Here is a 144,179-nt window from a genome sequence, read left to right on the forward strand (position 1 = left end):
AAACCGGGGTCTAACAGAAAAAACATCGTCACTAATGTACTATCCTTTTAAAGAAAGACAATACTCTCTCCTCCCGTCCTTTTCTCTCGTGGAAAACCTGCCTATTTTAAAATGTGAGTGCCGAGTGTTCCTGAGGAGCGCATCCGGGCAGCTGCTGCGTCTCCGCTGCTGCTCCCGCGGTGGTTCGCAGCCTCCGTCGGGGCCGGGGCCGCGGAGGGCGCGGAGCGGGGGCAGGGGCGCGATCCCGCAGCGGCGCCTCGGCAGATCGCAGGCGAGCAGCCTGCTCGGGCGTGCGTCAGCAGGGCTGGAAATACAAACTAGGAAATCAGGTTAAGCCTCTTCACGGTTGTCGTTCCCCTGCGCATACCCTTCTTTCCTGCTCACTGGAGTGCGCTACGTGGGAAGCTTTTGCTGACTGTGGAGTCCACCTCACGATTTTTTTCACTTATTAAAGTTGCAGACTCAGAATGAGTTAAAATTGCCTGTCCTTACCCCTGTTCAAAAACCTGGAAGATATAAGAACATACTGTGCACGTGTGTCACCTGCACTAAACACCCTTTGAAAACATAGCCCCGGGCTTTGATCTACAGGCTTGTATTATTTTTCCCATGTTTTAAATCATTCACAAGTGGTTTTCAGGCTGACCTAGAGGTCTTTTATGCAGAAAATTCTACAGACTGCCTGAATTGAATCTGTAGTGCAGAAGTTTATTTAACTCTCTAGCTTTACATGTAAGAATTTCATATGTGAAAGGGTTATTTGTGCATGAATGAGCTTCCACTTCAAACTTAAACTGTTTATGTAAATAGGCAAATCCTACTGTACATCCTCAGTGCAGAAGTCTCCTTTTTGAATTAACAACTCCTCCCCTCCAAAAAAAACCCTCCCCCCAAACCTAAAACCAACAAACCAGAATGAGAAGTGATTATGATAGAATTACAGTTTTCAACGTGTATTATTATATGTGCCTACATTTAGATTCCCAAAGGGACCAATTTACTAATATTAAGTATTCTTGCAATAAATGGGATGTGGTAAAGAGAGCTGCATATATACATATATATATATATATATTTTTTTTTTTTTTTTAAACTTAAGAGTTGAATTTCAAATGAATAATAGTAGCACTGGAGTTCCAAATGAGTGGGACTTTTCCCTAAACCTCTTATGAATTAGGAATTATCATAAGGCAAAATATCTGCATTAATTTTCCAAAGGGAGAATAAAGATTGGTGTATTGCAGTATTCACAAACTTGTTCTGGTGGTGCTGCAATGCACAAAACTTCTAATAAATTGGGGGAAATGATGAATTTGACAACAGGCAATTAATGCTAATCTTTCCCTTTGCAGGGGTACATTTTATGCTGGTGTTGTAAGAGCAGAATTATTAGCTCTTCTACTTTGCTTTCAGCCATACTGCATACAGCATTCTGCAGTATGTTGTAGTAATCTATAAAATGCCTCCTCAATATATAATGGTTGTAGCACACAAACACAAAGTAGATGGATTTGGGGATGATCCCTTAGATAGCAGACCGAGTAAGACTGCTTGCTTACTTCTACTGTCCCTTTTGTAAACTCCTTGTCTTCAGCAATGAGAAGATGCTTTCAGATAGGTTGCATTGTATTCTTGAGCAGCTCATTGTTGTGAGTCTGAAATTTGGATGGATGTGATTCATTTTCTGAGGAAAATAGCTAAACACTTACTGAAGCAAACGGCAGCTTTTTATAAAGCTAATTATTCAAATTTTACTTCATATATAATTTAAATCATGTTAAACTATTGCAAAAAAAAAAAAAGCCCTATAATTTCTTGTGCTTATAATGGTGTCTGGTTAGTAAAATCTTGTTCTTCTGAATTCTATGCATGAAATAGAGCATGGGACACATTCAGAGTTATTTGTGAAATTATCTCAATGCAGAGATGACACATATCAAAAAAATAAATAGCTTAATGTGTTTGTGTGCATTGTGAGTGTGGATTTAATTTTTTTAAGTCCCTATTGTTCCTATTTTTAATTTCTGAGCTGATTCATATTGGAATAGACCCAGGCACAATGGGAAACTACAACAGTATTTAGGCATTGAATATTTGCATCTTTGGTTGGATTTCTGTTGCTGTTTTAGTTGGTAGGAGAAAAAATACGCACACATATATATCAGATCCCTTCCCTTCCCTTCCCTTCCCTTCCCTTCCCTTCCCTTCCCTTCCCTTCCCTTCCCTTCCCTTCCCTTCCCTTCCCTTCCCTTCCCTTCCCTTCCCTTCCCTTCCTTTCCCTTCCCTTCCTTCCTTCCTTCCCTTCCCTTCCTTCCTTCCTCCTCTCTATTACCCTCTCCATTAACAATTTCCCCCCCCAGTACAAAATATTTAGTAAACAAATTCTGTTCTTTTCTTTGTGTGTATGTAAATACAAGGTGTAAAGATACAACACTCCGTGTGAGTTATACATCAGTGCATACTGGCAAATCCTGGTGCTTCCTGACCTGAGCTATGGGATTACCAGAAGACAATAGCCACATTGTTTGGAGCAGAGGTTAAGGAGCTGGTTTAGCCTTACTGTCATTCTCTATATTGAAATTAATTTCAAAACTAATTATAGTGCTTGCTTCTACTGTTCCTTTTCTTACTTGTGAATCTAGCTGCATCTCGTGTATTTTTAAGTATATATGCATTTATATATGCATTTTTTCTTCTCCTGTCTCATCAAACACCTCCACCAAAAGCCATGTCCTGCTTCATTAACTAGAAGTGTCAATATGCCAAAGGCCTATATTTGTGTATTACTTTAACCTGTGGTTTCAGTAGCAAAAACAGTAGCCATCTACATTTGTTTGTTTACTTTTATAGGCCACTGTAAAGCAATTGCTTTTGTTGTCCTGTATGTCTGACATGAAGTAATTCAAGTGTTGCATTGCTTCCAGCGCCCAGTGGTCACTGGACCATCCAGTGGGCACAGCAAATCATGCTCCTGGTCTAACTCAAATACCTGAGCTGAACCCAGGGGATCTTGGCATGAACAGTGGGAAGAGGAAATTGCCTGTATCAGGCTGGAGAGAAGGAAAAAAAGTCTGGATGAGATTTCAGATTATGTTGCTTGGTTTCTGGAGTGCTTGCAGGTTTATTGTACATATAAGAAAATATAGAAGTTCTCATGTGCCTCACGGTGTGTGTAGATAATTTCTTCTGTGTTCAAGACACCGCGATATATCAACCATTATTCTGTTGGATTCTGATGTACCAAGTCCACTGGCAAGCTCCATATAGCACCATGCCAGATTCTGCTGGAGCAGTGGGGAAGTGGACCTTCTGTAAGCCCAAGTAGTCCCTTAGACCAAAAGCCTCTCGGAGGAATATTGTAGACATGAGCTTTTCATTGAGGGAATAGGAGGGTTATAAAGGTGTAAGAGGCAGACACAGTCCATTAGGTCTCCCTAGATGAGTAGCTCTCCTCACAGTACACTGAAGTGGCTGAGGGAGGAGAGCGGAGATTTCTGTAGCAAATCAGAGAGTTTCTCTGCCAGCAGCTAAATCCCATATGGGAGCATCAGCTGCACTTCCAGACAGGAGTGGAGTCCTGTGGCTGTTGGAGAGATAGTGTTAGTTCCAGCCTTAAGATTGCTGCAACTCCCCACAGGGCTTTCCAACCAAGAATAAATCTGTTATTCTCTGACACAAACTGCTGAAGCTGGGTCTTCCCCATCTGCACAGTGCCCCTTTTTCCCCTGAACACAAATAAGGCGTCTCTTGCCTTCCAGAGCTCCTGTGGTTCAAGCAGGAACTGGTATTTTCCACTGGGTTAGGTTCTGTGAGCCTTGCATATTCTTTTTTACTGTATTTTGCTCTGCAGACCCGCTCAGGAGATGGGGGACATTCTTACCACCTGAACATTGCATACATATGGAAAGGCCCAGGACTGCTTGTTGAGTTCTCACCTGCAATGTTACTTCACATTTGTTAGCAGGCTATTTGTGCTGCATCTTAAAAGTCACTGCAGTGCTCGCTGTGAAGGTGCCCCATAGACGTTGATACTGCAATTTTTAAGGAGCAAAGATCATTACATTTTAAAATCTTCATTTAGGATTCTGATTTAAAGCCAGGAGAAAAACCTAAAAGAATCTAAGTTAAAGCAGGAATAGTTCCATGCTAGAATAGCTGCAAATAGTAAATTATACACTTAGTTACATTTGATTGAGAGAGTTTATTGCTCATGTGAGCAAAATGTCTAGCCCCAGGCACTGTGCAGGTAGTTACTGCGCAAGCATACCACCTGCAGTCATGCCAGAATACCCAAACCCCCTGATACCACAGTGTTTGCTGTCCTGAATAGGAATTGGAGGTCATGCCAGATTGCATTGCAGTGCAGTGAAGTGGACTAGAAAGAGGCCACCCACCTCATTTGCACTTGTGCCTTACAGTAATAGGTGCTTGAATGTCAGTGGGTGGTGATAAAAGGTTAATTTACTCACCCCCGGTGCTGGGCGCACCCCTTTTCTGCACGTGCAGTGGAGATCATAAAGTCTGAGAGATTGCCCACTGTACTGAGGTCTCTACATTATTTTTATATCTCCTTTTTTAATTATTATTTAATCTTGTATGCTCCAGTTGAGCTACATTAATGGATTAGAATACAGCGTGATCTTAGGAGAATTCTATTACAATAGATAGATAGTTGGATGGACGGACAGACAGATGCAAGTTTAAAGCACAAGAGGATTTGCATATTTAGTTCTGCTTTACAGCCTCCTTTAGAGAGTGGGATTAATGATCTGCTAAATTATCACAGTTGAGAGTCTTCAGCATTAGTGTGAATGCATATCCTGCTACAGCTAGTTTTACAACTTTTCTAGAGACATTTACAAATCTTACTGGGGGCAAGGGAGGGAGGGGAGCGGGGGATATCTGGTTGTTGACAAAGCAGCTGGTGACTCAAGGAGAAAAGAGAAAAATCAGAAAACCATCCTTTTTCTGGCATGTCTAAGAGCCTTTCCATCACCCACTGCATGCATTTAGAGTGAGAGTAGGAAGAGTGTTCTCCAAGGACTGTTTGCTTTTTGAGTACTCGAGATGCTATGTTAAGCACTCAACTGCAAGTTGGCTTACAGAAATGTCTTCCAAAAACATTTATTTGAAAAGGGAAAAATAAGCTCATAAAGGCAAGTGAACTTAGAATGTCTAGCACACCTTTTGGTCCCTGATTTTAAAGATTTTAAAACATGTGGTTGAGTAAGGTGTTCCATAGAGGACTAGAGGCAAATGCAACTACTGTCTTAGACAGCACCAGCCTCATAAAGTTCCTTTTGATCTAGCCATTAAAAGAAAGAACATTACTTGGCACATTTCTTGGTTACACATATTGCATTCTTTGGTCCCATTAAATAATAATGAATAATAAATGGCATCGTTTGGAACAAAATTCTGCTCAGCTCAGTAAGAGAAGTGGGCTAACATACCTTCCTCCTTTCATGGAAGGAGATGTGAGTGCATCCTAGCACCCTGCTTAGGGTTAGAGGTCTTAAAAAAAGCAGGGAGCTGTTTCCAGCCATTTCACTGTTGTGTAACAGTGGTTTTGACCTGCATTAGCAGAAGAGAAAACACACACGGGTTTCAGTTAGGTAGGAAAAAACGAGTGCTGTCTTCTGAGATGACACCAGCAAGACTCCCCACAGTATCTAGACTGTATCCTAGAGGTGATTGTTAACAAAAACAATGCAGGAACTGAGGCCACATAATCTTAGGAAACAAATTTATGGCCCTAGATTTGTTCAACTTAATTTAAGGACTTAAGAGCACCATTGGTTTTGGTTCCCTGTGCAGTGAAGAGAACGAGACAGATACATCCATAAAGTGATTCAAGTTTCAACTGAGCCAAGAGGTGCCTGTTTATGTCCACTGACTGTACGCAACCCAGCCTCTCTATGTAAGTCTTAATGTGAGTGCCCCTTTTCCTTAACTCTGTACCCAGGGGAGCAGGTATTTACGTAATACTCAAGAGATCTGCAAGTGCCAGGGAAGGAATGTCTTTCTGTTATGCAGTTTTCCTCTCTTTGCTGAAGGTGTCTTGCTGAATGAGTGAGAGACTGATCATCATTCTTGGCAAGCCAGGGCCTAATCCAGCCACCCCTTGTCTTCAGGACAAGGTCTGTGTGAGCAGCCTCTGCAGCTGGCCTGAGCTGACTGTTGGCAGATGGGTAAAAACACTCGCCTTTTTCTTCCCTCTGTTTGGAATGCCCTAGCTTCACCAAGCTTGTTTGACGCCATCTTTTTTGGCTTAGAGGGGTCTCACATGGGAGAGTGTTAGGTGCCCATTGGAAGTTTAATGTTACAGAGATGAACACTTGCTGGACACTTAGCAGTAAGATTCAAAATCCAGAGCTCTTCCTCAGGGGGCAAAACTTGCTGGTTTAGGACATATGGATGGAGTGTGTTGCAATTTATAAGGGAAGAGATAACTCAGGAAAATAAAGCAAAATACATTTTGGCACTGTTTTTCTGTTTTCTTTTAACCTCTCTGTAATGCTATGCTTCCCTATCTTTTTTCTTTCCCTTTTTTTTTTCTCATGTATTTTACTTCTTTTCCCTTGAATTCCCTTCCTTCACACAGCAGTTCCTTACTACATTTCCTTTTCCTCCCCTTGCCCTTTCCCCACGCTGATCCTCTGCACTAGCCTGCTCAGCTCTTCTCATTTTTTGGTGGTGCAGCTGTCCCCCTCACCTTCTCCAGAGATCTGCTCCATGTCGTGTGGCCAGGCTGGCAGCTGCTGGAGCGTTGCTGTGTTACTGAGATGCACCCTAGTAGAGCCTGAGTAGAGTCATAGGACATGAGCAGTCTTGTGCCACTGGAGCTCTGTCAGGATAACATGATACTTGTCAAGAAAGATGTCTTCACATCTCTTGTAACTCTGCAATGGATGTCCCTTCATCTCTTCTATAAACAGGGTACTTGTACCATTTCCTTGGTTTGCTCAGCACCAGTTTATAGCCTGCTGTGGGATTGGGCTTGCTGTTATTAATTATTTGTAGTTATTTAGCCTCCTGGAATACCAAGGCATGATTGTGCAGGAAACTTTACACTCACAAACAAAAAAGGCAGCTCTCTTGCCTAAAAAAGAAAACAGCTATTTGGGGAGATCACACTAACTCCCCCTGGGCTGATGTGGCAGCTAAGTGATGAGTAGGAGCTGGTTCACAAGGTACAGAGGAAGTTGTTCCCTGTCTCTGGGGCTGGCCATGGGCATCTTGGAGTGCTGGAGCTCTTGCATTTTCTTTTTTTTTTTTTTTTGGCATCTTTCAAGGCATACAACAACCAGCTCTGTCCATGGTTTTTTAAGCTCAATTTCTCACATCGATTTCTCTGCTTCTAGTATTTCCTTTCCCTCTTCTGACTGCTGCAATTTGCCCACTTTTGCCCTCCGTGCTGCAGATCCTCACAGCCTTGCTGCTTTTCCTTGTGGCACCTGCACCCCTGCACTTGCCTCCTTCCTGTTCCCCAGCTAGGGTCCCTCCTGCTGCTCTGCCTCTCTGCTCCTCTGCTTGGCTGCCTGCAACAAAGGAGGCAGGGAAGAGGCAGGAAGTACCGCTAAAAAAAGGAAAAGTCACCCTGCATGCCCCGTGCCAGAAGTACTTCTCTTACCTTAAAGCCAGCTTAGAAAACATGAAGGGGGATGTCCAGAGGGTGTCCCAGCAGGAGAACAACCCCTCTGCAGAGGATGGCTGTGGGGTGCTTGGGGGGGGGCAGGTGGCTTCCCACCACCCGTGCAAGGAAGGGTCTCTGACGCCAGCGCACCTTGTGCTGGTGTAAAACTATCTAAGCCAAAGTTCAGGTGAAGGGCAGCCATGTAGCCAGAAAGTCATGTGGCTCTCATGTTGGTTAGTATGTCACTTTGAACAGCTCTTATCTGATATTATTATGACTAACCCAGTGCTGACAGCATGGAACAGATTACAGGAGCCATGTGATGATTATTTAAGGCATCGCTGAGTATAACATGCGGCTAATATTAACCCCTTCTTTCCAGAGCAGCTCTTCACCCTGGGAGCGACGCCTGCAGCAGGCACCTGCCCTGCCCTGCCCTGCCTTGCCCTGGGAGCGCTCCCTCGCCACGCTTACCTTGGGTGCTCTATTTCAGACAATGCTATTTTTGAATTATTTCTCTGTTTCAATGTGGCCTTACAGTTCAGAGCAGTTCTCTATGGTTGCTCTTTTTTTATTATTACTCTTTTTTTTTTTTAATTTTGTTTGGTTTTTTCTCCTTTTTTTTTGTCCCAGAATATGAAGGATCAGTTATGACAGGCACCCACATTTCGTATTTCCTGTGGCAGCACGTGCCAGTAAAATTCAGAAGCCTTTTTTTGTTTTGTTATGGTTGATCTTTAAAGTTATTGAGAACGATGCTGAAGTCATAGCTGGCAAAATAGACCTCACTGTTCTACATAAATGTCAGCAGCGCCAAGGCAATGCATTCCAAGAGGTAACAATTCGTGCATTCACAGGGAAGGCGAGGTGTGCACATGTACTGTACCCTTTAAACAGGCTGACACCTGCACCAGACATTTCAAAAACAATGCAAAAAATGCTGCATTATATAAAGCATAGCAGTGGCCCTGACTGCTCAACCACTTTGACAGATGTGTTAAAAGCTGTGTTGTGAGGATCCTGGACGAAAAAGCTTGGGCTCCTGATGGGGACTGGGGCCATGGTATCTCTCCCTCATGAGGTAACATCAAAGGTGCGAAGAATTTAAATTGCACACCAGGAAATTCTGGTCATGTGAGTGGCATGACTTATGTGGTAACACAGAGGGTGATATTACACCAGCAGCCTCTGGAGCCAAGAGGGAAATGCTGGTAGGATGGCACGCTCATCTCCCCATGTGGGCCCATGTGCTGCTGGGCAGAAGGCAATCCCCATGGGAGGCTGTCTCCCTTTGAGGGCTGCCTGCAGCCACCCTGTGCCCCTGCCATCATCACGAGCAGGGAGCAGGGTGGAATAAATTTTAGGTATTGCGATCAGCTTTCTTTTGCACAAAGGGAAGATGTGGGATTATGAAATCAGTGTTTGCAGCATTGTGAAAGCCTTTCCTGGGGCTGTGAAGCCAGAGGAGGTTTGGCTGCTGGTTTGGTTGGGAGCCAGGAGGAAGGCCAACAGAAAAGTATTGTGTGAAGGAGAAATTGTGCTGCTCCCTTGGCCCTCTGTGTGGAACCACGTTTCTCTTCCTCTCATGTCTGCAAAGCCTCGGCCTTGGGGAAAAAAAAAAGAGCGAGAAAGGTGGAGAAAGTCTGGAGCAGGAACACCAAGTAGCAACCCTTCCCTCCATTTTAAACTTGGGGCCAAACCCAAGTGCGATCACAAGCACTAAAAAACATAGTTGAGACTAATTACAAGTGAGACTCAAAAGGCCCATAAGCTTTTGGAAAGGGGTTAAAAAATCCCTTAGATGGGGCCCTGAGCACACTTTGTTTAAATTAAAAACAAAAAAAAAAGAAAGAAGAAAAAGAGGCAAACAAAAGAGAAACAAAAATCCCCTTGGCTCTACCGACACCACATGCACAAGTGAGTATGTTGGCAGAGAACATCCATGTGGGATTTGTATTGCTTGAGAGGCAGAGAGAATGACACACTGTGAAAGTGCAGGAATGCCCTTGCTGGTGAGGGGCTTTGTTCCCTCTTCCAGCAAAGCTGCAAAAGACAGAGCCACCGGAGTAGGAAACAAGAGAAAAGTGGTTGAACTGTGTAACGGTAATAATCATAGTAGCAGTGACAGTACTGATTCCCTGTGAGCCCTGGTTGGTGCCTGAGCCCATCTCTCAACACACTCAGGCCTGCTTGTCACTTCACCCTGCCTATCGTGTGTAGGAGTTGCTTCTTCTGTAAAACATGATTGATAAATTGCTAATGTGCAGATTTGTGATGAGCTCAGATCATTAATAGTTTGCATTGCTTGTAGATCCTCTATTAGAAAGTGCACGCAAGGCTAAATCATTACTTGTTTCTTTTCTTGAGCTGAATTACTCACTTTCGGAAAAAAAACCTATTTTCTGCAGATGCTGTATGAAATGTTTGTCCTAATGCTCATTTATCGTGAGTGGCACTGATGGAACGGGTGCTGATATGAAGCAGATGTATCTGTGTAATAGTTTACTTTGATGGCTCCTTTAAGAGGCTTCATAATCTTTATATTTTACCACTGCATTTGGAATTTTATGCTCCTTTAACAGGTGTATTACCTTGATCAGATGTTTTCATTTTAAACTATTGACTTATGAGCACATGGCCTGCAGGGATTGATGTGCAGCAAATTGATTCCTTTTAAAAGATTTATTCTTATATTCTCTTTTTATTTAGTGTAGGAGTTCACTAGAAAACATACAGTATTGATAATGACAGTTCATGAGTAAAAGTGAAAGTGTCCTGCAATTAAAATCTTTGTTTCCCTTAGTTTAAAAGTAGAAAGAAATCAGTAGGGATGGGAATACACACAGAAAGATCCAATCTAAAATCAGACAGGGTTTTGTTTTCTGGGTTAACATTTAACAAACCCAGCTTTTAAAATGTTTCTTCTCCACTCACAGCCACTATTGTTTTTGTGCACTTTTATCATTCAAAGAGTTCAGGCTATTTGAAAAGGATGTGTACAAAGATTACCTTAAAATGACTCATTGTAAAAGCTCCCTACCTGATGAATTTGTCCTATCAGAACGAACATCTATTTTAATAGAATCCACTAAAAAAGCTCAATCTGTTCAGCCTGTGAGATGGAATGCAGTAGCAGAGTCCTGCCATGAAAATAGCTTGTGTAATCAGTGGAATATAAATGGCAACAGCATCTTGTACTCCCTTTTATGATGGTGGAAAGAGCAGGAATTCAGTGGGCAGCCATATGACCAGGTCCTGCATGACTGAGGAGCTCACAATTTTGCATTGCACTGTAGCACAGTATCTCGTGTGTCCAAGAGGAGGTAAATTGTTCCCATGCTTTGTGACCAGAATCTCTGTCTGGAGGAAGAAGCAGAATAAAGGACCATTATTTTAGGAGAGGCATTAGAAATCTGTGTAACTGCTGGAAGCATTGATTAACAAAATATTTTGTCATAATGGCTAGTACCCTTCTGAAAGTAAGAGTGGGGAAGCTGCTTGAAATAAAAAACTGCATATATGTCTGGGCATCTTACAGTTTTAAAGCACTGTCTATGCTGACAGAAGAGGCACGGATATGACAATTACTGAAGGCTTAGTACAAGGATAAATTTAAAGCAGCTTTATTCTAGAGTGAGCCTTCTGCATGAATGCATGACTTGTTTTGGTGCCAGTGTGGGTGGCATTTGTTAGATCCTGGAGTCCAGTCTGTGTTGCTGCATGAAATGAGTGTGATGGGGTCAGGTCAGTCCTTGCTGAATGATAATCCACATCATAAAGCTACTGTAAATGATTCAGCATGGTTTAGTATTATTTTCAGCCAGTGCCCAGGAGAGGCCAGGACTGAGCTAGCATTAAGAATGAATTGTCCATGCTTCCTACTCTTATATAACTGAGGGTTCAGGTCACAGAAAAGTACGTCAGGAAAATGAGCACAGCCTCTTTTCACAATGTAGATTACTTGTCTTCCTTAAACAAAGGTTGTGAACCTGGGGGGAGGTTTGGTTTTCAGAAAGCATCTCAGAACTTCCTAGAGAAATTGAGTTATGATTCTGCAAGTTGACAGAACTTCTAGGACAGATGCTGAATACCCTTTACTTTCACAGTGACCAGAGAAATTTGCCCCATTTTTGCAAGGAGTTCACATGTTGAGGTTGCAGCTTTGAATTTCTGAGTGGATATAATGTGGTAGCTTAAAGCCAAGAATTCAGTTGCAGACAGGTTATTACTGCAATTGGTGACTATTGTGATTTTTTTCTTTGATCTCTTACTAAGGCACCTTTGCAACATTAATTTGATTAAATTGTTGTTTGAGGTCATACCAAATTGCCATGTCCTTTTGTTGTTGCCCAGAAAAGGTTCTGAATAAGTTACTCATGTAGATACTTAGGTAGTTTTTTTAAGTGTTTGTAGAAGGCTACAGACAGGAGGGCTTGGATACAGGACTTCAGAAAAGGACAGACCAAAAAGAAAGAAAGAAAGAAAATTTGCAAAAATCAAAACCCATAATTCCTAATTGTCTAAATTAATTTTTAGCAACTACTGTTAGGCTGGACTGATGGCTGTGTGATTGCTCTGCTTCGTTCTGTAAAAAACGGTAATACTGTAGAGTTTCTTATGTACCAGGAAAAAAAATAAAGCAAAGCTCTGTGTGCTTCAGACTTGGCTAGTGAGTCCAGCCAAGAACAGATGGAAACTCTGCCAAACACTTTTTCATTGAAGAGTTTTCTTGGAGCTTTAAGAGGGGAAGATCAGAGCTTTGCAGACAAAATTGCTGATTCCTGCTCAGGGTGCTACTCTCTTTCCTGCATTTAGGGCCGTCTTGCAAATATGGGGTAGACATCTGGCAAACCTAGGCTGGGTTCAGTGTTTGTGGCTACTCATGCATGAGGACCATTTGACTTGGGACTGAAATAAGCAATATCTGCTGGGTTTTGTACATGCATTTTTAAGAGTTTTGAAACCTTGATGTTTGCTTTGCTGCAAGACCTTTTCAGCCTGTCCCTGCGCAGTAGAAGGTCCTGTGTGGAAGCCTCAGTGTTGTTCATGTTACCATCTCATGATGGAGCTTACTCTATCAGCTATAATGCTGTACTAGTGCAGGCCCCACACTTGAGCTCTTCTTGACCTATAGAAAGGTCAGTATCTTTTTTTCACCCTAGTTTTTCTGCAGTTATATTCTCCTTGCGAGTACAGATGTGCTCCTTTACTTGCAGACTTTCTTGTCCTTTAGGATTGTACAATTATTTCAGAGGGGACTGTGTCCTAAAAGACTGGAAAAAAGTGTTTTTTTCTGGTTTGGGTCTTTTTTCATTCTTTCTTATAAAGAAATGCCATGAAAAAGCCATGAAGATGGAGTTCATTATGTTAATCCCATCTCTAAAAGCGCTGCTGTGCTGTGGGCCTTTGTTGTCAATAAAATGTCAAGCAATGGCATGTACAGCATGTTGTGCAGACTTCGAAATGCCGCAGCTGTAGGACTGCACTATGCTTTCTACACAAGAGCTGAGAAATTTGGGAGGGATTAATATCGGGTGCCCAAAGTGTTAATACTGAAAACCAAAAGAAAAAAAGCAAACCTTACAAAAAGTTTTCTTCACTGTATTTGTAAAAATGGGTTGTCATTCTTCATAGCTTGAAAGACATCTGTTTATCCCTAGTTTATACAGGAAAGCTGGTGTAGTAGTTTGCCTTCTCACAGGGGCAATATCCTTTCGAGCGTTCATGCCAGTGTAGAGCATAGTGGTGCTATAATATAGTTATAGCCAGTAATTTGTCATGCTTGTGATAATATGGGAGGCAGGTGAAATACCAGAAAGCAAATAGCCTATTTTAATTCCCAGAAAAGAGACTTTTCTTCAGCACTGACCCATTTTATGAAATTGTGGCTTTTGTGTTGTAAAGGACCTGATGCTTTTTTGGTACAAATGTGACCAGTTTGCAGGTCTCCACTCCTGTTGTGGGAATGCCTGGCTGTGGGAAGGTGAGCAAAATACATTAATAATATGATCCTCACCAGCAGAAACCAACAAGGAAAAAAATACATTCCTGGAGAAATACTTTGTAGGTGTGGTACAGAGACTAAAGGACAGCACCATTTTTCATTCTCTCAAGCACTGAAACAGCAAAATTTGCCAGTCTGGTCATGGGGTAAAGAGAGCAAAGACTGTGAGCAGATAAACTCCTGCTCTAATTCTGAAATAAGTATCACACCTTGTTTCTCAGACATAGTATTCTGACATTTTTCATATTTTTTTGAGGAGTATCACCATATCTTCACACATCAGTGGTGTGTTTTAATACCAAGTCTGTGTTACAGATCAGTTACTACTGATTTTCAAGAAAAATTAAATACATTAGAATGAAGACTGGCCATACTGTGCTAGTAAAACTTTTGAGACCAGTGACTTAGTTTAGGATATAAGAGAGATGAGGGTTGTCATGTGGAAGTAAGAGGGATGAGACATGATGGTTGTAATCTCAGGTCATGTAGGAAGTTCTAAGCTAATACCTGACCATAGCATTTTCATCTCCATGCTGCTTTCACACTGATTTCAGTGACCGGATGGCAGAAGGAAGAGACACATTACTGTTATTATTTGATACATGTGAGCTCCTGTGGCCTTCCCACTGTATTTGCCTGGATTGAGCTTTGCCATCTGCACAGCGGGCCAGGCACTCTGCTGTGCGACTCCATCCACCTCTCTGTGGAGCACTTTGTTAGGTTTCATATAATTACAATTGATGTCTTTCAAAAAATATTGCATGTTATGTTTTATGTTCCTTTTTGACACCCGTGATAGGGTTTCTTTCCGCAAATCACCATGTTCAAAATGTGGAAAGATTGCAGCTGTAAAATTAATTTCATTTGTATTTATCCAGGTGCGGGTATTAGAGTCAACCGGAATCTGGCATCATAAATCCTCTTCCAGGAAAAAAAAGAAAAAGTCAGTATCTGCATCCAGGTTTCTCTTGTCTTCCAGGCTCCTTTTTATTGTTTCACTCAACATGCTGGTGCTGCCAGGTTCCTTACAGCTGTTCTCATTTTGTCTGTTGCTGTCTTGTTTGCTGATTCAGTAACTGCAATAGTCTTCCCTCCATCCTTTCCTCCTTCCCTCCATTCTTCCCTTTCTTTCCTACTTCCTTTTTCTCCTTCTCCAGTATGGGGGTAAACAACTTGAAAAGCACTTTCATCAGCACAAAGAAAGGTTGCTCTTGCAACAAGTTCTGCATCCAGGAATACTGTGACAAACTGTTTGATCAAACATTTTTTTCAGTGTGGAGGCACATCTTCTTACGTGCAGTATCAGCAGAGATGCTGTCTTTATGTATGGTTTGGGGGTGTTACAGGTAGCTCTGAAAAAACCTGCACTTACGGGAAAGTAATTTTCTACTTGAAGGAAGATTGGGATTTAGCACAGGGAGCCAGAGCTGTTGTCAGGCTTTTGTAGGTGGTGTGGTCTGTTGGGCTAAGTTAGGCAGCAGCACAGGACTTTCTAAGAGTAGGTATGAGGATGAAGAGGTGCTACTTTTGCACAGAGCCCTTGTGACTCAACTGACATTTCTACTTGGAAGAATTCCCTTTTTAACAGTGAGAAATATTTTAGTTTGTCTGCTTGGCCCTCTGTGATATGTTCCTACCTCACACTAATGCCAGTCGTATCAGATCGTTCTAATTATAAATGTGACAACTCTGAGAATTTGGATTGTAAAATCCTGGGGGGTTTATGGGATATTTTCTAACTCCAAACCAGAAAAAGTTACTAGTAGACTTAACCAGGTTAGAAGGTGGTGTTTTAGCCACAGCAGTACCTAGTCCACACCTGGATTTGAGCCAGGGAGTACATCTGCTACATATCTTAGAGAGAGAAACGAAAGTATCCTATGCTGTGAGATTGATATCAGCAGGGTCCCCTGTTTCCAACCATGCTCATTTGCTCTAAGTCATGAAATTAATTAATGGAGAAATTTTCTTGTAAAATAGAGCAGCAGTTCTGATTTACATGACTTCTGTGCATTTGCAAGTATTTTTTTCCCCCTATGGCTAGAGTTGTATTAACAGGTTTTGTTCCCATAAACGAACTAACACGCATGTATTAGGCAGAGATCTCAGGGAATCCAGTCTCTGCAACAACTTTGGCATTTCTTCCTGTTTATTTGTACCAATGAAGATGCCCCCCTGCTCTGTGCCATCCCCCCCCCCCCCCAGCTTAGCTACTAAGCAACCTCTTCAGTGGCTGCAGTGAATCAGCACTTCTGGCAGGCTCGTAGCTCCTGTGCTCTGCCTCCAAGCGTGACTCCAGTGCGGCACACAGACCCCTCTCAGTCTGCTTCCCTGCCGAAGGAGCAGGGCTCGGCCCTTAAGGCACAAGCTTTCCTGCAGTTTTACAAAACAGATAGTAGATCACAACATTGTGCTGGGTTTTATTTTCCCTTTTTTTCCTGATGGAGATCCAAGGGATATTTGCAGCCCCATTTAAAGCACTGTGTGGGCATTCAGATAGTTATTAGTAAGTGTAATAAATATACTAAGAAATAAAAGAAAATTAAGCTAGATACATTGCAGTTGGAAAAGATGAACCTTATAAGATTGACAGATGTTTGAAAATTTTGAGAAACTCTGAAATAACTGCAGAAAAGAAACAAAAATCCAATAAACACGAGAGTGCTCTCTCCTCTCCCAGTGTATTTGCAAATCCTTTTTCAGGTCATGTTACCTAAAATAAAAAGGAAGAAAAGGGAGTTCCATTTATTTCATTACAAGGCTGATTTTCAAACTCAGAAAGCTCTCTCACTTCAAAGAAAACCCCACAGAAGATACTGAGGTTCTCTCTGAGCCTTTGGTAATGCTCCCCAAATTGTTCATATCTTCTTCAGTCTGGCAATACAGAGAAAGAGGGTGTTTGTAGACCCACTGCTTTGAATGAATAACACTTGAAACCACAGCTAATCTCACGGAACAAGTTGATGAATAAGGTGTTGAATTAAGGACTCAGAGCATGACCCATGGGAAAGGATAAATCCTGCTTCACTGGAGTTTGTGGTAAGGCTGCTATTGATGGGGTTGCAGAAGGGCAGGATCAGGCTCTCTGTTTTGCTTTGAATGTGTTTTTCTTAAATGGTAAGGGAAATGAAAATAATTTGCTTCCAAAAATTGTTTCCTCATAACCAGTACAATAGCAGTATGCAGCAGGACTCGGAGGTCCTGAGCTGTATTTCTGGTGTTTTATTGTTGAATAGTTTTTTTTTCTCCTTACATTCAAATCTGAACTGAAATGTTGGCTGAAATCCTTCATGTGTGTTTTCATGTGTGGTTCCATAGGCATTGTTTTCCTTGATTTCCATTGACATAAATAGTTAAATAACTGAGGAAACTGGAACTATCTAGTATTACTCCTCTTCATCAGATAATTGTCGCTTTGCAGGCCTAATATGCAATATGTTGATTAGTGCTTTTGTTATATTAAGGAGTTTATTTTTACTGTACATCAAATTTACTATAGATTAGGCTCCTGTATGCAATTCATTAGATATCTTGGAGGTGGTTTTCAAAGTGATGTCAACCTTGCCTCTGCTTGAGAGCTGAGTCCTTCAGAAAATCACAATACAATCTATGCATGCAGTGCCTGTCATTCTGGGTGAGACACTGAGACACTAGGGACTTCCAGGGTTCAAAAAGAGCTCCTGGTATTGGCTCTGGAGTGCCAGCACTCCCAGCGTGGTCTTGAAAAGACTCCCCTACTTCTGTAGGTGGTGCAGAGAGAGTGCCCCACAGCATAGGTCTGCTGGAGTGCTGCACATCTCAGATGGCATTGCTGTGTGTCCATGTGAGACAGTGTGTGCTGAAATGTGCTTGCCTCAGCTGTACCGTGAGTTGTATGAAAGAATGCATGCAGGTGTTGGCACATAGAGTCATGTGTGAATATAAATGGAGCCTGTATTTTCAAAAGTGGTCCATTGTGTTGGGGATTAAAGAGAAACTTGATCATCCAGTTATTGCCGGCAACTGCATACCCTGTGAACACACCATGTATTCCACATCTAGTGGCATGGGTGTGTATTTTAAGGTTATGGTTGTGGAGAGGATTATCTTTTTTTAGGTTTGCTTCATTAAGCCAATTAGAAATGTTCAAGACTAGGAGGTGTTTTTCCAGGTCTTATGACCCCTTTAGTTAAACAATGGAGCGAGAAGTGAAGCAAGCAAGCAAGCAGACTACAGAATAAGCTGTGTAAATAAAATACAGTAACTAGCTTTTGGTCAGGTAGCATCTTGCTGAGCAGTCTGATTATTGACTACCCAGCCAGTTCTGCTGATATGACCAACATAAATTCATCTTTGCTGCTTTTTTTACTGATGCTAATGCCAAAAAACCAGAGGAGCTCTAGGAAAGGAGAACTGGATTCAATTCTGGTTCATGAATCACATATTGAATTGTCAGGAAAGGAACAAATTCTGCCCCAATTGCCACTATAACTATGATAGGTTGTACTTGTGTGCCTCAGGGCAGAATATGGTCTGAAATGAAATAGATGAGGTCAAAATCTGTTTTCATTGATCAAAGAGAAGGCAGTGAAGCTGTAGAGGCAAATGTGACAGCAAAATATTGTCAGCAAGGCCATTCCTCTTGCCAGTGATGCATCATGGCAAAAAGAAGGCTGTTTGATTTTCAGCCTCCATGATGTCTTGGTTGGAGTGATAAAAAAAATAATCATTCTGTAAGCAAGTAAATTGAACAGAAAGTAAGACACAGTCATTGAGTTGCAAAGATGCCATTTATATAAAGTCTTTCTGCGTGGAAAAAGAAAGGGCCATTCTGTTTTTGTTGTGGAAAGTATTAATTTTTATTTTCTTTTTACTTATATTTTTAAGATCTTGCAAAAGGGAGACAAGGAATGTGGTTTCAGGAATAATCTTCTTTTATTCCATCAGATATATTCTGCAGCCCATTCCATAAAGATGACAATAATAAAAAAAGCAAGGGACACAATATAAGAAACAACTTTCTTTCTGTTAGGGCGGATGGCTTTATAGAATAGATACTGAAGCAGAAAAGAACTGAAAGTGGTTTCTGAGAAGTGTTGACCTCCTTTCGTGCCACTTACTGTGAATTAAAGCTGTGAGTGAGAACTAGTTTGGGCATGTGGTACAGCACTTACAGCAATTGCTGCCAAGGAACAAGATTTGTGTTTCTAAGGAAATGCAACAAAAGAAAATGGTTTAAGAGGCAGTGGCTGTCACTGTGTTAAAAAAAAAAAAAAAAAAAAAAGTATCTATTTATGTACAGATAGGAAAGAAAGGCCGAATTGGGTTATTCTATATGCAGGTTAGCATATGTGTGAACTCCTGTAATGTGAGATTCAAAATCAAACTACTGTGCATTGTGCAGGGTTTAGCATATCTCACACTGTTAGAGTTTACAAAGTTGAGCTAGCTAAAAGCAGTTGTGACCTGCTCTGTGCCTGTGATTGACTGTTGTTTGTCATTCTTACAGGCGTTATTAGTAACAGTGATCTGTTATAGGGAAGGGATACATTTAGAGCAAGGAAACTGGGTTTTTGTGGCTTTTTGGAGCTCCTTTCTTACAAAACCAAAAGGCAAATAACTTCAGCACTTCTAAACCAAGGCTGCCAAACAGTATCACTTACCACTACCTTTAAGGTTATAAATATCTTAGGACATGACATCCACTCACTGATTTGTAGCAAAGATGTTATGAGAATTGTTCATACACTGAAGTTTCATTAAGGGTTGAAAACTATCAAAACACCAAGGAAAAAATATTGCTGTATTTACACAGTGTCTTAACTCCTTTTTTTCACCCCTCTAGGGCTGGAAAGGGAACCACCTGTCTCCTTTGCTGATGTCAGACTGCTGCCTGGAGACATGGTGCTATTGGAAAGCACACGATACTGTACATATTTACACCAAGCTTGTATCTGATTGAGATTGTGCTATGAGACCTGTGAGTTCACAAGTTTCTTCATCATAGTCTCATGCATTAAACATGTATTTGAACTCTGGCTTGAAAACCGTGTGATCTTATGATAGACGTATTTATGTAATAGTTAAATGAATGATCATGCGCTCTCTGGCTCCTTTTCCATGCAAATGCAGAGGAAATTGAATATTACAATATTTCAGTGAGATGTCCTCAATAACAAATTACTGTTTAAAATAACCAATATTTGTATGTATATCAATTGCCTAGCAGTTATTTTTGTCTGCTATTTGCATGATATGGAAAAGAGTTTTTCTAGCAAACGTTTTAAGCTACTTGGTGCTGCTTTCCTTTTGGAATGATCACAAGGGTGCACATTTAGGGATGTATTTTCCATCTGTTTTTTTGAAGCTGGCAAAGCACATAATTTGGAATAGAAAAGAAGTCTGAAAGTACCCATATTTGAACTGGTATGTGTTTGAGCCATTCTAGGAATTCTTACTCTGTAGCAGTTGGTAAAATTGAAGGACTGTATTGTACCCTTGGATGCAGTATGCAGGCAGGGCTCAGGGCCAGTGGGAGCCCTATGGGAGTACCCAGGGGCGCACCAGGGCCCTCCTGAGGGTTTTGCTGCTCAGTTACCGAGGCAAAAACCTGAAATGATCAGGGGGAGCTCTGTGAACTCCAGCTGTTTGATGCAGTCTTGTGGTGTGGAGTTTTGTTCTAGGTGGGTGCTTTTGCAAAGGCTGGGCTTGAGCTTCTCTTCATACAGCTTTGAGTGATGTGCCTGATGGAGAAGACCCACTGAGTCTTCTGTGTCCTGCGGTGATGGGCATGGGGCTGCCCATGCAACCTGTTCGTGGGCTTGCTCAAACACCCTGTGGCTTTTGCCAGCAGATGGGGTCTTTTAAAATACAAGTTTTGCTGCAGGTCTGTGACCCACATACAGGTTGAGGCCTGAGCTTCCGTGCAGAGCAGTACTGGCATGATGGTGATTCTTTTCAGAGTGGGGATCTTCACCTGGTGAGCCACAGATCACCTACACTCCCTCTGCTTTTCCATAAGTATTGCCTTAGCTCTTCATATCAGCTCACCCTTTTGATGGGACTCCTTGTTGTATGTGGTGAATAAGTTGGCCCTGTTGCTCTGTCAGTGGTTGGATCAAGCTGGGATTGAGTGCAGTAATTTCTCTTAGTTGAGCATTTTGAAAGCACCAAAATACTTGGGGACAGCAGTGCTCCTGGAAATCCATGGGACTGGGGACAGCTAGGTAAAAAGAGCTCCAGGAAATGTGAACTGTTGCTGCAAAACCTAACTATGGGAAGTAGAGCAGATTTGGGGATAGTAGTGTGCCTGAGGTATCAGATTTCCCAAATTAAGTTCTGACAAAAGAACTGGAGTTCTTTTTGCTGAGGTCTAGAGTAGATGTAGTCAACATCACAGGTGTTGAGCTGCTTATGTCTCCTGAGCAGTTCAGGTACAATTCCCGGGATGTGGAGATGGTTTTTCACTATCAGCTGGATGGGCTTTTTTGCCTGAAGGCTGTTCCAGCAGAAAAACTCGTATCAGTGGGTGTTGCTGAAGACAATACTTCTGGATCACTGTGGGAACTAGTTCATTGCTAGCGTCCACCAAACTCATAGTGGTACAGGGGGAGATGTCAGTATCTCATCTTTCAAGGTCTCCTTACTCTTGTTATTTTTTTTATAATTTCTGATTTATTTAGTGTAGCTCTTCACTCTATGTTACGGATTTTTTTTTTAAATGGAGATTGAAGGGTAAGGGAAAACTGGCCTTCCCTATCCTACAGACAGAGAAGTTACAGCTAGAAATGAATTCTTGGGTCCTCTGTTTCATCCTCATGTGCTAGCTATTTGTATACTAAACAGAGTGTTCTAATGTATGATTGATATTAATTAGGTTTCTGCAAAGTACTGCACACCTCAACTTGAACTGAACCAGAAATAAATATATTGCCATATATTAACATTTTATTAGTTGAGAAGAAGAATAGGATGAAGACACCAATGTGAAATCCAAAGTATGAGCTTCAGATTGAATTAATGCCAGTAGTGCCTTGAGATTAATTTGGTTACTATGGGTACAGAATAAGAAACAGTATACCATAATGTAACTATGTTTACTGATTCATTTCTGGCATTAAAAACTAAAACCACATTATACATGCAACAACAGCCTTTTCTTACTTGGACAAAGGTGGGTACATTTTAGTAATTACAGTGAATGTTGCCCTCTGAAAAGTGCCAGTACTCCAGCAAAGAAGAGTGTTGTTCTTGTAGAGGATCTGCCCCATCGCAAGCAGCAGAACTGCAATACACCAAAAGAGACACAAAGAAAATACTACCAACCCAGGAAGCTGCCAGTCTTCTACAGCTTCTCATTAAATATCTCTTGTAACATGATAACATCTGTTTCATGTACCATTCAACTGGCCAAATGTGAGTTTTCTATCCTTGCGCCACTTCCTAGCTCATCAGTATGTAGGAGAAGGAACAAGTTTTGCATCTTAAGATGTTGAAAGCTGAGTGATAATAAAATAATGCAATAGAAATACCATATATTCAGAAAGCAATTATTTTAAGGAGTTTCAGTTTTGACATGGCTAGATTAAGTATGAAGCTTTTTGTTTTTATACTTACTGTCAAGAATGTTGTTAAATACTGATACCACCTCCTAAGAGAACAACTTTTAAATACCAAAATGAAAAGGATAAGCATTAAATATTTTGGTAGATATATTGTGCCATAATGTATACTGTCTTGTTCTTAATACAAGGCACAGTAGGGCTTAATTAAAAAGTGATTGTACGATCTATCACAAACCTGCATTAGGGATATGGATGCCAAGAAAATTAAGTTGAATAGGTGGTGATAATGAAATCGATATTTTATTGAATAGCTTTTATTCCTATGCCTTTGTTTGCTATCCTTGCCTTCCTGTCAGTAGGTAAGACATTTACCATCCAAAATTCTTTGAAGGAATTCATTTAGTCTGATGCTGCTTTGTTTCATTATTTTATCAGTGTAAGTTATTTTATTCATTTTTTGACAGAGTAAAATGCCTTGACAAACTTCTGACTCCGTCAGAGCAGAGCATGACAGTAAACAAAGAAAAGCAAGTCCTTACAAGCTCGTTCCTGTTAGGAGTAGCTAGCTAACAACTGGTACAAGGGTGATTTTCTATTTCGTGTAAGCAAAATTCACAGTCACTCAAAGCCTCCAGGGCAGCCCCACAAACCTGATTTTACTACAGATTTTTCCTGTTCCAGCTCCTGGTGTGGCTTTAGGACCTGCTAAGTAGAGTGTTTAGCATTAGAGAACAGTGAAATATAGCATAATACCAAGTGAAGAATATATACAATAAAAGTAAGTATTTGTACAGCCTGGGCCAAAATCTCCCTTGTTATAACTTCATCAACTTAAATGCTATTGATTTTTCAGGTACCACTGACCTGAAATTGCCAGGATTGTGCTTGGGATGAATTTGACCTATACCGTTAAGGCCAAGCAGAATCACAGTTTTGAAAGTGTAATGCAAAGAAATAGTTACCGCGTATTCTTCTGTCTTGTAATTCTACACCCGTCACTCAGTTCAGTGCACTGTTGCAAAGTCTCTTCTTAAGATGGCAAGAACTGTGTCTGCAAGCACTGTAGAAAACAATAAAAGAGCTTATTGTTCCCCTTCATATTTTTAAGAGTGGTGTGCTGCAAACCAGACAGCCTGTGCTTTCTGAACAGAGCTGCTGGGGCAGCCAGCTCAGCTTTGTTTTCACATCCCCACTTACTAAGTTCAATGTTGCCGGTGTCCTTTAAGTGGCAAAAAATCAAATAGCCAAAAGGAAAGACTCGTTTTCATGATCCTTCTGCTTGCGTGTCTCAAAAGGACACATATCACATAGTGCAGTGTACTGCACATTGCAACTTGCAGCTTGTCTCGTGCCTGGGTGCAGTAGGCAACATGGGATAATGTGCTAGAGGAGAAGACAGGCACAGCACAAGGCTCTTGAAAGCCATGAAAGGCACTGAAAGCTTGTGTTCGTGGTATGCAGCAGTATAGATATTTGAAAGGTTAGATTCTGTCTATTTTTAGATAGCCTTCACACTGGAACTGATCTAAAAATGAAGGGGACATAAAAATTGCACGTGTCTCTCCTGATTTATCAGAGATTTTTTGACAAAATGCATTAAAAAAGATTGTCCTCTGAATCAGAGATACTTTTTTCTGAAGTATAGCTGTGCTTCTTATTTAGAAGAGGAGTCTTTATGTTCTTAATTAAAATGCCGGTGCTGTCCATTTCACTCCAAGATCAGCATTTTCAGATTTTAGCGAAGTTAAAGAAATATGACTTTCCTACTTATTGTTTGGGAAGATTTATTCACTTGTGTAAATGAATTTTAAAAAATTGGCAAGGCCTTTTATCTCATATAAAATAAATCTGAAGATAAATGATCTTTTCCACTAACATCACCTATCATTAAAGTGGCTAAATGAAAATCAAAATGTGTTGCTATTTAGTGCCTGCTCGCCTTTTTACGGGAGATGAAATTGAGCATGTTTACTGGGCAGGAATTGTCAGCGATGCTTCGATTTATTACATTGTCCAGGATATAAATTAACAATCACCATGTGTTTTCCCCCAGTCTCCCTGGAAGATGGTAGCCCTACCTCCCCATAGTGTACATCTCCAGCATGCTATGAATGCTCCTACCCTTCCTTAAAGAAAACCTGCAAACAATGTAAAATTGTGTTGCATTGAACTGAAGTGCAAATATTTTTCCATGTCTTTGTAAACAGGAGTGCATGTGAGAATGAAACAACTGGAGGTCTACCTCCAGAAAACCCCCGGGGATGCGTCACACTCATTTCTCCAGTCTATGCAATCTCAGTTTAATAAATTGGTAATAATATTATGATGAAGTGCTCTTTGGGGTTGGTTTGCTGTTTTTTCAGAGGGTTTTTTTTTTACACAGCAACTTGCAGCACAAATTAAAATAATCTTCCATTCCAACAGTTTCCTGGTTTTACTTGGTTCTTTGTTTCTCAGAGAGGAAGGGGGAGCCTGCAATGGGCAAAAGGGAAAGGTGCACTCTGGTGAAGTCTCTGTTTCAGTGTGAATCCTACACAGTCCTTTCAATGCTTTTGGTTAACTGCATTGCCCTGACTTGCACTTCCACGTGTGGAGTTCAAAAGAGCAGAAACAACAAATAGTGTTTAATTGAACCAGATTGCTGAGGAATTTTACTGTGGTAGAGATCCATTAGGGACAAACATAGAAGTAGCAATCTTACCTTATTTGTTGATAGACAGGAAGTAATGAAAGTACAGTCATAGCTCTTTTGGGGAGGAAGCGTGAATCTTCCTGGTACCCACTTACAAAATAATAAATAATCAGTGTCCCAGGGCAAAGGATGTTCAGCAAATACTAAATTTCTTGGGAACAAAGATATCTAAAATGGTGATAGCTGATGCAGTCTCAGTGCTATATCCCTGTTGCATTCACAGGGGAAAGCTGGGGAAGCCTGAATGGTATGAAAACTTTAAAAAAAAAAAAAAAAAAAAGGTGGAAATGTGTGGAGGAGTTTCTGCTTTGAGCTGCCTTGGTCCCACCTTCTGTGATAAGGTCTGATTCAAAACCTGCCTAAATCCATTTAAAGATTTCCATTCCCTTCCGAAGGATTTAGAGCAGTCACCCCTTCCAGCTACTTTAACCCCCTCTTCTACTTTAGTGCATTTTCTCATACAGGTATTGAGGCAAGTGATTTGGACAGAATAAAATAAAATAAAATGAAAATAAAATAGTAACTCACCCAAACCTTTCTGTGGCTAGTTCTCCCATTCCATCTCTGCACTAGCTTGTTTGGCCCTGAGTCAGAGGTGAAAGTACTGACAAATTTTTTGTCAAAAGCATTGCTGGAGGAAGGTCAGCCTCTGAAGGTTTACAGCTGCACTTTGTATAGCTAATAAGCCCTGGGCTAAATGCTTATCTTCCTTTATTTCAGTTATCTGAATTGGGGATGGAGGGAGGATGACATCTCTTGCCATTTGTGCAACTTTTTTAGATTAATATTGCAGCTCCAAGAAAAATGAATAATTGGACTTTTGAGCAGGGAGTGGAACCACAAAACCCATAGGGATTCCTCTAGCACTAGTCACTAGTTTGCATATTGCAAGTTAACTGCAATTCATGAAGGGTTTTGCCTAAAAATAACTCCAGGGCTCAATTTTGGCTGGCAGGAACTACTAGTTAAGAGGTCAGGCAAAGCTGATCCTTCAGAAGCCTTGTCTGCATGACACTGTTGGCTGTTGTGATGAGGTGATCCCATCTCGTCTTGTCCTTGGCTGACTCAGGAAAACAGGGTGTAGGGGCTGTGAGGAGCTGGGGAAGGGGACCTTTGCTGCAGTCTGGGAGCTTCAGAGGCCAAGCAGTGAGTGCTGGCTGCTGCACGAGTGGAGCTATGTTGCCCACTGACAGGAGTTTCTGCAAAAGCTTGCACTCTTCCACAGACAGACATAACTCTATAAAGCATAATTTGATCCATAAGTGAATTTTTAAAAAACCCCAAACACTAGGTCTTTTGTGTGATATCTTCATTTTATTTTGTTTGCCTAAAATTGTTGCAGAGCAAATCTGTGGCCTGTTACTAAAACCCCATCAGATTACTACAGTCCAGAATTATGTCCGCATTATACTTCATTTTAATATGAAAAATGCCAAGAGCTAGGCCCAAGAAAAAAGGCTGACTCAGTTCCACTGAGCTCTGTCTGAAGAAAGTCGTATTTGAAGATGAGAGATGTGTTGGTAAGGCTGTCTGTCATCTCTAGTTTATTAAAAAGAATTGCTAGGAGGCACTAAAACTGTCCACTGCCTTTCCCTCTGTTCCTTCACTCAAAGGTGCTTCATTCACATCGACTTTACCATAGCGGTTTTGTGTAAAACAAGATTTGATTTTAGAGTATTTAAAGGTTACTGTTCTCTCCAGTGCTGTGCTGCAGCCTTCTGTGCGCTCCACTGCAGTCACCTTACCAGCCATTTTAGAGAGGAGATACCCTGTGTTATGGAAATAATAGATTTTTTTCTTCCACCAGCTACTGCGAGCCTCCGCGTGGATCTGGTGGTGTGCTCTCCTGCACTGCTGTGGCAGCCTGGGCATCACAGCTCCCCTTCAGGCTGGGAGGCCCTGGCTGGGTCACTAAATGGCCAGATGGCAAAGCAAACTCCAAATGCAATGTGGCAGCTGGGTGGCCACCTCAGTGAAGGCTGGTAGCTTTGAAGGCTGGTAGTTCCCACCAAGTTGCTTATGGTTGCACCAGGGAATCTTCTGTATCCATGGTGGTTGTTCAGGGGATCATCCTCTTCAAATCCCTCTCAGAAAAAGTCAGTAAAAACTAGATTGGCATTAACTATGAACAAGTCAGGGAACAAGATCTCCAGGGTACTTCTCTAGGTGCTCAGGGGAAAGGGTGCAAGGTGGATGGTAGTAGGGATAATGAGAAAGATCTGGGTGGGGTGTTCAGAATGCTTCAGAGTGTTATAAATACAAGGTGTGTTCCTGAAGCTTCCCCAGGTTCTGCCCTGTGTGGCTGAAGCTGGAGAGGACAATTGCCTGTCCCCAGAAGGAGTGTGAGCATCCCAGCAAGGCTGGGAGTGGGAGAGGAAGGGCACAACTTCTGAGTAAGGGCAGATGTTCCAGGCCCCTGAACAGGAATGTCAGAAACTGGTTCCTTGGGTCTGATAATACCAGATATGAGCAGATTTTGGTCTCTTCCCAGGGACTTGAATGTGTGGAAGGATAAGAGGATAATAAGAACTTTATGACTTCTTTTGTTCCAAGGAAATATCAGCAGTGAGGTGAGTAAAGGAGAGATGATGAAGATCTGCAACGGTCTGCGATTTTGATGTGGTCCTGCCTGCTCTGCCAACCTGCAAGACAGTGCAAAACTGGAGTCTGTCTCCTTGGCTTGCCTGGGTGTCTGTGCTCAGACAGCACCACAGCCTCCCCAGGAAACGGATGTGTTTACATGGCTCCATTTCTCAAACATACACAGGTCATAAATTAAAGGTAGATACTCTTTTACATATCAGTCTTTCTATAAAATAGTAACACCCAAGTGAAAGACACTGCTCGTATTCCTTTTAGTAAGCCTGACAAGCTGGATTTTCCTACAAATCATAGCAAAGCAGGGTTCTGGAGAACATATGCTCCAAATGTTGGAGGGAAACAAGTGACAAATATATTTTTTATGTAATCAGCTGGAGTGGGTTTGTTTTTCTTTTTTTTAATAATGAGTAAGTGAAACATGCTTATAAAGAGGGTGATGTTCAGGGAGGTATAAGAAAGATTATAGGAAGATTGCTTGTAATGGGTACCTGTGACCCTCCTGCTTTACTTGAACACTCCTGGAAGGTTTTACTACAAGCACTCAGTTACAAAGAGTCGCGTGTCTCCCAGCCTGGTTAACACTGATAATCAGGTAATCTGCACTAACAGTAAATATAGTCAGGTCCAGTTGCACGTGAACAAGTGAGTGATTTCCCCTGGCATTCAGTGCTGGTTTTTTGAGCCCTCAGTCTGTGGAGGCAGATGTGGCAAAATTCAGCCTGGTGTCAGTAATGTCAGTAATGCATCGCTGTTCAGGGAAAGTTATTTTGGACTCTCAAATATACAGCTCCTCAGACAGCAGCCTGTGACCCAGAGCTGGGCCAGGAATTAACTTGGCCCTGATCTCTTGAGTTTTCCAGAGAGCACTATCCTGGGTTTCTATGTTAAAAAATATCTAAGATCATAACTGCCCTAACAGAACTAGAGAGAGCAGATGTCTTTATTCCATTGTAGAATTACTGCACCAGTGAACCCAGAAGTTCAAGGAGTTTGATTCACCAGCTTATGCTATCGAGAGTGTATTCTGGGTAGTATGAACTGGATAAATAAGGAAAAGAAGATGAGAAGGGGAAAAAAAAAGAGTAAACAAATAGGATAGAAGTGGAACAGAGAGAATGGACTGGAGAACAAATACAGGACTGTGCAAAAAATACGAGTAAAGATGCACAGAAGGAAGATTTTTAATAAAAAATTAATAGGGTACATATACTTTATATAGAACACCATTCACGCTAACACACCTTTGGAGTGCAGTTTTCTCTTTTATATACAACATTGGCTGATCTTTTGCTGTAAAGCCATTCACTCTTGGAGGGTTTAGCAGAAAGGGTTGTATCGATGTGAGAACTGATTTGCAAACCTCATCGGGCTGAAACTTCCTCACTATTTTTATATATAAGTTTGCTTGTCCTTACTCCACTGGCAAAGTAGCAAACTTTGCCAAAAATCAGCAAGTATCACAGTCTTGGGGGCAAAGAAAGAAAAGATTTCTTCCTCAGTGCCATAATGAAGGGGCTAAGTTTTGAATTTCAAAATCACAAGGTCTCCAAAATCAGTAGCTTCTTTAAGAGACTTAAATTACAGGGAATAAAAACCTGACCATAGCTAGAAAATGTGGGTGGGAGGAGAAAGAGATAAAATGAATGCTGAGTCCAGGAAAAAGTCAAGGACAGAGGGCTTGAAGGCTTTGGTCTTTCATGTCTATTTCCTGTTGTTGCAGGCAGCCATACCTTCCAGTCCTGCTAGAAATGTGTCAGGATTTCGGAATTAGTGCCCAAATGCTGTTGGAAGGCTTACCAGAACTTTCTTGAATCATGGCCTTTAAAGAAGAAAAGGCAACATTTGGGAATTGCTGAGACCTGGTACAGACTAACCTGAAAACAGGGGAAATGCAGTAGTTGAAGAGGTGGTCTGATACAGGTGTCCTGGTAAAGGACATTTCAACAGGGCAGATTGTGTCAAACAGACCCGCAGACTTTGTCAGCTGAAGGAGGGTTTTCTCTGTATGTGTTTGTTATGGAACCAAATATCGTGTGTGTATGTGCTTAGCTATTGCCCCACAAAAGATGTTTGTGCAATTCTTTAGTGTTGTCAAAACAGAGGGAAGAGCATTGCTAAAGCTTCCAGGGAATGTTCAGAAGACAAGGTTTCCTTTGAGGAAGCAGCTTAGGTGCTGGCTGGGTTTCACAGGCTTCATTTGCATGTGCGGAGGCTGCGTCGTTTCCAAACTACACCACCACTGCAGCTGTCTCCCTTGCTTTTCTCCTTCTTGGGGCACTAGGCTCAAAACCCACATTAAAACATGGGAAAAAAAGATCCTAGTGGGTAAATTTGTACTATGGCTTCTACTTAGACACTTCAGTTAAAAAAAAAAAAAATTCTTCCCAAGCAATGGGGAACCCTTGTTGAAATCTCACAGTCTTTTGTAGTTGGAGACTTGATTGGCATCTCTTCCAGGTAACACTGGAACTGCCAGCAAAGTTCAAGCTATAATGTAAACAGGGCCGTAGAAAAGCTCTGGGGGCTCTGTAATTATTACCTATTGGTTGCTCCCTCAATAGTGCACTAAAAAAGTTCTTCAGTCTCTAAAGCTTGTATGGTGAGAGCACCACTAAGGTCACAGTTTATATTTATCAGTTAACTTGCTAATTTGAAGGGAAAGCATTGAAGTGGAAGTGTAGAAAATAGAAACAACATGAGCAGGTCAAAATATCCAAAACAGCAATATGAAATGTTCCAGTGTAAATACATTTCTATAAAAGGTGTGAATGAAATTTGAAAAAAAACCAGATGATGGATTCGGCACAGTCAATGAACACAATTATAAGTAGGTATTGAAGGAGAATATTCCACCAACCATGGATCCACAGATAATAATTAATAAGAGCCGACTCCACTCCAGGCACGCAGGTACCCAGTATTATTTCACAGTTGACTGTTCAGGGGTAGAGGTACTCACCTTTGCCACAGATCTTAATAATTTACTGCAGTTTTATCATTAAATCAGCATATAATTGGGAAGGAAATTAGTTTTTTTTTTGTCATGAGGGCAAAGCAATACCATTAATTTAATTATTTGTAGGAAAGGCTTTCTGTAGTTATTCGGTATTTTGCTGTGGTTTTTTTAATTAGGTAAAGTAAAAACAATGCCATTTTTGTCATCAGTGCTTGGTGAAAATATGACAGTGTGATGTGATTTGCAACTGAAGCACAAGCTTGGAAAAATGTACATTTTATCAGGACTGGCAATAATGAATTACAAGGAAACACAAATAAGCTAAGAAGATATCTGAGACCTCCTACCATTTCTGAAGGTTCCAGTGTATGTGAGAAAAAGGCTATTTCAAGAATTGTACTTCTTATTTATTTTATTTCTCTCTGCAGAATTGCCATAGCCTGGTGTAATAATTGAATTCATTTAGTCTTTAGAATACTCAAGTTTGCAAATAACAATGAAAATGAATATTTCATGACATGGAGGATGATAAGCTATAGTTTTGTAACTTTGACTGGTAGCCCAGCACAAGGGAACCAGCAATTGCATTTCACGAGAATTTTTGCACCCAGATAACTGAAAGAACTGCAGCTTGAGACAATAAGCAGGCAGGTGGGGTAGTTAAACAAGACCTTTATTTTTGGTGGTTTATTCCCTGTTGTGGACAACATTTTGCAGTTCAGTTTGATACATGGAGTTTGTTGCGTATGCAGTGCAAAGGGGTATCACAAACCAGTTGCACTTGCAGCAGCCCCTATTGTCTGGGAAAGGCTTTGACGGGGAGACAGGTCTGTTAACAGTGTGTCTGGATTTTCACACGACAAAGAGATTTTTAAATTTATTTATTTTTAATGAACAAACGCTGGGTCCAGGTCAGAAGGGTACAGAAATGCGCCCTGAGGCAGATTATAGAGGCGGGTGGGGGTCAGGGCGGTCCCGGGCAGGACGGAGGCAGTTCCTTGTAACAGCCATGGTTTCTTGGGGAATACACTGAGACAGAGAAGTGATTAAAGAGCAGCTCAGAGGTACTGTAATCCACCTGGGAACAGGATCAGGCTTCCCCCTCGGAGCAGGTGAGATAACTGTAGGAACGCTTTTTATAGATGCTGAGTCCATTTCAGAGAAATGCTGGGGTGGGTGGGAGTGGGGGGGCGGGGCGGGGTGCCAATACATTTACGGTGGAAAAACTAACTTGAGTTGCAATTGTCTACGAGATACCATTAGCCTAACTAAAATACTTGGGGAGGTGCAAAAACCCCGAGCGCAAAAAATGTTGGGAGGAGGTGTAACTTTTGCCGAACTCTGGGATAGCCTCTCCAAAGAACAGCTCCGGGAAAGCGGTGCAGGCACTGGAAAGGTTGTGCTGGGGCTACTCAGAGCACGCAGGCTGTAGCTCGGCTGGGAGTCATTTCACTTTTTCTTTATTATAAGCGCAGCTCTGCCTATTGTGTGCTGGGGTGTGGGGGGAAGACAAAGAAAGCAAGCTAAGAAATTAAAAAATATGGGGAGGGATAGGAGCTGTGCTACGGCAGGAGCAGCGTTCCGGGGGTGTGGCGTGGAAATCTGCTTTGAATCACAGCGGGTTGCCGCGGCCGCCGAGGTCTGAGCGGGTTTTGCAAAGATTTACTTCACTTCAGGCTGGGTCTGCCCCTGGCTGACGTCACGGGCTGGAGCAGCGGCTCCAGAAGGCTGGATGAGTGACAGCCCAGCCTACTTTTTAATAGCTTTGTCATGTGACGGGGAACAGTAGTAAGACAGGTGCCTTCGGTTCACTCTCAGAGAGGGTCTCGTTGCCTGCATGAGTGTCTGCTGCCTGCCTGCCTACCTCTGGACTGTAGTTTGCCAGCTTTCCTGCCGTCGCTCCGCAGCTGGATGGCGTGGGACATGTGCAACCAGGACTCTGTATGGAGTGATCTCGAGGTGAGGAGTGCGCGGCGCGGGCGGCCGTGGGGTGCCGGCAGCTTGCGGGGGCCGTGGGCTCGGCGGGGCACCGGCAGGACGGCCGAGGCAGCGTACTTTGCAAACAAGTCCCTATCTTATCTTAACTCCAGTAAGTTTTCTATTTTAAGGTTACTCTGCGATGCCTTGAGCAAATCAAAGCTCAGCTCCTGTCATCAGTATAGTATCTCCTGCAGTTGGAAACTATTTTCATGTGCCTCTGGCTCACTTTCCCGTCATATGCAATATTTATGCTCTAAGATATTGATATGAATCGGTGTCTGAAGTGGCGTTTCCAGTGGCGTTCAGTGGCCTGGTTGGACAAATGCCATGTTTATTTAGAATACGGCTAATATTTCTTTTTTTTTAAAAAAAGTTATAATTAACTCATGGCTTCATATTTTGATTTCTTGTTTCACTGTGCTCTGTCGAAGGTTTTTTCCTTGTTTGTCGGCTGCAGAATAGAAGCACGCACACAGGGTTGAATACCCTGTTGTTTGGCTTTAGATGCTTTTAAAAGAGATTTCTGGAAGGAGACATTTCCCTGCTACTTGTGGTATTGGAATACTGACGCTGTAGCTAATGCCCCATAGAGCAGGGTTTGCAGTCAATCTGAGTAGTCCAAGAAATGGTTAAATCCCACTGTACAGCAGAGACAACAGGATGAACCATGAGAATAGAGTTTATGCAGGACTGTGTGAACTGCTACTGCTGCTGCCGCCGCTGCTGCTGCTTGTGTAAAAATAGACGGCAATACATCAAATCCACAGCTTCTGCTGGCTACAATTCATAAAGGAAAAAATAAAAAAAGGCAAGCAGCCCCGTGGTAATCTCTGGAGTATAATGTGAGGTTTGAGGATTTCTGCATGTTTGCATTCAGCAAAATGGAGCATTACCTGAAAGTTCGGGCAACTTGCAAAAGCGAGGCAAACTTTCTTTGGACCCCATGGAGAGGAATCCCAAATACAGACCTGCTCAAAGGAACTAATCCTCTGGCTTCGGGCTTGGAATAAGTGCTTAAAATGCTCCCCTTGGGCAGTGGTGGAAGGAAAAACAGGTTACAGGCAATGCTTTTTAAATAAGATGTTCATGCTGTAGAGAGCCACCCATCTAAAGTGAACCATTTCCGTGTTCTCCAGTAAAATTTCCGTATCTGGCAGAGCATGTGTGTGGATTCTCAAGTAATTTTGTAATGTTTTAAATATTTGCAGCTTGCCATTGTATCCACAGATTTTGGTTTGCATATTGTAATTGGTTTTATCTTGTTTTTATTTCTTGGTAAAGTGGAATAGATATGGATAATTCATATGTCCTGTAGCTATTATGAGTCAAGGCAGTAAGTGGATGACTTTCTGGCTCCAAAGTCCTAATTGTTTCTGAGTAGCTGGAGTATCCTGTGGGTTGTTGTCTGGCTTGTAGCACGGGTCTCAGCTGCCGTAGCTTCATTTTTCCATCATGTATTATTCCTAATGCTGCTAGGAGCTGATTGAGGAACCAGCTTATATGGAAATATGGAAGATTTATTTTAATCACTAGAGTTCTTGCAGTAATTTCAAGCTAGTAACAGAATAGATAATTTATGTCAATGACTTTTTCATAGTGCAGAGAGAAAAAAAAAAAAGAAGAAAAGAGTTTGATCTTAATATTAATTGTGTGGTGCATGGATTAACTGTGGGTAGGATTTTGCCAATATGCTCCTGCACTGCACTTCCTGTAGCAACACTAGCGTCTGCGTGCTGCTTTGGCTCAGGGGATCACCTTTGCTGAGCTAAAATAATGCAGGCAGCAAGTACTGGGGGCAGATACCATTTTTTGAATCATTAATATTTGCTGTCAGTGTAAAATGTATTATATTCTCTCTCACATAATGACAGGATGGTGTGTTGTTTAATAAAGGCCTGCATCACTGTAGCTGATCAGCATCCCCAGTGCTTCACAGCTTAATGAAGGTGATGTACAGTAAGGTTGCAAAGATTGATAGAATCCACATGACATACATTTTGTCAAGTCTCTCTTTCTTTCCTGAGTTCATCCCCTTGGCACTTTGAAAAACTTGTTAAAAATAAAACACAGATTATATTTTCATTAATATAATTAATATGGCACAAGTCCAGTCTTCTTCTTTTTTTTTTTTTTTTTATTTTTTAAAACTTACCTTCAAAGGCACAAAACCAGCCAAAAGGTTAATGGAGAATTATACTTAATTATAATGATTCATTACCATCAGTGCAGTTAAGCTAATTTACTGTTTGCGCCTGAACTAAGAGAAAAAAGGTCTGTTGGAGTGAAATAACGCACAGTAATTAGCCTTTTGTGTTTAGTGACTGCTTTATCCTCCTAAATGTTACTGTAAAATTAGGGCTATAGTTATGGAATGACTATCATATCAAATAACAGTGGGAAGACAGTAAAATGTGTGCTAGCAATGCAGGTGCACCTGTTACAGATGTATAGGCAAACAGTAAATATCAGTGTGTCAGATGAGGACAGTTTTAGGACTTGGAGTGTTAAACCTGGCATCATCCAAAGGCCAAATATAAATTAATAACAGGAACACTTGCTGCTAATGTGTCTCAGATTAATGTGCTCTGTGTGCTCAGAAGCATAATGTCATATTCAGAAACATTGATTTTATTATCATGTCAACACTGACAAGGCATATATACTTCATTTCAGCAGTTATGTTTTTTAGGTGACATTGCAGTTACTATAGGTAAATGAAAGCTGTGATAAGCAGGATTTTTTTTTAATACCATTGTTTATGTTACTTCAAAAGTCCACTGTAGGAACTTAAAAATGCAGATTACCAAAAGTAAACATGTTTAAGTAGGTGGTTCACAGGGTGAAGCTATTTTTATAAATGAAAGCAGTAACAGATCAGCAGGATACTTTAGAAGTCTGTGGCATCAGTTATAAGCTACTGACCTCCAGAACACAAACCTGAGAATGATGCTGAGAGTCTACCTTTTCAGTCAAAAACTAGATTATCCTTTAATGAGATCAGAGATTTCGGCCAAGCATCAAAAAAGGTCATCTCTGTATTATAAGATTGCTGCCAGAAGGTTGTGTCTCACACTAAGGAGGAGGAAACCCTTATTCTTTTTTTTTTTTTTTTTTTTTGCCTTATGCTCAAAACAAAAAAAAAATTAGATTAAAAAAAAAAAAAGTTAAGATTACTTAAGTGGGATTTTGACTTTTTATAGTTCTACAGCCCCTTAAATAATAGGAAAAAAACAACTCCTATGTCAGAGCCTCATTTCGCAGCCTCTCAGCTTCCTTGCCCCTTGGCCTACTCTATGATTATCTTGTAGTGTCCTGGTAGACGTAGAAGTTGTCTGGTAAATTATAGCTCACACCAGCTGCACCGAGTCTTCGTGCCAGCAGACAAAATCTTTGCTCAAGGCTGAGCTGCTGCATCCAGCCTGTGCTCTGCAGACGCACCGAGATTCCGGGGACAAAAACCTCAATGAAATGCACCTTCAGCAGCTCTCGCTTGCATTATTGTAAAAGGCGGTCCTTGAGAGAGTGACATAAGCAGGACTGAGCAATTCACATCCCTGGACACTGTTAGTGCCCTACAGAAATCTGCCTTCAGAAAGTGGCGCTTTATCCGTTGACTTCAGTCCAAATATAGAAGTTGGGAAATCACTCAAACCACCCAGTCAACTGACGGGAGTTGAGGATGTCCTGCTGTTGGCCATCCTTAACACAGTGCTAGAAATACTCATGGTAGATGCCCTTAGACTCAGTTGACTTTAGATGGCTTTTAACCATTCAGCGCCTGGTACCTCTGCAGCTCCACATGTGCTTTGCAGCGTGCCCGTATCGACGTAGATGTTCGGAGATGAGTTACAAGGATACATGGTACAGTGCAGTAGGAATTGCTTAATTGAGCAGCATTGACATATGGGACTCAGCTATTTGCCAAACTGTTACTATGTGTTTTCTATAATTAGGAAATGGTTTTGGTGGATACTCTAACATTTCAATTGCTGTGTTGAAGTGGATGTATGTTATTAATTTTTTCTTCCTTAGTAGGTCAGTCAATACCCTATCTAACTTCATACTGGCATATAAAAGGACACTTATTCCAGGTTTGTTTTTATTTATCCCCACTCTCTTCCTAAGTTGTGCAGACAAACATTTTGCACTGCTGAAGAGGATTCCTGCAGACTAGACTTTGTTTACGGCCTCAACCAAAATGTTTCACAGACCCTTTTTTCGGAATACTGAATCAGAGGCTGCCAGAAGAGGAAAACCCATTTGGTTCTCTCAGTACAGCTTCTCTCTGGGGACATTTAGGAAACCGGCTGGGATAATAGATGTGTTCACACCAAGCAGGTGAAAGGCTGCGTGAACTAACTATGCCTGTCACCCAGAGGAGAATATAGGGATGTTTCAAGCCACACTTTGGTTGCCAGGACCCTTATGCCTGACTGGGTGGCTGTGCTTTGTGCATCAGGAAAAGAGCACCAGCAGTGTCACTAACCCATACTTTTTTATGTCCATATGGTGGCCACCATCATGAGTGGCTGAAAGGATAACAGTAAGGTTCTGTAGAAGTGAAAGTGTGACTGTCTCCAGCTTGAGCCAGCCTCCAGGGCTGAAGGCTGTAACAGGCTGTGCCTCTTTAACCTGAATGTAGCAGGAAATTCGTGACAGACCTTGCCCAGAGGTATTCATCTGTAACTTCTACCTGCACTGGTTCACTCTCAAACAGGAGAATAAGGCCATGCTTTGGCTTCTGCTGTTGGATTTAAAGCTTTGAATGTGGTTATTATGAAATGGTATAGGGAGAAGGAACGTCGTTGTCCCTGGACAGAGATGTGATAGAGAAGGCAGCGTATGCCCTGCTGTTTTCCCCACCCCTTTACATACCTATATAGAGCTAACAATGACCAAATACTATGTGTTTCTTTTTTCAGAAAACAAAGTCAATCCTAGTGCCCCTGTGTCATAGCTTAATTGAGGCTTAATTCTTATCACATGATATTAGTTAATAGATTCCTGGTAATTAATGAAACTATTTCTTTGTTGCTGTATCCTGCAGTGTGCTGCTCTGGTTGGCGAAGACCAGCCTCTTTGCCCAGATCTCCCAGAACTTGACCTCTCTGAACTAGATGTGAATGACCTGGATGCGGACAGCTTTCTCGGGGGACTCAAGTGGTACAGTGACCAGTCAGAGATCATCTCCAGTCAGTACAGCAATGAACCCGCCAATATATTTGAGGTAAGGCAAGATGATGCAAGTGCATGTTGCAAAGTCCTTGCTTGCTTTTTTTTCTGATTTTTTTTTCGTTAGCCTGGTGGACAACAGTTTACTATTTTTCTGCCGTTAAGAGACAAGAAACCTGATGATATATTATGGGTTCTGACTGCTTCCTACAATCCTCATCATCAAAACCAGACCTGCAATCTGAGGGGTGTGGGAGGGAAAGCCTTAAAAGGATTCAAATGGAACTTCAGATTTTTGGAGGAAACAGCTAAAGAGTGCCTAGAGCACACTGCCCTGTGGCGTCACTGTGAAGGGTTACACTGTTGTCAGCTACAGAGCAAAACAGAAGTCGAAACTCATTTGTTGTCTTCCACTTGAATTCCTCAGCAAGAAGCAGAGCTCTGCGCAGCAGCTAGGTGATGAGTAGCTGGAACATTTCTAGTAAAGGCTTTTACCACTCAGAGCCTTGCTGTGCAAGTTACTTGCACACAAATTGAGAGGTCCACAATTTGTTTATGTATAGGGGAGAGGAAGGGTGAGTGTGGCAGAGAAGGCAGTGAGGGTTGTCAGTAGCTCAGGGACTAACTCAGCTTTTGTGATGTTTCATAGATCTCCTGGTGGAGAGCAATCTAAAAGAAAAAGTTAAGGGGTGATAGGAGAGATTTAATTGTTTTCTTTCCAGTTTCGCATTGGGGATCAGGGTGTACAAGAGGAGAGTTGCTGTCTCTTTGTCTCGAGTCTTCTTTCTTTTGTTGTGTAAAGCCTTCATAATTCTCCACCTTGTGGTTTCGGGCAGCCATGCCCCTCCTAAACCCTAACTCCCTTCCCTCCTTGTTGATAGGAGAGGCCATAGATCGTTCACTGGCTGGGAAATTGGACAATAAATTGATTAGCTGGCAGGAAGACCTTGTACAAAAGCAAGCTGTGGGTGCTGTTTCTCACACACCAAGTACCACAGTTCCAGGAAGTACAGCTAGCCTGCTGGTTCCGGAAAGCCCCGAATTATCATGGTAGAATTTAAAGGCTGGAAAAAATTAACTGAAATAGTATAGTAAAATGCTTACCTAAGATTTGATGTCCTGAATAAAATTCTCCTTTCTTTGTATACAGCTGTAAACCCACAGTGATCTCCCTGATGCAGATGAGTTGCTCTGGATTTATACAAGTGTAACTGATAGCAGAAACTGGTCTTCTCTGTTTAATTTCTGTGATTTACATCCAAGTAACTTGGAATTAATTTTATTTGAATCAAAATAGCCCTGCAAAGCCTTGGGCTTAGGCCCTCTTTTTTTCTTTAGTTGTGTAATGTTCCACACTGTTTTACAAAGTTTCCAAACCCGGTCTGGTTCTTGAATTGCAGTTGTACTGCCTCAGGCAGGGTAGGGCATGTTGGTGACTAGGTCTGGATGGTCAGCAGTGGGGAGGCAGGGGAGCAGGGTCCACATTTGCAGCTAGTGTGTGGAGACTTGTTTTGCTTTTTTTATAACCGAGGGTGCATATTTTTTCCACATTTGTCAAAAGCCAAATGCAGAGGCATTTTCCTTTAGAAAAAATCAGTTGAAGATGCAGACTTTCAAAGTGCAAGTTCCAGATAAGTAATAGAATTATGTATTTACCAGTTCTAAGCGTACAAATTACTCCAGTAAAACCAGTGGAACTTGACCACAGACTCATTGCTTGTCCTGTGTGTTACTGCCTGTCTGCTCTGATGGCCACAGCTGCTGAGTGTAAAGTTGTCTCGGATAGGTAGTGACCATTCCCCTACACACCTTGTATAGGAAACAGTTCCTGTACTGAAAATGGAAGCATGCTGCAAACAGCAGGACAAGCAGATACGCTGGTAGTTAACCTCATTGGGAGATAGTGATGGGGACAACATCTCATGGGCATGTTTGGGTGTGTCTGACGATGAGCTGCTCCAGTGTGAAGAAACAGGGGAATAGATGTGGAGAAGCAGGGACAATGCAGCCAGTGGAATGCATCTACACAGCAAGCAATAGGTCAGAAGTAATTGTTTGGAAATGAAATACCCCACTTATTTCCTAACACACAAATTCTGTTGTTTTCTTTCCTCACACTCATTGACTTCAGCTGCAGGCTGCACTGCTGTCTCATCACAGCTTGGCCCATACTTAACCTGTAGGGACAAATTGTGCCCTAATGGTATTTTACAATACTGCAGTGCAAAATTAGACTATTTTCAGCTTCTTAGAGTATTGTGTTTACATTCTTGGTTGCTTGGCCTAGGAAGATGGGAATGAAACAGTTATTTTCTCCTCCTGTACATTAACCCTGTCCCCATTCTCCACTGTGCAGCTGGATACTTTGCACTATTTCTTGCCTCTGCCGCTCAGTAATGTGACAACTGGGGGTGCTCAAGATCAGAAAAAGATGTCTTCTTCCTCCAGAGACTATTTCACATACTTTGTGAGGAACTCTTTGTTTTAGCTGAGAGGATGGAAGTTTTGTGCAGTTTCTCATTTGGTAATCACTAGATTTTTGCATATTGATCCTCAATGGCTTTTTTAAAAAGAAAATAACTTCTTTTTATACCCTTTTTTAACTTTTTTTTTCTCTCTTACCATTGTGGGAGTAGTATGTTTTATCTAACTTAAGCTTCCAGATGAGGCATTGTCATACAAAAATAGAAATACAGCCTATTTGGGGTGGAAAGAACCAGAATGACAAGCAAATTCTGGGAAGTACACGAGCAGCATTACTTGCACAAGCTGTACGGTGTGAATTGCAAACCTAGCCTTGAAGGAAACACACTCTCCTTTGAGGTATTAATGCAGTACATGTGGCATTGCCTATGTGAGGGACAGTGTCCAAAAGCCCTTTACAAAGTTCCTGGGTGTCTCTGGTGCACTTTTTTTAAAGAAAGGCTTGTATTTCAGGAAGTGAATTTTCAGTCTTTTTGCAAATTGTGTTCCTGAAAGCTCACTTGAGCTGAGCACCCACAAGCTTAGGCACTCCCAGTGGCACTGGGAGTCTCCCAGGCTAGAAATTATTAATAGTTATGGTAGCAACCAGGAGCCAAGTGAGATAAAGGTCCAATTAGTCTAGATAGTATGTAAGTGTTGAGTATAAATCCCTGTTCTCATCCGCTTAGGTGTGATGAGATACTGGCCTTCACTCTAGGATTAAAACACACCATTTTGCAGGCACACCTAATTCATCACTCCACTATTCTGCTCACATGCCAGCGTAACCCATATGAGTCTCGAATCAAGCCTTTACTGCCCCAGCACAGAGGCTCTTCTTGCCAATGTTTGTACGTAGGTACATTATGAATTAGGTGATTTCTTTCTGTTCACAGCTTGATCACTTCTGTTTTTCACCTAATTTTCTTTGCCTGTTGTTTGAAAAGATAAAATGAAGGAGTTCTTGCCCCTCAGGGCACTGTCTATTGACACAAGTTCATGCAAGTAAATAGTTAACAAGTCACCCAAGACCAGTTATTTAGATGGTTGACTGCACCATTCACTTTTGTGATTTGGTTTTGTGAAGAACTAAAGTTGAAAAAAAATGTATTTGCAAAAACTTTAATTTGGCTACTTTCAGAAAATCAAGATGGTTAAATTTTCATTCTTAAAGCCAATGCTATGTGAAATTATGAACAAACATACCACTTGATATGTCATGAGTGAGAAGGCTTTGTGTTCACGAGAACTGTTGTCCCTTGAGGCATCTTGAAATATACTGTACCATATCATGTAAGATTAGTCATATTTAAAGTTATTTATGATCCATGCCTAGCATTATGGAGAGGGAAGATATCTATGGTGGGTGTTGGCATTTTTTGCAAGTAACTCAGCTGATGGTAAGAGAAAATGCAGCCCATAGATTCGCAATAACCTGTTAAAGTACAACGAACCTGTGTAAAATCATAAATCTTGTACTTGGCAAAACACTTTTTTTAGCCTTTAAAAAGACTTCAGAAAACCCACATTGCTTGCCCTTCTGCAGATTTAATTTATTTACATGATTCTGTGTTCCAAAGAGATGCTCACAATATTTGATGACTTTGTTTTTACTTGTTTTGTATAGGTGTATCCCAGGTTAATTCTCAAGGCCATTCTATGTGCCATGTATTTGGAAAGCCTAAAAAGATAGCTATGCTTTATTGTAGGCTGCCAAAAAGGGCTGTATTACAAGCAATGAGAATGTGAGGAGGGAAAGAAATGCACAATAAAATTCAGACTGTCTTTCCTCTGACAGCAGGGGAATTAATGGAGATAAATGATTTCTTACTTATTTGGAAGGGGTTTTATCAGGAAGATGATGAGTGTTGAGGGAAGCCTTAAACATCACCAGTGTAATTTGCATTGGTTCAGATTATAAGATCCCTCATGTTCTGTGGTGCTGCCAGTCTCTTTCACCATTGCAGGTTATTCATTCAAGGTTTGCAGCCAGATTGATTAATGAATTACCAGATCTTGCGTAAAATGACTTGGCCTGACTTTTAAACAACCACCAGTGTTTTCTTTGCCCGTCTTGTGACTGGTGTTAATGGGTTCCAGAGAACTGAGCCTGTATAGACTTAATGTAGTGGCCTTCCCTAGCATTTTTTCCACTTTTTAATTTTCTCCAAAACTAGTAGCCCTGGGCAGGCAGTTCAAGGAGATATAATCTCAGGGAAAAAAAGACACAGTAGTCAAATCCTTGATGGCTGATGCCCTTCAGTGCCAAATCAGCATGATTTATCATAGCCATCTATTCAGCACAACAGAAGCTGGAGGTGAGCTGCATGGTGTACCTCACACAATATGCATAACTAGAGCTCTGAACTTTGAAGGAAAGCCTCACAGCTATTTGCAAAGTGCTGGTGCTTAGTGAATACTAAATTACATTTAGGAAATAGTCTACTGCTACCAGTTATACTTCATTTTTATTCTTGACACAGACACCTAAATCAGAGAACAGTAACATTTCAGAGATTATGGTAGCAGTTTGGGTATGTTCCAACACTATAATAGGATCAGAATTTTAAGGCCTTTTTTATTATTACCAATAGTCACTTAGTTTCTACTGCAGCGTACTTTGTAGGGAATTACAGCTTTTACTAAAAAGATTAAAATGCTATTATGCAAATGATTGCAGTATGTTATTATGTTTACAAATTAACATCCATGGCTCAACACACAAATTAACTAACTATTCCATCTATATTATTAAGGATTTAATAAAGTAACTGTTGATAAAAATGAGGAGCTTGGAACAGTTAATAGGAGCTGATCGTGATTTAACATAGAACTTAAACATTGTGTTTAATGTTCTAGATGGCATAATGGCAGAATAAAGCTTATCAAAGTGCTTGAGAGGACTGTGATTGCATGCACCACATAGCAGCCTGTCTGAGGCCTTGGAGGGCATGAACAAAATAGCTCTGGGCAGTAGAGTAGAGCATACTGGTGAATCTGGAAGCAACACAGGACCAAGTCGTATCAACATGTACTTTCCTTCTCTAATAAGCAGGCTTTTTTGAAATTCAGATTTGCACACATGGAATGTTTTACATGATAAGCACATGTATTTCGGAACTCGCATCCCTCTAAAATGCATCCTGTAATGAACTGCTTCTATGACAAATGGGATTTCATTGTAGAGAGGAGAGTATCACTGTATGGTAGAAAAGGGGAAGGCTGAGTTCAGGCTGAGATGACTTTACAAACGTTCCTGCAAATTGTTATTCCTAACAGTTCATAAGAGATCATAAAAGCAAACAGGTAATAGCTACTGAGGTCCTAGAGAAATGAATGTACAGTGCGTGGTTATGGGATAGATTTAGTAGTGAAACAATGTCGTAGGTTTAATACAACAATAAACATAAAAGGCAAAAGATGCAGATTTGGGATAGGAAACTTTATAAGAATGATAAAAGGTAACAATGTATCATAAAACCCACTTGTGAAACGAGAAGAAGACCCTCATTTCCAGGGAAAGAAAATAGCAGACACTTGGCAAAAGTGCCAGAATTTTTATGTTCCTAATGGAGCAATGTCATGTTTCTTGTGTGTTTGAATGCATTACCTTTATCAGTGTCTCTGGCCTGATTCAGGGCTCTACATCTGCTAAATAGGAGACCAGCACAATAACATCGTGTCTGTGTGGGATGATGTATGTAAACGATGATCTGTGATTAGCTATGCTGACATTTAAAAAGGCTCAAGCAGTAAGTGGAATTTATTTTACTTGAACCAGCTGCTATGTAATTGGAAAGAGTTTATGCAAATGCTCTGTATCTAGTGTTACCAAGGTGTGCTGCTGTTCCTTTTTTCTTTCCCACTTGGACAAACTACAAACTGTCTAAACACATCTCTGTTTTAATGCAAGAGCCACCTGGCATGTTGGTTGAAACCTTCAGGCAGGAAAGAAGTCCCAAGTGAGCAAAAAACAATTGCTTTGAGAGTTTATTGTTTGACGTGTGCGGCCACCAAGACCGTTCCCGAGGCGTGCAATCAAGAAAATGCGACTGATCCACTTCACAGTCCCATTAAGGAGACATTCCACCTGGAGCAGCCATGGCCTGAGATACTCACTATGCTGCTGCTCTGGAGAGCACCTGTCCTTTTCCAAGAGGGAAGACTAGCACTCACCAGAACAGTAGTAAGCTAATTAGGTCATTAGATGGATGTCTTGGCCTGTGTTAAAACCAGCCCTTGAGGACACTGTGTTACACTGTGTTCCCACTGGCTACGTAGCTAAATACGAACTGGTGTCAGCTGCCATGCAAACAAAAATGTAATAGCCTCCTTTCACAGAGGTCATCTTAAATCCACTTTGGTCACAGTCACACTCCACATCTGTTTTAGTGAGATGCAGCTTCTTAAGGTGGCATTTGGACTTCATAAGCACACAAACAACCGAGCTATAAATTGCTACTGCTGGAGTTATTTTGAATAAGTGTATACTGTTTCATATTTATAATGGTGAGGCTTCATAATATTCGCAGTGAATATATAACACAGATCAGTTCAACAAGCATGAAATTGTATGTTGTCAACTTGTCACATAAATAGAGCCATATTCTAGCTTACGATAATGTTGAACTAAATATTTTCTCCCTGGAACTACAGAGAGGGTCACAAAAATGTGGGACAGTAGCTCTGTCTTTTGTTAGAAAAACACTCCCAGACTCATTGCTAGTGGAAAGTAAATATTTGTGATAAGATTCTTCTGGTTTTTTAATTCCCCATTGGCTTACAACAGCAATGGAAAGTTTGCCTTTCTTAGACAAATGCTAATTGGTGAAATTAAACTTATTTTCGTTAATGGTTTTGTTTCTAGTGTAACCTCTTTTCTTTTTTTTTCATTGTTGCTATTTTTGCACAATGCATCATTGCTAATTGCTGCTAAATGGTCCATCTTAACCCTGGCATGCTCTTTTCCTGCTGCCCCATCCCACTTAACATTAACTCTGGCCCATGCCATTACAGAAGGATAAAATTATCGCAAGGTTTCATTCAGGAGTTCTTTTTTCTTTAGTGCCACTAACCTATTGTGCATGTGTAGGTCAGGAGGAGGAAGTTGCACAGAGCATATTTGTTGCAGGGAGAAAGTTTTGGTATTGAATCATGTTGAACTGGTTTTTTCCCTATGAAAAGAGAAAAAATACAAAGGACAGTGTATATGTGTCTGTGAAAACTTACCTACTTGTAGCTCTTGTTGTACTACTGTGGTTAATCCTCAGATGCACTGGAAATTTGCAGCCTTTCTGGAGGAGTGCCCCCTGCCAGCTTTATAGGCCTCTTTTTCTTCAGTGTCTGATTTTTATTTTGGTAGCTTTGTGCAGGTGCATACAGGATCCTAATGCCATTGCAAGTGATGGGCTGCAGCCTTGGCAGGCATGGAGCTCTGACTGCGTGTGCAGGCACACTCAGCCATGGAGGCTGGGTTCAGGTCTCAGTGGAAATCATCCCCTTTGCAACGCATAGCTGGTTGCTTTGGCTGAATTTTCCGTTCTGACACAACAGAGCAACAGTCTTGCTTCATAATGATTGAGAAATTAATTAGCACTTTGTGGCAGTGATGAGTCTGAAGGGCCATGATTGGAGTTTGCTTTTTACCACATGCAGTAATCACTGGGTTTTGTTTATGAAAGCACAAACCCAAAACCTATTGAGATTTTGGTGTTGTCATGAAGCGTGAGCTGTGTGATGCACTAGAATAATACTTCCATTTCCTCACACACATCTGTGCTTTTGTGCTTTACTGTGAGTAACACAATGGGGTGCTGGTCCGTAATGGGTACTTCTAATCACTAAGACGATAATCAGGAGAACAGAGTATTTTCTGTGAGCAGCCACGGTGGCAGCCTCAGGCAAGTGTTGTTGTCTTGGTGATTTATGACAGGCTTGAGTTGCCTGAACTGCTCACAGCCATCCAGCTTATTATGTAAAGTTTAGGAGGATCATCCCTTCCAAGCACATTACAGGGTTGGAGGTGTCGAATGGGCAGGGAGAACTTCCTACACCTCTATACTTCTGCCTGATGCCATAGCTGCTCCTTGAAGGCTCAGTGGGAGTAAATCTTCATCAGGAGTTGGAGGGGCAGGCCATCAAACGGTGTGAGGGACTGCAGATCTCTCCTACAGGAGATACACTTGAATAAAAATAGAGAAATTGGGTAGAAAACTTTCTCACCTCTTGTCAAGGAGGTGATGATAATGGTTTGCTGGAGGATTGTTTTGGTCAAAGGAACTTCCATATAAGCTGCTAAAAGAAACAATGGGAGTTTTCTCCTGGAATGGTAGTTTCTCATGGAGGACAAAAAATTCTTTCTGAAAGTACTCCAGAACCTCTGCAAAAAATCCAATTGTTCTTCTTCCATGTTGCTGTATAAGCAGTGATATAATGACTCAGGAAGTGCATCAGAGACCTTAGGTAATAAATGTTATATGGAAGTGAGACATCTCACTGGGATTTTTACTTTGGTGAGAATGCTGTGGACTTGCTTATTTCCACAGAGCAGTCAGTGACCAGAAGTGAAAAGCAGGTATTACGAGAGTTTTAGAACTCTTCTAGTGTTAGGGATTCTTTTTTTTTTTTTTGCTTGTAAATACGTGTTACTTGGCTAGCTAGATCTAGCAATAATGTTCTCCAGTCTCCCAGGCCCTGTGTGTTGAGATGGAGTGAAGAGGATCTTGGGTCTGTTGGTATCCAGTTTAAGAGGGCTTCTTGGTGAGGTGTAGGCAGCCAGGTAGTGCAGGTGACAGTATGGGTGGTAAAGGATGAAGAATGAACTTGGAGCAGGGGTGCACTTTTTCAGAATCATAGAGTAGTTGAAGTGGGAAAGGACGTCAGGAGGCCATTTGGCCCAACCCAACCTGTTCAGGAAGGACTACGTGGAACAAGAAGTTGAGGAGGTGTTTCTATGTTCCTCTGCTGCTATTTCTTCCCTCCTTAAAATTACTTCATTAGTATTGGTAAGGAGTTTCTGATCCCATTTTGAAAATCTTAGCCCATAGTCCTAAGCAACTATGGAATTTCCTTGAGACATGCTTGTATGTAGCTAGAATCCTACTATTGCCAAATCCTCATTTTCAGAGGAAGATGGGTGGCAGTCAGGAGTGTTCTCAGTCTGGTCTTGGTTTTCATGACAAATTTTCATGGAAGAAAACCTACTTGTTGGGCTAATCTTAGCTTCCACAGGTACCGAGCTTGTCCATTTTCACAGGCTTAATGTTGGACTAGTGAAACTGTAAAGTTGTCCGGTTGAATTGGATGCATATGCAATTATTTTAATAAACAGAAGTGCATGCTTCCTGACCTCTGGTTGGATGTGCTCTGTTAGGTGTTTGACCCTCCAGGCATATACAAAGGAGAAATAGGCTTTTCTTTCTACTTGTCTGGGGAAACTTACGCATTTTTGAAATCCTTTTTCGGGTTTTGTGTTTGCTTCACTGTTTTTTCTCTCACCAGGACTGGTGTGGATTTTCTTGGCTGTATTGACTGTCCTTAAAAGCCCAACAATCACTCTTCGCATAAGTATGAAGACATCAGGCAAAACATTGGCAATTGTCACGTCAACTGCATCTGGGAAAAAGCCAAAAAAACTTGTGGATTTTTTTCCTTAACACTGCAGAAACATTCATCCATTTCCAGTGAAAGGGTGTCAAAGTGCTTCTGCTTGTGTGTGATGGGAGTGTTGCCACGTCTTGTCATTTTCTTTGCTGTTGATCCCACTCTCCTGTAGGAAGGGTCAGGTCAAATGTTTCTCTGAAGACCAAGTCTCCTATTTGCAGCAGGAAATCTCTCGGGTGGAGAGGATAATGTTACAAAACAGAGGCTAACACTACAAAACAGCTCTGCTGCCTCTGGCGCAGTGTGGAGCATCACAGACCAATAACTCCTATCATGTCACTCTTGCGGCGCCTTATTATATATGTTTTTCTGTAAATCCGATCTGAGACTCTCATTACCAGTTTCAGGTAGGTGAACACCATCTGGGTGAAATAGGCATGTACCAGTGATGGGCTGGAGGGGGCTCTTTTTAGTTAATCATCCCTACCTTCCCTTTGATGAGTTAATTTGTCTGTTGAGCCATGGAGGAGCCCCCAAGAGCTCCCAGGAGCCCCTTGTTAAAATTCTGCCGACAAATGGAAAGATAGGGATGATTTCACTCTTTTTGCTGGAGCCTGTGCTATGATATTGCTAAATCATCCATAATGCATAACTTTCTATGCAATCTTTCTGTTACAGTTCTGGAGGCATATTATTTCTTTGTGCATTTACTTTTTAAACATTGTCACTGGATACCTAACCCTTCTGAAAATCTCATCCCATGAATTAAGATTAATTTCAGTGCTTCCATGTGGCCTTTTAGTAGCTGGTATGCCAGGTTCCTTGGCTGTGATACTGGGCCATACTCTTTTATTTTTCCCCTTTCAGTTATTAAAAACTGTCTTTATTTACTTGTTTTGTGATAATGCCTAAAAAACCTGTAGTAGGGGAAGAGTCTGTATGTGCTAGTGACCAGCCCATCCCAGTTTTATGGTGTGCACTTTGAAGTCCTTGGAAGGAGCAAAGGTAGTGATAGAGGAAAAGAGCTGGTCCTTGGGATTTTTGAGTGAAGATACACTCAAGTCACTTTTCCTTCAGAGGCCTGTGAGCACTGCTCTCTAACCAGACTCCTCTTCCTCCCAGGCAGCTGGAGGCAGTTCCAGCCTGCTGAGCTTGCCCAGTCCAGGAAATAAAGTTCTAACCTACGACACAGGTCAGAGCTGCAGTTGTGTCAGTGTGTTGTGGGACTACCAAACCCAAGAAGAAGCTGCCTTAAGTAGTATATCCCAACATGGAAACTTATTTATCTCCAAACCTGAGATGAAGAAGAAAATTAAATTTAAAAAGTTTTTAGAACTCAGCTGGACAAAAACCCACAGAAGACTAGGAAGCTAAGAAATGCTATCATTTGGAAGATGCTCTGGTCCCTTTGTAAATAGAGAGGGTGTGTTAGCTCTGATACAGTGCTCTTCAGGCAGATCAGGGCAAGCTCTTGCAAGGCCATATGTATGCCTCTGCATAGTGCTCATGGCTTCTGTGGGGGGATTTATTAGCTTTCACTCAATACTGATGTTCTTCCTAGGGTCTGTTCTGCGAGAGAGCAGACCTCTCTCTCAGAGGAACACAGGGACACAGGGAAATGATGAAGGGATACTGGAGAAGATCTGGAGGAGTGAGTTGGGATCCTACTGGGCTATGAGCTCTGGCTAAACATGACCTTAATGTACCGAAGAGGTTCCTGCAGAGGTAGTTAGCCTCTCTGTATTGTGTTTCCAGAACTGTGCTGGGAAGGACTATTTGGCTATGTCCTGTACAGACACAAATGATTTCCAGGAATCTGCACTCCACTGCAATTGGAATCACATCAGGGTCTCCACACTGGTCAGCTCAAGTCCAGTATGGTCAGAGCTAATAGACCACAGGGGGCTAATTCTCTGCTGGACCATCAGCATCACTTGACAGAACTGCTCCTGGCATGTGCAGCTCTGTGAACACTGTCCAGATGTACTTGAACTGGCTCTCTGTGGACTACATCTGGACCCAAAAGGGCTTGTTAGGGGCAGCTCCATGATGTGCAGAGGTTTTTCTCTTTCAGGATCTCTCACAAGATTAGACTTGCAAAACTTCTATTTTTAGATCCAAAGCTAAAGAAGGAAAGAGACATATCCCTAAACTTAAGCCTGTAATAATTCCTATTTCCTAAACCATGTATTTGAAAATGGCAGATGTATGTTCCTAAAGATATGCATGTCAGAAACTTCCTAATAAATTGCTTTTGTGGGTATTGGTCTTTGCACTTGGAACATCCAGGAATGCTGCCTTCTCAAGGCTGCTATTCCCAAGTTGCGCCATGTGCAAAGCAGAACATCAAATGGGAGCCTTCCTCTTGATCTCCCATTATTCTCTTCTGCATGATTTCTCCAGCTTACCTTCCATCACTAGAATGCTACCTAAAATGCCACAGTTTCTGTCAGCTTGGATTTTTCCTCAAACCAAATTCTCAGAGTTGACAAAAATCCACTCATGTGTCTTGTCCTTCCCTACACCTGCTTCTGGGAGTGCAGTGACACATACCAGTTTTATTGTGCCAATGTTACTGCTCTGTTTACAGCAGATTTAAGAGTTTACATTAGGCGACAGTGTTATCTTCCAGTTTCCCTAATTCTATCTGCTTCCAGTCCCAGCTATGTGGTTGGGGTGGCTGCCCCTGTCCTAAAGGAATTTGTGTCAATTTCTGCAGGGACAAATCCTCCCTGTGCTAAACCGCCTTGCCGTATTTGCTCAAACTCAAATTTTGACAAAGACGTTCTGTCCACATCTACCAGAAGAGATTGCTTTTTTTTCAGATGCACTTGGAGGTAGATGTGTTGGAAGCTGCCTGTACCTGGCTGATAACTGAGATGAAGCATCTATGTAGCACGATCCATGCCCTTTTCTAATTTGTCTTTGAATGACAAATGTGTCTTCACCGAGTCAGCAAAAGAAGAGATTCTGCAGTAGAATTCATTGCCCTTCTATCCCTTTCAACAGAGTGGCTAGATTTTCCCAATTCCTCCCCAAAATTGGTCTTTAAAAGAGCTCTTCTAAAGACATCCCTCAGATGTATTGTCCAGAACTCCATTATATTCTCCAGTCATTTCCTATTCAGACTCATAATGTGCTGTTATTTCTTTAGAATCCCCCTCAACAGTGCTGGTGTATTCCAAATAAAAAGGTAAATAAATTAAAAAATTAAAATCTTTGTGAAAACCAAGGCTGTAGGGATTTGAAGATAGTCCACATTAGTCCTCATCACTGTTGTTCCTAGAGAGTCAACTCTTTAGGGTTGAGTGTGGATGACCTCAGAAGAGAAAACAAGATTTCGTTACAAAATTCTGCATTTCACACAGACAGTACTGTAGTATAATAAGATGGTTGTTTTCAACAGCAAAGAAGTGAAAATACTCATAGATTTGGAATGGAAACCTAGAAAATATTTAAATGTTTGAATCCATCTGAATTGTTTCTGTGCAAAGAAAGTGGACTTCCTGGTGCCAAATTTGTACACTCCAAAATTCTTGGAGGTGTCTTCCTCCTGCTGCTTGAATGCTTTGGATATGTGCAGGTGTCCTTTCTTGTCTTTAAAGCTACTCAACTAATGAAGGATCAGGGCCACTTCACCTGGTGTTCTCCTTCTCTGAAATTCTGTAATTGTTTTGCGTCGGGGGTAATTGTACCTAGAGATATTAGACAAACCCACTGATTCAGACTCGGTAACTCTTGACTATTTTCCCATATTGCATTCCATGATTTGGTTAGATTATATCTTATCTCTAACCTTCTTGCTTCAATAAACAAACAATACCTACCTTGTCTTCTTCCACCTTATACACAAGGAAAATCATCAGTGCTTAATCTGTTGCTGGTGTTAATGGCACAATTCCTCATCCTAATTCCAATTCACTCTGCCTGATATCCCACAAATGCCTTTGAGAAAGGCATTTTATTCCTGATACCGTGCCAAAGACACTTTCTTCCTTCTTCACTGCTGTTTGACTTTCTATGGACTTCATAACGACCTTTGCAGGCTGTGGTAGATGACACAGTCTTACATACGGAAGTCTGCAAACGAGTGCCACATCCCAGGCTATCACGTCAGCTCCAAAGGTCCCTGGGAGCAGATCCCTGATCTTGAGCTACTTCTGTAGCAAGAAAGTGTAGTCTCTTCACTAGCAAAAAAAAAAAAATGGAAAGAATATACAGTAAAGAACAGGGAAAAAAAACTAGCTTTTTTTTCTTTCTTTCTTTTTCTGTCTGGCAGGTGGTCACACATTGCAGACGCCCCATGCTCTGCCCTCCCATAGGCTCTGCTCTTTGGGACTCTTATTCAGTACAGCTGCCATCATGGAGGCCTGACGGGGATCAACAGGGATTGCTTTTGTGATTATTTTGATTCCAAGGGCCACCCAAAGTCTAAAGTTAAATATTTTCCTACTTAGCCTTATAGTTGGGAATTTGGGAATCTTCAAGATGAAAGCTCTGCTGAACCCTCAGTTCACTTTCACTTTCTCCTTCTTATCTTTCCTTGGGACAAACAAGTGTGTTTGATTATCTGTACAGGTAAAGGCTTACCTTACAGGCTTTGGATGTTTTCTGGTTTTTATATTCCCAAAGTAAGCTATGCAAATAGAAGGCCCCACTCAAGCAATATGTTTTGTGGGCCCTTTGTTTTTCCAAGACACTTGCTGAGTTGCTGTTCTATTATAACCTCTTCCTCTTGCGTTCTGGGGGATTGGTTTATGTTTATGGCTTTTCATGTTTAAGTGGATGGTCTCCATGCTCACTTTTGAACTCGGTCATGACTGTGGTCCTTTTCAGAGGTCCAAACTTGTCTCTTTTGCTGTAGCCCTGATGTTCTCCCTTACATGCATTGCATCATAGAGGTACTCTTTGTCTTTCTGATATGGAGTTATATCTTACACACAAGCCTTGTTCTGTGTGTCTGTTCATTACTGTCTCTGTGTTAACTTTCTCTGGGACATTCCATTCTGGAATGCTAGTATTAAGTGAGCAAATATTATGGTGATGTTTTCTGTACAAAAAATGGCAAAGTCACCAAGTTCCATGAATGCACAAAATGAGTTTCTTCTTAGCTTTGGGCTGTGACCCCAACACTCTTGACAACCATTTTTTCAGTCTTCTGACAATCAGAAGTTCAGCTGAATGTACTTTGGGACGGGGAATGTGTGCACTGCTGGTGTTGGTTAAGTGTCCCCTGCTTGGAAGGGGGTGGTGGTGTTGCTCGTTGGAGCCCTGCCCTCTGCCATGCCTACGGCCTACTGGCACTCTGGCCTGGAGAAGTGGGCTAATCTGTGAGTGTCAAATCCCCTTCTATAAAGCGAGGATTATAATCCTCCTTTCTTGATCTTGTCTGATTGAACTGTTAGTACTTTCTGCCGATACTTTCCCTTGAGATGTGACTGGAGATCATTCAGTGCAATAGGGGTGTTTCCTTGGTAGTCCTAGAATACTATTTAAATATTCAAATTGCAGGAGATGGATAGTAATGTTAATCATCATAATCAAGATGGAGCGTGATTTTTGCTGCATGACAGCGGAAGGAAAGGCTGAGAAATAGATGTCTAAAATCAGTGAGTGCATACTTTTAAAGACAGGGCTTGCTCAGCAGCCAGGTGACAACAGACATGTTGTTTATTTGACAGAGAGGCTGTGAACTTAACTCCTGACTCAAAAAGAAAACTTGCTTCCCAAATGAAGACATATGGAGGGTTTTAATGGCAGTTGCAAGAGATGTGGTTGGGTTATGCCACTATGTGTGAGCTTATAAAGACATGGGGTGTATATCTGGTGAGAAAGTCTGTGAATTCTGCCAGTATTTAAGAGTAAAAAAAATTCTCACCCTGAAAAGAAAGTCAAAGAAAAATTGTGTCTGAGAGGACAGGCTCTGCCAGCTCCAAGGCATTTGGATGTGATGTCTGCCCAGTAAGGGAAGACACTTCTGTTCAGCTGTGTGGATGGCTTTTAGCTTGACCTTGCCCAGCTATTCTATCCAGAAGTTGGCCTCACTCAAGGTGAGATTTTAAATTATGTTAAAAGTGACTCATACTAAAGAGTTGCAGTAAAGCCAGGGAAAGAAAAAGTACTGGAAAACATACTAAAATGTGTGTCTGAATCAGTTTCCATTCAGTGCTCTTGTTATGGCTATCATCACTATGCCAAGACTGGCACAGTGCTGGGGACATCATGTGGAAGGCAGTGGTCAGGAATCAGTGTGTGGAGGCCCTTGCTGCTTGAATCCTGTGATGTTCTGATCTGAGCTCGTACAGCGAGTACCCACAAGGATGTTATCTGCAGAAGTGCAAAGTTGAGGCAACAACAGCAGCAGGGGTGTTACACCGCGTGACTGGTTTCTGTGGTGATGTCTTTCAGACTGGCTGTAGCACAAGTGAAATGTATGCAAGGACAGAGAACATTTGTGCTTTGCTTTGGAGTTTCTTTTTTTTTTTTTTTTTTTGTTGTTGTCATGGTTTTCAGTGAGTAGCAGATGAACAGGTATCCTACTTAACAGAGCTTAAAGAGAAACTGCTTGTAGCCTAAAAAACCCACCAAAATCTCCATTTATGTGTTTTAAAAATGAGGTGGCTTTATTAAAGATTATAGGGTCTTGCAGTTTTACCCCAAAGAAAACACTGCTAGCTCCATAGTTCATCTGGAAGGGCTCTGTGTCAGACTGTGGAGCTTTAGTCATATGCACAAGTCTTCCTACGGTACTAAAAATCATTTAGTTTTCTTCTAAAGTCATGGACAAAGAGCGAAAATTGTCTTACTCAGATACGCATTTTTGAATTTCAGAATTAAATGTAATAAAGGAGATTTTTATTTTTATTCTCTTTTGATGAGACGCAATGAGAGAGTGAGGATGCTGCATCAGAGTATCTTTTGATTTCCTATTTGCTATGTGTTAAACATTTATATTTCAAAGAAGCATTTGTACCTATACTGAGTGTTTGGCAAATCCAACAGCTCATTAGATGTTAACAATAGCAACACTGCTAAATACAAAGGATTCATAGGCAAAGTACCCCTCAGGCTATATCTCTGAGAGAAAAAGTGGCAAATAGAATCAGAAACTAATTAAATAGGCAGCTAAAGCGAGCATAACTTTAAAAAGCTCTAAAACTACCAAAAATGGAAACATATTACAGTTATCTGCATTCACAGTGCAGAACAAGTTTGGTAGTATTTAAGATAATTCTCTAGTGCCTGCTATTTTTAGTCCAAGGGTAAGCTTCTGTAAGAGCCTTTCAGCGCTGCATCCCTTTAACCTGGCCTAACAAGCTAAGCCAGTAAGCTGTCTGATTTCCGTCTTACAGGAGGCAAAGAGATAGCTGAAACAAACCATTTGTGGTGCAAACGCTCAGCCTATCTTGTCTTAAGAGCTTTCTTTGTATGGATTTTTTTTTTTCCAAATGTCTCAGTATTAAGCTTGCTTGTCAGAGACTAAATTGTCAGGCTTTGCTGTTTGGAAATTGTGGGAGTACAGGAATGAAAGGAAGATTTTATAGACTCAGCCTAATGGAAATAAACATTTCTGCATTGCCAATGGTGAAAGCTGATCAGGGCAGTTTAGCTATTGCTGTTGATGTGTCTGAGGAATAAGGAATGTATTTAGTTTTTCCCAGGGAAGGAAGGGCAGACATAAAGGGCCTGATTTCCTTCTCACTTACACTTAAGCTGTCCTTGTTTAACTCCGTCGGCTTTGCCAGGTGATGCTTGGTTTGTGCTGCTCTAATCCAAGGGATGGCTAGCTGGAGTTGGCATTGCGCTCCCTGTGCCACCAGCACTCGCATTTACAGCACTCTTTGCCATCAAAATGGGGCAAGGCCAGATGCAGTTGTAAAACACTGTGGTGCTCATTGCACTCTGGTGTTTTGGTGCTTCAGGTGGATAAGACTTTGCAATATTGCACACTTAGAAGTAGCTAGCTCTTTTTTACTTGAAATACCCTGTGGTGGAGTGTCCTTTCCCCTACTCCCTCATGTGTAGAATAAAGTGCAACCATGTTTACTTTCTTGTCTGCCTGCTTTCTCTTCCTCTCTCCTGTCCTTTCCCCTCCTTCCTCCCTAGTGGCATGTGTAATCCTCATGTACGTTTACAAAACAGGATTTTACTGCTTCCTAAACATGAGTAGTCCCACCCACTCCTCTCAGCCAGCTAAGCAAGGCTCGGACACTTTCATCTTGGGCTGTTTCCAATCTACAGCTCCCTTCCCCTGTTTCTTCCCCCTCAATTTGGATGCTGATAGAGCAGAGGAAAGTATGTCAATACAAAGGGAGGCCATCTTAGCCAGGAGGATGTAGGCTCTGTCGAACCCAGTGATCCGCGAGGTCCCATCTCTGGTTTAGTATTCAAATGGTTTCAATTTACTTATTATTCCTGGGGTTAGGCACATCCTGTGGGGTTTTGGCTGTGCATCTAGCAGCTACACAGGCTCAAATTATAACTTGTGTTAACTTCAGTGGGGATAACTTCTAAACTGAAGGTGCACTTGACATGAACAGATAGTGTCAGTGTATTTCCAGTAGGGAATGCAAGCACAGTGTGTACCACATTGTAGGCAAGATGAACCCAAGAACGCTTTTAAACTCAGTGTCTTAGTCATAGCAGTGTAGTGCTCAGCTGCAAAACTCACTTGGTAAGGAGGAAGAATTAGCCCTTGCTGGCCTGTGGCTGGACTGCTGTTAGTCCTGGGACAGGGTGGTACAGACACACTATGTAGGAGCTGCTGTTCTCAGCTTAAGCATCAACATACACAAAGAGGAGAGGACCAGGTTCCTAGCTAGTGTAAATCTGCATAGCTGTTAAGACCTTTGGAGAGGTCCTAATTTGCAGCAGCTGAACATCGGAGTCTAAGTTCTTTTTCTTTTGTTTGCCAGCAGGATTAAATGGAAGTACCCCAAATTATTTATTGTAGGTCCTGTGGCAGCATCTCAAAGCCCAATGGTAAAACAGGACATCGTTGTGAAAGGGGTTGTGTGAACACATAACAAAAAGACAGTCCCTGTCTAAAGGAACTTGTGGCCTAATTATAATTAATAATGTTATTTAGTGCATTGGTAAGTACATCTGGACTTGACTGCCTGTTCTGTGTCATTTATTAAGAGGACAAAAAAAATACGCCACGGTTGATTTTTGCCATTTCTGATGAAAAGGGGAATATTAGTTAATATTAGTGCCTCACTAAAAAAAATTGCAGTTTTTTACATCACACAGATGGAGGGCTTATGATTGGGAACATGCAGACTTTTAAAGGACTAGCAGAGAATGAGCAATAAATTCAGTCCTGACTAAGGAGCAAATAGAGGAGAGGCAACTGCAGTGGGAACTGTAGTGTGCACCACAGTATGCATGCACTGCATAACTCTGCCAGACTGGTTGAAGGTAAATGGACTTGGTAGCCTTAATGTAAACTAGCAAATTAGTTTTACATTTTAGTGTCAACCCTGTTTTATTAATATTATCTGTAAAGACCAGTGAGTTCCAGGAAACATAGAAAGCCAACAGTGGGCATGTTCTAAAGGAGACTGCAACAGATAGCTCTTCTATGTTTTTTTAAATGTTTTCTGTTTTAAAATCACCATCTCTATTTTACAATTCTATTTGCATGCACAAAATTGGATTAAAAGAACATTAAAGTCTTAACACTGAATGACAAATCAAGGAGATGTGTAACTGAGGATATTATCAGACATATACATATCCAAATGTTTAACTGGTGGAAAATTCAGACACATCTCCTCATCCTGAAGAGTATTCTTGGTGGTTGTAGGGATTTACCAGGTTGCACTGTTCAATCACTGCTTTCTGAGGTGAGGACCTGCTTGCTGGGAGAGGCTTCCATTTTATTTTCATGGGACTGTAAAGGTGCTCTGAAATGCCTGGAAAAATGCACCTGTGATCTGTGCTGTTAAACCCTATACCTGCTAAGACATTCCTTACCATGGCATCTTCTCATTCCCATTTGGTGCTTCGGTATAAAGGAGCCTTTATTACTTTCAGCCTAGAACACTCGGAGTACAGGTACCTGCGGTTTATTTTATCTGTCTAAACCACCTCTCTAAAGGGTGTGTGTGTCACTCAACTCATCTGCTGGTACAGACAAATGAGGAGGACATTGAAGGACATTGTTGTGCCACCTAAAAATAATGTACAGCTACATAGGTAAAATACACAGAGGAAATGCATCTTTAGGCTTGTAAACAAGTTTTTGTGTTGTATCTGAGTAAACTTTTTTAACCAACTCAAACCAGATAGCTGCCATCCAGTTAAATTACAATAAAAATTGATGGTAAGTCCAGATGTATTAGTGATGTACTGATCCATTCATGCTTTAGCTGTAAGGAAAACCAGTGCTTTTCTTCCTGTGAGACATGACTTGTGTTTGTCATACCTTTTCAGTGGGCATGTGTTAGGCTTGATGAAGCTGAACACGCTGAGAAATTAAAACATCATAAAAAGCATTTAATGAAGCTGATACTTTACAAATGCTAATTTCCTGGTAGAATTAAATTCCAATTTTCTAACAGTAAAAGCACCAGATAGAAGTGTCTTATTTTGTAGTTTAAAAAGGAATTTTTGAGTGTGTGTTTCATTTGCACAAAAACAGTCTCCCCATAAATGAACAAAATTTAAAAATCTATGTAAACTCTTCTCTGCTATATTATGTATAATTTTACCTTTAAGTTTGTATTTCTTTGGAGTCATAAATCTCAAGACAGAAGTAGGGATGATTATAGACATCCTGACACATCCAATATAATTAAAACTAAAGCAAATGCAACACTGAAATAAAGAATGAATAAAAGCGATAAGACAATGCTTCTTGTTGGCAGAGTCCATACTACCACTGAAGTGCAGTTTTTAGGGATATTTGTCATGATAAAGAGGACAAACAAGTTTTTACAATAATTACCGCAAAATATATGTAGCCTTTTTTTCCTCCAGGATGTGCTATGCTGCCTTACAAAGGTATATGAATGTTGAAAAATCTTACATCAGTGCATAGAGAGATTAGCGTAGGCATGGACCATAAATCAAGTAAATAAATAAATCTGAGCAAGCAGTGCTTGAGTGTTTGGACTGAAATACTGCTGACACTGTCATTGAAAGCTCTGCAACAGGGAGAGTCCCAGATGTCTTCCCTACCTTATGCTGTACCCTTCCTTCCCCTTCTTCCTTCTTTCTACAATACCCGCTCCATATTAGAGCTTGTCCAGACTGGGACCCCAGGAACTTTAACTCTCTACTCTCCTGTGTATTATTCAGGTGCATAATAATAATTAAAAATCCCTGTCTGAGTTGTTGCTCAGGAACTTATTACACGCATGAGCGACTGTCTGTGTGTGGGGAAGGAAGGATGGGTAAGAGGTGCCATTTGCTGCTCCAGAGTGGGGGAAGCTTGTGGGTGGTGAGCTCAGAGGCAGCCTGCCTAACCGCTTGTACCCTGGGCAGTGAGCTACTCATGCAGGTCAGGCTACCTGTCCTGCATTCCCTTCCCCAGCTCACTCACTCTTCTGCTCACCTGTTGCTTCCCCAGCAGTTCTGGCAGACAGAAACTTCACCTCCATCCTAGTTTCTCTGGCGGTCTTGACAGTGAAGAAAAACTCCCAGCCTTTCTTTGTATTTTGGCTCTTCACCAGGCGCTCTTTCCCCCTTGCACTTCTGCACTTTCCCTGCTCTTGTTTTTACCCAGCAGAAACACAGAGAGAGTTTTGTGCTTCATTGGGAAGCTTAGCCCAAACCTAGTCCGTTGTGGGCTCGACAAGACATGCCAGATCTTCTCCTGCTGCAGTTCCCCACCCATGAAGACCAGGTGGCCTTTGCTAGCACTGGACAAGGCAGCACAATAGTAAGTCCATGGTGTGCCTCAGTATTACAGACATGCAGTCCCTTTACAGTGTCAAATCCTGTGGAAGTTAAAAAGCCCCCGTGGTGAGCTAACCCAGTAAAAAACATGGGTAGAGCATTTACTTAGTAATCAGCAAATTAGTCTATATAGTCAGCAAATGTTGAGGCCCAAACTGATGATAAGATGATTTGCTTTCAAGTGTTTTCTCAATATTGTGCTCAGGATCAAGTATAAATGGAATAGAGTGACCTTTTGATGCTGAGTCAAGTTGACTGCATTTGCAAAGATTCTGTGGTTTCACTTACTATAAGTTTTTGGTATTTGGTCTACCACTGGTGAAGTGAATCCAGCACAACAATATCTTATCATTGGTTCCCTTAACACAGTCGATGACACAATAGCTTGCTTGCAGATTGTTTTTTGTTTTATCTTTTCCCCAGAATCAAAGATCACTATGATAGAGGGGAAGGATGCAGTTTACACAAATCAAATTGCAATGGCTTGCAAAATGTGGATGAATTTTGGTCAAAATATGTAAAGCATGGGTTGCTAGCTGGATCCTGAAGTTCCTGAGATGAGTAAGTCAATTAGTAGCTCTTCAGTTTATTATAAACTTAATTACCAGGCTGTAATGGAAACTTCTGAACTGCAACAACTCGTTAGAAGTAATAAAAAAGTGACTTTGTGGTAGAAGAATATTCAGTAGGCTTTTTTAAACTGACACGTTTAGCTTAGAGCAGGAAAGTTAGATTTTTCACTTGAAAAGGTAGTCCATCTCACAGGAGCTATGGTAGTGATCAAGGGCATGCTCTTAAAGAAAAGCCTATTTGCAAATGGTCTGTGCTGTGGTTTTGTGTTGTGATGCTTTAATACCAAGTATTTGGCAGGAGTTTTACAGTATCAGGTGAGCATCTCTCAGAGAGAAGGCAATCTGAGTTCAGTTACCAAGATTACACATAAGAACTTTCTGAGAAATATGCAACATGTTGATTATGATGATGAAAATAATAATTTTTATTTTAGTTTACTTTACTTTAGTTTACTTTTATATTGATATATCCTGAAGAGGGGAGGGGAAAATGGATGCTGCAGGTGCTCCCATCTCCTTCAGCCTGCGGGCGTTCAGCAGGTCCTTCCAGTGGTGTCATAATGTTCCTGGGAGCAGTGCTGGGGGTTTATTCCCCCCTGGAACCTAGCTCTGGAAATTAGGCAGTGAAGTACCTGCATTGTGTAGAATCACAATATTTATTTAACATTGTTTTGGGGGAGAGTATTTTGGGATGGTAGAGCGCATTGCTTCAAGTCTGTATCTTGAGAAATCCAGCTGGAGTGAAGCTTTTTCATAAATACGGATAAGTGGTTGGTCCCGCAATTGAGATATATCCACATTCCTTATGAAGGGCAGTGGGGCTGCTGAAATCAGAAGGCAGGCTCTGGATTCAAGTGGTCTTTGCCTGCTGGTGCATGTGAGGAGTATGAATATAGCTAGCTGTCTCCTTCAAGAAAAGAAAAGATCTTGTTTCCTTTCCATACCCTAAAGGCATTTGCACAGGGGTGGTGATAATTAATCCCCATATTTCTACTTCATATAAAGAAACCTGGCTGTAATTTTCTCCTAGTGGGACTCCATTTTGTTTTTAAAGATAATTGATAGCTCTGGACTTAAGCATTTCAATTATGGGAGTGTCTCTTGGGGACCAGACTAACAGACCTTGGAAAAATGTTCTAATGCAAATGCATCATGTGAATTTTTACTGTAAGACAATGCAGGATGCTTAAGGATTTGCAAAGCAGTTGAACAGTAAAATAAAAGCTGAGAAACTTCTCAAAATATATTAGGGCATGAGACTGATTGTGAGCAGGTAAGGTGGAACAAGTGATTCTCCACTTGGACCACTAATTCATCTTTGGCCCTGGGTATGGCCAGCTCTAAGTTGAGGAGAAGGAGGCGCTTGCCTTGGACAGCACATGGAAAAGGCAACAAAATCAATATGACAGCGCTGTCTGTGCCATGCCGTGGCAGGTTGGCTTCTTCTGCACCAGAAGAGGGAAAACTTGGGCTGTAGTTCTTCCCTTTCATCGTCCTTGACTTCAGTTCTCATTTTTCTCTGTTAGGAGTAGGAATACCAGCCTGCATCCTAATCCCTGTACACCTCCTACCCTCCCTGTGCTTCTGTCCAGCCTGTGGCTCCTTAGCCTCTTGTGGCAAAGCTTGGTTTGTGGCGCTGGGGCTGAGACACCATCTGCCCCTACCTCCTGCATGTTTGCTGACAGGAGGTGTTTAGGGCCTGAGTGGTGTTAATGAGCTTTTCAGCGCCTCTGCATCCTTATGTGCAAAAAGGGGTGACTCTGTACCCCTCAATTCTTAAGGAAAAGACAATCTTACAGACATTCTTACTCCAAAATTTGTCATTAAGGAATTAAATCCTGTTGGAATTCCCTGATGTGCTCACAAGTCAATTTTGTTTGTTTGAAAGTAGTGCCATAATGTATTAGTATTTTTAGATCACTCAGATATTTTCAGCTGGAGGAAAATCATGTATTTTCTTTTTTAATTGTGCTATGAATAGATCTTAAGCTGCTGAGGAGAAATGAGTCGATACGTTGAAATGGTGATCCCTTGTGAGTTCTGGTGTACACCTGGCTGCTCTGAATTGCTTACCAAGCTGGGCTGCTGGAGTGGTGACAGCTTCTACCAGCTGTGGATCTGTCCCAAAGTTTCCTGGGCTTTTTGTGAAGATGTGGCGAGCTGCCACTGCTCCCAGATCCTTTGGGCTGTGGATTAATAATGAAGTTTAGACCCTGATCTTTCAGTGTGAATCACAATGGGCCCTTGCACTATTCACATTGTCAGTAAAGAAACTTCAGAGCATCATCATTCGTTAGCTGATTTCACTCCTTGAGATACAGTCGGCAAAAGTTGTGCATGTGTTAATCACAATTGAAAGGCAGAGGGGAAGTCACCCAAAGGGAAGATGTTGGAGATACTATTAATATTTTGAAAATATTTTCTAAAAGATGGGCTTGACCCTTTTCTGGAATGGATCAGCATACCTGCGCTGATGACAGTAGCTACAGGATAATCCTGAGTCAGATCATCTGCACGCTGGCTTCAAAGTTTTCAAGAAGGGATCACAGAAACACAGATGGGTAAGGTTAGAAGGGACTGCAGTGGGTCGGCTGGAACAATCTCCCTGCTCAAGCAGGGCCCTCCTAGAGCATGTGGCACAGGATTGTATCCAGACAGTTCTTGAATATCTCCAGTGACAGAAACTCCACAGCCTCTTTGGGCAAACCTGTTCCAGTACTCTGTCATTCACAGAGTAAAGAAGTTCTTCTTCATGTTCAGGTAGCACTTCCTGGGCATCAGTTTCTGCCCGTTGCCTCTTGTCCTGTTGCTTGGCACCACTGAGCAGAGCCTGGCTCCATCCTCCTGACACCCTCCCTTCAGATACTGAAAGACATTGATGAGGTCCCTTCTCAGCTGTGTCTCCTTGAGGCTGAACTGACCCAGTTCCCTCAGCCTGTCCTCCTAACAGAGGTGTTCCATCCCCTTAATCATCCTCACAGCCCTCTGCTGGACCTGTTCCAGGAGCTCCATGTCCCTCTTGTACTGAGGAGACCAGAACTGGACACAGCGCTCCAGGTGCGCCTCACCAGGGCTGAGTAGAGGGGCAGGATCACCTCCCTCAACCTGCTGGCAGTGTTCTCCCTGATTGACCCCAGGGTACCACTGGCCCTCTTGGCCACAAGGGCACTGCTGGCTCATGGACACTTGGTGTCTACCAGGTCCTTCTCTGCAGAGCTGCTTTCCAGCAGCATGGCCCCCAGTCTGTGCTGGTGCATGGGGTTATTCTTCCCCAGGTGCAGGATCCTGCATTTGCCTTTGTTGAATATCAAATGGTTCCTTTCTGCCCATCTCTCCAACCTGTCCAGGTCCTTGTGAAGGGCTGCACAGCACTCGGGTATTGGCCACTCCTCCCAGCTTTGTCTCATCCATGAACTTGCTGAGGAGGCATCTGGACCTTCATCCAAGTCACTGATGAATGAATTAAACAGTACCGGGCCCAGTATTGAACTTAGGGGGACACAACTCATGACAGGCCCCCAACTAGACCCTGTGCCACTGATTATGATCCTCTGGGATCTGCTGTTCAGCCAGATCTCAATCCACCTTGTTGTCCACTCATCCACCCCACACTTCCTGAGTTTGCTTATGAGGATGTTGCGAGAGACCGTGTCGAAAGCCTTGCTGAAGTCACAGTAGACAATATCCACTGCTCTCCCCTCATCCATCCAGGTAGTTGCTTCATCATAGAAGGCAATCAGGTTGGTCAAGCATGATTTACTTATCTTTAGTGAAAAAATGCTTGACTATCTCTGATCGACTGGCGTCCTCTATGTGGATAGAGATGGCCTCCGGAAAGAGGTGCTTCATCACCTTTTCAGGGATCGAGGTGAGGCTGACTGGTCAGTCGTTCCATGAATCCTCCTCATTGCAATTTTTGAAGACCAGGGTGACATTTGCTTTCTTTCAGTCCTCAGACACCTCTCCTGATCTCCATGACCTTTTAAAGATGACCATGAAGCAGCCTCACTATGGTGTCTGCCAGCTCTCTCCAGCATTCATGGATGTGTTCTGTCAGGGCCCATGGACTTACGGATGTCAAGTTTTCCTAGGTGTTCTCTAACCCATGATGGTAATGACAGAGTTTTTTAAATGTTGCATGATTTTTTTAAAGGAAGAAAATTTAAGGATAAATCACAGCACTGCTCACTATATGCACCCTAAAGGGATGACCGTGAATGACAAGGCGGACAAGCCTTTGTTACAGCTCAATCTTTGGCCTCTGTGGCCTCTGTGGATTACCCACAAGTAACAGGTATTACAGACATAAAATGCTAACCACAAGGTGAACCCAGCTCCATCAATAGTCAGAATAAGCAAAAGAGAAGGAATCATCAGGGGTAGAGGATTTAAATACCTTTGTGTCAGTAAATTGTCAACTCATTTCACTGACCAAAGAGAGAATATCTCTGGAGACATTTTACTGAAGGCAGAAATGCAATTAGATTGCAATAGTTACACAACTATTAAAGTGTTTTCAGACAGAGAATTATTTTTAGTGCTGTAGAAATACTAAAGTATTAGAGCAAAGCATGTAAAAGCAGAGAAGAGCACAATTAGAAACTTTTCATGGTCTTTGGCCTCCTGGATCACTCATGTTTGAGGATTAGCTGATGTTCTGGCAGTTTACCTGTTGCATTCACCCATATAGAGTGACACAAATGCCAAATTTTATTTCCTTTCAGAGCTAATGGCATTCTGGATATGCTGGAAATTTCTGTTGTCAGAAACACAGAAGCATGTGCATTCATTGGCATACTTGTGTTCCTTGCCTCCTTCATCTGGGTGAAAATTTACAGGGATCAAAACATCTCTGGCCCCAATGTCTTTATGTTAACATAACAGTGTGATTTGGAAGTGATGCATAACTGCTTCTGCATTAAAAAGGCAAGTTAGCAACATGCAGTTATGAATTTTTTTCATAAGTTTAATAATTAAATATATTTGTCATGCAGCTTTACATTTGAGATTATCCTCTGGTTCTTTTTCTTACACACTGTAGTTCATTTAGGTAGTCTAAATACCTAGGATCTGCTCCTATAGAGAGAGGCAAATCCTTCCTATAAGATCCTGCATGAGCTTAGGGACATGGCGGAGTCAGTTGTAGAGAGCACACAGGGCATCCTCTGGCCTTGGCAGAGATGGAAGGTGCTCAGCTCCTCCTGTTCCACCAAGCCTGTGTGATGAGCGGGTTGGATGCCAGTCTGAAATGTGAACTTCTGTGGGGACAGTGCTGAAACCGTGAAAGAGCCTGCATTTGGCCATGGCGTTGCTTCTCCCCAGTGCTGTCAACACCAAGACTCAAGCTGCAATAGCAAAGGAGGAAGCTGCTGCTTCACTGATTATTGCTCAGACGTTGATGTACCCAGCCATCTCTCCCTCTGCATCTCTCCTCAGCAGCATTTCTGCTGTATCTAATAACCGTGTTTCTTTATAAATAGTAATTTAGGACAGTTAGGAGCAATAGCATAGTTAAACCTTTAAAAGGTTATCTAGCAATGTCATTTTCTTGACTAATGTGTTCCTGCTGCCATATTGTTTGTGAATAGACATGTGTTAGCCAGCTAGTGTGCTTCATCTGTGGTGACTTTGATTTATTTGCTCTGTAAATTGGGACTGAAGCAATAATGGAAAGTGACATTAATTGTTTAACAGAGTCCTCTTTGTCACATCCTCTGCTTTCTCTGGGGTGTTTGAATGTTGAAACTTGTACAAAACTAATTGAAATTGCTGTGATGAGGACCGGTGTCCGCTCAACTTTCTGTTCCTGAATGTCAGCGCACTTGAATGTCTATTTAAAGCATGAGAGTTGAGCAGCTAACAGCAAATATCAGGTTTTCTTCTGGCATGCTATTATTAAAGAAGGCATTCCCTGTTAGAAATAGCAACACTTCCAGCTTTATTGTCAGCTTTATATGCTTCAAGGCTCAGCAGTGTGACCCACCAGCTGAACTTGCTGAAAAAGTTCCTGGTGTAGGGCTGGGGGTCAGGCAGCCAAACCACCTCATGGACACCTTAGGCTCAAGGGCTGGCTCTCACACCATTCATCCCACCACCTGCGAGGGGCTTGAAATGCCATCGGGAAACAACACTGGTACACACTTTCTTGCCCGGTATCTTTTCTTGCTTTTCTAGAAGTGACACCATGGTTTTCCTCTTGTCCTCTTAGAAAGCGACTTTTAAAAGCTGGATTCAGAGCATGGTTTTATTCACAAGGTGGCTCCCCTCTGTCATTTCCACCCTCTACAAACTGAATTATCTCAGCTGTGTGCATATGTCTGCTTAGTATGGTGGAAATCACCTGATACCGAAATTTGGATGCTTTTTCTCAGTGGCCAAGTGCCTTTTTGCCTTTTAAGTAAATGATTCTCCTTAGCATTAGCTTGCCTGAGTATTTATTTGTTTCTTGGAGATGAAGTTGTAAGCACCAGAATAATTTGTGCTCTGCCTTAGCTTTCTAGCTCAAAGACAGCTTTTGTGTTAGAAGCCGTGAGGTGTGATTTGGCAGAGAAGCCTAGCAGGAGCAATTATATGTGTGGTTTATGATCATCTCTGAACAGAGTCTGCTAGATGAAAGTATTACTGAAAAAAGTCGTGCTAAGGGGATACCCAGATTTGCTTGATTTTTTTTTTCCAAAGTGTAACTTGGCAGTGTTTTGCTGTTGCCTTTTTTAGCTTCTTTTTTTGCTTGTTTGTTTGTCTTGCTGGTATTATTTGTCTTGCTAGTTCACTTTTAAACTTCGAGATTTGAACTTAGCTGAAATTTTTTCACATTGTGAACCTGGAACATGGTGAGCTACTCTGAAACTGGTGGAAAAACTCCCAATTTGATATCGCTTGAATCAGTGAAAGGCTTTTCATTTACTTTAATAGCGCTAAGATCAGCCTAGGAGTCCTAGATAATTGATCTGTCAAGATCAATTTCCAATCTTTCTGAAAAATAAATATAATGATTTTTACACAGTTCTATTTCTCAGTATTCTCAGCACTCAAAAAATCTGTACCTTAATATACAGTAGGGACTATATTTCATTAAAAAATCAGGAGGCACTTAAATTTACTCAATTTGACAAAAAGAACTCATGTTGCTGAAATAAGATATAAATTAACATTACAGCCACATCTGATTAGAAATTAATCTACTTTTTATAATTGCAGTCTGAATTAGATAAATGCATACAATAGTGCATTGAGCACTCAAATGACATAACTCGAAAGGACAACTTCAAAGGCAATCTGCCTAATACATTCCTTTAAAAGAAACCCAAATGACCTGTCATTTATCATATGAGTGCTGCTGGCTATTCTTATGCCGGAATACTCAGGAATGAGGAGCTGTTCATTTGGGTTTGGAGCAAGGATTTGCAGAAATGTGGAAGGGTAACCCTTTCTCACTTAAATTGGACCATATATGTGAATGAGGTTTTCTATATTTTACTGGTGATTCATTTTGGTATCCTGATTAGTTGTCTGTTTCTTGTAATTTTGTCAGGTCAATTAGCTGGTGTTCAGTGTTGAAGAGAGAAAGAAGGAGACAGCCTGGGCTGACACCATCATTAGGTGTCAGCATCTTAGGCTCATCCTGTAATACAATCCCTGGGTGATTACTTATCATTGTTAACACCTGATAAGAAAAAAAAATTGTGGAAGAAAAGTAAACTAGCAATACACCACGAGTGCAAAGAGATTTGTTTTGAGCAGAGATGGATCATTTTATTGTACCTAATTACATTGTCTGAGATTCTGTTGCAGGTTACTGTTTCAAGGGCTGGTTTAACTACATGTTGTCCGCTTGTTCGCATACAGAGGCATCGTTTCAGTCCTTTTCTCACCAGGTTCCTCTTTTTGTTTTGTCCTCTTCCACAGAAGATAGATGAAGAGAGCGAGGCAAACTTGCTAGCTGTTCTCACTGAAACACTGGACAGCATCCCTGTGGATGAGGATGGATTGCCTTCATTTGATGCACTGACAGATGGAGATGTGACCAACGAAAAGGCCGCTAGCCCCTCCCCAATGCCCGACGGCACCCCTCCAACCCAGGAGGCAGAAGAGCCGTCTCTAGTAAGAACCCTTCCTACTGTTTAACAGGAATTGGATGTGCCTCTGGCTACCCGCTGCATGGGTATGATGTAGTCACAGTAAGGTCTGGACTTTTCATTTTGACTGGAGAGGAAAATCAAGTGAAGAACTGAAAATTAGGCGGGCAAAAACCCCCCACCAAATAGCCATAGGATGATTAATATGGCAGTCTATTAAAAAGTTGTTGAAAAGGTTGTTTTTAAACTCTTATACTAATGGGGCTGACACTTTTGCTTATCATTCTGTTCAGATAAGTCGGGGTAATGGCTCTTAACTCATATTTCATTTCTTGGGGCTCTTTTTGTTGTGCGTGTTTAGACACAATTTTTGGTGATCTGTGAAGAAAGGCCCAGTGAGTCTGTTGGGATGCGGGGCTGATTTTGTGCCTTTAACATTGATTTGACCAGTAAGCACCAGCTTAGTGCTAACCAGGGCAAAACTGAACCTTGGATGAGGATGTGGGTGAAACACTATATGCATTTTGCTCAGTAAATCTAGTTTGTGATGTGATTCTGTTTCTGCTGAAAGCCTCTTATCACTGGCTTCAGTGGAACAGAGCCAGATACCTGAATCTTGACACTGTATCCATTAGTCTGTTAATGTTTCTGTCTAGATCAGAGGCCTCTTCTGTCAAACAGATCACTGAGAATTTCATTTTGCTATGGATTCAGAAATCCAAGATCGCTGTCATTTCTGCTTGCCCCACAGTATACTGCAGTAAAGGGAGTGGAAATGTGCTGCCAAGCCAGAAGAAAATGAAATCTGTTTCCTCTGAGGAATATCAAGTCTTTCTTTTAGTTTTATTGTACTTTGCTTGCTGAAATTGATATAACTAACTTTAAGTAACTATGCAAAAATGTAGATAAGTCATTTTAATCCATAAAGATGTATAACTTTACTCTTTTCCTTCCACTTCCCTTTCCCTGATGTGTTTGTAGCTTAAGAAGCTCTTGCTGGCTCCAGCCAACACTCAGCTAAATTATAATGAATGCAGTGGTCTCAGCACACAAAACCATGCAAACACTAATCACAGGATCAGAACAAGCCCTGTGGTTGTTAAGGTACAAACTTAATCTTTATAATAAGGAAAAAAAAGAAAGTGTAACAAGGTCTTTTATGCTTTTAGCAACCAAGCAAGCAGTAGATCTGAACGTGTTTTATTAATATGCATTCTATCTTGTAACTAATTAAAAAATAAAGTGAGTTACAGACTGGGTTCCAGAAATCATCTGAGGTCCTTTATGCTCTGAATATTTCATTTATGCCTTTTCTCTTGGCAGAGTTCAGTTGTAGTCACACCGTCTGTTACTCTTACCTACTTTATTGATACACAGAGTAGGACGGGGTGCGATAAAATTTGCTGATGGTCTGGTGTTGTTTATGAGTGACTCCAGAATGTGAGACTGCCATTTTCCCAGCTGTCTGAGCTAAGACAAATGACACTGGATTCTTGGCAAAACATTAGACATTGACTGGACAGAATGGGGGGCTTAGACATAATTCTGTTAGCAGGCAGTATTAAACAATGTTTGTCTTGCCATTGAGTGTAACTGAAAATGGACCATTTAGGGGTACTTAAGAGAGTCGTGAATACTGGGCCCAAGCAATCAGCAGCAAATTAAGGTTTAAACCAGCTTATTTTTTGTTCACAGTAAAGGCGCTGTAGGGTCTTGTTAGTTACATGTTGCTGAGTAGGAACATTGCAATGTAGGAGAAATGAAATAAAAAGCTGCATAAATGTCATTTAGGAATTTTAAATGTAATTTTCCTTCCTTGTTCTGCAAACAGTTATTCACAGCTCATAGATCTAGTACACTTAGACTGAACACTTCATTGAAAATCTCATCTCTTCAGAAAACCTATATCCATTCTGATAAGGTTCAGCTCACTAATTTTAGCTTTATTTTATTTTATTATTTTATTTTATTTTATCCTGTTTTTAAGACTGAGAATTCATGGAGCAATAAAGCGAAGAGCATTTGTCAACAGCAAAAGCCTCAAAGACGTCCCTGCTCTGAACTTCTCAAATATCTGACTACAAATGATGATCCTCCTCAGACCAAACCAGCAGAGAACAGGAACAGCAGCAAAGAGAAATGCACCTCCAAAAGGAAGCCCCATCTGCAGTCTCAGATAAATCATCTGCAGGGTAGGTGTGGGACTGCAGCATACAGCTTTGGTACCAGCAGTAATGCAGGGAAGCTGAAGTACCATGGTTGGGAATATCCTCAATTCTACTTCTGTTCTTTGGATTAGTATTGTAAATCCAGCCTCTCTTCTGTGTAAAGAGAATTTTAAAACAGTGTAATGAAGTTAGAATTAGTTAGCTAGATTCAGCTTTTAGACATATTTAATCCATTTATTTATTGCCCCCCAGCCTCAGAAGAGGATCTCAGGAAAAGTTTAACAAGTATCACATGGTAATATACCAAGCTAGCTGGAGACACTTATTCACAGAAAACTGTACTACTAAGAAATCATTATACCCCTAAACAAGCTGGGCAGGCCAGTTCATTAGTGAGCTTCTTTCTGTTTTGCTGGAGTAAAACTGAAGGCATTGTTAACCTGCTACATAGCCCTTAAGAGACAATAAATAGTGCTCTCACTGCTACAGAGAAAGCAATAAATGTGTCATTCCTGTTAAAGCTCGAGTGCTGGTTTGTAATTTTATTTTGTAAATAGTTGAAAGTTTAGATGCCATCCTGATCTTTCTCTCTCATTTTTGGATTCTTTATGGTCAAAACTTAACACTTGTGTTGACTTTTAGTATCCCCTGATGTGTATAAAACTGGTCTATATTACAAGTAGCTTCTGTGACAGCATGCAAGAACTTAAAGCCTCCTCTCTCACTTTCTCTCCATCTCTTCCCCTGTCTGTTGTCCCAAGATAAAGGAAAGCTGTAAAAGCTTACAAACCCAAAGGGAGCTTTTTAAAGTTATTGTTACTTTAAAATACATCTATGTATTTATATTCGCCTGGCATCTGGAAGGCCAGGTGCCCATCTCAGACACATCAGTGCAAATCCTGAATGACTCCACTAAAGTCAATGGAAGTTACCTGTCTGCAACAGAGATCAGGATGCAACCCTAAATGTGTTGTTTGGTATTTTTAAAGCAACAGTTGTAAACTTTATGTTTTTTCTTCTTCTCCCCTCCCACTTCCTTGCGTTTCAGCCGCCATCAAATCCATTTTCTCATTCTGCACTAGGAAGTATAAACAAACTCAAAAAGAATAATCTTCCCTTCCTATCACTTAATATTGTTCTTGCAGCTGTACATTCTGACATCCTAAGTGTGGGTTTTCTCCATTATGGTCTCAAATTACCTAAACTATATTTCTTGTAAGAAGGAAATTCAACTGCTCCTAAAGCTTCCTTATGCCAACTGCCACTCCGTCTGGATGGCTTCGGCAGTCTCCTTCACAGCAGAATCCTGACTGAGCTCTACATGTGAAACCTGAGTCTGTTTCTGCAATGGTACTGAAAAACAGAACTGCCTGAAGTTACAATGGGCTTTATTAACACTGTTGGATGTTAAGTTGGTAGGTGATATAACATGCTATATGCACATGTATGTTACACACATACATAGATGTATGTGCACACAAACATACATACAGATTATAAAATCTTTGTATTCAGATCAGAGCTGCTTTTCTTCCCCAGCTGAGCAATTGTGTAGATTCAGTTCAAAGAGTCAGGGCACATTGGGTTGTGGAAGCAGCACGGAGGAGAGGTTACAGAAGTCCAAAGGGACATATACCTAACTTACCAGTGCTTAACAGATGACTGTGATTTTAGTGGTCTTGCAAGTGAATTTGCAGGCAGAGAGAAATTACCTTCTTCTTTAATTCCTGCACTTTATTTACAGGCTTTTGAAATGTTTTTTTAGCAAATTTGCCTCATACACCAATATATAACTTCAATATTAATGGATTTGCATATAATACAAATACAAGAATATAATGCTTTCAGCTTGGACAGTCAATTCATGCAGAATCAACCTTCCAAATTTAACTGATATTTGCAGACCTGCAGTCATTGGTTCATACATTTAATCAGAAGTACAAGAAAATTGGCTCTTTCTGTTTTAAAAAAAATCACAGTCTGAGGTTTTCTTTCGAAGTTAGGGAAAGCTCACAAAGGATAAGTCGAATGTTATTTTCCTTTAGGGTTACTGTTGCAAACATATTGCAAACCCACAGGAATGTCCACAAACGCATTCATGCCAAAGATCATCTGTGGTTTTGCACTGAAATTTGCCCATGAGGAAACGTAGTTCTTTTGAACCTGAATGTTTTCAATTTACAGGGACAAGCAACTTGATGTGAACTCCTTTTAATAAGAGAAAACCCACGCCACAGTAGACCTTGAAACTCTAATAAACAGGCACCATGGAAAATGATAGTGTCTTGGCTAAATATTTACACTATCAATGGCTGTATGTGAGGATGAATCCTTTGCAGAAAGAGTGTTTGGTCAAGCTCTTGCCTAGCAATAAGAAAACTGATGGGTGTTTTGGTATGCGAACTTCTCAGTGGGAGACCTCTGCCTAAAATTAATACATGGAAGTGTGAGATAATGCCTTGGTTCTGTGCCCATCTCTGGCAGATTTGCACTGTGCCTCAGTGCTTCAGAATTTAGTATGTGTGTATTCTGATGTGGGACTATTCTGTGGGACTAATAAGAGCTAGCATGAGACTTTTTAGAGATGTAAATAGCTCTTACACATTCAGCTTCCTTAGCCTAAATTGGTTAAGAGTATGCAGATTTTTATTAAAAAAAAATAAAATGGAAGCTTTTGTATAAAACTTTATTCCAGAGCCTTACTGTAAGGTCTGGTTTTTTAAGCCAGTTTTACCTCTATTTAGTCACAGGCAAACATTAGTATTCCTAGATGTATATAAATTATACACAAAGACGTGTCAGGTTACATTCAGTTTTACTGCACCTGGTTTAATGCACAAATCAGTGGCTGTGCTGGGCCAGACGAGTAACTCATTGAGGTGCATCTCCTCACTCCAGTAGTGACTTCTGAGGAAGGTGAACCCGAGGTGAACACCTGAGCTTCCATTCCTAACTTTCATATGGGGAGGAGAAGAAACAATATGCAGCTCTTGAGAATTGAGTTAATTTTTTAAAAACGTAATACTACTTCAGGAATGCTCTAGAGCATATAAAAGTAATCAATTTGCATATAAAATCCCTTAATGGTGATGGGAGCTCCAAGCTTGTAATGAATATGAAATATGCAGTAGTGACACTCTGGACAAAAGATCTGCAGTGCAGGAGTGTTCAAGGGGAACATTTTGTCTTAAGTAATTAATCTGCAGAAGAGATCCCCTGCTGTTGTTCTTGCTACAATGCTCTCTGTGTTTAATACATCAATCTAACTTCTGAAAAGTAAAATTTGAAAGTAATACAATTTTTAATGTTAAAGGAATCTTAGTTGTATTACAATATGCTAGTTCTTGGCTTGCTCTGAGAAAAATACCATTTTGCATGAGTAAAAGCTACAAAGACTTACATTTTTGTAGCCAGAGCTTTGTTTTTTGCGTATGTTGGGATTGTGGTGCTGAGAGCTTCAACCCCATTTTTAACCATCTGTGACTATGTCCATGGTTTGTCATAGTTTGCAGGAATAATTTGCAAAAATTTGGACTACAACTGGTTGGACTCTGGCCTCATAGAAACAACCTATTCTCAGTGCTGTATATAAAATTGTATCTTGTAGAAGTAAAATTAACTGAATATTCATAACGTTCTGTTACTTTGTAGTTATTCTGCTGCTCCTGTTTCCAAATAAAACGTGAACTGTAGTCTAAATTAACACTGAGAGAAATAGCATTTTCAGAGTGTGTCCTGTAGAGTTCTTCGTTGATTTTTAACATGTACCACTCTTCTTCGGAACGGTTCTTGTCATTTGGGTGGTGTACTGTATTTCAGAGGTACAGTAATTGATGTAAATAATTGTTGACATTTAGGTGCCTTTTTGGTAGTAGTAATAAGGAATCAGGATGAGTCTGTTTATCTATCTGAGATACACCGAAATGGCAATTGAACTATCAAAGCTCAGCCTTAACTGACTACCACAGGATTCCAGTGCCAAAGTATAAAGAAATGTTTACTGTATATATTACAGAGTGTTTAAGTATTGCATAATTGTTTTCTTTTTTCCTTTAGCCAAACCAACAAGTTTGTCACTTCCATTGACACCCGAGTCACCAAAGTAAGTATTAACAAGTGCAAACATTTATAAAAGGGAGGGGGGTTCAGTAGATTTTGGCTACAGCAACTCCATTTCAGCTTGTTTTTATAAATGTGCCCTGTCTTCCAGTGATCCCAAGGGTTCCCCATTTGAGAACAAGACTATTGAACAAACCTTAAGTGTGGAACTCTCTGGAACTGCAGGTGAGAAATGCAGAGTGGTGGCTCTTCCTTTAAGCATGGCTTGTGTGTTTGTTCACTGTAATATACCACAGGTATGCTGAGATCTTACAGAAGTCTCCAGTAGATTCACTTCAGTGCAGTTTAGCATTACTTTTTGTCCAGCTACCTGAGAAGAAACGTGTTTGAAAATACAGCTCCAAACCTACACAGGAGAGCATAATTTCTGAGAAAATATGAATGAAACCATTTATCTGTTACACTTCTCCATTTCCCCATAGATTTGTGTACTGCTGAGCACCATCTTTCAAAGGCAAACCCCACAGCACAGTGTAATAGATGTTACAGATGTTAAAGTTACGTGATTCAGTCTGTCTCCAGGCTGGCCTGGACGGTACATGACTGCATGTTTCAGTGCTTTGTCAGTTTTAGATTAATATGTCACAAATAACGGCTTTCTCCTCTACCACTGAACAACTGTTCCATGGCTTAGAGGTAATTTTTTAAAGTGGTATTCATTTTGTACTCCTGCTTTTTCTTTATTTCTTCCATTAACACACTTCACACAACCTCCCTTGATCTTCCTCCTCCTTTCTGATCCCTAGATTTGTACCTTTTGAAGATATGTAGGATTTTTTTGTCATGTAGTGGTTTAGTTCACACATCACCCATTTAATCATTCATTTAATTCGTCTGCTCCTCTTTCTGCTGAAGTCAATTCCTTCAGACTCAGATCTATCTTATGGCTTTCCTCTGAACTCTGTTTTGCCTCTGTTTTCCTGAAGTGTCCAGAGCCAAGCACAAAAGAACACATTGAGCTCCACCTGAGCTATTGCCAAGACCATTTTCTTTCTCAGTTGTGTAATATTGAAAAATAAGAGATGTTCTTGGCATGTGTTTCTCTCAGGATAGCAGTAGATTGTAAAATATGTGATCTCTAGCATTGAGGGGGAGGGGTGTATTGCAAAATATGTCTTCAGGTACTGCAAATCAGCTTGGTGCTCCTAAATTCAGTGGCAGCAGGCCCAAACACTGGGTTTTGGTGGGTACATTGGACTTTTCATCTTCCTACAACCATCATTTCACTTTTTCAGAAACTTTTTCATTAGTTCAGCATTAAACCATGAACACCTTTCATGTCCTGGAAGCCTGCAGTCTTAATCATTCCTCTCAAGGCAAAAGGGAACATTCTTCCTATACATCTTCATTTTGCAAAACCAACATAAACATAGCAAAATTCACTGTATGAAGGAGGATAATCTTGTTCAGTGCCAGTAGGCCTGAAGCATGGAGAAGCCTTTTCCATCACTACTGGAGAGCAAGTCTGCACAAGGGTGCCCATTTGTAAGCACATGGGTAAGTCAGTGCTTAGTGCTGCCAACAGAAAGGGGCAGATGAGGTGACTACAGCAGAGTGGTACAAGCAGCCGTTGAAATTACTGAAGGAAGCAGTGTTTTCTCTCAGCCAAAAAGTCAGCAGTCTGCTTTTCCCATCAGCTGACTAGACAGAAATTGGGAGTCAGTCTGACCCCTGGATAGTCCTCTAGTGTTGTGTCCATACTGGCAACGGGAATGGTCTTGGTATTACCAAATTCATTCCGCTCCATCAGCTGTGCACAGAGGAGGAAACAAAACAGCTCTGTAGTTGCTTGGACAACATAACCAGGAGAACCGGTGCATTTAAAAAAAGCATCAGAAGCTGTGAAACAGCACAACTGAGCACATATGTAAACAGGAATGCTGTACTATGATTCTGTGATTTTTTTTCCACTTTGGAAGAGAACAGAAGTTAGCTAGGAAATGAACTGATGATACTCAGGTAGAATAATAATTGGAGTGTGTGCAGCCAGGGAGCTGGAGCAGTGTTACCAAGCAGTGTACATAATGGTGGCTCTTGGACTTCATGTTGCACTTGCTCTGGTCTTCACAGTGCCTGGTGAGGACATTTCAGGAGATCATGCTGTAGCTGTATTAATCCCTGCCTGCTTATATGCATAGTTTTTATTTTTATATTCATGTATGTATGTAAATCTATAAAAAGATGCATATCTTACTTTTTAAGTCATTTGTATTGTAGTAGTGTTGTGTCCTGAGTCTGCTTTTGCTGGAAGCAAAGTACATGACAGAAACAGCCTGGAGTACTGAAGAACTTACAGCATATGTATGTAAATCATGGCAGAATTGGGACCCACTTCAGTTTAAAAAACAACCAAAAATAAAATAAAGAAAAAAATAGTGGCAGTAGTGATTAATAATACCTTGAAGTTCTTTAGTGAGACCCTGGCAACTCCAAATTATATCCAGATAACCGCATTGCTCATTGTCCTTATATAGGGCAGCTTGCACTATACAAGCACTATTTATTATAATTTAAATTGGAGTTACCTTGATCTCACTACTGAATTGAAAATACCATTAGCAGTGCTGCTTGCACTATCGAAGCACAAAGTATTTTAATATAAATAGCAACTCCCTTGATCTCTCTGCTGAAAACAACATTGCTTCCCTCACTGATGAATTAAGTATAGACTAGAAAAATAAATAAATAAAAGCATTTCCCAGATGAGCCATCAATCTTCGTCACACACACATTTTGGATTCATGTATCTAAAGTCAAACTGAAACCATTCTCTTGCCAGTGCTATATCTTGCTTTACAACAGGTTTGTTAGTACTCATGAATGTAACTTTGTCCTCCCTAAAACTGTCAAAACATCAATTTGTCAAAATTACAAGGAACAAATATTCTTTAAAGTGTTTTCCTGCCACACATAAGAATTCTTTCAATACTCTTTAAAGAAGTGTCCTAAGTCCATTGCTATCTAAAGTCCTGTTTCTTGAAGCTGATCATTCTAGTGTTACTCTAAGGAAACTGGACCGGAACATCATGACATGGAGGGAGTCCTAGATGATGATAATGCAGTGAATGAAATCCCTGTGTCCAGTGAGTCTCATTCCGAGTAAGACGCTCGGAAGAGGTCCATCTCCCATTGTTCCCACAGCCAGCTGCATTGCCAGTGCCTTGCTAAGAGGCCATGGGCTTGATGAACCTCTCCAGTGTCTTCCAAAAATGTGGGATGGTTCTTTGTCCACTCTTTTCTCTTTGTTACAAGTCAGACTGTGGGGGGGAGGGGGGCCTGTGCAAGCACAGGGACTCACCTTCTGGTGGTGGCAGTGTTTCTCTTGGCAGACAAGGGCTCCTCAGTGATTGTTTTAGACTTTTGATTGTCTTAGACAAACATCTGAACACCAGATGTTAGATAGCATGGCTTCTAATTAATCTCTCTCTGTTCTCTGTGTCTTCTTAAACCTTCACACATAAATACTCAAAGCCACCATTTAAGTACATGGAGTCAGTTTACATGCTTCAGGTTCAGTCAGTAACTAGAAGACCATTTCCACCCTCTTGGTGAAAAGTCTCTCATTTGATACAGATCACTGTAATTCATTGTAGTGTAAAATTCCTCACTGGTCTTGGGGGCAGAATTTGATTTCTTTGAAAAGATGACAGAAAAAGCTGTATGTACATAATCAGCTTGAAGAGTGATTTGGAATTTGTGACCATCTGTGAGGATACTGATACCCTGATATTTGCCTACCTCTGGATTTGTGTTACCTCTTACTTGTCAGAACAAATACGTAAAATCTGTCATCTAAGAACTTCTTTGACCTCAGAATGATTTCTGATAAAGTGAGATGTGAGATGTAGAGAGTTTTCCAGAGGGACTAAAATCTAGTGAATTATTTGATGTTTTCAGGCATCTGTGTCTATTCTCTCTAGCACTGACAACAGGATTAAATTGAATACTCAACAAGCATGTAGTTTTTTATTACATGATGACTATTTAATTTTATTATCTTTTCCTAGCTTCTGCAATCTTATGCCATACAAACACTCTTCTTCTACTGAATTGAGCTGTTGTCTTGTGGTCAGTGTTTAAAGTGGCCTTAAATAATGTTTCCCTTGACAATACGTTTTCAAACTCAAAGGTATGAAAGAATTCATTTTCAATGCCTCTCAAAAGCCCAGTGCACATGTGGAAAGGTTCCAGGGCTGTATTCCCCAAAAGATGCTAATTATCAGCCCCCTCAAAGCACAGCAAACATCATCAAACATTTGAATGCTAAGCTACTGTAGAGATTTAGAAATATCTGTGTCTATGTAAAACAGCATTAAAAATCAGTTGTAAGAAGTCCAGATGTCACTTTTAATGCAGAGGCACTCCCCTAATTTCTGCTTACCAATTTAGCTGAGCTAAATGAGTTACACTGTTGGGGGCGGGGGCGAGGGTTTAAGCCAAGGTTTGGAATGTGTTGAAAGTAGTTTCACCCTCCTGGAGACTTTCTGGAAAGAAGTTGCTTGGCCAAGGTGGCAGAGTTGGCACATGTGCAAACACCTTTCGTTGCACAGACACAGGGAGGATGGTGCTGCTTTGGCAGCAGTGCTGGCAATTTGATGTATGCTGTTACCTAGCACAAGATCACTGAGTGAGTTCGTAGTATATAGACAGAGCAAGGCAAAGTGCAAATGTACCATTTACCAAAGCTATTCAATTAAGGAAAAGTCCCTACAAAGAAAATGGTTTTATAGCATGTCATGAAAAAATACTTGCCTTTTCCTTTAAAAAGAAAAAAGACTGTTTAAGGAGGATGATTGTAGAGTATGTACCACTTCTAACAGATTTGCTGTGCAGAAGTGCATAAGTGTGAGTGATGTAGAGGTACTTGTTTATTATAGAGCACATTTCAATGCAGTAATCATAAATATTGCTAAGGTTGTGCTCTGTTGAAATATGACCTACATACTCTTGATTGTTTGTGTTACGTGATTTGTCTGACACCCATTACATTCTGGGTAATGGCAGCCATTTGTTGCTGTGCACAGCAGGCTCTTTTGACAAAAGAAAATAGGCAGCAATAAAAAAGCTATAGTCTGAATTACATTCTGCACAGCGCTGCACTGCTGAGAGTTTGTGCAAGTGTGTTAACAATGCTCTGAACTGCCTCTTGTCAGCCTTCAGCCTGTAATGGCCATCTGTCCTTCCATAAATCTGTCAAAACCTGCTAAGTTCAAGAGAGAGTACAGAATATACCTTGTACTGTCAACACTTAAATGTACACACTGGGGAGAAATCAGTGCGTGTGAAATAATCCAGTGGTTATGGAATATTGTAATGCCATTGATGTGGGATCATGGCCCTCAGTGAAGATTACCAGGGATTAGAGTGAAGATGAACAAGTGTGCAGCCAACTGGTTTTCTCAGAATTCACGGTTTGGAGATTGGTCATGGGACACTCTGTAGAGGTGACATGAATTCAAAACTTCACTCCGTCCTCCATCCCCCAGTGTAGGTCTGTTCAAAAGTTAAATGAACATTTTCCAACTTTTATCTGTTTCTACTTGCCTGTGCACTTCCTGCTTCTGCTGAAAACCAGGAAAAAAGCCAGAATGCCATGAGGAAGCCCTTTCTTAGCCTGTCCCAGCCCTGTTCTGCCAGCAAGGGAAGTGCCAGTAAATTTAGCTCAGTCTGTACTTTCATGAGGGTTTTTTTGGTACGGTTTTTTTTCCCTCTTTCTGAAGATTGTTGGACTCCTTGTCAGGTTTCTGGAAATTGTAATACTGTGTGTTTTGCTTTCTTCCTGCCAGGACAAGCTTTAAAGAAGTAGAATTTGAAACAATATTTTATTTTGAATATTGGATTATCTCTGGAGTTTCTCTGCCTGAAATTCTTAAATATGCATGTTCATTGTGGAGTGGTTGTATTTTTGTTTCATTCTTTTTTTAAAACTACATCTAAAACCCAGTAACTAACCCCAGAATTTCTCACGGGCTTTATAATTTCACAAGTGTCATTTTAAACTTTTTTTTCTAGAAAATTGCTTACTGAAGTATTTGTTCAATCTGAGCCTCAAGTTTTAAATTGGAAATTATTACTGCAGATTTTTCAATAGGACTGTTCTCTTCATTTTAGCCAAAATTCATTTGGTAGTCAAAAATATTTGTCAGTGAGGAGGTGCATAAGGTATGAAATACTTAGTACTGTCTCAAGTGAATATTTAGGAAGAAGAAAGAAAAAAATTGATGACTCAGAGGAAATAGTTTAACAGTGATGACTACACAAGATTTTTTTTAGTATTAAATTCAAATTTGGTGTAACTAGGGTTTTAGGTTTCATAATCTTTGGCTCAATTTTCCTTGAATTTTGTGGCATTAGACAAAGTCTTCACATAGCCATGGGTAGCTTGTAACCAGTTTTTCTGAGCATTCAGACAAAATCAAGCGTCTCTCTCACATCAAGTATTCATGCCTTGGTGCTTCTATTTTCTTATTTTCTGGAAGAAATTCATTGCAGATAATGCAATGGGACTCCCAATCTCCATTTATGCTCCTTAGGGAGCACTGCACATTGATGGACGCTTTTCCTTCTTTACAGCAAAACGCTATAGAACATGTTCCATTTGCATTGATCTGCTGTGTTGCATGTTTAGAAATACCAAACAGAGCTCTACAGCCATGTTCGAAACCCACATTTCCTGTAACTCTGCCTTCTTTTCTCATTCTTGCTGAGGAACTAATGGAAAGCTCATTGCTTGGGCTAGAAGTATTCTTGGACAGCATGAGCCTCTGGGTTGCTTAGGGATGGTCTGGGTTGTCTTGGAGAACTCCCTAATCTCCATCTATTTTGTTAAATTTTAAGCATATATTACTAAACTATATTAGTGTCAATTGGACAGAAGCAAATTTTTCAAACTTAACATAGTAAGTACCTTCCTGAAGAGAAATTAACTTCCTGGACAGTGTCTGCTGTTTGCTGTTACTCTGCCCTGACATCTGGGGTTATCCTTCTGTAATGTCTGAAGAAATTCTATGATTTCTACAGAAACTATTGGAAGTTATATTCTGCACTTACAAAACTAATGGGAAGATGCTTACTGGAACATGCTGTAGTCCTTCCTGCAATTTTGTCTCATCACAGTGATACAGTCTATGACAGTTATGTAAATAAACCTGTTAGTTAGCAGTATATTTAGTCATTGAATACTTACATGTTTCATTTTGACTCCCTACTACATGACTCTCACCAAGATTTAGTTCTAAATGCAGTGGTTCATTGCAGTTGTGGTTGTCCTGTTGTTCATTTGAGTTTCAGTTACCGAACTGCATTTCCGGCAAAATGTATTAGTTATGCTAAAGAATGTATTATACATACATATATAATATATGTATATACATTAGCAATGGTTTTCTAAGTTAATGAACTCTAGAGACATAGAGTCATTGCCATTGAGTTGTAGGGTGGCTGTATTTCCGTGCATTTAAGTCTGTGTCCTTTGGTAGCACTCATTTATTTCTCTTGGCCTTGCTTTTATCCAGGTTCTTATCTGCTAGGTTCTTTATGTTTTTGATGGTGCCAGTCTTTTGACTTCTCATTTTTACATCAAAATCTATTTTATATTTAACAAAAACGTCTTTTGGGTTTTATCTTTTGATCTTTTCTATCAAAATCTACAGAGAGAGGGGCAGATGTCATGGGGGAAGGGGAGGGGCAGAAATGATGCTGAAGAGTAATGGCAATGCATTAGTATTGTTGCTATTGTTGTCACCAGACCTTTGGTGGTTTTATTCTCAGTATTGGTAGTGTTGAAGTGACATATCATGGGTCTTGCTTTGTATCTGTTTTAAGAAGCATATGAGCCACCTTTATAAACATTGTATGTGTGCTTAAAAGCATTCTGTTCCTCCTTTTACTCCCTGTAGGCCTAACTCCACCTACAACCCCTCCTCATAAAGCCAACCAAGATAATCCTTTTAGGACTTCACCCAAACCGAAGTCATCATGCAAGACTGTTGTACCACCTTCAAAAAAGCCCCGCTGTAGTGAGTCTTCCGGTTCTCAAGGAAATAACCCAATCAAGAAGGGTCCAGAACAGTCTGAGCTGTATGCACAGCTTAGCAAGACTACAGTACTGTCCAGTGGACATGAGGAGAGAAAGACAAAACGGCCCAGTTTGCGGCTGTTTGGTGACCATGACTACTGTCAATCTGTGAATTCAAAATCGGAAATACACATAAAAATATCCCAGGAACTTCAGGACTCCAGACAACCAGAATTTAAGGATTCTTCACCTGGGTGGCAGTGTCAGATTTGTTCTTCTTTAGAACAAGACCAGTATTTCAAGAAAGAGACTTTACAGACAAATAAGCAGGGATCCCATGGTAATAACAGAAAACAGCTCCAAGACCAGGAAATTCGGGCTGAACTGAATAAGCATTTTGGTCACCCCAGCCAAGCTGTTTTTGATGAAGAAGCAGATAAGACCAGAGAACTAAGGGACAGTGATTACAGTAATGAACAATTCTCCAAACTACCTATATTTATAAATTCAGGACTAGCAATGGATGGTCTGTTTGATGACAGTGAAGATGAAAGTGATAAACTATGCTACCCTTGGGATGGGACACAAGCCTATTCATTATTTGATGTATCACCTTCTTGCTCTTCTTTTAACTCTCCATGCAGAGATTCAGTGTCTCCACCCAAATCCTTATTTTCTCAAAGATCTCAAAGGACACGCTCCAGATCAAGGTCCTTTCCTCAACGCAGGTCTTGTTCCCGTTCTCCATATTCCCGATCGAGATCAAGGTCGCCCTGTAGTAGATCCTCTTCAAGGTATGGTACAGCAAATTCAAGTATGATCTTTGTAGTTTATAAGACGAACAGCAAAAACATGAAGAAACTTACAGGAAAGAAAGAAAAAAAGCAAGAAATAACTTAATCCAGTGCAATTCATTCTATTGCTCCTGAGCTGATTAACTCTGAAGGTTAAGGGTTTGCTACAGAAACACTTGTTTCCAATATCCTTTAAATTTGCCAGGGTTACACATTCTGAGTGGAGGCAGTCAGGTCAGAGGCAGAGCAGTTGGTGAGAGATGTACACAACTAACCTTTCCCATTATCTGTGAGCTGCCTGGTGCCAATCTAGCTGCAGCCTCTATCAGATGGAGTTGACAGTGGCTGACTGTCTGCTCTGTGTTAGCCTCAATAAGGAACATTACCAAAGGGCCAGGAGGGGGGAAATCACTTGAGGCCCCTTAGTTGAGTAGGAGATCACACACTGTCACTGGAAAATCCCACTGGTAGCTTAGAAGAAATTTTAAGTTCAGGGGAGAGGTAGAAAACAGTGTCAATAGACTCAAATGGAATGACAGAGGTGAATGTGTTTCCTCCTGCAGATCTTGTTGCTATTATGAGTCCAGCCACTGTAGACACCAAGCATACAGAAGTTCTCCCTTACGTGGAAGATCGCGGTCCAGATCACCGTGCAGTCGCAGACCCAGGTAGTGCCTTTGGCCTGCATCTGGTTTGCTTTGCAGCTGTGCCTCAGGAGATAATTGTAGAATCACAGAATCATTAAGGCTGGAAAACACCTCTGGGATCATTGAGTCCAACCTTTGGCTAAACACCACCATGTCAACTAAACCATAACACGTCCACTCGTTTCTTGAACGCTTGCCAGGATGGTGACTCTCCCACTTCCTTGGGCAGCCCATTCCACTGCCTGATCACCTTTCCAGTGAAGAAATTGTTCCTGGTATCCAAACTGAACCTCCTCTGGTAGAGTTTGAGGCCATTTCCTCTTGTCCTGTCTTCAATTGCCTGGGATAATGAAGCATTCCAGAAATTGTATTTCTAATTTTACATTTACAAATGCAGGTTCTTGATTTAATGACTAAGTTATGTTTCCTAGATATGACAGCTATGAGGAATATCAGCATGAAAAGCTGAAGAGGGAAGAATACCGCAAAGAGTATGAAAAACGGGAATCTGAAAGGGCCAAGCAAAGGGAGAGACAGAGGCAGAAAGCAATTGTAAGCACTGTGAAGATAACTTTCATATTGAAATAGATCTCTGTTTCTTTTCATAACACTAGAATTCAGACTTTATTTTCTTTCTTTTTTATAAAAATACAAAAATTTTCATATGTGTATTTCTTAGTATTTCTCATTTCAAGCAAATATGTGTTTTCATAATAATTTCTGTTTTGGTGTCACACTGCTAATTTTTTCAGATTCTATAAATTGCAACTCTCCAACTTCCTCACAATGAACAGATACAGAGAACTTACTAGAAAAAGGGGTCATCCCAGACTAGTAGAAGAGAACTAGCCTATTTCTTACACAGATCTGTCAGTGAACCAGCCCTTTATACTGTATTTCACCTACCAGACATACACAATATAAGGAGTCAGCTGATATACCAATTGCTGAACTCTCAGAGTGGCTGTAATTGTCTATACAGAGGGTGCAGACAACAGAACTCAAAACTGGGATCCAAAGACATGACTTGAATTACAGTTCTTTCAGTGTCTGTGATTTGGTTAATTTTTAAGTTATTTTTAGCAAAATAGTTTGAAGACATGATGCAATTTAAAAACGTCACTTAACACTGGTCCTCTTGTAATGAGCATGTATTATTTAATTATTTTGTTCATCAGTGTTCTCTATGAAACAACTGAACTACCTGAGGCAAAGGAAATAACCCATGTGGGGATAAGCAACTCTCTTGGCTGTTGTAGCAGTAGGACAGAAGGAAGAATGGCTATTAAATGGACAGGTGGCTTTTGCCTCTTTTGGGTTCCCCATTGGCAAGTACATTTTGATAAATTAAACTGGAAGCTGCTGTAAATCTGGACTCCTCTTGTAGTTGCTAAGCCCATTTGGTAGCTCACCTTAACGTTTTGATTTTCTTTGTCCTGCTCTTCCCATTCACTTGTACCTACATGGCTGTTCTGGTTGTGCTCTGGCTCTTGCATGAACTGGTGCAGGCCAGGACACTTCATCTTTGTTTCCAGGTTTTCCATTAATGCTCTGTCCAGAGGTCCCCAAAATTAATAGGTCTTTTTCCCAGTGCCATTAGTGGACTTTGTAGCAAAAGGTGATTTGTCACACACTTGACAGAGTTTCTCCTAATGTACCTACAGAACCCGGAGTGTGTAGAGATTGACAGAGACTGGCATGGTCTACAGCAATGAGAAATTCTGGGGGTGAACAGACAACTTGATGGTCTGATTTTTGTCTCTGCTACTGTTGCTCTTAGTTAGCTTCAGCAAATCATTTCACTTTTCTCTGTGTCAGGTGCCCTATCCACAAAGTGTGGGTTATAGGTGTATTTTGTAAAGCACAAGATTTAGAGCTGTAACATGCTCTGCTGTGCTGCTCTGAAACACAGTGAAGGCAATGGAATCATTTTGTGTGGCTTCAGGCAGGGCCACATTTAAGTCAATTGTTGCAGTTAGTTTTAAAATATCTCGCTTCCATCTGCTTAGAGATGAGCACTACCTTCCAGCAATCGTAACTTACACTGGCTGTTCTCTCTTAGAGCTACCACAAATTAGAGATTCAAGTAGACCTCTCTCATAGGTGTATCTTGCTACTTCTCAATTACTGTACCTTACCCATATAAGTAAACATGAATCCTGCTGAGGAGGTAGAAAATCTGATTTAGTTTAAAACAAACAAATATTTGGCAAGTAGCTAATCAAGAGAAAAGGAAAAAAATGAAAGAAAAGAAACTTTAAAAGCTCCAGATATGCTGCATCATACTTCCTGCATTAAAAATTCTAGACAATTCAAAACCAAGGTTGAATTTATTTTCTTTCTAAAGTGAGCATTTTCATTATAATTAACTTAATTAATGGAATTATTTATTAATAAACATAAATAAATCAAAACTAAAAATAAATGTCAATAAACAGGACATGGCAAAAAATCTAAAATCCAGTCATCTGTGTGAGTTCTGCAGGAAATGTGAATTAAATCCTATTAACTCCCTTATACAAAGTCTACCAGCACTTTTACTTTAAAAATCTTGCTTTGAATTGGGCTATTTTATGCCCTGTGAAAAAAGGTAAGGATTAGGAGACAGCAGAAAAAGGGAATCTCCGATCTCATTAATTCCGTGATAAAATTTATGTTATTTCTAGCATTCTTTGCTCTTTAGCTTACACCTTTAGGTTTATGGGGCTCTTTTGTGTTGCTTTTTTCATTCTTGAGGGTCTCAACTCATTTATCGTTCAGCCACAAGAATGTCCTTTCTCTCTTTCCTTGAGCTCTTTTCTACAGTCCAATAAGTTTAGATTTCTTTGCTCTCTGTATTGGGGAATTTTTTTATTTTATTTCTAGCCCATTCTCGTGCTGCCAGAATTGATTTATGGCCACATACCACTAGATACTGTTAGAAGAGTCGTCCAAAGACTGGGTAGTACTAATGCCTCAGTTACTACACAGGGCAGGTGACTTTCTCCATGAGAAACACCATGCTAAGATCCCTAGAGTTAGTTGTAGAAAGGATGCACAGTAGAAAAGGAACAGCAATTACGACAGAGCCAAAAGTCATCAGGTATTGTGGAAACAATATCCAAAATTAGTCTCTGTGGGACAATAGGCATGGGAAACCTAGGAAAAAGAAATGATAAAAAAAATCGTATTTTAACCTATTTTAGTCTGTCAAAACCATGTGTGAAGCACTGCCCTCTGATTGTGCAGGCAGCTTCTATTTTGGCAGATGTGAAGACATAGTGACAGAATGCTGAGGAGGCTTGTTTTAGAAGCCTGTGCTCAGGCACGGGCACGTTTAAAAGCCCCTTCAGTCTTGCACACCCCACCTTTGCTGTAGAAGATACAGAGCTAGATAGAAGCTTGGGATTTGTATTTTCCTGTGTAGATTCCTGAACTCCTATCTATACTTACAGCTGTATAGAGGTGATTTGACTTCAAAAGGTACTGTGATATTTGTCTCATCTTCCATTTCTTCTTTTTCCCTCTCCAATTACTGGAGATTCAGTGCCTTTTTTGTGGATTGAGGTCTTAATTTTGAGCAGGCATACTTGAAAAATACAGGTTGAGCCTACAAGGTACTTAGAGAGTAAGAAGAAAAATTTTGTCATTCATTCATTCATTCATTCATTCATTTATACTTTTGATTGTGTTTCCTTTCCGAACTGACCAAATATTAGCATAGTTTAGTTCGATCTTGATTTGTTTTATTTCACTGGGTCATGATTTTTTTTTAGAATGGACCCTCATTGAACATAAGAATGGTCTGCCACCAAGACCTTAACCATGTAAGCCAGATCATAGTGGGGACACATGGACTGTGAAACTTAGAGGACAGGAGAGTCTACTTAGTGCTTTGTAGAAACTGGGATCCAACCCCCAACCAAGGCAGATCACAGTGATTTGCCTAGAGGTCTGAGGACCCTTTTTTTTTCTGATACACTCCAGAAAATTTCTGAGCTGTGTGGGCTTTTACTCCAGCAGTTCATTAGACCATGTGGCAAATACTTTTCAAAGCTTAGCACCAGAAATAGCACATTCCAGTTCTGGAGTCACTAGTTGGTGATTTCCTCATTGATACGGTTCACCAGAGCTGGAGGTTAAGCTGTCTGATGAGCAGCTTGTTGTTGTGGCTGTCTGCTACTCTGCCACTCTGGCCACGATACTGACTTACAGTCACATCCTTCATGCAGCTCATTTACTGTGTGCACTGGCTACTGCCAAGAGGTAATACAAAATCAGGTTATACTCGAGTAGAAAATTACAATTAACATTACTACTTTTCATTCGTAAATGCTGACAGCCTCTATCTATGATACAAGTATCAAGAGTCCCGGTCCCAGAGAGCTTACAGACAGACATAAGAAGATAAATGCGCTGTGAGGCCACTGCAGTGGAGAGAAACACATGGTTTCAAAGAAAATAAATTGCTCTAAAACAGGAAGGCAGGAGAAAGGTGCTTTCATAAATGAGTGCTTGCCTTCTCTAAAGTCTAAAACCAAAGTCAGCCTATAATGGAGCTCATTTCCAGTTATGAAGGATTCAATGTATGTTGTATATTTAGTTCGGATTTTTTTTGTTGTTGCTCATCTTGATAGCCTAGATACCAGGTACTCTTAATTTTGCTGTATATGTTTCCAAAAATGTATCAAATGAATTACCTAAATTTTGAGTTTTACTGGTCCATCATTATTTTTCTAGCAGTCACCATGGAGTGTCTGAACTGTTCAGCCCTTGCTTACCCACACAGCAGCATGTGATAATAATCTTGATTTTTTTCTTTTTCCAAGTTACTGTGATTTTTACTTTTGTCATTCATACTTACAGGCCATACTAATTTTTCTTTACTCAGTCTAAAGAATTGTTTTCTTATTACTATTACACCAGAAGCTTAAGCTTTAATTGCTTTTTTACACCCATAGCATTTCTGTTTTTACAACTCTGTCCAACCAATCCCATTGCATTTTCAAAATGGTATTTGGCCTTCAGCTCTAATGATAAAAGTCTTCTTGGCTTTCTACTGGAAGAGAAGTCATTTGGCACAAAAGGCAACACAGGCATGGGGTGTGCACCCAGCCAGCCACCTGTGCTGGAGTGAGCAGCAGAACCTTTACAAGCCCATAGCAGAACCCAGCTTTAAAATCCTCCTGGATTTCTTCTCTCAGCTTCACATAAAGCATTACCTGGCTCTTGGGGAACTAGGTATGCACCACAGATGTGCAGGCAAAAAGTGGTAGGGAAAATGGGAACAGCAGCACTGTGTGGTGTTACCTCTGGAGTGGCTGCCTTCAGTTCCCATGGGCCCCGCTTAGCAGCACCACAGGCAGGCAAAGCAAACAACTATTAGGGAAAAAAGCAAAAGAACCCAAGTGAAAACTAATACATCTAATGGTCTGTGTTTAGTTCCATGTGAAATAAAGACTTAGGGATAGGGAATCACAAAGAAAATAAAGTTTTGGAGGAAACCTTTGCAAGATAAAAGGATCCTTAGCATCAGTCAGTGTTTTGGAGGATGAGTGGTCCCTTTATTGACCCTTAGAGGTGTAAGGTATATCCAGGTCTTGTTTTTTCATATTTTGGTGTTCTAATGCTTTAGTATTTTCATTTGAGACTTAAAATACTGCGTGTCAGTCTGAGATTTTCTGCCACATCTTCCTATTCAAATGTTTTTACTGCAAAGAAGAATGAGCAAGATTATGAAAGAAGACAGACATGTTAGGCTTGACGGAGTTGACTGGACTATTCTTTTTCTCTTTTTACCTGGCAGAGCTTCAGGCTTATGATGCAAAATAAATCATGTGCACTTTTGGGAGGGAAATATGAACAAGTACCTTCTGGAGTTTCCTGCATATATGCCCACATAGATTGAAAACAAAAGCTTTTCTCTGCCTTTCTCTAGGTTTCCAAGTCATCTATCATATATCCTCTAACAAGTGCAGTAAACGTCTTACTTAATATGCACATACAGACTTACACATGTAACTTATCAAAAAAAGGTCTTTAACATTTGGAAGTGTGTTGTAATCTTGTTAGGCTTCTATAGCTCTTATTATTAATGGGAATGAAAGGAAGGCATCTCTGTGAATATTAATACATTCTTTCATAGTTGCTTTATATAAGCCAGAGTTAACCAAGGCAAAGACAATGCTGTGTGAATCCTGTGTTCTCCTGTATGTTATTCCATCACGGCACTCTGCTTAAAAAAATACTCGAACCCATCTCCTCACATGTGCACACTGGAGGACATATGGTGCATTTCAGCTTTAAATTTGAATTTCCTTAATTTTGCAGGTTCAACTTATTCCCTTAACGGTACTTGAACAGGCTTTTTTTTTAATTGTTCAGTTTTGGTTTATTACAGTTGACTTAAAGGGATATTAGAGATATAAAGGTTATTAGAGGATAGAAGAAGAAAAAATTGCACAGGCATGCAGACAGACTTATGGAAGAGTGTGCACTAGATATTTCCATCACACTGTAATACAACAATCTCCATGTCAGTGAGTGAAACATTATGTTTTTTTCAGTTGAGATGTATTATCTCAGCTGAAGTATATTAGACAGTCTGGTGTGTTATGTTCTGCTCCATCTGGTCAGTCATTTAGGTTCAATAGCAAGTATCAATGGAATTGTTTCTTATCAAGTGTTTCAGTGCGGTTAAATCCTTGTTTTGGTAAAACAGTCTGAAAAAGTAATTACTGTGCATATGCAGATTTTCCTGGTTTTGAAGTTTACAGCACCCAACCATAGTGAAGGTAAGCAGAATTAGAATGGGGAAAGTGGAAGAAATGCAGATTTCTGTAGCTTGCACTCTACAGTCTCTGGTTCACAGAAGCCCTACTGAAACTCCTCTGTCAAGGTCAGGGCTGTGGACTGGGAAACAGTAGAGACAGAGGTAAAACCAGCAGCTGTCTGTGCCCTAAATGTATGGCTACCCATGAGCACAAGTCCTTTTAGCCATGCTGGCTTCTCCAAACGGCGCTGCTATGGCAGAGAACAAGGGCAGCTTTTGGACCCTGCATTTTGGAACATTTTAAAATGGATGTGCCTGTCCCAGCATGGTTACAGAGGACTACCAAGGCACTCACCATGGTTCCTTACATAATCAAAAGCAGCAGTAGTTTCAAGTATCTAAATGAGATCCTTACCTGATCCCACTGATTAAGGAGAGCTTATACATACTTTGGTACAGCAACCAAGGACTCCACTGGGCTGACCAGGGACCCATAAAGAGCACAGGTAATTCTTGTGCTATTCCTTAGTGGGTAGGGTTTTGGGATAGGAATGTTTGATTCTTGTATCTCTGTTTTCTGCAGCTTTGAACTTTCATTCCTCAGGAGCTTAGATTAACTGGATCTGAGCCCCTGAGATTTGTGAGGTCAGGAAAAGAGTCAGTGAAAGTAGTTTACTGAAAGTGCTAGTAAGAAGGAGTTTCTGTTGGGAGACAGATATTTTAGTGTTGGCTTACTGCTGCAGGAATTGTTTATTTTATTTTGCATTAAATAGTTCCTGAGAGCAAAGTGCTCTCCTGGGAGCAGGAAGACAAGATTTTCAGCACCCCTAACTAAGAGTTCTGATGGTCTCTTTATCTCAAAGGAATACTCAAAACAAGTAAAGAAAGCAACATCAATATAATTTCTGGTTTTGCATGTGTTTTGGTCTGATCTCAATTGTATTGTCCATGGTCCAAGAATGACTAGTGCTTTATGCCTCTGTGGGGACTCATGGAAAAGATACATTTCATGCTATATCTGAATTGTAACACTATAAACTACCTGTCTCTTCAGGCTAGAATGTTTCTGAGCAGGAATGCAAGTCTATATTTAGGTCCCTAGTGCCTCTTGCACTGCACAGTCGAGGTGCCATTAGCCTTTAGGCACCTCCAGGTTACGATAGTCATGAATTCTCAGCAGTCAGTGTAGCTCCTTCGGCATTCGGCACCTAAATTCTGCACAAGTCTCAGGTGCCAAAGTTGATGGTTTAAACTGACATTGCACCTCTGACTGACAGATTCACACCAGCTGAGAATGTGGTGGTGGTTCAATTTATGGGACTACTGTGTGGGTGTGTAAGGGATGAGCTGTAGGGCCAGTAGTGCCAGGCCAGAGGCAATCGGAGGCAGGAAGGCTGAGCACCCAAGCCATGTATAGCTTGTGCTTCTTTGCCCTGATTACCTTAAGGTCAGTGTTCTGAAGATCTCCTTTTTCCATTTTCTTTTCTTGCAGCTCACTAAATGGCTCTACCCTTAGAAAAGTGTTTATCCTAAAATTCATGAAATGACTCTTCAAGGGTTTCCCAGTCCTTCCCTCATTCTGCTGTGCATTTGTACTAAGGAAAGAATAATACGACCATGACTTGTTACAAAAGTACCTGATGCTTTATTCCAAGTGTTGAAAGAACATGCAGAGGATACCCTAGCCTAGGAACTTCAGTCAGATGGTTTTTGTTCTGAATAAACCAAAAGGCAATGGTGACTGCGGGATATATTTTACTTCCCGTCATTGCCCCAGAAATATTTGTTTTAATAAAAGACATCTTTTGGACCTAGTCCTGGTTTCTGCTGGCATAGAGTTAATTTTCTTCATAGTAGCTGGTTCAGGACAGTGTTTTGGCTTTAGTATAAGCATAACGTTGGTAAGAAACTGATGTTTTAATTGTTGTTAAGTAGTGCTTACTCTAAATGGAGGACTTTCCAGTTTCCCATGCTCTGCCAGGGAGCAGGTGCACAAGATGCATGGAGGGAGCATGGCCAGGACAGCTGACCTGAGCTGGCCAAAGGGATATTCCATAGCATATGGCATCATGCCCAGTATATAAACCAGAGGGAGTTGGCTGGGAGAGGCAGATCGCTGCTTGGGGACAGGCTGGGTGTCAGTCAGTGGGTGCTGAGCAATTGTAGTGTGCAGCACTTGTTTCTCTTGGGTTTTATTCCTCTCTCTCCCCTTTTCATTAGAATTACTATCATTATAATTATTACTATTATTACATCTTACTTTGTTTCAGTTATTAAGCTGATGTTAACACAGGCGTTCTACCTTTTTCTGCTTTTCCTCCCCATCCCACCGGGGAGCAGGGAATGAGCTAGGGGCTGCGTGGTACTTAGTTGTTGGCTGGGTTTAAAGTATGACAACCTTAAACAGTTTTCCCTCTATTTTAAGGTATGGATTATGGTGGAACATGATTGCAGGATGAGTCAGCTCTTGAGTCATATGAGCTTATAACGTTATGCTTGTAATGTTTTGTTATGTCTGTGGTACTCTTATGCAATTATTGTGTTACTTTATGCTACTCTGCAACTAAGATGAGTTTTGATCAGTATTGTATACACGGCAAGAGAAAGGGAGCTCCTAGTTTGGAAGAGTTTGCAGTCCTAGAGGGGAAGTGGTAGAAAGGGTGACAGGGAAGAAGGTGCAGTAGGATACAAAGGGAAGCATCTGTCAGTGTACAGCAGAACAATAACAGCAATCCGTGTACCCTTCCAGGAGCACACCACCTGACAAATGTGGTGTCATTTAAATACCTTAGATGCTTTCCAGAACTATTTCATGTACTTGCAAGATGCAGTAGGTCTTCCACAAGAGGTTGTTCCTATAATTATTCATCCTCTGCACATCTGTGTGTGTATTTGCATGCATGTATGTATAGGTTCATCTCTATTACACATTGGTTAAAAATATGCCTTCCCGGTTGCTCTTTATCAACAGGAAGAACGCCGTGTGATTTATCTGGGTAAAATCAGACCTGACACAACCCGAACAGAACTGAGGGATCGGTTTGAAGTTTTTGGTGAAATTGAGGAGTGCACAGTAAATTTGCGGGATGATGGGTAGGAACTTTTGAGATTATTTCTTGTTTGAGATCTGCCATATGTAAAAAATTATGGGAGTGAGATTACTGGTATGAGAGTACCAGTATAAGTCCTGTGACAGATGACATGCTGAGTTCAAAACCTTACTTATTTTCTTTCATCCTTATTTATTAATCTTGCTAGTTGAGATTTCCCTGTCCCAGAAATAAGTATTTAGCTGCATGACAGGACAATCATGCTGATAAATGGATGCAGTACTTCTGGCATTTCCAATGCTGGGTCTCCAGCAAGTCTTGCTTTCAGGAAGGGGTTACACTAATGTGTGTTAACTCTTTTCAGCTTTTGTTCACAACTGTTTTTCAATGACAGAGACAGCTATGGTTTCATCACCTACCGCTATACTTGTGATGCCTTCGCTGCTCTTGAAAATGGATACACTTTACGCAGGTCAAATGAACCTGATTTTGAGCTGTACTTCTGTGGACGCAAGCAGTTTTGCAAGTCTAACTATGCAGACCTAGGTAGGTATTTCGCTCTATGTGAATTAAAGTACATAACTGGAATCTTGTAACTCATGAGAATTTAGGGTTTGCTTCTTTTTTGCTTACTGCTGATATAATTTAAATTACTGGAGGGGTGTTGAAGAAAGTGGTTTTCACTTGCTGTAAGAAATCTGTAAGAAATCTGTAAGAAATGCTGTAAGAGTCTACTAATGTGAGCTGGCTTCTTTCAAATACTCCAAACTGTGAATATTCTTTTAAAGCCCATTTCCATCGTTATGAAAAATAAGTGCTCAATATATTCAATAATACATTTCTAAGTTGAAAAGATAGCACCACAGAAACTTCCCACACGCTTTACTATTTATTGCTATAACTGTTTGATTCCAATACCTCATTTATGTGTATGAGCAGCAGTAAACAGAGGACAGAGTAGATTCATCAACCCAAAAACTTCATGATGATTCTTACTTCATCATGAGTTCTATTGTAGGTGGGCAGAATTTGCCAGGGGCACTCCTTAAACATGAATCATAGTAGCTCAAGTTTGAAAGGTAGAAGAGCTTGTGGCCAAATCTGACCCTTAGTGTGGCAAAAGCCACTGACCTCAACTGGTGATTCTAAAATTGTGCATAAGCATCTATGTATGAAGGTGTCTCCTTGCAGGGCCTTCCAGTCATGATATAAGAGGTTCCAGCCTGTCGAGAGCTTAGCAAATCTCTTGGTGTTTACAATGATGTGGGGCTTTATGCACACCAGTCTCCAGCCCCCAGTATGCTGTGATAACTCCAGTCCCAAGTATGCATGCTGACTGTGACAACACATCTGGGTCTGTCTGAGTCTTGCCTGGGCAAAATGTATGGTTCTGTCCTATGCTCCAAATCAGGGTCTGGTGCTTCCCCTTGTAAGGGTTTTTGGAGATGTTCAAAGTCCTACAGCAGGAATACTGATGTTAAGTATATGCATAAAGAAACTATGCAGACTACCAAAACAACCTGTGTAATATTACAATATATTATAAACTCACCTCTTATTTAATTACCTTTTAAAATGTAAAGTATTCATTAAATGTTAAACCTTTCCTAATACCTGTATAAATAGACTAAAGGCATGGGACGTACTCTTTTCTGAATAACACAGCAAGGCACATTTTGCTGTTGAATCTATACTAATCAGATATTGTGGATTTTTTTATGAATAAATGACCACAGTCATTAGAATCTCTCATAACCCTGCAACACAGTGCTAATGAAATCTTGTATGTGCTGCCCTCGGCTTTGTACAATGCAGGAAGTGAATACAGATATATTTTTTCTAACCAATTGATGTCTTTTCAAAATAAATTATAAAGATGATACGCATTGTTCACAATGAATATGCTATAATTCACTTCAGTGGCTAAACAGATAATGTAAAGCTAAGAAAAGGCAATTGACTGCTGAAGAGATATAGGGCTGATGTAGAAAATATGAAAGGTAGCAAGGCATTTGTCGAAATGTAGGCTGATAAAAACAGTAAAACCAGATTGAAGTCTTGCCTTGATTTGACTTATCTTGAGCAATGGAAGCCAAGGTCATCTCTGTATCTCAGAAAATCTGGGGTTTAAAATAAGTTGTCTGAAGGGAACCCTCTTGAACATTATTCATCACTGGGAGTATTCCCTGTCAGCTCTCTCCATTGTGAGCGGGATTCCCAGAGTATCTGTGAGCAGACTGTTTTCACTTTGTCCTGCTGACAGCTTGAGCTTCTGTACTTCAGACTGCATTCCCTGTATTTTGCAGAGTATCTGATAGAGCAACATAAGGAAATGGCAGGATGAACTTTAAAATTCATGAGCTGGTACTAGGACAGAGAGAATTAATCAGCTTTGGGCTGAGTACAGAAGAAAGAAAACACTTGAAAATAGTAGTCAGAAGTTTAACACCTCTCCTCTGTGAGAAGATATTGTCTTAACAGAACTTGTAATGAACATTTAATGCAGAGTGTGTCTTATAGTGGTAGATGGGGAGTTCTGATTAATTCAACACAAGAAATGGCAAGAAAAGGGCACTCTCATAAACGAGCTGTGACACAGGAACTGGTGAGAGTCGGTGTTACACAGGGTTGACTCCAAAAGGAAATTCAGTGCTTGCAGCCATGTCAGTAATTGTACTGGAGCTGTGTGGCCACAAACATACAATCCCTCCTCTGTGCTGGGAACAGACTGACGTCCGTGTCTGAGCAGCTGATAAAGCTGAAGCAGGTATCCCAGGCCACAGGGGCTGGGCTCTTCTTGCTGCTGTGGCTCATCACATGTGATGCAGAAAGCTGAGGAGCCCACCTGAATACTGCTCATACAGCCATGCAGAGGCCCTGCCCAGAATTGCTCACACTCCAAACAAGCAAACCCAAAAAGATGAGTTGAAGCAAAACTAGAGATTCTGGCAGGTGTGGACACTTCCACAAGACCCCAGAGTAAGGCAGGCAGAAGCAGCTGTGTCCTCTGTGCACTGCTCACAGGCTGCCCTGGCTATCTTCAGAACGTTTCTCAGGAGAATTGTCTTGGATATTGCATGTTGTGAAACAGCAGTTGCAAGGCAAGGGTGGAGTTTTGGTTAAGGCATCTGTCAACGTTATCTGGACTACTTGGAGACCTTTGAGTGTCTCGGTGCTCAAGTCCTTGAGGAGACCGTTTTGAGTTAACCTGCTCTAGATGTACATACAATTAGTGGTTCTTCCCCACTTCTGATGATGTGTAGTGCTTTTGTTAAGTGCTGCTTCTTACCAGGAATGCCTAAAGCTTCTGTGATGATCATTTCTATGCTTTTATCATCCCATAAAGTTGTGGTTGTAAGGTGGATTTTTTCTTCAGTGCCTTGTTTGTACTGATGTACAGAGAAAATAAGTAGTTCTTGCCTCTTACTTAACCTTGCATCCTTTGGGTTTCAGATTCAAACTCAGATGATTTTGATCCTGCTTCCACTAAAAGCAAGTATGACTCCATGGATTTTGATAGTTTACTTAAAGAGGCACAGCGGAGCCTGCGTAGGTAACAAGCATGTCATCTGAGGAAAACAAAGGGATGGCGAATACCTCACGGACATCATGTCCTTCAATAATGGACAACTAAAAAGTCGTACTTAGGAATTTCTCCTACTTTACACTCTCTGTTCAAAACCATGGTTTACATGAACACAGCTGCTCGAGGAGTGGAAGGGCAGGATGCTGTCCAGTAAGCACACGCATGTCCATGGGTGTCAGCTTCGCTTTCGCGGGTGAGCGGTGGCGGGGGAGCCGGGCATTCCTTGCGAGTTCAGTGCAAATCACGAGACATGGCAGCAGTTCCACAGAGATACACGTACAACGATGAACTGCAAAATCTGTACATATTGCATTTTAACAAAAAAGAACAAAAACAAACAGAAAAAAAACCCCAGTGTGAGAACTGCGGCTGCTGATGTCTGGGGATCAGACACTGCATTTTTTTTTTTTGTAAAGAAGCTTCTTCTCACAACACAGTGATAATATGACAATCCAGAAGAAACCACAGGTCCCAGAAGCCTGCAATCTGTCTTAGCTTTGTTTTAAGATTGTTCTTTTTTTGGTTGATTTGTTTTTTGGGTTTTTTGTGGGGTTTTTTTTGCAGAAAAGAAAATCAAAAGGCTCAAGCTTCCCTAACATTTTGAAGTTTCATCTTTTAATTCTGACACCCATGTAAATGTCTACAACATTGATCTTCCACAGAAAAATTTTCAAAGCCTTGTTAATGGTCAAATGTGCAGCTTGTTCAGCGATTTATTCTAATGAGCGGACGTGGTGTTACATTATTAATGAGAGTTGGATATAACTATCTGGGTGTGTGCACAGGTAGTTTATTTGCTACATTCTCTAAAGTAGTTGAGTATTTACAAATGTTAAATGGAGTATTTTTATTTATGTACATACTGTATGACGATGTTCTTTTTTGTTACAGCTATGCACTGTAAATGCAGCCTTCTTTTCAAAAACTGCTGAATTTTTCTTAATCAAGAATACTCAAATGTAATTATATGAGGTGAAACAATTATTGTACACTAACATATGTAGAAAGCTGAACTTACGCTTATATATATTTGATTGTAAAAAAAAAGAGAAAAGCGTGTGGGTGAGGGTGTGAGTGTGCATATGTGTGCGTGTGTGTCTGAGTGCAAAAATGCATTATACACATCCATCCCTCCTTTGGTGAGCTTATATAAGAATTTTGTCAAGAATTATCCTAGCCCAAAAGATATTAACCACCTTCTGCAGTATTTTTCCACATTTTTCTCATTGCTTGATTTTCTTTTGCAGTTTTATACACTGAATTTGTTAGGGGAATGAAATTTTCTCATCTAAATTTTTCTAGAAAATATCATAATTTTATGTAAAGTCTCTCAAATGGGTAATCATTAAGAAATGTTTTTATTTTATGTATCAACAGTAGTTTTGGAACTAGAGGTCAAAAATCTTTTTAAAATGCTATTTTGTTTTAATTTTTGTGATTTTAATTTGATAAAAATATGCTGAGGTACTAAGTACAGTATGATTTTTACAGTAATTCTGTGTCTAAACACTGTTCTTGAAGCCAGTAATCTTTTCATTGGCAGAGTTTAATGATGGTATTTATCTATATTTTTTACAGTTATACATCCTGTATAAATACCAATCCTTCATTCCTTTGTTTACTAAAGAGACATATTTATCAGTTATAATTATCCTATTTATTATAAATTATGAGATGACTAAAAGAATAAAAAGGCCAGTGGAAGTTTTATACCTAGGATGCATGATGGTTGTCAGTTTGGAGTAAGCAGGTGCTTTGTTTGGAAATTCTGCTTTTGCAGAAGCAGTGGATTGGTTTGGGGTTTTTTCCTTTTTTTTTTTTACTATGCACTAGCATGGCCTCAGATGTGCACATAACATTGTTGCTGATGACATTGCTTCTGTTAAATTAAATATAAATTTCAGGAAAGAAAAAAACCACAAGAGTATGAACTACTGCTATTCTGAGCATCAGAATTTCATCTGAACTCGGAGTCTCTACTGAATCAGCAAAGTTTGGAATTTGCTTGTGAATGTATAGATTTGTTATTCTACTACTCTTTGGCATTCATGATTCCTCTTAAAGGTATGGCACACCTAACTATTTAATCTACTTTCCCACTCTAAATCTTAGAAAACTGATTCTACCCCCATAGCAGTGCAGTTGATTTTGATGGCTGCATTCATTTTATCACCAGCATATTGTGTTCTGAGAGATTCCACTGTCTGTCCTGTCGGATGCTTGCTTGATTTTTTGGCTTCTTATTTCTCAGTAGATAGATAGCAATAAAACAAACAAAAAAAAAAGAACTTTTCTGGAGGTTCTGTGTTACAAATGTAACATTCTTTACTCTGCATAATTCTTGTTGTTGCTCTGTAGGTTAAAAATGCAGGTATTTTAACTTTGTGTGAATGCCAAACTAAAAGTTTACAATTTTCCTTTCTGGATTTTGAGTATCTTCTGTTGTAAAGAAAAATATTAAAAGCAATAAATTATTTTTAAGAAATCAATATTTAGTATATCATATTATGTGTTCAAGGACCAGATGCATTACCTATTTTGCCTTTACATTTCTGTGATTAAACTTTAAAATGTTCTCTTTTGCCCTAGATTGCTGGCATTAATAAATTGGTGTGGGGCTTGTGTGGGGGCATTATTTATTTTTCACCAAGCAGGCATAATGATGTGAGTAAATTTTTTTTTTCACTGGCCTGGCAGACATTCTCATCTTGAAGATGGCTTTCCTCTGTGGATTTACAAATTACATATGAAATTAATAGAGCTAGGATTGCTGAATAAAGCTATTTGGATCCTTCATAGACACTGTAGTAGGAAATCCATCAAAATATAAACTCGGTGTTTGCTTTTCTTATTTTCTTCCCCAAGAACATTTCAAATTAGCACATGTACCACATTGTCACCAGAGGCAAATTGCAGTGTAGCTCTGTGTGTCTTTTATATGAAGATTGTACTGTTGCATTCATGCTGTGGTAAGTACCACATCCGCAATACAGGTAACAGAACTGGTACTTAGGAACTGTGATCTTTCCAAGACCTGAGTAATTCCTACAGAATGGAAAATTATCTAAATACTAATCCAAACAGAGGGAGCCTAAAGTTGAAGAAAAATATCTATGCTAAACTACTCTGAAGAGTAGTTGGGCTGTCATCACCAAGAGCAGCACTGAGAGGAAAGTTTGTGCCTCTGGGGTAATAATACTTGGGTCAGTTAAAAAAAACCCAAACAACAAACACTAAACAACCACACCTCCTTGTCATCCCTTTAGATGTAAGCCTACAGTAGGTAATGATTATGTGTCCTTTTTAATGGCTGTAATGAGAACTTCAATCACTGTAGTATAAGATCTGATCTATAAATGACCTAGAATAGCCATGTAATAGAATGTGATGATTCTAAATTTGTACCTATGTGACAGACATTTTCAGTAATGTGAACCACTGACCTGATAGAGCTACTGTAAGATTTGTACAGTAGGTGAACATGTAAAGTTGTAGGTTGGACTATGCTGAACAGGGAAAGTGAGATACTAGTTAAGCCCAAGGTGGGCTATTTTCCACCTGCCGATTCTACATGTACTTTTGTGGTTTAATTCATTGTATGAAAATTCCTGTGATTTTTTTTTCTTTTTTTTTAAATGTGCAGTACACATCAGCCTCACTGAGAAAATAAAGGGAAACGAATGTTTCAAATCCATTTCTGTTTCTCATTTTTGTTACAAGTGACAGATTTTTTCTCCCACAACTGGTTGTGTACTGGGTTTTGTATTATTCTTTCTAGCGATTGTAATTTATTTCAGATTATAGGCCAGAGCACACCTGCATTGCTGCACTTTGGGCAGGGGACAGCATCACCAGTTTTAATACATTTAATGGTAGAAAGGTGCTATGTGCCTTTCTGCCATGAGTACCCAAGTCTGTTGAAAAGACATGCCATAAACCATGTAAGAAAACTTTTTAAAAATCCTCGGTGGAGTTTAAGAGTTGCTGGTTTGAGTTAGAAGGGGGTGGGGAACATAAGGACTTTTCTTTTGGTCACACTGAATCCCAGTTCAGGTAGTAGGGACTGAGAAGTGCAAAATGGTTGGTATCTTCCATCCTGACACGATAAACACCTGGACTAGAAGTAAGCCTGTCATGAGAGTCCTTCACCAGCCTCTGTCTCAGCAGACAGATCAGGAGGACCAGACAGGTAGGTGGCTGGACAGATATGGCTTTCCTGACTCCTTTGTGGATTGATACAGCATGCAGCATATGAGCTTCCACACCAGCATTGCCACTGGACAGGCAACAGGTAGGCCTGGGGATGGCAGAGGGTACTCACACCCCTCTCCTTTACATGGGCAAAAATAGGGGAAGAACCACTTTTGTTTGGTTTGCCCAGGGTTCATTCATGGGTAGCCAATTCATGGCTGCAGGCCTGTCCTGCTGTGTCAGCAGCCTTCTCTGGGGGTGCACAGCACCACACCGTGTGACCGAGTCTTCTCATCAGATGGTGCCTCAGGAGGGACCCAGCTGTGGTGGGAGGAGCAGCACAGGGCAGCTGGTGGACAGCCTGGCTGTGCTTCTTGAGGAAAGGACCACTTCTCAAAACAGCTAGCCTCCAGCTCATCTCTGTTCCTTACATTGCTGTTTAATATATGCTCTGTAACTTGCAAAAATGTTTAGCTTTTGCATTTTTACGATTTACTAATCCGAACTGTTGTGCTTGGCTCTCGCAAGGGTGGTAGAGTGAAGTTCCTCACTGTGTGGGATTTGCCATTGTTGAGTCACTGCTCCTGATCAAATTAATGCTCAAAACGTAGTAGGCCAAATAATTCCTGATGTTTCTCATCAGTCTTGCTGCTGTTCCTCAAGGCATGAACTTAGCCCAATATTTCTCCAGTTACTAGGCTTTTTAATTTCATTTATTTATTCATTTCATATTTTTGCATAGTACTTTTGATGCTTGCCAAAAAAAGCACTCCGCATTAGATTTCCAGGAAGCCATTGCCTCCCATCTCCTTTTACATTAAGGTTTATTGCGTAAAATCAGGGCTTTCCATTGCCTGCTATGGTCGCCATTTTTCCCCATGGTGAATACTGCAAGCTGAGCATCTCAAATCAGATTCAGGCACCTCAATGAGTGAGTGGCCTGATTTTCAGATACGCTGAGCTTCTCGCAGCTCCCATCGACTTCAATTAGACCTGCTGTCTCTCAGCACTTTTAAAAATCAAGTCACATATTTAGAGCCCCAATTCAGCATAGCATTTACATTTGTGCTTAAGTCTGTCCTGATTCAGCAGAGCACTTAAGTATGAGTGTTTTTAGATCCATTGAAGTCAAGTGCTCGGCTGCTTTGAATAAAAATAGACTCCTGGATTGGGGCCTAAGATTCCAAATACAGAAACCAACACCTAATTTTAGGCTCCATTTGGAAAACTTCTGCCTCTCCTACCCCCTTTAACCTTTAATGCTTACAGAAAACACAAAAACAGCCATCAGGTCTTAAGGGGAAGAGAGAGAGGTTTAGGGAAGAGAAGTGGAAGCAATGGACAAAATTCTTTGTGGAAATATTTTGAAAAAACTTTAAATCCAAATCTTGCAAGATGCCTTGATTCATTGCTGTTATTTCACATTGCACTTCCAGAATCTCATTGAAGATTAATGTGCAGTTATTCTATTGTCCTTCACCATTAATTAATAAACTGCTATATTAAACTTTAACCAGCAGTTATGCTGGTTTTCCGCAAATCACATTCTCACCATTGATATTCAATGTTCACAAGCAAACTAATCTATAAATCAATTTTCTCTACTTTATCAAACAGCAGAAAGTAATAAAGAAGGTCACAAATAGTACAGCAGTTCCTTGGAGGTTTGTAACATCATAATTTAAAGCTCAGAAAGATTGAATCAAAAGTTGAATTAATCCCTAAGGGAAAAGATTCTATATAGATTCTATTGATAGATATAGGGCAGCCTGTCTTCACTGGGAGCTGGTATACTTGTTAATACTGCAGGGCAAAGGAGGCTAGTCTTCTCAGCAAAGAAGAAAATGAAATGCTCCATGAGAGGAAGTGAGTATGTCCTCTGCTTCCCGTCACTGTGCTCTCCTTGCACTGCTCTGCTGGGAAAAAGAGAAAGCCAATTCATCCTTTGCTACACGATGTGCTCTGCTGAATGGCTGGTGTCTGTGCAATGCAATTATGGAAACCGCAGCTGGATGGAATACATGTATAAATCTTAAATGTTTGCACTTGATCGGTGTTCATTCCACAGGTGATGCTTTATTGTCAAGCAACCTCAACCCAAAATCTTAGCAGCCTATGAACCCAAAGCAAAGTGAAAGGTTGTTTTTTTCAGTGACAATTTTTGGTGAGGTTACAAATATTTATTCTGCAGCTGGAAACATATTCCTCAAAACATGTTTAGCTTTTGAGGTTCCTTTGAATTATTGCAACTTCCTTTCAACAGTCTCCTGGAATAATAGTTTTGCAAAGGCATTTCTGATTCTCTTTTATAAAAAAAAATCTATAATCTTAATGATGTGACTGGCCCTGGTGAATTAAGCTCTTCCTAAGTCAAATGGAATTAATGGGAAGAAAAATACTTTCATATAAAGGGAAATAATTTTTTTAAAATTACTAATGGGCTCAGTTGAAAAAATTATGCTCACAGGTCTGGTAAACAGTGAGATCTGAGATGAGATGTACCTTTTGGTATGCATGCATGGTGAAGTACAAGATGATAGAAGGATTCGTGCTTGCATACTGACTTTTCTTCTGCTGTTTGCTAGTAGAGAGGAAATGAGCTGCCCTGTAAAAAGGCAACTGAAGAGAAAACAGCCTCTCCAAAATCAGTGATTAAACTCTAACCCTCGTCAGCCTTTTGCATTAACCCTGGCTTGTGTAAATAGTGGACAGTGATCAAATGTAAATAATCCCATGTGCTTTATTTGCATCATGATAGATTGTCTGCCAGGTGTAATGTAAGTGAAAGCCAAAGCTAAGTATGAAGTAAAACATGTCCTAAAGAGCAGAATATGCAAATTTCTCCTAGGACTCTTCATCAAATAAAATATTTGCTGCAGTTTATTTTTGACAATCTGTGTTTCATTCTCTATTAAATTAGTACTTGATAAAGTAATAAAATTATTACAGCCATAAAGTTACTGCACTATACCTTCAAGAGATCTTCTCATCCTTGGATTATTGAGTTTGGCATTATGAAAAACACACATTGGTGCCTTACACTAATTCTTTCCTACTGCATTTGCGACACAGGCCTATGCTTGTTTATGCAATGTGTTGGCAGTAAATTCATAAAAAAAAAAAAATTAAAAAAATCAGCCACACACTTGAAAACTAACGGAGTGCTTTCTGGTTTTAACCATTTACTGGAACAGCACCACAGCTAACTAGTTTTCTATTGCATGAATAATTTATTGTCATAGCTAAGCATACCCTGGGTTATACACTCCTGCCAGCAAGTATGGAGTGGTGAGTGCTATTGCTGAATAATGATTAATTACTTGCCCTTCTGAAGGAGCCCTGTTTTGTAAACTGGTCACACAGCATGTTACATGGATTGTGTCTGCTACACAAAAGGTTACTTGCAATCACATAATGAGACATAATGATGCACATCACAACAATTCTTTGGTACAAATCTGCACACAATAGAATTTAGACAGAAACCCATTTATTTACATACCTTGTGTGCCAGAGGGTACAAAACGTCACTGCATTGCTCAAGTGCTGCCATTGCTCTGCTGCAATGCTGACATTTTGGATGAAAACAGTGTGATGGCTTCTTCAGGAATCTTCAGCCTCAGCTTCACAGGGTTGTCCTGTGACAACCTGCTGTCAAACTCTGGAAGGAGCTTGGCTCCCACTGTATGAGGACTGTATGAGTGGGATGGTTTGCTGACAGCTGTCCAACCTCTAGGTGGGAAGCTGGGATACAGCTCCTCCCTGCAAGGTGAGGAGTTCGCTTGCTGTATGGGGTGAACATCCCTGCCTGTGTTTGTACCTGTCTGACCTAGCAAGGGTGAGCAGGGAATCAAAGTTTTGCCATATACTGTACTTTGTGTGGTCAAAGGAAGAAGAGCATTCAGAAGTACTGTTCTAAAACCTAGAGCTACAGCTTTTCTGAACTCTAGGAGGAAAAAGATCTAGTTGTTCTCAGCTCCTGTTATCTGGAGAACAATAAGTGCTTGGCCACAGCTGTCCCAGGGTTCTTGGGACCACTGCTGGCAGCACCACTGGCAGAGCAGTGACATCTAGTCCTTCCTGGTCTCAGCCAGAGTCATTTGACTGTCCAGGCAGGATCTCTACTATTTTTGTCTGTGTGATACTAAGGCCCTGCTGGTCAAGCTCATCAACTCAGCTGCAGAAATTTGAGGTGCTAGATGTGACATGGGCTTTGGTAGGCAGTGGGCCTTCTCTTGCTCTGGAGAGGATGGGAAGTCCTCGATGTGTATCTGTCCCACGACAACATGGCAAAGCTGGCTGCAGCAGCCCATGACATCTTTCCTTGTACAGTGACCTGGATTGCCCAGCACTCTGCTGATCTGGTCAGGTAGGATGGTTTAGACACAGGAGCTGTATTGGAGCAAGTGTGTGGTTTGAGAACCATGCCTTGGGTGCTCCTATGCTACCCTGTGTCACATAGTTCAGGAGCTTCTTTTATTTGAACTGCTCATTTTGTCCATTGCTGTCTCAAGAAGGACAAAATGTTATGATGTTGTTTATACAAGAGCACAACTGTGGTAGAAGATTTGGTACCCTATAAAATTTGTTTTCCTATAAATGAGGCAGACTTTGCTTATGTTTGCTTATGGTACAAGTTTCTGCTCCATGTATGTGTCAGTGAATAAACTGTAGCCAAATCATCAGCAGTCTCTAATGCAATTATGTACTTGCATGGAGCTAGAGAAGGTTGTTGTGGGTAAGGCCAGCAAATGGCACCATGCTGCGACCTGTGTAGCTGGTATTTCTCCTGACATTTCCCACAGCCTTCAGCTTTGCCTGCTAGCAAGGTCATGGCCAGTGCTTGGCCCTCTGATACATTACAGGTATGTGAATGATGATGGAGCGCTCTGCGCCCTTTCAGGGAGCACGAGGCAACCATGAGCCACTTGTGGGTTTCCAGGAGCCTGGTGGGGTACACCAGCACCTTGGTGGGAGGGTGGCCATACAACCATGGGGGACACCATGTAATGACTGTTCTATGCCCAGTCAACAGCTGGAATAATTTTGCAGCTAAAAAATATTCTTTTTCTTCTACAAGAAGCACCTGAGTCTCAATCCTCTCAGGAAACAGAGGGGAAAAAACCCCAATGGAATCCTCCACTATGATGGCTCAATAGTATTGGTATTGTTTCCTAGCCCCCAGATATTCCGCTAACAAATATGGTGTCAGTAGTTTCAGATTCAGACCTTTGCATATTTGCAACTGGGCAACTGTAGAGAGATTTATGTGGAAACCTTAATGACAGTAGATAAAGAACGGACATGAAGCATCAAACCCAAAGCCTCACAGGTCTGAAGCTGCATGTAGAGCCTTATCCGACATATATCACCATCCCACTGGCTCTTGCTTGTCCTGTTACTAAGCTGTTGACATTGTACAGAAGCTCATATATAATTGAAGAAATTACATACTCGTTTGAAAATGGAAAAGGCATAGCAATAAAAAGACTGCTCTGTAGTGAGACTCTGAGAATGCCTCCTCCTAGCAGAAGCAGCTTTGCAGGTAGCATTTATGCTTTTACTCCAAATCTCATGGCACTGGTCTTGCTCTACAACGTTGGGTCTGATGAGACTGGATGAAGTTAAGCTGCCTCAAAGAGCTGCTGACTGGCAGTTTATTCCCTCTCTTGCTCAACAATGCCAGACTCACTATATGTCTGGGAGGCAAAGAATACAGTTAGACTAGACAAATGGAATAGGAACCAACAACAAAGTGAATCCTGAGCTGTCATATACATTTTTTATTCACACTGCACATAAATCTCATCCAAGCTCATGGGAGAACTTTAGCATCCCCTTAAACTCCCATTATTCTCCATCCTTCTCATTCTTTGCACTATTAAAAAAAAGATTTATTTTCTGAAAACTACTCTTAATCATTGTGCAAATAGCAATGGAACGTTTATGCACAAAGTAATAAATAGATGATTCACATCTTAATATGAGACTGGAGGTTCTTCTGACTTATTTGTTTTTATTGTATCCAGCAAACAGATACTATTCTTATTCTCTAATAGTAATATTAATTAAGGCATTTCATTATTCTTATTTAGATTTAGGGTTGGATTTTTTTCTCTGCCACAGTGTGCATGGGACAGTTCTACAAAACAGGAAATTAACATATTCAGCTCTCCAAAATGCTTAAGATAGAGAAAGCTTGGTTTAACTGGTCAAGGCAATAATCTGAAGTTCTTTGCAAGATGCAGAGTGATGGAGAGCATGGAAATGCATCTGTTATTATGCTGGTTAGTGGAGTAGCTAGAGGAATCAGTCAAACCTTTTGATGATAATGAGGGCATAGTGAAGCAGGAGTATGGTCGGTGCCAGAGTTTATGTCCTTTGCCACAGAAAGGTAATATTCAAGCACCTCTGAATGTGGGAAAGTGGATAGGCAAGTCCTGTTAAAGTGGCTTTTCTTGGAGGAACAGAAGATGTTTTCTCTCTCTCCTGGTTATATCTGTCTTTATTACATTACACTGCCAAGGGCAGTATCTGGTCCTTGGAACTATTTATTTCTTCTGTGCAGAGAGAAACATTGAGCAATATTTTCATTGTTCCATTTTGCTCTCACAGGTTTGGGTAATGCCAAGGAAAATATTCCTTTGGTCAAACTGAAAGTCATATGGATCTTTGGTTCCTTTACCAGGGCTGTAAGACTTGTTTAACATTTAATCTTTTAAGGTGTGTTTAATCTTCAGAAACCTTTTATCATACTCTTCATGAACCTGCTCTTCAGTCAACATATGCACATGCCTGCATACATACCAGATAAGCAGGATTATAGATATGCACATGTACATGTCATTACCCTGATATATAAAATATGTATAGGCATGTAGACCCCTCATCTGGGATTTGTCACCTACAAACAATAAAACATAGACTGCATAGACTGCAATAACAGTTTTCTCTCTGAAAAAGGCCATAGGCTGTATCTACATCCTTATGTTGCAGAAGAATTAAGTCCTGCAGGCCAGCAAGAAGTTCTGATTTCACTTGTGCTCTGGCTGAGAGTATTGCAAAAAGCCTCCTGACTGGGTGACCATCTCAAGTGGAGTCAAAGGGAATGCCCTGGGCTCTGTGGTCATGGCAGCTCACTGGTGTCCACACTGTTGTTGATAAACTGGTCGGAAATACACAGTACCAGTTTAACTGGTGGTAATTTGAGCGTTTCTAATCATTTGTCTCAAACCAGTTTTCTGTAGCAGTTACAGTAACTGAATTCAGGGCTGCCTGAAAAAGAAATAATTGTTCCTTAAGATGTTATTTAGAGACAGATTTGTGTGCTCTGTGAGCAGTTAGTAACAGGCAGACTGAAACCCTCAGAGTTTAACCCAATAAGCCCATGACCAGCTAAAAGATGCAAAGCAGCAGTGCCTGTTTTTCACTCACACTGAACTAGCATCCATTGAAGTTGCTCTGCAGGTGTCCTTAGTCCCCAAGACTGTAGTCCAAAGCACTTCACACCATCTTGGCTTCTTCTCAGGAATGGAAACTGGCCTGGGAATCCAGCAAGTCCCAGGCTTGGCATGATGCTAGTATAATCAGGGACTACTTCAACATGAAGGAAATTGTCATTTCCTTAAATCTGGGATGGTGTATCAGCTTGTCCAAGATATGTGAACTGGTAAGAGATACTTTTAGCTAACAAACTGCTATGAACTCCTTTCTCTGTTTATACAGGGCCAGATCTGAAAACTGAAAAAGGGGTTAATTTTTCCCCCCCATTTTCATATGCTCACTTTGTGATTAAATTTATAGCTGGCTGCAGTATTTTAAATACCATTTCCAGTCCCTGGTCATAAACCAGCAAACAGTCTCCTTCAACCCATTCAGTTAACAGTGATGACATTGTAAGAATTTGTTTCAGCTCCTGTATTTAAGAATGTATTTATTTGTTTGATTGTTGATTTAATACAGCATACTTTGGTACTTTTCAATAGCATCTCTAAACTGAAATAGTTCCCGTTAGATGCAACAACACCAGGTGGGTTCTCATCACAGCCTTCCCAGGTCACCTTAAATCACTACAGCTTTGAAGAAAATGGTGGGAGCATGTTGGGTCCTGCAGGAGTGCCCAGGACACCCACACTAGCACTTACTAGCACTTACCCTGAAGTCTTAGTTTTGTACTGTGTTGCATACAGACTAGGCATTGGAAACTCCCAGTCTGTTTTTGGGTCCTAGTACCATGGCTCTTCAGGGATAAGTAGCATTTGTCATTTCTGTTGACGTCTGACTTTGCATTTACAGTATGTGACACTATACTATTTATTTAATAAGATCTATCTACTTCCATTTAAGAAATCTTTTTATTCAGATCTGTAAAGGGAGATAATTGCTCAGTTCTACTGATTGTCTCTTATTAAGGAAAAAAGTATTTAAAGATTTGAAGATACCCCTGCTGCACTCTTCAATGGCTTTACAATTTCTTCCTTGTGTTTTATCACTTCAGCACTGCACTAGCTTTCCTTCAGCTTTTGATGAAATCACCTCCTTGATGAAATCACTGAAAAAACAGGCTCTGGGAAAGTGCTTTATCTGAGATCCCAAAGACAAATTTGTTCCAAAGATGTTCATGCTTTGCAGTCTACATATTTAGACCTCTCTGGTGATACTACAAAATCTTTGCAAATGGTCATATTGTTTTTCAAGGCTTTGGGTTACTTTGCTAGAGAGATGTTCCTTTGTGAATTAAGTGCTCTTTGAGGACAAAATGTTCATCAGAAGTCTTCAGAGTTACAGTATCATCATTTTCATCATATTACTTGGAAAGATATAATTTATATAATTTATATAATTTTTTTAAATATACTTTCGTAGGGCTTATGTAACAAAGGACTTTTCCTGCCTCCTCATTGAACTTCATAGCAAATATGTACTGGGACAGAGCACAGTCTCTAGCCAGCCCATTTGGCTGGATATCTGAAATTAAAAATCTCTTCTGGATTTTTTTTTGGCATCCTTTTGCAGTCATACATTGTTTTACTTTCCCTCTCTTTGTACTTTCCTTATTATGCAGTGTTCCCTTCCTACAATATGTAGGTAAATTGGAGATATAAAAGTGGAGGCTATTAACAAAGTAAATAAAAAAAACCTAGTAGTGTCTAGTGGCACATACTAACAGTATATAAATATATATATACATATATGCACATATGCATACATAAATACATGCATATGTGTGCATATGTGTATTATATATGTGTACACTGAAAATATTCCCAGCTTGAATAAGGAGAACAAATTCTGGAAGGAGCTGCTTAATACCTTTCATAGGAGCAACCCCAGATGACCTTTGAGGATGGTCTGAGAGATATGAATTGCTACTGGCATTATGCAACTGGAGAAACAGGGCTACTTTGCCAAAAAATGAATCCATTTAGTCATAAACACTACAGCTGAGTTGATGCAGGGTTTATCTAAAAAAGCCCAGCAGGTTTGGTGTAAAATGAAAGGCAGAATTTTAATTTGGATGGGAATTGTTTTTCAATAATGCTAATTTGTACTAAACATTCTGGTTTACATAAGAAAGCGAAGGCCAAATATTAGGCCAAGGAGCATAATCAAAACTTGGGTTCAGCTATGGGAGAAAGCAGGCTGCTGGAACATAACTCACTAAAACCAGTTTTTTCAGCTTTTGCCAACTTCCAAGAATTTTCCAGTGGAGATGTAGGCACCTCTGTCACTAAATGTAACCCACTACATGCATACTTACTTTTCTTAATTATCCTCCAGAGATCTGGTGGAAGTAACTTGAGAGGCTCCTGGACCACAGGCTGAGAAAACATGCAGTGCTCCCTCTGCTCATTTCTTCCTCACTTTCTCCTTGTCTTTTGTTTCCAGTCTGACATCCAGATCCATCTTTGGGGTGACAAGAGCTTCTTATTCATCAGGTATTTGCCTAGATTTATCTACAGGCACTTCATTGCTCTCATCTAATGCTCCTCTTTTGACCCATCTTGCAATGCAGCCCCTGATGGAACAGGTGGGGTTATTTCTCTTGAAGAATGGGCAGATTTTTCAGTCTGGTCCAATTTAGGTCACTGTTCCTGGATCAGGTGATTTCTAGATTCATTTTGTGCCTTAAACCAGGAGCTGAACTGATACCATTGATGGATAAAAGTTTTCAGTGTGAGCTTGTGCATTTGGGTATATCTGTGTTGACAGTTACTCAAGGTCTCTGCAGGAGAAACTCCCACCATTGCTGATGGGCCCATGGGGCCACCTCTGCTCCTCCCCTGCCCTGCAGCTCCATTTACCAGAAGTCCCACTTCTCTCAGTCCCATGGTCAAAACCATCACCTAAAGGCAGCCCATCAATATATTTCTTGAACTTGTCTCTTCCCACAGACAAAAAATTTTTAAAAAAAGGAAACTTTCACCTTTTAAAAAAAGCTTTTTTTCCTTGAGAGTCAGCTCAACTTTTTCTTTAATGAATGAAAAGAGAAATAATCTTTAAAACAATATCCAAAATTATGTTACTGCTATTTCAGTTAAATTCATCAAGATGCATCCTACAGCTAGTACCTATTCACAATAAAGTATCCTGAATTAAGAAACTGTAATTCCCATATATTGAATTTATCAGTCTTGATAGTGAATTAAAGATACATACTATATAATCCTCATTTTCCTATCTTCTTTTCTAGAAATTTGAGTTTGTCCTGCATCATTTATTATACCATATTTTTACAACATTACATCGTTGTCATCTACTAACATACTATCTGAAAGCCTAGAGTATACCTAACTTCCAATTATGGTAACAATATTGGTTCCTTTTTTGTCAAAATATACTCTCATTTAAAGGAATGAATGGCTATATACTTGCATGCCATATAGCCTATATGCTTCCAGATTGTATAGCCTGTACACTGGCTGTACTTCTAGTCTTAGCTGTACAAGACCTAGTCTAGTTGGGTTCCAAGACTTGCCCCCAGTAAGGGGACTTTTTGTGCCATTTCCCAACTCTCATAGCCTGTGCAGCTTTCACAATGGTTAGCAGGGAATTGTTGTCACTTGAGCTACTGCTTTCTCTTCATTAATTATGTAGGAAAGACAGGGACTGATTTAGAGACCTAGAATTTGGATGGATGAAATCAGATATAATGACACCTGCTCTTGTGGTGTACCTTACCTCAGCCCCTGGCAGTAGCTGTGTTTGTCATTACCTAAAGTGGAGAGCACGTGCTCATTTATTTAATAAACATATGTGTGAGTCCTCTATGTGCTGAATAAATAGCACTCAGTAACTTTCCCATTCTTGAAGAAGCGAAGCAAGTTTTGGTATGTAGAGTCTCCCTCCCACAGAGAAGGACATTACTCTTTCTCCTCCTCCCCAGTATCTCAGAGAGGAATGACATCACTTCTTCCTTGTAGCAATGTGGGCACAGAGTCAGCACTCTGAGCAAACTGCAGCTGGATTACTGCAGCAAAAATCTTGTGGCTGAAAGAGTTTGAAATACAGAAATGCAGCCCCAAGTCCTCTCTTCTGCCCAGAATCCAGCATAGACATTCATTATTTCATTGCACTGAGCTATAATGCAGATTTGTGAGAGAAAGAAAGAAAGTTTTAAAATCTCACCAAAACCAGGCACTCCTTTGCAATCATATAGAGGTGCCAAAATCCATGCAGTTTTTTTCCTTATTCATCTGTAACAGAAGAGAATAAATGTTCGTGGTGATTTACTATCTCTGAAGAGTCATGTCCTTTTTATTTTTAAACCTAAGCAAAAAAGCTTCAAAGTGCAAATCCTTTTAAAAAAAGATAGGTTTCTGGCTCTAGCAAAATAAAAGTCAGACTTTCAAAAGAAAAGCTGATGTTTCCTTAAATTAGTTAGACAAACACTTCTTGACATTGGCACATGGTAACGTCCTATTAATCCCACCTCTATATTATTTTACCTTATCTTTGTACTTACTGCTCAGATCAAGATTTAAATATATTATTTATATATAATGAACCGTTAAGATTTTGTAACCCTGTTGTGCTCTACCATTCTTGCTTATTAAACAGTAATAAAATTAGCCAAAGGGAACTGAGGTTATGCTAGTAACTATGTCAAAGAAAAGCAGTTTCTGTGAGGTCCATTTCTTGCTCAGGCTACATGTCCTTTTCCCACTGGCAATCATACACTACACTGTGACCCCAAAAACTGTTTGCTATTTCTTTTTCGCACATGCCTATGCAGGAACATGGATTCTCTAGAGTGAGCTTTACTTTGCCCCTGGCCTTTTAGGCATTCTTTCAAAACCTATTCTTGCAATAGTAACCAATTAAACTAGTTACTAAGAAAGAAGCATGTTTCAGCACTTAAGTTAATTGAACTGTTGCAAACTAAATATGATTCCAAATTGTTTCTGTATTCCAAATCACTTCATGCATGCAGATAAAATGAAAAAATTACTAAATCGTTTTGAAATGTGCAAATCAGGCATACAATACTGACATTTAGATCTGTGACCTGATCACAATGTAGTAAGTACCTCTGAAAACTTTGCGGATTTTAAAGCTGTCATATGAAACCCTTGAACCACTGCCTGATGTGATATTCAATAAGTGGAAGTCAGGCTGCAATCAAATTGTGGAACTGTCTGCATCATGGTTTTACTACCAATTTACCCAGAAAATAATCTTTCCCTGATTCATTTCACGGGCCAAGTAAGAAAGGAGGAATGACTTAATGTATAAAACACATGCCTTATTCTTTGGGGCCTTGGTTTGAGTTCAATTTGTGGTCCTAACTAAAATGAGCAGCTCAATCCCCAATGAACAGTAGTCCATATCACTGAACTACCACACACGATTAGGCACAATTGGCTGTCTATGCTTAGGAGAAGTTGAAGAGTGATTTAGCACAGAGACTAAATCACTTCTTTCAGCTGTAAAGTGGAGTGGCCCTTTCTGGGACTCTGTGACCAAAAAAAATACACAAACCGTATTGTTTCTTTTTTTCAGCATTCCTTCAGTACAATAAAAATAAGGGATAGGAAAAGGCTCATTTTCTAGTAATAAAAGCCATATGGCAGCCGTAATTTGCAGCTATTCTCTTTTATTAAGAAATTAGTAACTACCATAACTGGCAGGGTGATGGTGAAAATACTGGTACATGGAACAAATGGATGCTGCTAAAAAGAGAAGGGGTAAAAAAAAGATGCTGAAGAATAAAAGCAATGATGCTGGAAGCTGGCAAAAGCTTTCCTCTCTGAATCCTGGAGCAGGAGAAATGCTTGCTGGGTAATACATCTATCTAGTTACATGTCATACATGACCACACTATTGAAGGGTTTAACTACTCTGGGATTTAAACGTGTCTCTACTCGGGTAAGCTGCACTCATACAAAACAGAGGAGTGTAAACTATTTTGCCAATGGTGGAGTGGTGAAGCTCTAACAGAAGGGTGATTTGAGAATACCAAGGCTTGCACAGGAGCACAGGAAGGAGAGGGTGATAGGCTGTGTGAGCACAGCGAGCTCAGTGAGGGGTGAAGGGAGCTGCAGAACCACTAAGCAGGGGATTAAAGGGAAGCTGAAGGGGGAAAGGAACCTACATCAGTGTGGTGTAAAGAGAAAATTGTCCCGGGGTGACGTTATGGAGCTGCTTTGTTCCTTAACCGCTGCTCAATGCCCGAGGACGCTGCGCCTTTAGGATGGACCCGGGGGCGGGGCCGGAGCCACGGACCCGCGGGGCGGTTGAACGGCTCAGCCCAAGGGCTCAGGGGCTCGGCGGGCTGGGGAGAGAGTGCGCCGGGAGCACTGTGCTGCTTTTTGGGTTTCCTTTGTGTTCCAGCTAGATGGGAAAAGGTTCTGTTGGTTTTCTTTCTTGTTCTTTCTCCCCTTTCCTTCCCCTTGCCTCACTGCCTCCCTTCCCTCCTCGCCGGTCCAGGGAGCCTGCGGGGGCAGCCCTGGTGGGCCCACGGGGTGCCCCCGGCTGGTCCGAGCCCACTCTGGGAATTTATTGTATTTTGAGGGTTTTTTTATCCTGTTCTACCCTGTTTTGTTCATGTGTTAATAAACAGTTTGGCTTCTTTTTCCCACTTTCAGTTCTTGTGACCCACTTGTCTCATTGACGGAGGAAAAGGGAGGAACACTCATTCCCAAGTGTTTCCTCCTGAAATTTTGTCTCAAAAACTGAGACACAATTAAATTAAGTCACTGGATCTATTTCATAATACTCCATCAGAGGATATTGGCTAGTACTATGGAGAGATTTAGTATCTGTACCTAGAACCTTCCTGAAACATAAGACTCAGAATAAGACTCTACTATAACATTAGGTATAAACAGGCTCTATCAAGTACTAGAAAAGTCTTAGTGTGGTGCTCCACTCTGAGAAATGGGACATGATAGCTTGGCAGTGGGATGCACAGGCGTGGCATTCAGCATCTGAGCTGGTACAACCAGGGTGATGTCCTGAGCCCTGGCTGGTCAAAGCATTCATGTATAGTGCTTCTCCATGGCATACAGATGGGGCAAAGAGGGCAGGGGAGTAAACTCAACCCTTACACTGCAAACTTTTGTTCAACTCTGTGTACTAACATTAGACCTCAAATTCACAAGCTTTTATTTTTAACAGTGATTTTTTTGGGGGGCTGTTCTCAGGGATTCCATTAATTTTCATTATGAACTATACTTGCATCTTTCATCTCAGGAAGAAAAGACTATGACTGAAGGTACGTGACAGCCTTCTCTTTTTAGTTGCTGGAAATAAGTTAATAAATGCAGTCACAATCCAGGATACCATTCTCATTCCTTATTGATACCACCTATACTCTAACAATGAATTTCAAAGTGCTGCTGATGTAAACTTTACCTGAAGCCTGTTTGATCTCAGATAAGCATCTTCATCCCATTCTTCATTTCAAGAAAAGAAAATCTTACCGCACAGAAACATATTCATGTGCTTTGGGTTTAGTTCAAGATAAGCTGTGCTTTGCAGGAAACCTAATTAATATCAATCACAAGGAAAACAGAAATTGGAAGGAAATGTTCTTTCATTTCTTGATAAACAGATCACCTATGATACATACGCAAATGGACATACCAATTTGCTTTATTTTGAAAGTATCTCCCCATAGGGAGGATTTTTTAGGGAATAAAGAGGTAGTTGCACTTTTGCTCTTGTGTACATGACAGTAACTTTGTTCTGTTAAATGAGAGCTGAACAGTGTAAATCAGCCCAGAATTACATCCTGCAAATGCGGGTTTAGTGGCATTTAAAAGAATTTACTCCCAACACACAAAATAATTGTTATTAATGACAACTCTTAAATACATCTTTTAATGTTCCTATAATGCATTTCAGGCATTTCTTTTCTCCTTTCTCTTCCCCCCTGCCAAAGGGAAAGCCACAGCTTATGACCTAAGAGACCTTATGGGCTTAGAATAGAACCTTTAGTGATAAATATTCATATTTGGAAAAATCTAGCAAAATCAGAGCAGCTAACTTCTGTCACAAGTCTGCATCACATAATAACATTTCAGCTGACCTTTAAGGAATTTTGCTGTTGACCAGCACCCTTTCCCATCCATGGATTTCAGTCGGAGTTAGCCATATAGCACTGACTATGTAGCTACTTCCAAACAAATGTAGGACTTGGTTTAGATCTGATGCATAAAATTTTCATGCACAAAGCAGAGTTCTGCTCTTCTGAGTGCTCTGGGTCATATTGGGAAAGGGAGGGTTTGGAGGAAAGCGCACTAATCTTTAGAGAAGTCCCTGCCTTGAGTATTAATCCATCTTTAAAGTCCTTGATGTCAACATTTCAAGTGACAGTATGGTATACACCAAGCTGGTGAAGAAATACAAGCATCAGATGGTTTAGTTTTATCAAGGCATTGACTCAACAATGAATTGTGTGAAATATTATTCTATTTGGCCCCAAGTGAATATATAAAAAAAGAGAAATATTCCATTTTTTAACTTCCTTTGAGCTTCCTAGTACTTTCAGCTTTGTTCTAGCTTTCTCTCATCTTTGTATGATGCAACTTTCTTAGCTGCAACATTTAGGGTTTGCCCCCACAAAACTATCCAAAGAACCAACAAAACAACCAAAGGACTCAGCTGCTAATACACTAAATGTTTAAAGGAAAGGTCTAAACAATGGATCATTGGAATGACTGATACAGGATAGCTGAGGAAGCCCCTGTTTCTCCTCTTAACACCTATGTGCACACATTCATTAATGTATTTCAGATTATGTCCCTTCACAGCCTCTCCTTTCCTCATTTAGTGATATGCCTTTGAGAATTATTTCTATTTGTTATCCTGTGGCATTACTGAGGAAGCTTCTGATGCAATGAGTCACTTTAAGAACACAGAATCTGCTGCCCATGATGAAAAGACCAATATTTTCTTTGCAAGAGGAAAAGTAAGATGAAATAAAAGAGTTGGAAAATCTGCCTTTACCAGCTTTGAAGGAGATATAAACATGAAGAAGAAGAAAGCGCTGGCTAAAGATAAAGCTCCAGAGCTTGGACTAATTCTTGATTCAGCATGTGTGCACTGCTATTTAGCTACTGGTCTGTAAGCTCTTGGTGGTCCATACAAGCAATTCTTGTCATTGCTTGCTGGCAGGTGCAATTAGCAGCCTGCAAGCCAGTCCTTAGGTATTTCTGAAAATCCATGTCTCTCTAATAAGGAAAAAAAAAAAGATTAAGAGCTACCACACTAGTTAATTTTGCTTTCTCTTCCCTTTCTTTTTTTTTTTAATTTCTTAGTGTTTATCCGTACTGACATTAAGATATGACCTATCTAGTCTACCTTTAACTGCAGAGTCTGCCTGGTAGTCTAGCTGCATCAATGCCATTTTACCATCAAAATACATTCTCAGATACTTGTTTCCTTGGACCCCTGCACACATATTTTCTGCTGAAGCTTCCCTAGGTGAAAGAGAGCTAGGATATGTCTGTGTGGTATATCTGTAATAATAAACCTTAGCTAGAACATGGACCTACTTCACAGAATGCATTTGGGTATTGTATTAAGCTGTAAATAATATGGGAAGTATTCAGAGGGATGGATTTATGTTGCTATTTTTCAAGTAACGGTGGCTTTGAGGCATAGTATATATATCTGTCAAAATAATACACGCAGCTCTGCAGTTAACTATTTACAAAGGATTAAAGTTTAGCTCCTAATAAGATGTTCTCTCTGATGCTTTTGCATTTGCTACCTAATACCATGAGAAAAAGTCTGTACAAATTATGAAGAGACTGTAGGAATTCATGCAGATCCAAAATATTCTGTTCAAAGGTGGATATAGTGAAAATCTGGGATAGAAAAAGCAGTCCAGACAAAAGCATTTCTTGCACATTGTAAGAAGGAAAATTGAAACAAACTTTTATTGAAGTTCAGGAATGATTTAGACACATTCCTTGAGTTTGGTTGGGTTTCTGTAAGGCAAAAGAACCATAAAGCTGTAATAGTAAAGCTCACAGTTCTACCAGCACTTCAGATGAAACACTCCTGCCCTGCCAAAAAACTCAATGAGCTATCTAAAGAGAAAAGTCTTTCTGAGGATTTTGACTGTATAAAAGCCACAAGGAATCAGTGTGAAATTTACAGGTAAATACTGCCAATTTGCAATTTTTCCTATCTGTCTCTCCATTATTTTGGATGTTTATCATCCTCAGTCTCCTTTTGGCTGCCTGGGATTCTTTGAATGAGGGAAAGCAGATACTACATGGCTACTCCTCTACAGCTGTGTTTCTAAGTCAGCTGTTTATTTTCTAATTGGGAGCCATGTTAGCATATGGGCTCACCTTTGGTAAAAAGTATTATCATTCTGCACATATCCACTGAATAGCTAGGATTTTGGAAGCAATAATGACTTCATTAAAAACAAAATGGAAACAGTCAAATGGCACTTAAAATTAGAAAGATGACTGGTGAATTTTTAAAATAAAGACAAAAAAATTGTAAAAATTGTAGAAAATCATAGTTTTCTGGATATGTTCTTCCAGCTGAAATCATAGAGGTGCTGTAATCTCAAAGCTAGAATATGTTAAAAGCTGAAAAAAAAATTGAATCAGCTAATATCAAAGTCAGGTGACCAAATCATTTCCTACTGAAATAGATCTCAGAAAAGTGGCAACTAAACTAAGGACTGTTACTGCTTTGCAAATGCTAGAAGCCTAAAAAAAATAGGAGTATGTGGATTCAAACATGAATATGGCATATCATAAATTTTATGGAAGAATGATAATTAGACTCATTTAGATTGAAAAATACCTTTAGCCATTGAGTCCTACTGCAAATCCAACACTGCCAAGCCCACTGCTAAACTTTTCCCCAAGTGCCACACCTACATGTCTTTTCAATACCTCCAGCAATGATGACTCAACCACTTCCCTGGGCAGCCTGTTCTAATGCTTGTTAACTGTTTCCATGAAACAATTTTGCCCGATGTCCAATCTAAACCTTGCCTGGTGCAATCTGAGGCCATTTCTTCTCATCCTGTTACCTGGGAGCAGAGGCCAACATCCACCTGGCTAAAACCTCCTTTCAGGTACTTGTAGAGAGTAATAAGGTCTCCCCTGAGCCTCCTTTTCTCCAGCCTAAACAAACCCAAATCTCTCAGCTGCTCCTTGTGCCCTTACTATGTATTGCCAGGAGGCAAAGTCTGCAGGAAAGATAAAGCATTTCCTGCAGTGAAAGTAGTGGTACAACACATGACAACATTCAAAGAGTTAAATTTTCTGATTAATTTAAGGGCATCAACAGATAGTATGGATTTTGTACAGATGTTTATTCTGCACCTACACAGAAAAATGCCTGCGCTGCCTGTTGACATCAGCCACCTGTTCAGGTTAGTTATAATACCTCATTGTGATAAACAGCACGATCCAAGAGGCTATTATGATAGGATACTTCAGCAGTAAATTAGGATATAAATTAAGATGTCATGGACACAATATGATGCCAAGGTTAGGTTTTTGATGTAATGAATGATGGTTTAATGGAGAGACAACCAGAAGTCCCAGAGGAGAAAAGCAGCTCTGTACTACCAAAAGTTCTGGTTCAAAATTTTGCTACCAATAAGCCAGCACAGAAGCCTATGATGCACCTATATTCTAAAACCTCATTTGAACAGCAAAATCCAACAGAAAGTGAAAATTGAAAGTGGATATTTAGAAGAGGGAAACTTCACATTTTTCTCATTTAGCCTTTAACTGTTTTAACTATGAATGCAGCACTAGGAACTCTTCTTGCCCTTGATGTCCCTTGCAAGCATCCATTCCAGGTCAGCTTTGACTTTCCTAACACCATCCTTACATGCACGGGCATTTCATAGGTCTTCCATAGACTGAGAAACAAAGAGAAATAAGGAACAAGGGTAGTTCACAAGTGAATCTCTGGCAAAATGGGAAAATTTCCTATGATTCATAGCATATGCATAAAAAGGTCTAAAAATTAGCTTAAATTTGCTGAGGATTTAAGCTATTTCATTTAAGGAAGACAAGAATAATGGCAGACTGTTGCCAAGGGATTCTGCAGAGTCAATTCTACCGAGTAATGAAATGGCAGATATATTTGAAGTTTATAAATGCAATTCAACATGTGTTTCAAAAAAAATCTAGACATTATATTCATAATGTTAGCTCAATGCTCTGTACTTGTCGAACAAATAAGATGGATGGCAGGAACCACTACAATAAAGATAGTAGCAGCAAACTTATTTATATCATTGTTTAAACTATTGTGACCACAACTTTAATATTACATACAGTTCTCTGTCCTCAGTTTTGAAAAGTACATCACAGCATTAAAAAGGATGGAAAGAGGAAGGATTATGGGACAACCAACTTCTGCATGAAAAATGACTAAAACAGGCAATAACAGTTCAGCCTGGAGACCTAATGAGGACAGATATGATGGATACGAATAAAAAATAAATGGAAAGAGGAACACAGGTAGAAATTATTATTCACTGAGTATTATAATACCAAAATAAAGAACATAAAATCTAAATGTCTAGGATGCCTCAGGCACAAAAAGAGGGAATTTTGGGGTGCTGTGAACAGTCAAACTGTAGACTTCATTGTTACAGGAGGTCCATGTGGTTGCTGCCAAATTTTGCATATGTTCAGAAAGCACCTGAAAAACTCATGGAAAGAAATCATCTGGGATTGTTAACTCAAGAATAGTCTTGAAAAGTCAAAGCTGCAGGTTACAAGAAGGTGAATGACTACCACAGGGAAACAGCACTGTCTAGATATTCCCTTTACCTTATCCTGTCCTGACGCTCCTCACTAGGTTTTATATTAGATGTTAAACCCAGGGCATACACATGTGCAGAGGGTATGATCAGCCCTGTGTTTGTGTGTGATGCCCTTATTCCATGGAACATGAGCAATGCTCAGTCTTTTCTGTTGGCCCCGTTGGTCCATTGTGCCATAGAAGCATCCACTGATCTTATAACGTGAAAGAGGCTAAATCAGGCACTAGGATAAAGAAAGATGTGTCCCTAATGGGCATTGGGCTGTCTGTCTTGAAATCATCCCAGGAGTGCCAAATATATGGCTGGGGAGAAACAGAAATAAATAATAGAGGGAAATTAGTTTTCAATTGCTCATTTAGAATTGCTAGTTTCAATCAATGACAATTTTAAGGCATTAAACACATTCCAGAGTAACTTGTCAAAAAAACCTCCCCTGCAGTTGCTGACATTCTCTGAGGTTTTTTTAATAAGATCAGGGTCAGTGATGGGAAATAAGCAGGAAGATGAATAGGATGTCAAAATTAAATTGAGTTCCAGAAGAGTTATCTTAAGTTCCCAGAAAAATAGAACCTCATGAAACTTTGTCTGAAACTAAGCGGGAAATGTGTGTTTTAGCTTAGAGGGAACAAGAAGGCTGATGACTGTCTTTAGCAGTATTAACAACCTGTGCTATTTTAGCAGCTTGAAAACACCCTCTTCCTTTGAATTCTGAAACAGAGAAGGTTCTACTTACTTTAAATCCTAATGATTTCTGGTGCATCAGGCTCTTTCATTTTTATACAGGGAACCCAGATTAATTGTTTCAACCATCTGACTATCTATTACAATCTGAGGATGTACTTCTTGTTAAAGTATCAGAACTGATGAATAAAATACCATTTTAACAACCCATATGTCTGTGTTTTTGTTTTGTTCCGTTTTGCAAGATGTTGTAGCCCTTCATCTTCTAGAGTGTAACTACACTATTGGCCAGACTGTTATTAATCATCATTATTGTCAATGAATAAAAGTCCAGTGAAAGGAAACAATTGAATGCCTAGTACTGCAGAGCAGCTCAGGTTTCAGAATGACCACACCGACATTTAGCGAATGTTACTTTCATTTGGGAATTTGTCTGTGCATTTATAAATCCTGTTCTGGACTGTGGTCTTGCTATATATTTACACCATTGTTTAAGATACTCTGTCTATTTCCTCCTTGGGATCGAGGAGGCAGGATAGTGGGTTTGAATAAGAGCATTAAAACCGTTATTAAAAATTACTCTTCTCCAACCAAAACCATGCAATGAATTCATCATCGCAAAATAGATTTTCTGTAATTGTCTGCAGATGAAATCTAGAGTTTTTAGGACTAGGAAACCCTTGAAATAAACAAAGAGACCATATGAAGGCAGGGCTAAGTAAAAAAAGGCTTGAGAAGCAGAGAGGCACATAGGAATAGATTTAGTTAAGGACTTCCAAGATAACAGAAACACTGGAGAAAGTGAAATAAATAAAACACTGCACTTGAAGGACTAGAGCTAGGTGATGCATTCCAGCAGGAGGAACCTGAAACTCAAAAGGTCAGTAAGATTTTTGGGATTCTGAGGAAGAAGGTGGACATAGAGATGTTGCGTGTTTTGCACAAAAATGTATATATCCTGGTCTGTGTGAAATGCCTAAAAATCACATGGTGAGTACTGTCTATTTGCTTCCAGTAGTTTGAAGTCATTAGACTAAAAGTGAAATGGCCCTCAAGAACAAAAGTATGGGAAGGGATGTTTTTAATCTGTTTCAGAGCTCTCTTTTGTAAGACTGTCTCCTATTTACAAGTAAAGCAAGCAACCCATAATATTCTATTTAATAGAATGAATTAGACGCAGAAACAATGGCTGGAGGCAATCCAGGCACTAAGGAAAGCTTACAAGAGACCGAACTCGTAGCTACATCACAGCAGACTGGTAGAATCCAATGGAGTGACTGGCTGAGCTTCATAAAAAAATGTTTGAGCTCATTTCTTAACCAAGTTCACAATATAAATGCTAGGTCTTTTATGCCTTCTGCCATATTCCAACTACTGGATTGACTGCAGTGTTGCTGTAAGTACCTAGTAGATTGGTTTTATAGTTACACTTATATATATATCAAATTAGTGCTGTTTTCTCCCCTGCAAACTTGGGATTTTAATTTAGATTCTTCTCTTAGCTGAAATCCAGCACTTTAATGTCTCTTTAATCTACACTACAGTCTCTTAACTAAATGTCATTTCACACCTTCTTGGTTCTCCAATAAGGTGTTCTTGCCTTACTACTCTCTAAAAAGCACTGTTGTAGGGACTTAAAGCATCATTAGTTTCTATGCTTAAACATGGAAAATGATATATAAGAACTAAGCTTTATCATTCTTAATGTTTTCATATGCTTGCAGGGAACTGAAAGTCCACAGGGGATAGAAATAAAAATGGAAATATAGCAGCATTGTACTAATATAGCAGTGGCTGTGAAAGAATGAATGTTATGCTCTTGAGCTCAAGGAATGCTTATGCAGCTAAAGATTGAGTCATCTGAAATCAGGAACCAGAGAGCACCTGCAAGTACTAGCTGGACATGAAGGAAAAGGCTGGACACACTCACCATGCCCTCTTATATCTCTGAACTAGAATGCCATGACATGAGGCTATTTGATAATGCAAAACATCAACTTGGTTGTAGCAGGCTATATGACATGAGGCGGGGAGGGGGGACCAGTTGTGTTAGTTGTATACTGGATGTGAGTCCTTGTGTGTCTTGCCACACAAGGGACTGGTGGAGGGCAGGACTGCTGATGAGAACTGCACGAGTGCAAGGGTGCATATTCATACACCATCATTCTGGTCACTGCCTGCAGCATGCTATTCCTCCTTTTTCCTGTGGAATGGGCTGCTGATCTTCTCCTCCAGACTGAATGCAATGACACAGTGACCACTGTGCAGATTTTTATGTATATAAATATAAATATATATGTGAATGAGTCTCTGAATCAGAGCTGTAGGCACAAGGCTGTTGCACTCTGTATTTACTTTACGCCTGATGGAAGAAAGTATTAAAATAACTGATAAGTTTTCTGTGTTAACAGTTTTTAAGGAAAAGTTAGATATTCTGGGTCACAGTGTGGGAAGTTTATTTACTTCAGTAATTTAAAACCTAATGACTTTCATGGTTAATCCTGTTTCCTTTGCTGCTGCCTTATCTCTTTTGATAATGATGTAAGCTTGAATGCAAGTGTGAAGGGCATAGGTTTATACCTGGAAAATCACTGAGGTACTCTATTTGATCATGCAGATCTGTCTCACAAAGACCTGAAACCTTGTGAGGGGCTATGTGCTACATTTATTCGAGTGACAAACACCCATTTCTTTCCTGATGCTCTCAGTGAAAATGAAAATTGCCTGCTTCCTAGTCCTAGAAATACATAATTTTCTGTATATTTCTTCCCCTTACTTATTTCAATCCCTTCTTCTAATCTAGCTCAGCATTATATGTATCAGCACGGGTGACAACTCAAGGAAGTGAATTTAGAGTGGTTCGTTTCACTGAAGGCCTGACTCCTTCACTGTTGATATCAGAGAAAAAATTCAGTGATTTCATTAGTACACAGAATCTGCTAAATAACTAAAGTCAGAATACAGAGAACAGAAATGGCCAAACTTTTGGAAGAAATAATTTGAGATGCCTGATCACAAATTTAAAAGGAAGTCCCAAGATAACTATGGAGAAAACTGAAGTTCTGCAGAGTAGGTATATCTTGATTTCCCAGGAAGTGTTCTCAGTGAAACACTGGTGGGATGAAAAGTTTCTCAATATTTCACTATTCTCTTGGCTCATGAATGTCAAGGGCAGTTTGTATTTCCTTCTGGAGCTCAGATGTCCTCAGAAGTAGCTGAGCCATATGACACAACCATGACTCATTTCTTGACTCAGCTTAGTTCAGAAAGAATAATGGAAGAGGACTGATTAAGCTTGGGCACAAAACAGCTTACCATTTCAGGCAGTTTCTTTGGTCTCTAAATGAAGTGGCCAAAATTCTGAATCTCAAAGAAAAAGTAGAATATGATAGCAACTTGAATATACATTGCAAAATCAAAATTTCTCTGTAAAGCCGTAAATTAAAGGAAAAAAGAATATTTTCCACCCACTTACTAGCTTGCATGTAAATGAATAAATTCCATTTTTTGTTTTGTATTGTATTGCTTCTCTATTGAATTAAATCTTTGTCCCATTTAAAAGCCCCATCTTGTCTGTCAGTCTCTAAAGCAGCTATTCAGCAGCCAACCAACAGAACAGAAATTGTCTATGCTGAATGTTCTTTTCCATTTTTGCATTGTATCCTAGTCTCTTATTATAATGGCACTGCCAGCAGAACTATAGACAAGCATGTGTCAATATTTCTATGCCAAACACTGCTTTATTAGTAGATGTTTGTAACAAGACCATTCTAATTTGTATAATCAAAATGAAGCTAAATACAATTATTCTCCATCCTGACACTAATTTTCTCTAAAAATATACTTCATTTTCTCAATCACTTTTGAAAGATGGACAATCAATAACTTAAAAAGAGCTGAGGTTGAAAACTCCATATTGCTGGTTATCCCTCCTCAGAAAGGGACAAGAAAGAACATAGGAGACCATGTAAGTATTTAATTCGTGTTTTTATACAACATGCTGGGAACCAGGGAACTCCTTCTCATGGCTGAAAGAATGATTTTTCTTCGGAATGTTTATTTTGACCTTGGTCTACAAGGACTGTTTGTAGCCATAGATGTATTTTATCTTTCATTTAAATAAATGTGTATGAAATTTGTATTTTCCATTGTACACTACTTTGTGGTTTGGGGTTTTTTTGCCGTTTTTCCTCCTCATGAGTACAGAGAATACTAACAACAGTTGTGTCTATGCCATGTCTATTTTCAGGAAAAGTGTTTGCTACTGACCATAGCTATGAGTGTGAAGGGAAAAGATAAGCTTGTAGGAAGCACTGCCTCATTTGCATACTATTTTTAGTACAGACCAATTCTTTCATCTTTGTAATGACTTCACTTCTTGCACAAGGTGAACTAAAAATAGAACTTGTTTCTCCCTTGGTAGTATAAGGCAACAAACTGTACTGCAGATGTCCAGCTTTCAGATCTGCCGAGTTTTGAAGTCCAGAGCTCTTGACATTTACAGACCTCACAGACTCTCTTAAAATAGTCTTGGAAGTTCAACCAATGACCAAAAGATTGCTTGAATTCAACCTAATACCACTGTAGATTTTCATATAGCCAGGTATTTCTTTCAATACTGATATTAGCAGTCTGAGGTAAATAATTGCTGTGGTTTTAGTTTACAGTGATGCCTGCAGATGTGAGCCTAACCACGTAGGGCTACAAAAGAGCTCTCACTTGTTCTCTCCTCTCCTTGTCCCTCTTCTGTACCCAGCTGCATTCATCCTGACCTTTCCCTTCAACTAGGTCAGGTGGGTTTTGGCCTTTCCTGTGGGTGGATTCATCCGCTAACCAAAGAGGCAGGTAACTGCATTTCTGCTGACTTACTCTTTTTCTCGAGCCAGTGAGCTGAATCTGTTCAGACAAGCTCTGGTGGTAAATGGTGGGCACACACAGGCAGGAGCATCAAGACAGAAAAAGAGGTGGGGGGGGTGTGTCTAGGAAGGATCTCCCCTTTCTACTGGTAGTACACTGTGAGTCTAAAACTATTTCAACAAGCTGTACCCTGTGTAATCTGCAATATAGCAAAAGCATAGCTCCTGCCATTTACCCTACGTGCAGCACCAGAACTGAGGTTCAGTGATTTTCTCTCACAGTTATTTGAAATATTTTCTTGCTCAACATCATAGTTCAAGTTCATAGCCTGCTTGTGGAAGTGGCTTGTTGGTATTGCTTCCCAGGGGAGCACTGGGCCGGTCGGATTATCACCATGCCGTGCAAGCTGGATGATAGAGCTTGTGCTGCTCCTGGACCCACATAGCTTGGCATCACATGCTAGGAACACTTATAGGCAGCTTGTTATAAAACACTCAAATGGCTGCTCAAATCCTTGAGCTGAAGGAGCACATTAGACCTGCCAGACTAAAGATTCACTGTTGGAGTTTTCTTCAGCAGGCATAAGAGGAAGGGGCTTATGCATGAAATTTTACCTCTGGATAAATGCACACCAGGTAAAGTTTGCATTTATTCATATTTTCTATCTGAATTTTGCACTAGAAATCCCCAAATGAATAAGAGTATCAGCCCTTGTTCACAGTCTTGCTCTTTCTGCTTTCCCATGACAGTAAATCTGACTCTGCTAATGGCAGGTGAAACTGCTTTTCATGGAATAAGAGATGGTTTAAAATCTTTTGACTCCTTTCTTGACGGGTTGGTGCAGCCATTTGTGTATGCATATGGTGGAATTTTCATTTACATTTTTAATTCATAACTCCATGTAGTTTTTTAGTATATGCCGTTGCTATTCCACAAATAAAAGCCCTCACTTTGGTACACTGACGAAAATGAATCACCCCAGCCTTATCCCAAACCCCTGATGATGCCAGTGACCATTTCCTGCACCTGTTGTTATATGACCTTATTTTCTTGGCCATGGATGTCTTGAAATGTACTTCACTTTCTGGATGGCAGCTTCCTGGAATTGTACTTTGCATAAAATTAGAAAACAACTTTTAACCATGAAAACTTTCCTATTTCTATGTCTTTGTTTATGTCATAGGAACCCATTTTTAGGCATCACTTCTGAAATACATCTCATGAAGATACATATTCAACAACATGGACACAATCTTTTTTTCCCTGTTTTGTTCCTTCTTTTTCCAAGCAACAAAATTGGAGTTTGTGCATGGCTTCATGCAATAAAGCATAGATCTGTAGTAGTTTGTGATTTCTGCTAGTCTGTGATTTCTGTGTTCGTACCTCTCAGAGGGGGCATCATGTTCTGCCCATTCCTAAGAGAGCGATTAAAAGTGCAGAGTGCAGCACATCAGTGTGACGGGAGGTCCTGGTGGTTCCTTATGGGCTTGACACTGCAAAACATTACCAAAATACGAAACAGAATCGGTAGCATCTTTAATGCCTTACCTTTTACACTGAAGTGTTTGTTTATTTTGTGTTTATCAATATTTCCAGTTGTCTCATACAATCTTCTTTAATGCTGAATGTCTTAGTAAATATGATTTTCTTTCAAGGAGCTATGGTCCTCTCCTTTAAGTTAGCATTCAGTGGTATATTGTTTTAACAACATATGTTATTGCTGCTTGGTAAATCCAATCAATCAAGTACTGTTTCTATTCTGTACATTGAAAAATTGAGAATATAAACTCTACAGAAGCAGCTAATTGATTGACATGGTGGAATGCTCTGTAACAGAAGAGTTTTCCCAGGGAAAATCTGCAAGTCCTAAAATCACAAAATACATAAATCAAAAAAAAAATTTAAAAGGTAAGAAAAGGTAAGTAAAGCAATGAAATTAATTATCGCATGATTACAATAATGGAAATATAAAAACTAATCAGACATGAAGAACAGCTTATATAACCATTAACCAGGCTATGGTAAACTATTCTTTAACCCTGACTTAAGAGATCCATCATGGGATTCATGGCAGACAGTTAACTAATGCTTAAACAATTCCACGGTAATTTAAAGCTGCGGTAAATGGCATCACTCAACCAAGCAGTCACTCTCAGTCCCAAAAGTTATTTTTAACTGGTATGAAGTTATGCTAACTCTCTCTGCCCTTTCCCTGTCTAAACTGCAGAGGCTAATAAGTCTTCACTAGCTGTCCTTTTACTGAAGTCCAGGCCAATGACACTGATTGTTTGGGGTTCTTTTCCTGGAAAAAAAATTTCCACTGAAGAGCAGTGTCAAATGAATTTGGAACAACCTCCCTTGGCTGAAGCTGCATTTAATCTCTTTATAAATATATTTATTTCCTCACCTTCAATTATTTTTACTTTAAAAGTTGTTCAAAAACTTGTATGTTATTAAGACCAATCTAACAGCTGGTAGTGGTAGCTGTCCAACTAATTTTTTTCTGCCTTCTCACTGACTAATGACCAGTCAAACTAGTGGAAGGAGCTGAGTTTGCACAAGAGGGGTAAAAATTGACTGAAGTGTACATGTCATTGGTGAGTGTTGAAGAGGCAGTGGCAGGCAGGAGTGAGGCTGCCTCTGGAGTGTTATGTGGCTAAAAAAAAAAGGCTCTGTATTTGTTTAGTATTTTTACTTCTAAACTGAGGATCAAAAGTGGCAGTGAACTAAAAATTATGCTGGTGACACAATGCTGGGTGGCACTGCCTGTGTAGAGGAGGATCTAAATATCATGTGAATGAGATGGATATCCAAAGATTGAAGTAAAAAGAAATGGATGAAATTTAATAGCACAAAGTTCAAGGTCATGCAGGCACAGCCCAACAAGAACTTCTGCCAACTGGCAGCCTATATTTTGGAAACAGCTGAAGAGAAGGAAAAGACTTGGGGCTACTGTCTGGCTATACATGAGTAGGAAAATGAAATCCGTTCTGTGTTTTATTTGTCAGTAATTCCTCTTTCTGTCCTTTACTCATGTCTCACAAGGCACAGATTCCTGTCTCCATACCACAGATTGCTGCCTTCTCTCTGGTGGTGATGCAGCAGGATCACTCAACAGGAGCACTCTGTCAAGTACATGAGAAAAAGGTTGGAAACTGTTGGAGGTGAAGTAAATGCAAAATGTCAGTGCATATATGGAGGACATGTAGCATTTCTGGGGATTGCAGTCCCAGACAATTTCCTCAGACACTGTGCTCCTGCAGATGAGAAAGAAAGTGGTAGACTTGGCCACCATGCCACATGGAAATGGGGAGGGCTGGGAAGAGACAGCTGGAGAGGAAGATGACAGTCTGGTGTTATTCCAGGAGGCGTGGGGTGCTGAGGGTCAGAATGTGTAATTGTCTTGTTGCATCTCATGATTAAAGCATTTGAAAATTAGTTAAAGACCAGTTATTGAATAGAAAGGGCTGCAAGGGAAAAGGCGTCATTCTTCATTACATAGGCTTGAGATGAGATCCAAATCCAACCTGCCACACATATTCACTCAGCTGCACATGCTTGTAGCCGGAAGAGTGACGGCTTGATACCTACCTACATGTCAGTCAGTCTCTTTACCCCAAATAAACTTATGCTTCTATGGTATCCTTTGCTTCAAAGCAATGCTGACAAGGATTTATTGAATTAACCTAAATGGCTTTAAGCCCCAATTCATGCTGGTGCAGCATGTCACTATCAGGGGTTTGCACTGGTATAACTAATTGATTTAGTTACAGATGGGAAAATTTTCTTAACAAGAGAAGGCCTAAACTGCTGGCCAGGCTGCCTTTGTTGTTTGCAAGTAATCTCCCTCAGCCTGTTGTTGGAATAAATCTGCTCTATTTCGGATTCCCATAGAGCTAATTTACACAGGAACCACAGAAGAGCATAGTTTACATTTCTTGCTCCTTTTCAAAACGGACTGCAGGATCCTAAAGAAAAAACTTTTCACAAGTTGTCTGCATTTCTGTGAATATTTCATTGCCTCTGTCTCAGTCCTCAAGTATACTGTGGAAAAGCAATTCATTTGACAAATGAGCTTTTTCTAGTTGAGCACAGAGAGTAGAGCATTCTGTTCTGCTCCCGAAGTGACTGGACACACAACACCCTTTGAATCCCATTTCTGATATATAGTGTTATATTAACAAATCTGAGACCTGCTTCCTCTGGCTATCCTGTAATACTAGACGTGAGTTTTCTCTCACTGATCTCAGGGCTAAGCTTATCTCCTACTGGGGCTGTGTGAGCTCAGCTGAAAACCCGTGCACATATGTGAAACCAATGTGATGAAATCCAAGCTGATGTTCACAGAAAATGAATGTGTTCTCACCTGATTGAAACTAAATAGAAAATGAAAACAACCTTTTTGGCGGGGAATTAGATATGAGGTCCAACTTCAGGTAAATAAAGTTTGGAGTCTTGTTATATAGGGGTGTAGAACCTGTGACAACTGAATCTTGGTCTTATTTATTTATTACTCACCAAAATGATAAAGCTTTCCTATTTATTTTTAAAAATACTGAATTCCCTCTTTTTAGTCCACTTATGTACTTTCAGACCTAATAACCTTTTCAGGAACAGTGCTGAAATCTGGAGACAGTGATACAACAAGCTTCAGCAATTGTTATCACTCCTCAATGTGGACAGTGTTTTTGGCTCTATTTGCTACCGCTCCAAAATTCTGGGGTTTTTTTTGTTATCAGCTTGAGTCCTCTTCAGTTCTAGTTTTTTGTATTGTTCCACTAACTGTGAAATAGAGGTACAACTTAATGGGCCCAAATAATTCACATTAATGTAAGGAGTATATAAACATTGCAGTCTTTGCATCAGCAAGAACTGTATTTTCCTTGAGAACATTTATGCTCTTCACATATTTGAATGATACCCATTTTGCAGTCTAATCCTACAAAGAAATGGTTGGATTGTGGGGCATTACAGAAACTGATAAAGAGATATTTGTAGGTTAGTACCTCATAATAATATTTTATTTGCCGAAATCGTTAAATTATGTGCCTAAAAGTTTTAAACTATTCATAGAATTGAAAAATAAAGGGGTTTGTAAAGAAAATAAACAAAAGTAGGTGACTTTTTACCATGCTAAGTCTTGTTGCTGCCTTTCACTCAAACCAATTCAAAAGAAAATGGTGTTTCCATATCAGGAACAAATAATTCCTCTCTCTAAATTATATTGTTATGGCCATCTACTTTTTTCTTCCTTATTGTGAAAAGATAGACATGAATAAGTAATGCAATTTTCAAGAGAGATGTTGCTGCATCCCATAAATATGGACTTTTATCACACAATTTTTTGTATTGCAGAGACTTGAAAATTAGCTAAGGAATAGTTGACAGCTGGAAAAGGAATTGGGATGTATTTTGACTTACCAGATTGTGACTAAAAGCCCACACATACCTTTTCCAGACACAGTTTTCACACTACTGGTAAATTTTCACACTGCTTTTCCAAAATATTTTTTTTTAATTGTTTCTGAGTAGACTATGTAAAAAGTTCAAAATGTATTAATTTGCCAATGAACATCTTTATATACATATCTATCTACCTATCTGTCTGCCTATCTCAGAATTAAATTTTCTCTGCAAAATCAGTGAAAAATATCAGAAACTTCTCACTTATATGACTGGGATATAAATACAGATTTTATTTTTTATTGCAGGAAGTGTCCTAACATTTCTAAGAATGCTGATAATTTTTCAATGCTTGTGTCATTTGTAGCACAGTTTTTTCTCTGTATTAGGAAAGTCTCTGGCTACTTGACAAAGTGCAAGGCTTAGTTGTGCAACAGGCAGAATTCCATCATGAAGGAGCAGAATTCATGGTAATAATTGATCTTCCTTAAAGACTAAACAATGCAGTTACGCTCCAAGGGTGGGATTTATAGCAATCACCATGGTGGTGGAAGATTTAAGGCAGGCGACAACATTAACTCGTTTTTCCATCCATCTTTTATAATACTCTGCCTTTTTCAGATCTCCTGCATCTCAGCTTCTTTTGTCTGCTCTCACTTTCTTAATTTCTCCTGATTTCCTCATTCTTTGTTTTCTTTAAGCTTCTGCTTTATATACTCAGTGCTGAGTAAGCCAATGAGGAGAATTTGTTCCTGTACATCTCCCACTCTCCCCCTAAGCACCCCACACTGTATTATACAGTACTTAAGTCTCATGTGAGTAATGGCTATGTCCTTGAGGAGAACATTCTGATTATATGGATAAAGATTAGTCCATAAATAAAATTAAAAGAAACCAGATGCATAAAGCAAAGAGGCTAGAGAGTGTCTTACTGGAGTCTGAACTCACCTGCCCCTTTCTTATTTCTGACCTCAGTTAACATGAGTAAACTAGGTTGCTGCTTTTTCTTCACCTATTTTTATGTCAATGTCAAGAACTATTAACAATCTCTCTGAACATGTGTTTTAGGAGAAATATGTGACCAATGTAGAAATTAAAAAGGACACTTTTGGCACCTTGGGCATACGTGGATGGAGAGCACAAGAGATTGTAGAGTGTTCTAAGCAGACAAACTAGAAAGTAAGAGGTTGGCTGAACAGCTGATGCGAGAAGAAGCCATTACAAGAGCAAGAACTGGTCCTGGATGCCTGTGGAATGAGATGAAAAAACAATTTTCTTCATATATATGCTTTCATCCTATGAAGACTCTATGTATTAATTTCATGTCAATGAGTAGCCCTACTGACTGCATTAGAACTAATAATGTGTTTAAGATTAATCACACGCTTATATTCTCCCCCACTGAAGATACATTTTCAGGAAAATTGTTCTTAGAACACTTTTCACCTTACATTAAAGTACTGCCTCAGGTGTGAGACCTATAATATTGCTTACCAGTGTAAATGCTGGCGACCCACAAATCACACAACAAATTAGGTCCAGCATTGGACCTGTCTTTGAGGGAATCAGGTCAACAGTTGGGTCTGCAGCTCTTGACTGAAGATGCAGCAGCATCACATTGGAGCCAGGGAATAGCAGACGGTGAAGGGGAAAATATCAGGAAATTGGAAAACAGACTATTTTCAGTAATAAAAATATCTACAGATGATAGTGCCTGACTTCTGAGTAGAACCTAGCTTCCCCTCATATTGAACTAATTTCTTGTTGCTCTTGACCATGTCAAGCTGAAGCAGGTAGGAGGTGACACCTGGGAGTGCGACCCTCTTCCGCCTGGCACCTGCTGCTTCACTCCAAGTAATGGGCAAGTGCCTTCTTGCACTGGGGATCATAAACCTGGAATCCTCTCCTGACAGCAGTCTTCTGTAACTATTTCTTCAAAGAATTGACCCAGCTCTCTCCTCTTTTAATGTTCAGGCAGGGAGAAGTGGTTTCCTCAATTGCTGTTAGAGATCAGAGCGCTCGCTGAGGAAGCGCGACACCCGGACTCAATACCTTCCTCAGCATGAAATAGTTCAAACACACGTCTCTCTTATTAGTGGGGAATGTGCAAAGAAACATCTTGAAATTCTTTTAGAATGTCAGAGTTTGGCTGAAAACTCTGTATCACACTTACCAGAGGTGGTGTGGGCTGCATTCCCTGTGGATGCAGTGCACAAGAACCTGGCTGAATGCTGAGTGCTTTAACCAGCAGACTGGTTTTCAAATAGGACTTCCTAAGGAGAGGTGGGGTGTAGCTGGTGCCTTGGGTTGCAGTGGAGTATTGTAGGAGATAAGCATTCATTGCCCCAGGACAAGCACTTACAAATGTACCTGGGAAAATAAACACCTTGGGAACTTGCAGATGAAGTAGGGATATGACAGATAATTCTTCAGAAGACCTTTGGTAAGTTTAGAGCCCCTAATTTAGAGATGTTGCTGCACTGGATCTTCCCAACATAAAGCTCAGACGGTCAGAAAAAACTCGCAAACTGTGTTTAAATGAAAATGTTTTTAATTCATTCCCTCCTCCTCTCCTTCTTTCCTTCTTACATCTTCTTATGAATTTGGACTCTTTCACAGAATTTGTCTCTGGAGGGCTTCTCTATCTCTCTGCTTAGGTTTCTCAGAGTCAGAGAGAAACATAAAGACTGTTTTAACTTCTACCCTGGGATTATAGAATCCAGCCTGTCTAGCTGCTGGGTAAATCAGAACAATTTCCCTCTATGCCAAATGCTGGTGGTTTGTCATAGACGTGCTCAAGCCCCTTCATTAAATGTGGCTTGCAGTTCATGCTGTGTACAGGTAGCAGCTAGCTAAGGGAAGAGAGAGACAAATAATGACCAAAAGGCTAAGTAAGACCCACTTCCAAACATCTTTCAACCACATCCCCAAACTGAGAGCAGATCTGCTTAGCTGATTGTAAATGTTATATTATTTGGATGGACTCTTTAAACCCTGCCATTTTTGGCATTTAAAAGTAAAAGAATAAACAGAAACACATCTGGTTTGCAAATGTGCATGCCACATTTGAGCTTTATGCAATTTTGAATTAGTTGTTAAACATTGAAAATCAGGGTTCATAAGGGAAATGCCTACTCAGCTGATTGTAGTGCAACTGGTGCAGCTATAACAGGCACCAGACACTCCTGGAATAGCAGATAACTGTGTACGGCTACACAGGCATAGGCAGAAAGAAAAGGCAGATGGTGTACTTAACTGCACTTAAAATTATTGTGTGTGTGTCAATAATGAATGCCCAAACCAGATTCTGCCATAAAAATCAACTATATGTGCATACTACTAGAACAAATGCAGTCCTATAGAAAAAAAAGTGGATTCCAGCACTCTAATGATGCTTACTATGAGGATCAGTTATTTTCTATTGGCTGTAGGTTTTTAAAGTCTTAAACATTAATTAATTAACAACACAATAACAAAAATAAGTAAATCATAAGGGTCATCCTGACAAATAAAAAACTGTTACTTATAGAAAATATTCTTAAAAGTACAAAATATGTGTGCTGCTAGCAAAAGATTGTCAGCAAAAGTTGCTGGATCCTACAGTCTCAAAATACATGCCTTCCTTGGACTCCGTAATGAAATTCTGGCAGGGTCAGCTGAGTTCATAATTTCAAGGTTAATTAAATTGTTTATGGGTGAAAGTTAGGCCATGTGGTAATCGATGGAGTCTTTACTGTCAACCACAGCATCATACATAGATATTTCATGTAAGACTTTAAAATAAAGAAATTTTACTTTTCTGTATGCAATTTAATGTTCTAACAGTTTTTCAGTTTTAGAGAAAGAATTTGCTCAACTTAGTTAAATAAGACCATTAAAGAATGAAATTGCTTGTAATTCCTCTGTATGCTCACTCCTCTCTATTCTTCTCTCTGTAATGTAGAGTGTGAACCCCTTACACTGAATGTTATTCACTATTAGCAACCCCACCAATCTTAGCAGGAAAGCTGTTGGAGTAGTCTGAGAATCAGTTTGAGTAAAGTTAGCAAAAGTTGGCTGTAAGTAAGCACCAAATCCTGTCAAAGTCAATCATATTAATCAGATTTGTCTCAGTATCTTACTTGTCCACATTCAGTTGCTCAGTATGCAACAATATTAGCCCAAACACATTGGCTGAGGACAAATTATTACTTGCTTCATCTCATGGTCTTTCTCTCCGCATGGAGTGCCATGCTGACGTATCATCCTAATGCATCCATTTCTGGAACAAGCAGAATTTCCTCTAGCTGGAGTAATAGCAGCTTAGGTTTATGATGACACTCATAGAGTTTAGGCTCTCAAATCTCTAAAGTACTTTTGAAAATGGTATGCAATATTTATTACCCCTCCAAATTGCAATTCAGTGGAGTAGCAGAAGAGAATTGGACTGACTTTCATTACAGTTTCCTGACCTTTTATCTAATGTAAAACCTATTTTTAATGGCTGGTGTCTTTGCCAAACCCTAAGAATTGCCTTGTATGGCCTTAAACGAGCCCCAGTGGGTATGAGCATTATGACATTGTCTAATTACACAGTCACATTTGAATTTTGTTCTAAACTATTTGTGCTTCAGTCTGTGCATAGGACAGAAGGAGCTTAACTGAAAAGCAAATATTCAATTCTAGTTCTCTTCCCATTGCTCAATATGTCCCCTATGCCTTATTTACTGCACAGTATCCAAACCTTGCTCTGGAGATAATTACTATGTCCCTTCCAGGCTTTTCTATGGTGCCTGTTGCTATAGTACCTGAACATTTTACAAACTTTAATGAATTTACATGTGCAAAACCCCTCTGAGGTGAGGAGTAGCATTATTCCATCTTGCAAGTGCTGAACCGATACACAGAGCATTGAAAATAATCCCCCCAGTCTTCTAAGATTTGAGGTTATGAGTTCTGAATTTTTGGTGTGCTACTTTATATATTTTAAATTGCTCTGCACTGCTTGTATACGAGAGTAATCTAATCAGTCACTTGAGAAATCAGGAATGAACAAACACAAACAGAAGACTTAAATAAATCACTTGCCCAGTTCATATGACAGTGACATAAATCCAGCTTTCCAGACCATTGTTCCATTGTCTTGAGACCACCTTTCTCTTCTTGAAATCCAAGCCCAAGCAACCACTTTTTATATCAAATATGCATAGGTCCTATAGACAATATGCATCACTCTATATCAAGGCAGGTCTAAATCCTTCTCCCAGCAGAGCAGAAGGAAACACTGCCATCTCTGCAGGTCAGCTGGCGATTATTGGGGTTATTTGAGGAGAGCTCAGCAAGGACAAGGCTGTGGCAGAGATGGTAAATAAGTGTTTTGCTCTGATGCTCACTGTAGGAAGACTGAGGGGAGCCCCAAACCCTCTGAGAGGACTCAGCAAGAGATTGCCTGAAACAGAAGAAACTGTGGAAGAAGTAATTCAATAAAGAGATAGAATAAACACTAAAAAATCACTGAGATTGTATGATATTCACCCAAGAGTCTTAAGAGAATTAAAGGATGAAATAGTTGAATTACTGATGGTGGTAATCTTTCCCTTAAGATTTCATTGATTTTTGAGGAGGGGAGAGTGGTGAATGTGGCACAAAATTTTAAAGAGGTTTCTAGGGAAGATCTCCAACCCTGTGAGCCTGATGCCTGCACTTGGTAAATTAACAGAAGACATGATAAAAGATGGAATTAGTGGAAATCTGGCTAAGTGTGACTTACTGGAAAGGTAAAACATAGTTTCTATAATGGCTAGCCCTGGCCTTTAAACACAAGGGAAGGCTCTTGAGGGGACAGTGAGCAAATCATTAAGGATGACCCTGAACTTTCAGGAGGTTTTTGACAATGTCCTACACCATAGGATTTCAAGGAATGAAATTGCCATGGCATATCAGACAAAGTCCTAGGTTGTATGGATATTAATCACAGAAGCATAAACAGAAGGCATGACTAAATGTGGTTTTCAAAAATGAAAGGAGGGCTCTTCTAGGACCTGTGCTATACAACATGTCTGTAAGTGACCGGGAAAGCACAGCAAACAGTGAGGTGACAAAAATAGCTGAGCTGGGGAGTCAGGCTCCAGGCTGGCTCTAAAAAATTGCAGAATGGGCTTATGAGACTAGAAAGCAAGATGGAAATTAAAATTATATATAGATATAGTGGTGCAGACGGGAAATAATAATCCTAAATTTGTGTAATAAATAATGTCCTCTGACACGCCTATTACTACTCAAGAGTGAGACTTGGGTTTTGTCACAGAGAAGTCCAGAAAAAAGTCAACTCACTGCTCAGCAACTTTGGAGAAATGAAAGGGGATTTCAAGGTGAAATTAGAAAAGGAATGAAAAGCCAACAGGAAAACAACACTACAGCTCTGTAGCTGTGGTCCAACTGTACCCTGAGTACTCCGTACCAGTCTTGTCCTCTTGTTCCAGAAGTGTATGGTAAGACAGAGGAAAACCTGAAGAAAGGGAATGAGTGACAAGGGTTCTGTGGCAGTGCCTGTACCAGGAAAGGTGAAACAGAGTGATCTTCTTCTTACTGGAAAAGAGAGGACCTACATGTGGGGGGAAGAGGCATCTTTGAAGTTCATGAATGCGGTAGGGAAGGTACAACTGGGAATTGAGTGCTCACTGTCTCCTCCTGCACAGGAATCGAGGGATCATGTTACCTACATGTTTTCACCTGTGTGTAACAGACCTGTAAGGCTCCTCACTGAACAATTTTGTGTGCCTTAGGAGCCTCAAGAAAAGACTGGGGAAGCACTTGGAAGAGATTTGTGCTGTGGGTGAGAGAAAAGCTACATCAGGTGTAGGATTGACCCTTACTGAGGATTCCAGAGGTGAGCGAGTGCTGTGGGAGAGGCAGGCTGTGCTCACCCTGTGCAACACCCTGCCTGGGGTTCCTGCACCTCGGCACCTTGGCACCTCAGCTGGAAGCAGGGAAACAGGATCCTGCTCCACAGCTGCACCACTGCTCTGGTGCCTTATCTTGCTGTGAAGAAGGCAACAGGTATATGGTCAGGTATCATAATGCATAATGCAAAGAAGCTGAATTAGGTCATATCCTCTCTTCTGATTATAGGCTAGAAGAATGTCTGATTACAGCATCTTGGGACTGTTACAAAACAGGCTTGCAAAATCAATGCCTTGTTATATTTTGAAAATGAACTGAAGCTGAGAAATGAAACCCACACGTACAGAGATGGTAAGGCTGATGAGTGAATTTTGAATTTCTCCATTTGAAAGAAATATGATGAAAGCTGGGGATCTGTTTAGGGGTACTACTGCATTTAAGACATGCTCATATCCACACTGCACACAGGGCACAGTGTGAACAAACACAGAGGCATCCAGACTTGAGTTTTAAGTCAAGAGAGAAAGTAGACATCAATCATTAGCAGTAAGTAAATTGGACCTGGCACCTCAAGTGCCTTAAATGTTAGAAGTCACCCCTGAAATAGTATCCTGATTCTTAAAGTAAGATACTAAATTACTTGCTGAGCAAATGGGTGACATAATCAAAATGATGAACGTCGCCAAATCCTGAAGAAAGTGCGGTGCCTGGGAATAAGGAGTTAGGAGACAGGGCAGGAGTGAATTGCCAGTTTACAAGCAAACATCACACAAAACACAAGAATTTAAGAGGCACAGCTGTAAAGAACAATCTTCATTTTGGGACAGTCTTAGTAAGTGAAATCATGGCTCTCCAGCAATTCACCTTATATAAATGTTGCTGTTATCTCTTGTGTATGTATGGAAAAACATGAACCCAAATAACTAATAATATAGAACAATCCTCCCTCTTAAAATCGACATGAAATTAAACTAGATATATTTTCCTTTAAAAGAATCTCTCGCTATTATCTTCAGAGTGTGTTTCTGATAGTGAAATGAGTGATAAGATGGTTCTAGATGAAAAGAAAAGCCTTTTAATTTACTAAGGAAAAACCCCAGAAGGCTGCTACGACTGGCAATATTAAAACTTACTCCTCTGTAATTGACTTGTGTCTAATCTAACTTACTTTCTCAGCATTAATGTTGGTCATGACAGTGAAAAAATATTACCGATTCCAAGAAATATCAAAGATCTGGGTTTTTTTAAAGTAAAATAAACTGGATGGCTGGGAGGCAAAAAAAGAATTTCTCTTCTACCGTAAGTAACCCAGTACGGATATTTTAAAGTAACTTTTGAGACTGACCTCAGGTTGCCCCACAGGAGTGCAATTGACCTCAATTTGAAGATTGACCTCAGGCTGCTGTCCTGTTCTATTTAACAGTGCATGCCTGCACCAAAACAATTAATTTGCAATGCAGAGGTCTAACAAGACCTGCTCTGCAGATAACTCATCTCTTCTGGGTTTGTTCCTCCTTCTTGCACTAAAAAGGAGAGGAGGAAAAGAGCAAAATGGCCTGGTGTTGGAAGCAGGCAATTTTGGCACAGGTGCTGGCAGATACTTGCCGAACACTGAAGTATTTGAGGTACAGCAAGGTGACAAAGAGCTGACTTTGCACCTTAGTCCGTTGCTGATCACTGGGAACTGGAGAAGTTGTTGTAGATAACTGGCTTTTGTAGACTTTGAACAAGTCCTAAGACTGAGAGTCATTAGACATAGCATAATGATATCTTGTAGAAGATATGATTTGTCAGATATATTGACTATGAAGACTGCTTTTTCTCACACCCATCATTGTGCTAATCATATCGATTTATTTTGCAGTCATCAAAGGAGACGAAGGTTTTTAAATTACTAAAATTGGATATATATGCTAATTTCACATGTAGGCACAAGTGCTACATTTTTTGTGCAGCTGAAATTTTGATAGCAGTGAATTTCAAGCTTCCTACTCGTAGTATCACTAGTTCAAATTTATACTCTTTCTCCACTCAGTAAAGAGTGTGTACACCTAGGATGGTGGTTAACATCACTTTTCAATGTAGATAAACAAAAGCAGAAGAGTAAGCAGAGCATCAATTCTCATTGCAGTGGCTTTTGATTCAGGGCTCTGTGAAGTTCTGCAAGCTCTTATCTTTTTAATATTTGTGGCATTTATGAAATGAATATCCACTTGCAACAACCTTCAGATAGTTTTTACTATTTCTTCTTGCCACTGTTATTCTATAGAATGTCCAAATTATGATAATAGTCCCTTCGCTGAATGTTGTAAAATCAAGTATAAAACTTATGCATTGTATATTTAAGCAAAGTGAAAGCTAATTTGTTCTAACACACTGCAAAGCATTATCCTCAATACTTTTATTTCTCTAGTTCTTCTGTTTTTAAGGAAGATTTCAGAATTCAGGTTTTTTTTAGATACCTATTTTTCGATACCTATTTTTCTTATTTGATAGAATTTTTAAATTATTTTTTTTCTGACCTAAAATAATATATCTCTGGGAAGAAAAGTTTTTATGTATTAATAAGGATTATACTGTTTCAGAGCTTGCACAGAAACCTTTAAACACCATTAAGGTGTTGCAGGACGAATGTGGCTTTTTTTGATCAATGAGTGTTCTTATTCACCTTTTACACAGTGCTTTTGCAAAATGTAAGAGTTCTTTTAGAGGACAGGCCTTAAAAATAAGGTCTTAATAGCCTGATCAGAACTCACAGTTGATGCTGCATAGAAACATCAACAACTTGAACAGTATTTATGTTCCACTTTAGAATGAAAATTTGAGTTTCACAAATTGTTTTTTCTAATATGATGCTCTCTTGAGAAATTTTCATGTTATTCATCTCCACTTGGTGTAGTGGTTTGGCCCAAAATACTCATTACTGTTTATCTTCTGTGAGATAAGAATTAGGAGAAATGCAAAGCAGGCACCAACTTTGAAAGAATATAAAGAAGTTTATTAACAGATCTAAAAGAAGGAAAAAAAAAATCATACCACACCTTCAGAACTCTTCTCCTCCTCCCACCTTCCTCCCTTCTCCCACTGACAAAGTAAAAAGACGACTCTTAAGATGTTCAGTCTGTTTACCACTTCTATAATAACCTTGTTCAGTCCATTTAGGAAGAGGTCTCTCTGCTCACATGTGAGTCCCTTTCCCCGACTTGCAGCTTTTCCCACAACTGCTTTCGAGGGTCCACTCTTGAAGTTTTTTGGGGTACAGTTTTAAGGTTGAGCCGTTCAGAAACAAAAGCTCTCTTCACCCATCTCTGGGAGCACTTCATCTCTAAGAACAGAGGCCCTCCTCCTTCCCTGGGAGCAAAGGGTCTTCTTCATCTTTAGGACTATCTCTGGGAGCATCTTTAGGAACTGAGGTTTTCTCCTTTCCCATTTGGAGCAAAAGTCCTCATCTGGTCCATCTCTCCCTGTCCAAACTTCTCATGAAATTACAGCTGCGTCAGCATCTGCCTATCTCAGCGCAGGTGCTTTTGCTCACGAGTTGAACACTCCACCCCCCATATCTTCATGAAATTACAACAGGATACTCTGATATATCATAGCTTCACAACAGAATTTCAGCTTTAAGCATCTCCTCTTCTCTTCCCTCAGGTTTCCAGCTCTTTACAGCAATAAAAGGGTTAATCTCACCTAGGCCTTGCAGCTGGAATGTGGCTTATCGAAGTGGAGAGGGGGGAGAGCCGAGCCGCTCCAGCTGCCCACAGCAGCACTGTGGGGGGGGTTCCATGGCTGGAACAGGTCCATGGCTCCAGGATGGCCGTGGCCTGGCCCGGCCTGGCCCAAGCAGGGCCTGGCTGTGCCCGCTGGCCCCCACACGGGCCTGCAGCCACCTGTGCCAGCGCTGGAAACGAGAGAGAGCTTGGGGGGGTTGGTCTATTCTTAAGTGTGGATCACAGAGGCGGTCACAACTTTAAGTGGCTTAGAGAATTGTCTATATTCAAACTGGCCAGCTGATAGGTTCTGTCAGGTCATGGGGAAAGCTGTAAGCGCCCCTTGGCAAGGACATCACTTCCAGGACTATGCTTGCTAACCTATGACACCTGGTTAGACTATCTTGAAATTCTTCATTTCTGTTTGCAACGGTCCTAATTATTCTTTCATTCAGCTGCAGTGTGCTAATTGAGTGAGAGAAAGAAAATGAGGGAACAGTGAGGTTGCCTCTATGCACTAGTAGTGGAATTGTGAAGTGGTTGCTCTGAATGTGCAGAGAGGAATTAGATACTTAATCCAAAGAGAGGGCCTATATCAGGATTGAAGCGGAGATCATCACCTCCCATCATCCTAGAATCAGACACCAAAGTACTCAGGAAGCTAGACCTTAACTTTTACTTTTTCCTTGACATAAAGGGTGGCTTAGACAGCTTGATGGAACTGAGAAGGCTGGTGTAACACTTATTCCTTTAAGTTTTACAGGGAACTTAGAAGTAGCATCTGAAAACTGATGTTGTTGAAAAAGCCCTACATAATTTGGGAATTTGTTACAACTTCTAAAGTGACTTGAGCAATATGA

General features: G+C 40.4%; 1 protein-coding gene and 1 long non-coding RNA gene across 3 annotated transcripts; one reads left to right on the plus strand and one right to left on the minus strand.

Moving 5' to 3' along the window:
• Positions 1-21,796: 21,796 nt before the first annotated feature.
• Positions 21,797-23,506, minus strand: LOC309573136. The gene is made up of 3 exons (XR_014226407.1): positions 23,381-23,506; positions 23,146-23,243; positions 21,797-21,903 (listed from the first exon to the last, which is right to left on the minus strand). It is a non-coding gene; the product is annotated as an uncharacterized lncRNA (long non-coding RNA).
• Positions 23,507-32,232: 8,726 nt separating this feature from the next.
• PPARGC1A (PPARG coactivator 1 alpha) lies at positions 32,233-100,983 on the plus strand. Of its 2 annotated transcripts, XM_082281558.1 has the most exons (13): positions 32,233-32,391; positions 37,460-37,639; positions 68,031-68,225; positions 69,182-69,304; positions 70,188-70,392; positions 74,425-74,470; positions 74,579-74,652; positions 82,386-83,298; positions 83,862-83,966; positions 84,377-84,497; positions 93,668-93,789; positions 94,141-94,292; positions 97,200-100,983. In XM_082281558.1, exons 1-13 carry the CDS (start codon positions 32,344-32,346, stop codon positions 97,301-97,303), a joined length of 2,388 nt encoding a protein of 795 aa, XP_082137684.1. In that variant the 5' UTR covers positions 32,233-32,343; the 3' UTR covers positions 97,304-100,983. The 2 variants fall into 2 exon arrangements, with proteins under 2 accessions (XP_082137684.1, XP_082137685.1); XM_082281559.1 differs by lacking the exon at positions 69,182-69,304.
• The last annotated feature ends 43,196 nt before the right edge of the window (positions 100,984-144,179 follow it).

Source organism: Coloeus monedula, assembly GCF_965178545.1.
Source record: "Coloeus monedula genome assembly, chromosome: 5".
NCBI lineage: Eukaryota > Metazoa > Chordata > Aves > Passeriformes > Corvidae > Coloeus > Coloeus monedula.

Bases quoted from the DNA above. Each gene is read 5' to 3' on its own strand.
- PPARGC1A (XM_082281558.1), top strand. From the start codon at position 32,344: ATGGCGTGGGACATGTGCAACCAGGACTCTGTATGGAGTGATCTCGAG. The intron at 70,393-74,424 runs GTAGGTGTGGGA...TTTTTCCTTTAG, and splicing joins TCAGATAAATCATCTGCAGG to CCAAACCAACAAGTTTGTCA. The intron at 94,293-97,199 runs GTAGGTATTTCG...TTTGGGTTTCAG, and splicing joins GTCTAACTATGCAGACCTAG to ATTCAAACTCAGATGATTTT.